General features: G+C 33.2%; 13 protein-coding genes and 3 pseudogenes across 17 annotated transcripts in view; 10 read left to right on the forward strand and 6 right to left on the reverse strand.

The window, feature by feature from the left end:
* The first annotated feature begins 289 nt into the window (after window positions 1–289).
* LOC18108372 (cytochrome P450 714A1) lies at window positions 290–3,850 on the forward strand. Its single transcript, XM_006371280.3, has 5 exons — window positions 290–783; window positions 1,812–2,038; window positions 2,181–2,431; window positions 2,557–2,929; window positions 3,079–3,850. The coding sequence occupies exons 1-5, from the start codon at window positions 486–488 to the stop codon at window positions 3,502–3,504; spliced, it is 1,575 nt and encodes a 524-aa protein (XP_006371342.3). The 5' UTR covers window positions 290–485; the 3' UTR covers window positions 3,505–3,850.
* A 5,873-nt stretch (window positions 3,851–9,723) lies between these two features.
* LOC112325265 (probable aspartic proteinase GIP1) lies at window positions 9,724–11,288 on the reverse strand. Its single transcript, XM_024591266.2, has one exon. The coding sequence runs from the start codon at window positions 11,234–11,236 to the stop codon at window positions 9,890–9,892; it is 1,347 nt and encodes a 448-aa protein (XP_024447034.1). The 5' UTR covers window positions 11,237–11,288; the 3' UTR covers window positions 9,724–9,889.
* A 19,514-nt stretch (window positions 11,289–30,802) lies between these two features.
* Window positions 30,803–32,456, forward strand: LOC18108374 (probable aspartic proteinase GIP1; annotated as a pseudogene).
* Window positions 32,457–35,910: 3,454 nt separating this feature from the next.
* On the forward strand, window positions 35,911–36,765 carry LOC112325238 (probable aspartic proteinase GIP1; annotated as a pseudogene).
* A 12,804-nt stretch (window positions 36,766–49,569) lies between these two features.
* Window positions 49,570–64,770, forward strand: LOC18108376 (probable aspartic proteinase GIP1). The gene is made up of 2 exons (XM_006371284.3): window positions 49,570–50,618; window positions 64,146–64,770. The coding sequence occupies exons 1-2, from the start codon at window positions 49,757–49,759 to the stop codon at window positions 64,616–64,618; spliced, it is 1,335 nt and encodes a 444-aa protein (XP_006371346.2). The 5' UTR covers window positions 49,570–49,756; the 3' UTR covers window positions 64,619–64,770.
* Window positions 64,771–75,836: 11,066 nt separating this feature from the next.
* On the forward strand, window positions 75,837–77,393 carry LOC18109755 (probable aspartic proteinase GIP1). The gene has a single exon (XM_006387981.3). The coding sequence runs from the start codon at window positions 75,896–75,898 to the stop codon at window positions 77,231–77,233; it is 1,338 nt and encodes a 445-aa protein (XP_006388043.3). The 5' UTR covers window positions 75,837–75,895; the 3' UTR covers window positions 77,234–77,393.
* A 1,825-nt stretch (window positions 77,394–79,218) lies between these two features.
* On the reverse strand, window positions 79,219–84,696 carry LOC18108379 (DEAD-box ATP-dependent RNA helicase 57). The gene is made up of 12 exons (XM_006371287.3): window positions 84,483–84,696; window positions 84,270–84,393; window positions 84,050–84,162; window positions 83,812–83,903; window positions 83,246–83,342; window positions 82,962–83,042; window positions 82,653–82,891; window positions 81,590–81,784; window positions 81,421–81,511; window positions 80,694–80,816; window positions 80,301–80,451; window positions 79,219–79,830 (listed from the first exon to the last, which is right to left on the reverse strand). Exons 1-12 carry the CDS (start codon window positions 84,561–84,563, stop codon window positions 79,622–79,624), a joined length of 1,596 nt encoding a protein of 531 aa, XP_006371349.2. The 5' UTR covers window positions 84,564–84,696; the 3' UTR covers window positions 79,219–79,621.
* A 2,474-nt stretch (window positions 84,697–87,170) lies between these two features.
* LOC18108380 (uncharacterized) lies at window positions 87,171–89,788 on the forward strand. The gene is made up of 4 exons (XM_006371288.3): window positions 87,171–87,846; window positions 88,296–88,354; window positions 88,835–88,891; window positions 89,386–89,788. Exons 1-4 carry the CDS (start codon window positions 87,313–87,315, stop codon window positions 89,540–89,542), a joined length of 807 nt encoding a protein of 268 aa, XP_006371350.2. The 5' UTR covers window positions 87,171–87,312; the 3' UTR covers window positions 89,543–89,788.
* Window positions 89,789–89,909: 121 nt separating this feature from the next.
* Window positions 89,910–91,280, forward strand: LOC18108381 (uncharacterized). Its single transcript, XM_006371289.3, has 2 exons — window positions 89,910–90,500; window positions 90,709–91,280. The coding sequence occupies exons 1-2, from the start codon at window positions 90,050–90,052 to the stop codon at window positions 91,200–91,202; spliced, it is 945 nt and encodes a 314-aa protein (XP_006371351.2). The 5' UTR covers window positions 89,910–90,049; the 3' UTR covers window positions 91,203–91,280.
* Window positions 91,281–91,432: 152 nt separating this feature from the next.
* LOC18108382 (uncharacterized) lies at window positions 91,433–93,108 on the reverse strand (annotated as a pseudogene).
* Window positions 93,109–97,363: 4,255 nt separating this feature from the next.
* Window positions 97,364–100,506, forward strand: LOC18108383 (uncharacterized). The gene is made up of 6 exons (XM_006371292.3): window positions 97,364–97,800; window positions 97,897–98,005; window positions 98,134–98,225; window positions 98,383–98,641; window positions 99,214–99,357; window positions 100,146–100,506. Exons 1-6 carry the CDS (start codon window positions 97,442–97,444, stop codon window positions 100,239–100,241), a joined length of 1,059 nt encoding a protein of 352 aa, XP_006371354.1. The 5' UTR covers window positions 97,364–97,441; the 3' UTR covers window positions 100,242–100,506.
* Window positions 100,507–101,972: 1,466 nt separating this feature from the next.
* On the reverse strand, window positions 101,973–103,286 carry LOC18108384 (protein OXIDATIVE STRESS 3 LIKE 6). Its single transcript, XM_006371293.2, has 2 exons — window positions 102,919–103,286; window positions 101,973–102,069 (listed from the first exon to the last, which is right to left on the reverse strand). Exons 1-2 carry the CDS (start codon window positions 103,284–103,286, stop codon window positions 101,973–101,975), a joined length of 465 nt encoding a protein of 154 aa, XP_006371355.2.
* A 9,770-nt stretch (window positions 103,287–113,056) lies between these two features.
* On the reverse strand, window positions 113,057–116,000 carry LOC18108387 (protein BEARSKIN2). The gene is made up of 3 exons (XM_006371295.3): window positions 115,707–116,000; window positions 113,995–114,272; window positions 113,057–113,880 (listed from the first exon to the last, which is right to left on the reverse strand). The coding sequence occupies exons 1-3, from the start codon at window positions 115,873–115,875 to the stop codon at window positions 113,221–113,223; spliced, it is 1,107 nt and encodes a 368-aa protein (XP_006371357.1). The 5' UTR covers window positions 115,876–116,000; the 3' UTR covers window positions 113,057–113,220.
* Window positions 116,001–125,255: 9,255 nt separating this feature from the next.
* On the forward strand, window positions 125,256–126,868 carry LOC18108388 (B2 protein). The gene is made up of 5 exons (XM_006371296.3): window positions 125,256–125,776; window positions 125,935–126,035; window positions 126,149–126,232; window positions 126,302–126,412; window positions 126,623–126,868. The coding sequence occupies exons 1-5, from the start codon at window positions 125,380–125,382 to the stop codon at window positions 126,662–126,664; spliced, it is 735 nt and encodes a 244-aa protein (XP_006371358.1). The 5' UTR covers window positions 125,256–125,379; the 3' UTR covers window positions 126,665–126,868.
* A 947-nt stretch (window positions 126,869–127,815) lies between these two features.
* On the forward strand, window positions 127,816–136,072 carry LOC18108389 (vacuolar protein sorting-associated protein 9A). 2 transcript variants are annotated; one of them, XR_008058147.1, is made up of 8 exons: window positions 127,816–128,250; window positions 128,691–128,838; window positions 129,091–129,261; window positions 130,336–130,515; window positions 132,546–132,828; window positions 133,044–133,279; window positions 135,352–135,457; window positions 135,645–136,072. XR_008058147.1 is itself a non-coding variant. In XM_006371297.3 (7 exons), the coding sequence occupies exons 1-7, from the start codon at window positions 128,126–128,128 to the stop codon at window positions 135,376–135,378; spliced, it is 1,170 nt and encodes a 389-aa protein (XP_006371359.3). In that variant the 5' UTR covers window positions 127,816–128,125; the 3' UTR covers window positions 135,379–135,656. The 2 variants fall into 2 exon arrangements, 1 of the variants encoding a protein (XP_006371359.3); XM_006371297.3 differs by having other exon boundaries at window positions 135,352–135,656.
* A 3,950-nt stretch (window positions 136,073–140,022) lies between these two features.
* LOC18108392 (uncharacterized) overlaps window positions 140,023–144,179 on the reverse strand; it is an 11,544-nt gene continuing 7,387 nt past the window's right edge. Inside the window, exon 8 of one of the 4 annotated variants that reach the window (XM_006371300.3) lies at window positions 140,023–140,334. The gene's annotated coding sequence lies outside the window, so the exon portion shown is untranslated. Of the gene's footprint in view, window positions 140,335–140,467; window positions 141,188–141,967; window positions 143,943–144,179 lie in introns of those variants that run through there. The other 3 variants (XM_024591851.2, XM_024591850.2, XM_052449313.1) reach the window with 3 other exon arrangements.

Below are 144,179 nucleotides of genomic sequence, written 5' to 3' on the forward strand. Positions count from 1 at the left end.
TAAATAATGAATACTCATTAAATATAAAAAGAATACGACCTGCATTTACCCGTTTCCCTCCCTGAATAATAATAACTTGTGGGGCAGTTGGGTACCAATTATGGCAGCATCAAATAGATCATCAATCAAGAGAACTTAACGAGAGACACGTGTCCTAGTGCCAGCTAGCTAGGAAGCTGATTTTGACTAAAAAATGTTCAGTCATAATATAATATTGCGACAGTGTAAGTGATGCCATTGTCCTGACCAAATGCAATGACCCTTTGTTAAAGAGAGGCCTTAGATTGATATCTTGTCTTTCAAGTCAATCATTGAAACAAGTAATCAATACATACATACATACATGCATGAATACGAGGGAGGAGGAGCTTGCGCACATGATGCACATACATGCATACATGTACTATCTATGTATAACTACTGGCTAGCCTGAGCAGTATATAATCAAAGTCGGCCTAGTTGGCTGCAGCATTAGAGTGGAAGAAATGGAGGTCTCTCTTCCTTGCCTGCGACTGGTTTCTTCTCTAACCCTTCTTGCACTGGTTTTCTTCCTGGTGCACGTCTGCTACACTGTCTTGCTGAAGTCGGAGAGGATCAAGAGGAAGCTTAGAATGCAAGGCATACAAGGACCACCGCCATCTTTCCTGTATGGGAATCTCCCTGAGATGCAGAAAATCCAGTTGAACACTCTCAAAGCTTCCAGTTTTCAAGCTCCAGATTTCATAGCCCATGACTACACTTCTACAGTCTTCCCGTACTTTGAACAGTGGAGAAAAGAATACGGTATAAGAATCTCTCTCCTCTATTTACTCCTGTCTAGCTACCTGTGATTTTCTCTGCTGATCGATATATATATATATATATACACACTTATATTTTTCTGAACTTCAATTTGCAACTCATGGAATTGGCCTCTGTATTTCTTACATGATGTAATTACGCATCAGTTCAAAAATTATTACCAGATATATAGTTAATGAGGGTCTATATCGTATATAATGTCATTGTCACAGCACTATCTTCACTATAATTATGATATATATATATATATTTCCTTCCACACTTCATGTAAAAAATGAATTTCTGTATTCCTGAAGGGCTTCATCTCCCGGTTCATGATCTAGCTAGAGGTAGAAATCATCATAAACAATATATAAATGTGAGAGGAGAAATTTAAAAAATTTAATTTAAAACTAAAAAAAAACTATCGAACAGTACAAATAAACTATAAAAAATATTAAAAAAATTTAATTTAAAACTAAAAACAATCATTATTATACTTTCTCATATTTTCTCGTAAATATCCTCACATATAATCTTCTATATGGGAAAATGATTATTTTCAGTACATCGACCAGGAAACAATTAATTTTCCCAAGAAGTAAACTTGGTGTTTTGTGACTCTCAATAATTAAAATGATTGTTGCAGCAGTCAAATCGAATTGCAAGCTTGCATAGATCCATGTAAAGCTGGCGATGGTGAGGCTCAGGCAGGACTGGGTCAAGTCCAAAATCTCGTGTTTCAAGACCTGGCCCATTTAATAATTGAGCTTGGATGGTTTATTTATGGTTGCCTGAGAAACGTCACTCCTTGTTTTATTCTTGCTAGTATAATATTATTGTGCCATGAATAATATTTTTCTCATTTTGAATAATTTTTTTTCCTTGGAAGAAAAATCCAAATATCTTAGAATTATGATCATCGATATTCATCCTTTCACTAGGCAACATGGGTTTATTTTTATTTTATTTTTAATTATTATTATTGTTGTTGTTGTTAGTATTATAATTATGAGAGCTCTTTCATGCAGGTCCAGTATACACGTATTCAACAGGATTGAGGCAACACTTGTATGTAAATCAGCCGGAGCTAGTGAAGGAGATGAACCAGATGATTTCTTTGGATTTAGGCAAACCTTCTTACTTGACCAAGAGAATGGCGCCTTTGCTCGGAAATGGCATCGTGAGGTCAAATGGCCTTGTATGGGCTCAGCAGAGGAAAATAGTCGCGCCTGAGTTCTACATGGACAAGGTCAAGGTAACTAAACCATGGAGTAACAGTTCATTTAGCCAGGCTGGTGTTGCTTAGAATATGGAGTCGTGTTTTGTGGCAATATTAGTTTCCGTATTTGTCTAGCAGCAACATGGCTGCGGCCATTGATTAATGTGTTAACTTTCAGGGAATGGTGGGGCTAATGGTGGAGTCAGCACAGCCATTGCTAAAGAAATGGGAAGAGTGCATTGAGGCCCAGGGTGGCATCACAGCTGATGTTAAGGTAGACGAGGATCTGAGAGAGCTCTCTGCAAATGTCATCTCAAGGGCTTGCTTTGGTAGCTCATATTCTAAAGGCAAACAGATATTTTCTAAGCTCAGGAGTCTTCAACAAACATTTTCCAATCAAAACATCCTCTTTGGGGTTACTAATTTTGGGTATGCTCTTCTTTTTCTTATGAAATTTATATACTCCATGATGACTTCAGCCATGGTACGTACTAACTCAAGAGAATAAATTGCTGCCGCTGTTATGTATTTTTACTTGTGCAATGTTGAAACAGATTCTTACCAGTGAAGAAGCAAAACAAGATCAGCAATCTGGAGAGAGAGGTCGAGTCACTGATTTGGGAGGCAGTGAAAGAACGTCGACAAGAATGTCAAGAGACAAATTCATCAGAAAAAGATTTAATGCTGTTACTTCTTGAAGGTGCCATCAATGATCAAAGTCTGGGCAAGGATGCATCCAAGAGCTTCGTAGTTGATAACTGCAAGACTATATACTTTGCTGGTCATGAATCAACGGCTGTTGCCGCCTCCTGGTGCTTGATGCTACTTGCTTTACATCCAGAATGGCAAGGTGGTATAAGGAAAGAACTAGCTGAAATATCCAAGGATGGCTTGCTATCTGTGGATTCACTCCATCATCTGAAAACGGTACACTGATAACCATCAAAACTTTAGAAATTCCGATGGTCTCTTAAAGAAAAAAAATAAAATTATGCAACAACAAGCTAGCACTTGCATATATATATATATATATATATATATATATGTATAGTTACCATGCATATATACTCCTGCAGGTGACGATGGTGATTCAAGAAGCCCTCCGCCTGTACCCACCAGCAGCATTTGTATCAAGAGAAGCACTTGAAGAAACCCAACTCGGAAACATTGTTGTTTCAAAGGGCGTATGTTTATGGACGTTGATACCGACATTACATAGAGATCCTGCAGTATGGGGATCTGATGCTAACGAGTTCAAACCTGAGAGGTTCACCTGGGGCGTCTCGAAAGCTTGCAAGTGCCCTCAAGCTTACATTCCGTTTGGGGTCGGCCCTCGCCTGTGCTTGGGCAAGAACTTCGCCATGGTTGAATTGAAGGTTGTCCTCTCCCTCATTGTTTCCAAGTTTAGCTTCTCCTTGTCTCCCAAGTATCATCACTCTCCTGCTTATAGAATGATTGTAGAACCCGGAGATGGTGTACAGATTCTCATTCAAAAGATTTGACCATGGCTGCATGAGCTAGCTCCCAGATTGCTTCTAGTAGTGTTCAAGTGTAGTTCTAGGCTGCTAGCTACATGTGAGGAAACTGGTCACTGCTTCTAGTAGTTATTTAAATAAGTACAGGTTTGTTTAATGTTTGATGCTTCAGTGTGAACTTCAAATCGAAGGTTCTATATCTACATTCAACAATGAAATGTAAGTTCGATAAAAAAAAAAAAAAAATAGTGAGTTAACATCACCCTCACAAAATTACCAGATCTTTCAATTTGATTATTTTCCTTGCATATACGGATGCCCGTGACGTACAGAATCTAAAAAAAAACTATCTAGTGGCAATTTGTTTTCTCCACCTTGGTGTTTATACGTTGCCCCCCACATCGATAAGAAAAAAATCTCAATCGCATTCTAGTTTATGATAATTAGAAAACTTATATTCTTAGATAAGATGCTTCTTATATTAAAGAAAATATTTATTGTTCTACTTAAAATAAACTATTTTTATATTCTAAACTCTAAATTAGGGGTGATTAAATTTGGTTCGGTTTGGTTTTATAAAAAAAAATAACCAAACCGAATTTTTTTTAAAAAAAACCGAAATCCAACCGAGACAAGTTCAAACCGACCGATTTCGGTTTCGGTTCTGTTTTTTTGGACAAAAACCAGTTCAAACCAGTTCGGCTCGGTTTTTTCTGATTTCGCTTGGTTTTTTCGGTTTGGCTCGGTTTTTTTTGGTTTGGCTTGGTTTTTTCCTGTTTTTTCCGGTTCGGTTCAGTTTTTTCGGTTTCAGGCTTATAAAACCAAAACCGAACTACACCGGTCGGTTTTTTTAAAATTTTAATCGGTTTAATTGGTTTTTTTTCACGGTTCAATTTTTTCAATTATTTTTTTTCCTGGTTTTCCCGGTTTTTTGATTTTTTTACTCCTCTCTACTCTAAATTTATTGGACCTTTCTAATTATTTGTCTAAACTTGACTTAGGTTTTCGGTTCCTCACTTCATAAAACACTGAATATTGGACCCAAAAGAATGATAGATATTGAATTAAGCTATTAAGCCCTGTTTTTATTATGTCTTGGATTAAGCCCATAGACCACCACTCATTCTAAACAATTGTTTTTTGGATGTTGTGAATCTAGTTCAGATTAACTCGTGATATATGTTAAAAAAAGAATTATGATAAACATTACAAATAGATAATTTTAACATTACATTAAAAAAAATTTATTTCTAAAGATAAGTAATAAAAAATAAATAAAAAAACAAGAAAATTGTTTTTAAATTTTTTTAAAAATAATATAGTTATCTTTGGGGTAACCCTGGCAGTAGATATGGTTAAGGTAAGGGATATTGCTCTAAGACAACATGTGTCTTACCAATCTAATTCCATGAAAATAATATTTTTTTTATGTTTTTACTTTTTTAAAAATATTCATCTTAAAAAAGACACAAAAAAATACTCCCATAATTTATTTAAAATTAAAAAACCCAAAAAAACTATTTTTTGAAAAAAATAAGAAAACTAAAGTACATTGAAATCCTTTAGTTCTCAATCCGAACAAGAGGGATTGAATTTTCCTTGTCACTCCGAGCACCTAAACTTTTCTCGGCGATTGCATGTTTGGAAGTTAATATATATATATATATAGAAACAAATTAAAATAAAAAACAAATCAGATGATATATAAGAAAACTAAACAAATCACCTGTGCTAAGAATAGATGATTCATAAAAAAAAAAAAAAATTTTTTTTAGCAAATTCCATGTTTTCTTTGCACTTAAATTCTACTTTATCAACAAGGATACTATCAATCATATTATCAATACCATTATTGATATTATTTATAATATCATTATGATCATTATAAAAATAAAAATAAACATCATAAATTATTAGAGAAAGCCAATTCACATCTATCTCATCATAAATGAGATCATTAAAATTTTCATGATACTCATCCCAATTAAGAAGTTGTCTCATTTACTCATGCCACTAAAACGAGTTGTCAGAATTGGTCATGGATTCTATTAAAAAACATCATACAATTTTGTTAACATTGAAAAAATAGTAGCCAATAAAAAAAATTCAATAAAAACCTAACATTAAATAATGAAATTAAAAAATAAATAAATAAATAAAAAAAATAAAAAGAAAAGGCTCTGGTGTGTGGGCCATGCATGAGTGACCCAACATGCCTAACCTTAAAAAATCTCAGGCTAATAAGCTTTTTATCTGCTAGCCTAATTTCTAGCAACCAAAGGGTGGCCGGAGAGTTAAGTCATGGATTTTTTTACAAAAAAAAATTATATTCTCAATTCTTTCTTTTTTTTTTAGACAAAAATCACATAAAAAACTTTCTATATATATTGATAAACTTATCTATAGCCTCAAATAACCTAAAAAAACCCTAAAAATCCAAAATAACCCAAAATAAAAAAAACTTTCTAGTTTATATGTACCATTCAAAATGATAGAAGAATAAAGAATACGTAAGTGAAACTCTTCTCATCAAATGAAACTAATTAACACCAAAATCAATTTTTTTCGTGGTTGAAATCGTGTCAACTTAGACTCTTTATCCACAACTAGAATTCGATCACTCTCTCACCTCTTCAACTATGAATTGAAAAATAAAAATAAAATAAAATAAAATTTTGTATCACAATTAATTTTTTAAAATATTATCGAACCAAAAAGTTATCAAGTCAGAGGATAAATTTTAAACTTTTAGCACAATTTTTCAAACACCAACCCATGGATTGCCATATTAAAAACTCCAGATATTTTTATAATTGTTTTACAATATAATAATGCCATAACTTTTGACCAAAAAAATATCTCAACTCTCTTGAGTAAAACCCTGTGCGATAGATGAAGTGGATTTAACTCAGCTAAAAGAGCAGTAAGCTCCATCTCCAGGCAATATATTATCGTAGCTAGGGGTGGATTACGCGTGGAGTTCAATGAGTCACTACTGGAAGACGAAGAAGATAAGAGGATTTGATCGTAGGATAACGCGTTGGATTCTCTAAATGGATCGGTATAATTGACTCTGCTTGTGTGTCCTCCTCGTTCATAAGAACAGTAAGGTCAGCCAGCTTGGATATTCCCTGTGGGTATCCTTAATGCTCAAATTGAAAACAGCTTGGAGTAATTAGTGTTTTCTTTTGATTTTTTTTAATAGTTTGACCTAGATGTTACTTTTTAATACACGAAACTAAGATCAAACGATATGTTTTTCTTTTCAAAATAATTTTTTTTTGGGAGAAGTGATTAAGAGATTATTTGACAAATTGGTTGCGGTTGCTTTTTAAATAACTTTTAGTGCTAAAATGCATATCAATGATTTTTTTTTATTTTTTAAAAATTATTTTTAATATCAGCACATCAAAACGATCTAAAACATACAAAATATATTAAATTTTAGTTAAAAAAAATTAAATTTTCTGAGAACACGGTTTCCCAAACGTATTCTCAGTTAGGCCATGGATTTTTTTACAATATAATAATGCCATAAGTTGTGATGGTTAATAATGAGAATACAATTTTCATAATATTAAATTTCCACTATTTGATTTGATTTGGGAAGGTAGAATTTTCAAAAAAGTTAGATTCCCAGGAACAATTAAGGGCTGATTAATTAGAAATGTGTTGCAAATAGTATTTTTTAAAATAAAATTTTATTGTTTGTTTAAAATTAATTTTTTAATATTTTTAGATTGTTTTGATGTTCTGATATAAAAAAATATTTTTTTTAAAAAAAAATATTATTTTAATATATTTTCAAGAAAAAAACATTTTAAAAAATAATCGATATTAAGGTACAATAATATCTTTTTATTTTTCTAATTGAATCAAACATTGACCAATTACTTATACTACCAAGATTAAAAAGGCAGATAACCATCTAGTAAAAATCCAGTGATAATAGCTTGGGATTAAGAGGTTTGCTCCTCTATGATCTCAGGTTCGAGCTTTGTAGTTGCTAATATGATAGCCATTTAAAACTTATATGGTCATTAACTTCAAGCACCCGTAGAATTAATCGAGGTGCACGCAAGCTGACCCGAACATCATAATAATAATACAATAATAATAATAATAATAAAAAGAATGAAAAGGCAGCTTCAGCCCAAAAAATATTTGGGCAAGTTGTTGATCGTTTTCCCTAAATATCTTTGGTGGCCATATATATATATATATATATATATATATATATATTAATGAGATGGGGTTGGGTTGATGATCATGTGAGGGCTTTCTTATCCTTCGAAGCACCCGAGGAAAAAAGATAAACTAAATATTTTCTTTGAATAGGTTCAAGGAGTGCTTGTTGATTTTATTGAAGTCAACTAGCTAGAGCTCATAGAAGTCCAACTATGCTAACTATGGATTAGATCAACTAGCTTAGTTAGTATTGTTCCTGAATTGCATGTGCGGACGTACGCGTTGTCGTGCTGGGGCAAGCAAATCTTGACATTTTACCGTGTTCTTGACATTTAAATACATATTTTTATTGGGGATTTTTTTTTATTTTTATTCTAATTTTTTTAGTTATAGTCCAATTGACTAAAATATAATTTAATATTTTAATAAATATAAAATATTATTTAAAAAACAAAAATAATTAATGCGTACAACACACATGCCGGTGAGTGAGAAACATTGCATTCTTCTAATGGTGCGTGATGTGTCTCTTGTTGGCTTAACACTGCCTTCCACGACAATGTTGGAAGGGTTTTGAAATCATCTTCCTAGTTGTAAGATGCATGTACATGATGCCATATCTGTTGAGCTCCAGTGAAATTTTTTCCTTCACATTTATTTTATTTTTCTTTCATTGCCTCGATTTTCACATATACTCTTCTAAAAATTAAATGTTTCTTGTTAATTTATATTTATATCAATTTTATTTTTTATTTTTTTATTGTTATTTATTTTTTTTAACTTTTTTAAGATGATTTTTTTTTTAATTTCATCCGTCAACATTTGATTTCATTTAATTCTATTATCCAATTCAGTTCTCATTCTTTTGATCATTTTTTTGTTTTAAATCCTTTTCTTTATTTATTTTATTTTTCAATTTCATCCCTCGTTAAATTATTTCATTTAATTTTTATACTAGATTTGGTCTTTATTATTTTTATTGCTACTTTTTTAAATATTTTTCTTGTTAATTGTTTTTCAATTTCATCCCTTGATGTTTTGATGATTGAGAATTTTGCTTTGTAATTTTTTCTTATTTGTTTTCTATAAGGTAATCTCGTTTTCATGACATAAGTCACCTGTTTTAAATATTAGCCCAATTTGACTTTGGTCTTTTTTAATTGATTTTATTTTTTATTTTATCATTTGACATTGGGTTATTGAGCCTTGAGCTTCATGATTTTTTTCGCTTTTATTTCTAAGAGGTTATTTTGACATTATGTCCTGAGTCGCAGGTTAGTCGAGTTAACCTGAGTTGACTTGAGTTTTTTCGATGCTTTTTCTTCAGTTAATTTTGTCTTTCATTATTTTGTTTACTTAAAAGTTAACATCTATTGTTCTATTCATTTTTTTTATACAAGGTTATCCCACTCGCATGACTGGGCCTCAGATTTAGCACACTAACTCAAGTTAGGTATTTTTTTTTTAAAATTATTTCTTTTAGCACACTTCAGCATTTGATTTGTTGGTAATTAAACTTTGAATTTTTTTCATTTTTCTTTTTATGAGGTTATCCATTATCCTTTATTTTTTTATTTTTTGTTATCAAAATAAGATTATTGAGACTTTTTTAGAATATTTAGAGAGTATCTTTTTATAATATTAGCAAGTGTTAATTTTTTTCGATTAATTATTGTCTTTTTTTTTGTTTTGTTTTTTTTTTATTTTCGTTGGCTTTTTTATAATCATATTATTGAATTAACAAAACTTATTGAACTCATTCAAATTAATAATTTATATTCCAAAATTTTCTTACTTTTTTAAAATTACTAATTTTTTTTAATATTAAAAAAATTAATTCAGTCCACGACCCAGCACGGTATAATCTATATAATAGATTGTTATTCGCAGTCATGCATAGGGAAAAGAAAAGAATGGTGAATGGCCAATGCATCACAAGCTGTGCAATTGAGCTATGAGATAATATATATATATATATATATATATATATATATATATATATATATATATCGTACAACTTTTTTTAAAAAAAGAAAAACAACACTCACATATATAATATTTCTAGCTGAGAAACATCCTTTTATTAATTTATTTGAGAGCAGAAACTTATTGCATAGCTAGATTGGCCTTTCTTCGGATGATTAAATTACAGAAGGTAGAATATCCAAGAACGCATGCATGCATATAACGAACATGATGTTATTTATACATCATCAGTTTACACTCATTTGGTGGAAAATTTGAATTTGGCACAATTTGTCCCTACTGACAAAATTGATGAGCTGAATCCCAATTTCTTTGACTGTAGATCGAATTTTAGCATGTTATCCTCCAATTGATAACCACCAATCACTATAGATGGACCTCCAATCCAATTCGATACCATTGGATTGACCCCAGCATCCATAAAACCCAGACACCAAAGGTCAACTGTTTTCTTCGTAATCCTCACCATAGAATTCGATCCAAAAATCTTCCAAACCACATCTGGTCTATCCAACACAAGATCTATTATTGGTACAGCAGGTCCCATTTGTGTGTTCTTAACAGCACTCGCAGGGTAGCAGACACTGAATGGCTTAACAGGCTTTGTTGTAGTAAGATTGAAAGCAGATGAAACTGCTTCCTTCAAAAAAGCCAGAATAAAAGCCTTGTAAATAGAACTCTGTAACTTTGTGTATGGCACAACAGTGCTGATCTTGGTCCCCCCAGAACCAGTCTTACCATTAATGGCCAATAGTGATCTGTTCAAAGCCACCATCTTTCCGTTCACTTTCATGGAAGTCAACCCTATATAATATTCAGAAGAGGGTGTGGGTTTATCTGGTTCAGAATCTTTTCCAAACGGGTTCAAAATGAGAGGAGTGTAAAGAAGTGCTTTTGAGAGGTCAATCCCTGGCAAAAAATTATAAGGCCCATTGCTACCGAAAAGAGCCACGCCAGGTTGAGATTTGGATCCTGACAAGCAGATGGCAAAACAATTTGGAGAAGAAGAGAAGACTTTGTTGATCTGTATCGGGATAGATATATTTGAGTCCCCCAAGGCCGCTAAGCCAGTGACACCTTTAGCTAGGCCTTTGAGAAAACCAGTTCGAGCACAAGAAAAGATGAAATTATTGATCAAAGTAAGAGAACCTTGTGTGTTGGGCAAGGCGAAGGAGTCAATAAGGGCAGTGTTGAGGCCATCAACTTTTCTGTAGTCAACAGGTTTGATGGGGTTATCAGGGAGGAAGAGGAAAGAGTTGTTACCACAATTTGGACTTGGCGGACCGTCGCAAAGGTCCAAGCAAGTATAAGCGCCAAGTAAATTAGCGATGGAACTGTTACAGGGGACATGTTGGTAAGTCAAGGAAGTGTAGTCGTCGCAATTTACCCAGGTGAATGTAGCGCCAAGGTCCAAGAGCAATTTGGTGAGCTTGAGAGGGGTTTGTAGGTATGCAGTGATGACATATTGGCTGGTTGAATGGTCCTTCTGGATCGGTGTTTGGAGGGGAAGAGCTGCCTGAGAAGAGATAAAAGATAGGAAGAAGAAAAGACTTAGAAGAGGGACGGCTAGCTTTGCCATTAACATATTTTTGTGTGTGTTGAGAGTAGGATTAATTAATTGTGATCAAGCCAATGATGTGAAAATGAGTCATTTATAGAGTTCTTACCCTCGAAGAAATGCATGAAATGAATCTCGTGAAGTCCCCGTAGCTTTAGGTGAAAGCATAGATGGTGGCATATTGTTTAGGAATTAATTAAATAAAACTGGGTAAAAACCAGCAGCTGGTTCATCGTACATTGTTTATATAAATAGTCTAGCTATCCTTCTATTTTCTTTTTCTTTTTTTAATATCAAAAGTGTGAGAAAGTCATCGTAAAATGTCAAAAGCAAGACAAAGTCATTATGGACTATATTTCGGCCATTAAAAAAGTTGTTTTTATTGTCAGCAGATTTGAGAAAAATTCTATTGAGTTGTTTTTTATTCTTATCTTGTTTTAAAAAATAAATCAGGGTTAAAAGGTGATTTTTTCCATGGTTTGAATGTATTTTAAAACAAATTTTAAGGTGCTTTGAGTTACAAGATTGATTTATTAAGATAATAAGAATTATTATAAGTTGTTTGAATATAAAAATTACATTGAAAAAAAATTTAAATCCAAAAAACCCTAGCTTAATTTTTCGACCACCTCTTGCATGGTCAGAAACTATTGTGGTAGACAATATGGAGTCTGTCTTTATTTTTTTTATATAAAAAAATAAATAAAAGTAGATAACAACCCCTATTTCCAACAAAAACTAGTCATATGAGCTTGCTCTTGTAGGCTTTATACGTGACTCTTTTTTTTTCATTAGGCTAGATGCGCTAGGTAATTTAAGGCCAAACATGTTTTTTGTTTATTGAACCCATTATATTTTTTCTTTTTTTAAAAAAAGTAAACTTCAATAAAATAAGTAACTTTAAAACATATTAAAACATCATTTTATTAGATATTCAATTTATATTTATTTTTTATGACATCATAGTGTGTTTTTTTTTTATAAAATTATCAAAAGCTTTTTTCATGTATGTTTATATTTTTTTCTTAAATTTTATTTGTTTTCTTTTCAACATAGGGTTTTTTTTAGTATTGCATGATTACATTAAAAAATAGATTTCAAAATGTTCTGGTGTATTTTTCTTATATATATGTTCTTAAAGCATCCGTGATATAATCATCAAAACAATACTTTCTTTTATTAAACTATACTTTTATGATTCTGTTAAATTATTTACTTCAAAAAATAAACTAAACCTAAGATACAGGTTCTTGTTAAATATCAAGTGCACTAAACTGATCCGCATTAAAATTCCATATAAAGAGATTGCTCGTGTATATGTTAAGATCCACCAAGAAACTATGTAAGTGATTCATAGACTTGAAATCACCATATTATCTTGATATGGTCAACCTTAGTTTCATCCATGAAGATTCAACCAGCCTTGGTTTTACCATGTGTGTGAACTTGACCCAATTCTAGTGGAGGTGGTTTTAGCCTAAAAAGGTCAACCCAAGTTTGGTTGATTAATGGCAGCATAAGAGGTATGTTTAAGCTATATTTTGAGTCTTGTATAGGCCTTAATTATGTGTATGGGTTTGGGAATTATTAGGTTTTGATTTGGAAAGGATTAATTAAAGTGTTAGAGTCTTTTTCTTACAAGGATTTATAAAAAATCCTAACTACAAAAGGACATGTGGGTGGCACTTTTTTGGATGCTTATGCATGAGGGAGATTTTCTTGTGTAAAAGGGAGCATATTTGTAGTAGCAAAGATTGAATTGATGGGGGGAATTGTTGTATTTCCTTTATTTGCAAGGATTTTAAGTATAACTTGGAAAGTTAGAGGCGGTTACCATAGGGAAATCTTTCCTATAATTATTTATCCATATTCAACAAGGGTTCCATGCAAATTATGCCATGTAGAAGGCAATTATAAGAGGGAGAGATTACTTGGTATTGTTTTTCCTTATTTTGCCAGGATTTTATTGTCTACAAGGATTCTTATAGAAAGCTATTTAAGGAGATTAAATTGCCCTTATTTCTTTCTAAATTTGATATGTAACTCCCAAGTAAATTCTTGTATTTTGATTTATATTTTTTTTTTATAAAGGGGGGACGAATAATTAAATAAATAATAAGAATAGAAATAATAGAAATCAATGGAGTAGAAATTATTATCTAAGGAGGTTAATGTTGGACAATGATAAAATTGAATAAGTCAATCTTTTGGGCTAAATGGTTATAAAACAAAACAAGCAAGTCCTTAAATGAAAAGGGGGAAAAAATTTGTAAATATATAAACAAGTGGGAAGTGGGAAATTAGCCATGTTGGCCGGCCATATTAGGGCTTGAGAGGGAGAAGAAATTGAGTGAAAATTTATCAAAGTTCATCCAAAACAATTCACAAAAAAGAAGAAGAAGATAGAACTAGTGATTAAAGTATACTAGGAAGAGTTGGCACAAGAAAATCTCAAAAGGGGAACAAGGGATTTTTCCTTAAAGCGGGGAAGGAGGAAAGAAATTTTATGGTGATTGCAAGCTTCCCATTTCTTATTTTCTTTGAGTTAAAAGGTAACAAATCCTTTCCTCTCAATTAAATTGATGTATTTAGTGTGTTAAGATTTCATTTAATTGTATTGGTGTATAGTTATGGTATGAATTGTGAGGTTGAATGAGTTAATCTATGAAATTATGATGAATTAATGTTTAAATAAATGAAATAATTGTGGGTAATGTTTCAATTTATGAAATTGAAGAAAACTTATTGGTTTTTTTTTAGAAGGGGTTTCGGCCTAGAAAAAAAATGAAAATATTGAATCAATAATCAATAATTAAATGAATTATGTGGTAATGTTGATGATGAAGAAATTATATTAGTGATGAATTGATATTGTTGATTGATAATTAAATGAATTATGTGGTAATGTTGATGATGAAGAAATTATATTAGTGATGAATTGATATTGTTGATTGATAATTAAATGAATTATGTGGTAATGTTGATGATGAAGAAATTATATTAGTGATGGATTGATCTTGTTGTTTGATAATTAAATGAATTATATGGTAATGTTGAAGATGAAGAACTTAAATGGACTAGTTTATTCAACTTGTACCTCTGTTGTGTAATTATTTTCTAATTATAATGGTGATATATATATATATATATATATATATATATATATATATATATATAAGTACGAAGTTAATATCGTTTGTTTAATAATAATACTTAAAAGATTAAATATGATTGAAGAAAGTATATTAAATCTATAATCTATGATTTTTGTGTATAATTGTTAAGATAATTGTCTTTCTTCATTTTAGTTTTCTTGATTATTCTTTGAATTGATACGTTAGAGAATGTGAAATATTGTTGATTGAAAAATATTCTAGTAAGATTTTAAAAAAAAATACTGAATTGTGAAAATGGTTTATTAGGGATTGGTGTTGATATTGTCGATAACTTGGAATATGCTAAATTAGGGGAAGCCCTGCTAAATTTTTTGTAAAAAAAAAAACATTCATGAATTCCAGATAAATTGTTAGAAATGTTAGGGATGTTACATGATAGGTTCAAAGGCTACAAATAAGAAATGAGTATCAACAATTAAAATAATGAATTTCCATGCTTGAGAAAGATACAAAGAGCGATAACACTTTCTTATTTCTATTAGGAAGTGGTTTCGACTACAAGGACTTTCTTAAGTAAGGAAAGATGTTCTTGGGAGCTAAGTTAATTATTGTAATGGTTAGATCATTTGTTTGGACTATTGTTGTTTTTATTTAAGTATTTTTAGGGCTTTTAATTTTAGTATAGGACTTTGTTTTAGTTTGGGTTTGTTTTGACCTAAAATCAATGTTTTAGGACTGTTTTAAGCATCAGACTTGTTTTAGATGACTATTAGTTTGGGTCCATTGATTTGAAACCTAATAAATATCCATTAGGGTTATTTAGAAGGATTTTATATATATTTTCATGGCTGTTGGATTTTAATAGTCTCTTATTATGGAATAATTCAGATATTGCTTGGTGAAATCATGTTCTTTGTTGGGACAAAGATAAACAACTAACTTAATAAGGTATAACTAACTTTGTGGTGTCTTTGCATACTTTAGTTTCTTGCTTGGCTATAAACAACAAGTTCAAGTTCTTTTCCAATATCTTTAGTTCTTAGGTACAGGTTATCTTTAGGTCAATGACTTTATCTAGACCTGAATATCAGCTTTCTTGGGTTATTTATCTACTTTGTTGTGAGTTTTAGGATTGTAATCCTAAAAGTTTGCATCAGTTGGTATCAGAGCTAGACTCTGAAAATCAGGTTATACCTTTATGAAATTTTTATATTATATATTTTGCTTTTAAATTTCTCTTTGATTTCAATCTTCTACTCATTCTTTTACTTACGACATTTGCTATTATAAAAAAAAGTGTTCTCGTTGGTTTCATTACTATCCCTATAAATCAGTAACACTAAATTAAAAAAAAAAGATGTTAAAAAGCTAAAGATTTAGTTTTGTCGCAAAAACAATAATACAAAGGAGATTCAATCAAACCACATTTAAATCATTTCAAAATTGATATTATAATAATTGTGGGTTCAATAACATCAAATATTAATTTAGGGTAATTTGGACGTTGTTTAGTTTGCATTTCAAATTCGGGTATCAGATTGCATCAACGATCCTAATCTGCATCAATTTATAAAACATGTTTTGCAACTATTTAAATCAACCTAATTAGTATGCTTAAGTTAAATTTGAGATATTTGGGTGTTGATAAAGTCATTTCATTAGTTTTGCATTTGATTTATTTCTTGTCTTAAAAAGCATTCATTTCATACGATTTGTTGGCTACTCATGAAGTCATAATCTTAGTTTGTCTTTATTTGTTTTCATATATTTCTTGGTTTTTGAGTCATTACACATATTTGGATTGCACTACTAAATTGTTCTATTTGATTGTGTTTAATTTCAGTTTTAAAAGGGCTAAAAGATGAGTCAAGAGGAAAAATGCGTAGTGAACATATTAGAGTAAAAAGTCTAATTACATAAAACATGAGAAGAGTATAAATATGTGAGGGAGTTAGTGAGGAAATAATATTTTCATCAAAACATATTTTGCATATTTAAAGATGTCAGACAACACCAACACTACACCACTAATTGAAAATCAGGCTCTTTAAATTCAAGCCTTAGCACAACAGATGGAAATATGACCATGGTAAAAAAAATTTGGAGATTAAAATGGAGACAAGAGAGAGATGTGATGCTAAAATTGATAGTTTGCAAAATAGGGCTGATCAAAATCGAAACAATCAGGAGGTGTAAAAGTTTTGTTAGTCTCGATGTTAACGATGATTTTGATGAGATGGGTGATGAGAATTATGATAATGAATCTTTAGGCCATGGAAATCAGTTTGGGAAGTCTAGAAACCATAGGCACGAGCGAATTAGGAATGATGGGCAATTCATCCAATGAGATGACTTGGGTAATTTCGAGTACCATGATGGGGTAGATAGGAGTTTGGGTAGCATTAAGATGAAAATTTCTTCATTTAAAAGAAAAATGATCTCGATGCATATTTAGTGTAGGAGAAGAAGATGAGGCTTATATTTGATTGTTATAACTATTTGAAGGGTAAGAATGTTAAGCTTGTTGCATATGAGTTCACGAACTATGCCATTATGTGGTAGGAACAACTTGTGTTAAATCATGAAAGGAATCCTAGAGGTCTGTTAAGACTTGGGAGGAAAAGAGGACTATTATGAGAAAATGATTTATCCTTAGTCATTATTATAGGGATTTGTACCTAAAGTTGTAGTGTTTGAGTTAATGAGCACCACAAGAAGATGAAGATTGCGATTATTCAAACTAATATAGTGAAGGGTAGAAAGGTCATTATGATTAGGTTCTTGAATGGACTGAATCGCAAGATTGTGAATATTATAGAGTTAGAGGATATGACGCACATGATAAAAAAAAATAGTGAGATAACTCAAGCATAAAGGTAGTTAATGATCAAGCCAATAATTGGGTTCATCATCTCCATAATAGTGAGATTCCTTCATGTTACACACCTTTTTATTATGCCTTTTACATATCTTGCACCATAATGAAAGATTCATTTAGACAATAAGGCTCGAAATATGTTGGCCAATTTAAGCTCACAACTAAAGAAATTCTTCGCATTGAATTATTGTAATGGCTAACCTAAGTTCATAACTAAAGATAATATGATTCAAATTGTGTTAATTTGGCTATAAGTACTAAAGATAATATGACTTGTGTTAATTTGGCTATAAGTACAAATTCCTTTATATAATCTGCATAGGTTTGAGTGTAACCTTTCGTCACAATTACTATGTAAATCTAGCAGATTGGTTTGGTATATCAATGGTGAGGGATTCTAACTTAAACAGAGCATTTGTTGGAGTCACATCTTTAGCTTCTTTGTGTTCATCACTATTTTGATCCAAAATTATATCACTCAAATCCAATTCACCTTATTCTTATTTGTTTGGTCTAACTTGTGAATCGTGATTAGGAATATCTCCAATATAAAGATATGGTAACTTTCTGGTTGAATTAAACATTAAGTCAAGAGCATCCCAAATAATGAAATGGCTTGATATATTAGTTTTGAAGGATTCCAACTAATAAAGATATTAAAAAAATAAAATATTTATTATAGTCGTATCTTCTTCAACTGCTTTGTGTCCATCACAACTTTTATCCAAAACTAAATAACTCAAATTTAATTTATTATCTTCTTGATTTTCTGGTCCAACTTGTGAATCACCACTATTGAAATTCAAATTTATGTCTAGAAAATCATGATCTAGAGTCTGAATCTCCTTCTAACACTCCTCTTGAAGTTTAAGCTTAAAGAAAAAAAACATTATGTTTTTATGACAAACAATATCCATTATGATCAGAAATATTTGTCAATTTAAAATGATGATAACATTGATATCTTTTCTAATGATTGACATATATAAGAAAAATACATTGTAATGCTTGAGGAGTTGCTTGTTAAGTTGATTTTTACAAAGATGCATAAATGAAATACAATAAAAAAAAGAAAAAGAAGATGGTAAATTTGGGACTGCTAGAGCACAAATTGCATGTTTTGATTCAAAGATTAAAAAACAAAGCAAATGTTAAAGTACTTCAAAAACCATGTTTTTAAATTGGAAGAAAATACTTTTCTTATTTTTCTATTAAAGGAATGAGAGATGTACAACATATATACATAGATATTGGAGAAGAAGAAGGTTTTTTTTTTTTTTTTTTATCCAAAATAAATAGAGGGATAAGGTTTCTTTTTTAGGGAGATAGATGGTATCTAATGTGCCCTTTTTTTTTATGGTTTTGGGTTGCTTAAGGGTGGCCGCTTGTGATGATTTAGTGGAGGAAAGGAGAAGGGCCGTGTGCGGTGGCTGGTTTGAAAATGAGGGGTTGTTGTGTTTGTGTGTTGTTTGGGTAGTATTTTGGCTAATAAATCAAAGGCCAGATGAGGGCTGCTATATTGTCTCCTTTTTCTTTGTTTTTGCCGGAGAGTGAGGGAGCTTTTCAATGGTTGTTTTTCTATTGTGGAGAGGTTTTCATTGCGAGATACCAGAGAGAGAGACAAAAGTTTTTGTGTCTCCAGTCTGAGGGAAAGAGAAAAATGAGATGTTATCATGGAAAAACCCATGAATAGGGAGTCAATCACGTTTTTGTTTTTGTTTTTTTTTTAAATTTTAACTGGAGCTTGATAAATAATTGGGAGCAATCAATCCGACTCAATTGCCATAAATCCCATTTTTCATTTCAATTGTATCCTTAATTAAATCAATTTAGACTATTAAATTTAACCACTTTTACAAATTCATCCTTAGCTCTAAAGAATTATGCAATTTTAACCCCTCAAACTCATATTCTTAATGTTTCTAATATTAGCTAAATTAAAGTCAAATTAAGTTCTTCTTTAATTTCTCTTCCAATAAATCTCCATTTGTAACCCAAATCATTCTTGGATTTAATTGAACTTTCCTAACTTAATTTTCGATTTGTAAAACTCATTTATTGGTCCAATTTTGCACCAATTATATTCTTTGTTTTCATTATTTTTTTAAACTCTTTTTTTTTTGTATTTATATATATATTTATGATTATTCCTAACTTAATTTGACACATAAAAATAATAAAAAATGATGAAATGATTAAAATTGTCAAGATACACTTTTTTTGGCATTTTTCTTATTTTTTTTAAATATAAACAAAAATTAGAGTAAAAAATTAAGCTATTACACAATTTAATCTTACTACCACCAACATGTCAGTAAGGATAGAAAACTCTATTGATTAGTTTTTAATTATTATAAAAAATAAAATAGAAAACTAGAATTCAGGATTTGAGGAGCCCATCTTTTCTAATAAGGTTAAGGGTCCTGCAAATGTTCGTAGATTCTGGCTATGAGGTACGGATGCATTCTAGTACTCAACAAAAAAACATAGGATAGCCGCAGGTTCAGGTGCTGCCCTCGTATAGTTTCTACCATACTGGGGTCCTTTACATGGTTTGTGTGGTCTTAAATGGGGTTAGCCTCAGGCCACATGGTATTAACAACCCGGCCACTTCATTAATTTAGAATAAACCCTTTGAAACTAATTAGATTATTAAAACAGATTGGTGAAACAAACCTAATCTATAGGCCATTATGATAAATTATGTGCAAATTCTCTGCTTCTCTGTTTCCATTCTTTAGAAGGTCGCCATAGAAGTCTTGCTGAAAGTGGCGGGGGGAGTATGTGAATTAGCTGCAACCACTCCATGAACTTTCCTATCCATGTTGTTTGGTTAACGTTGTCAGCTTTCCATGCTGTCCTTCTCTTTTTCCTTCTTTTCAGGAAACACCTCGCCATCTTTTTCTCTTGAATTTTGTTTAAGCATCTCAAAATTTAAGCTTTTCCCACTGTTTTCCCAGATCCAGTATATTCGAAAGAGGGCTTTTATTTTTTATGTCAAGTGTCGTCGATGATGGCAGTTATACCCCAACTTTCACGGCGAGATGAAAGCAGTGCGTTTTCTTGTTTCCTTTCCTTTAAGGTGTTATCTATGATTCTAAGGACTGTTGTGAACTGTTAAATTAATCCAGATTAAGACAAGAAATACAAACATAAAAGAGAAGGAAGCTAGAATTCTTATTAATCTGTTTATTCTAAAGTGCTTGAATTAATCTAAATACAAAGAGATTATATATAGGTTAAACTGAAAATACTATTCTACCCTTAATAAAAGAACAAAAAATAAACGTATTATTTAACATCTCCTCTCAAACTCACGATGCGGCAACTACAAGCATCAAGAATTTGCTAACTAAAAAACAAAAATGAGAGATGAAATGCGACTTGGTAAAGAAATCTGTAATCTGCAAGGAAGAAGAAACAAAAGGCAAGGTAATGGTGTCATGCTTGAGATGATGACAAGTAAGATGACAATCGATCTCAATGTGCTTAGTTCGCTAATGAAAAACCGAGTTGTGAACAATCTGAATAGAACTCTGGTTGTCACAATACATAGAAGTAGGATGAGAAATGGAAACTCCCATATTAGCAAGTAACCAACATAATCAAACAATCTCCTTTGTAGTAGATGTCATAGCACGATATTCTGCTTCAGTTGAGGATTGAGAAACAATAAATAATTTCTTACTCTTCCAAGAAATAAGAGAATCACCTAGAAAGATACAAAAACTGGTAACAGACTTACGATTTATGGGATCACTACCATGATCAGCATCAGAGTATGCACGCAGCTCCAAGAAATAGGTGGATGGAAGTAAAAGACTCTGAAAGACTGTATCCTGAAGATATCGCAAAATACGAAGAACAACTACCCAGTGAACAGTAGTAGGAGAAGAAACAACTTGACTAACAACATGAACAACATATGCAATATTTGGAAGAGTAATGGTGAGATATACCAAGATCCCAACAATAGTACGATATAAAGTAGGATCTGTCAAATGTAAACTATCAGAAGAAGAATACCTTGCGTTAACCTTAATGGGAGTATCTATAGTCTTGTTATCACTTAGTCTAGCCTGCTCAAGAATATCTGCAATATATTTTGATTGAGAAAGAAGATAACCTCTGGGTGAGGAAGCTACCTCAATACCCAGGGAATATCGAAGATAACCCAAATCCTTCATTTCAAATTATGTAGCCAAGTCTGTCTTGAAAACTGAAATACCATCAATGTCATCACCAATAATAATCATATCATCAACATATAAAGACAGAATAATACGACCTACATTAGTGCACTTAATAAAAAGGGCAGAATTATGACTACTAGAAACAAATCCAAGAGACGAGATCACAATAGGGAATTTCTCAAACCAAGCACGAGGTGCTTGTTTGAGACCATATAATGCTTTCTTAAGCTTACAAACATACCCATGCTTTGCTTTGCTTTCAATTCAAATTTTACTGGTTTATTCACCAGCACCAGAGTCAGGAATACCATGCTTTTTTTTGTTACGTAATATTTATTAACGTTATAGTTGGAAGTATTCATAGCCGAATACGCCATAGTCAAGAATATTACAAGCAGACCATCGTAGCATAATCTAACAAACCCTTAACAATTTAAGACAAAATCAACAATGCAATTTACCTCAGATAGGACGCTTAAGGAGTGATAATATCTTTTCTTTTATGTAACCAATCTCGTACCATAGAATCTATGTTGACCAGTTAGGGTTTTTAGTGGCCATAATACTAGGTGGCGACTCCTTAAACAAGACCTTTCTCATCTAAGAATAAGATGTCAATTATGTGTTCTTTTCGCAAACATTAATTTTTATAGGTCGTTGCGATGTCAGGTGCAACAACCATAATTGAAAATACTATTCTTAGTTCAATATTTATTGGCGTTAGAGTCAAAAATATTTTTCTTCTTACAATACTCACCAATGCTAGAATTATGAGTAATATTTTTAGCCCAACATTAACTAACGTTAGAGTTATGAATATTATAAGTAGACCATTGATAGTATAACACAATAGACCATTCATAATTTAAGATAAGACTAACAATGCAGCCTACCTGATAGACCTTATATTAGCCTTTAAAGGTTGATCACTAAGCAAATGAAAACCTTTTGAGACTAGGTAGTAACATACTCTATACGTTTATAATGGACTTACCTCTAGGTTGTACCTTGTGTAATCTCACTAAGGTAAGCTCAACATATGACTTCTTAAATTCTAGAACCTTTGGGTGACAAATGGCTGGCATATAGAAATTCTACATGAATCTGAGTTATTATAACTAATAAAAAAGAACTGTTTAGGGCTAGAAGCTGGTGGGCTACCAAAAGGTCAAATTTAAGCAAGCTAAACACGGATCCCTTGTTAACATGATAATGACATCAAGATTTCAAATCCATAAGTAGCGACTATTGTCATTCCCTGAAAGGTGAATCCATATTCAATATACCTCTTTCTCTTATATTTTTTTAAAAATTACTTGGCTTTCATTTGCAAGTGAAATATAAGTCCCTCTAAAAACCGATCCTTCAGAATCTATAACACCTAACTCTAAAAAAGACTTATAGATAATGAAGTGAGAGCACAGTTAGAAGCCCACCATCAAAGAAAGATGGTCAATATCAAAGGAGAGGTCGTTAGGCTCGCTAGTAAGCTTGAATAAGCTCTACAATCCAAATCATCAAGAGAGGGACCATTAACACAACCTACAGTTTCTACCCAACTTGCATCTATATAAGTACATCCCTGCACCTTCATCCCATGGAATTTAGGGGAAAATGGTACATCATTAAAATCTTAGTTCATAACACATTTTTCAGACTTGAATGCTAATAAAACACTGATATTGTTGGGGAAGTTGACCCAAGAAAAAAGTGTTGCATTGTCAACCTTTTTGTCATTGAACTTTGCCTTTTTTGTACTTTAATGAAAAATATAAAATTGTATCTCTTCTTTAAGTATGTGTTTCCATGTGTTCTGGAACTACATCATATCTTTTAAATAAGTATGACTTCTTTTGTCTCGCTATTGCTTTGAAATTAAAAGATGTTTTTTTTTATTTATGAAAATGACATTTGACATTTTATTTTCATCCATGATTGGATAAATAAAATGAAAAAAATGGTCAAACTCTAGAGTGCATAACTTAGATGCTTAAGGCAACCCTCACCCTTTCAAGATTCAAAAAAATTAACCCTTATAACTCTACATGAAAGCCAAAATTGGTTATAGAAAATTCTTTGCTAAAATAATTTTGTGAAATTGAATTTATCTTTTGATTTCAGAGAAAATTATATGTTTGTTCAAAACAACATTTTGGCATCTTGGATAGCAAATAATTCAATTAATCAAGCAATTCCTACTTTACCAACCACCTAAAACAAAAAAAAAAAGGAAATTGAAAAAACATCAATTACCTGCACTTCATGTCTATTTATTTGTATACAAAATGGTGTGTGGTAGATTTGGTAATCATAGACTTGTGAAATGCAATTCTTTGAAAGTCCAAACAAATTACATTAAACGATGTTACAATTTATTAGTTTTAACCATTAACTCTATAAATAAGAAAAGATCATCTTTGTTATCATTTTCATAATAAAAATTAAATATACCCCTTTGTAGTCCCTTTTGAGCATGAAAAGTTTCCTTCATAAAAACATTGACTATGATCACACCTATACTAGGGCAATTGAAAGTTCAAAAAGATTGATAAAATTTCATAGTAATCCAAAAGAACAGAGCCCCACAAGCTCAAATATTAGGGAGCATGCTCAAATCAAAAACAAAAATTACAAAGTAAAGAAAATAAGCTTACCACACCAAAACAATCAAAGAGGGCAAGTACAAAAAATATGGTAAAAAAAGAGTAAAAAATATAAGGATAAACAACTGACAACAATCTTAAGTCTTTGAAATCCTGATACACTTTTTGAGCTTATAAATCCTATTTTTCCATGCCTCTGCATTATGTTTCTTTATAAAGTCTTTTATAATCAAGCAAGCAAATAACCTTGATCAATAAATAGATCTCTCAAAATGCAAATAACTTTTTCAAAAGAGTCATGACATAGTAAATAAGCAATATATTATTATTCGTGATGATAAAATGAGTGTTCAAGAAGACACAATTTTTTCTCAACAAAACCATAAGCTTTCACTCAATCCCTTTACTTTGAATCTAATAAAAGACAAAAGGTTATCTTATCATGTATTTTCACCAATTGCAAATCTCACTTAAAGAAGAGACTAAATCATAATTAAAAAAAAACAATTACCCAGGAAATTGTAAAAATTTCTAAAAAAATTGTTTTAAACTTATATTGGGTAATTTTTATTTTTCAAATACAAGATAGTCAAGATTTTGAGAAATTCATTTGAACCATAGATAGCCCAATTTTAAGCTAGTATTTCTTTCTCAACCTATACCTTGTTGAGATCAATAAAATATCAAATAAATACTTTCCAATTTACATCTTAATGATTTCATGCCAACCACGAGACACACAAATATGCAGTTAGTAAAATTTGTGATGTGGTCTGAAAATATGAAAAAATATTTTTTGAAAAATTCTCATTATCTTATTTTGCAAAGTCTTGATAAAAAAATGATGATGTATAAGTTTTTTTTCATGGTCTTTCGAAATATAAGCACATCTAGAGGTAATCCAATTTTAAAAAGCCTATTACAACAATAATAGTAAATAATGATCTGGCAAAGCCATGAATGGTATATGACAATGATGAATGCCTTTTTAATGATATGTACAACCAGATCAGCTGGGGGTATTGATTAGTACGTAAAAGTATATTTTTATCAAGGTTTTATATCATCATTTTGCACTTGAAGTATCAATAACTCCTTAACTAAAGCATGCTTTATAATAACAAGTCTGATACTATAAGATAGCTTTAATTTATGGTAAATGTTCATCTTAAATGCAGGCCTATCATATAAATCAAATGATTGATTGATGAGTTTAACTACTGAAATTGAAAAGACAAAGATAGGGTTAAGCTTTGAAAAGAGATGCTGGTTCAGTCCACATTGGAACACTGTTCAGTCATTGGGTCATATCTGGAGCTGTAGATCTTGGATTTCAATTTAGTTTATATGGCTAGAAAGCTAAGACATAGGCCTAAAACATTCATGCGGAGTCCAAGACTCAATTCTGCTGTTTGGAAGTCCAAATCTTAGCAACAACGGAGAAGTTGGAATCTATCCTGCAACCCAGACACTGTTTAGTGTTCACCCCATATCTCGAGTTCTAGAAGTCCAAATGCACTGATTCTTTTTTTGTTGGAAAGCTGAGACAATTTCCTAGAACTTTCATGAGGACAATCTATTCAAATTCTGACGTTAGCAATGACGTTTTGTTCAGACAAGAAGATAAGGATTGTCACCAAGTCAAGATGTGGCTACCCACTCAACAATTAGTCATCAAATCAATAGTTCCAAATTTTGGCCTATAAAGGGAGGCATTTTCCATGTATTTAGGCATCTTGGTTTTCAGATCAAGATCATGTTCTTGCTCTCTCTTTATATTTTTGTAATGCTGAAGTTTTGTTTGTATTAATCTTTTGTTTATGCTTTTCATTTCCTTTCCTTTACTTAGTTAACTTATATCTTATTTATGTTCTTATCTTGTTTATTTATGTTTCTCTTCTTCATTATGTTTAGCTAAGTTTATTATGTCAAGGTGAAAAGGTTACACTAATGGTGTAAGAATAAGTATAGTATAAACTCAACATGGACTTTAATGTTTGATACTAACATGTTTTGTATTTGTTATCTTGTTCACTTTTAATACTTTGCTTGTTAAATGATTAATCTAGATTTATGTTGTATAACCTTGGTACAACAAATACTTGGCACTTTCATAGCCCAAACTGTATGGTATAACCGATACCTGTGCTATGAAAGGAACTTGATTTGTTGTTAACATAAGTTATAATCATGAATACCTGACAACATTTACAAGTATTAGCATTATTCGAATAAGATAACAAATGTAATCATGTTAACAATTTATAATCTGATTGGAACCTTCTTTGTATGTGGTTTCCAGTTGAGTAATAAAAAGAGTTTATACTATACTTGCTTGAAATACCATTAGTGGATCCTCTAACTTTGACAATTATTTTATCCTTATTTAATCCTTATATCAATATCACATCTCAAAGCTTTCTTCAACTCCTTTTCTATTATTATCTAGTTCTTTATTTGTAGTTTATACAGTTAACCTCCCTGTGGTTTGACCCCGGTCTTGCTGGGTTATTTATTACTTCGACACTCCTACACTTGGGAGAAGACATCAATCTTTTGGTCGTGTCAGGTATTATTGCTTAAAACAATCTATGACAATGGATGATTTTGTGAACTCTTTTAGAAATTGAGTAGTTGAGCTTTACTTCTCTACCAAGAAATATGATAAGTAGCCAATGGTTAAATAATACCACACTTGAGGGCACAATCCAACCAAGAGGCAACATCATGGCTAAAAAACAATTTCTCAATTTCCAAAGAATGGTTAAACTAAGCAAAGTTTCATAAAACAAACACAAGAGAGTAATATTTGTTGTACATGGTCTAAACAACATGATAAAAAAGTATGCAAAGATAGTAACAACATGGGCAAAACTTGAATAGATTGAAGAGTCATGTGACTAAAGACTTAAACCAGAGATGGAAACCCTCACTAATCAAGTGAAGGTAGATTAAAAAAAAGAGGGATTATATTTTTAAACAAGTAAAGATGCATATATACCATCTTACCTCTAAGCATTGCACAAATTTTATGGCAAGGAATAGACAGGTAACAAATTCCTACAGAATCTAATGGTGCCAAGCTAACCAAGATTTGGCAAAGAATCCAAGCCAAACATCAACTAGGACATCATCTGAGTCGAGTTGAGCTTGGTAATCAAGGTAATATTTTAAGTTATTTGGATCCTAAAGAGGATCCATTTTCTTTCTAGTTGAGAATAATTCATTTGTGGATCCCTTAGATGATCCCACTGCTTTTAGTTGAGGTAGATCCCTGACTTGATTTTTTATCATTTAGATCCTTGAGATAATCTCATTGCTTTCCAGTTCAGGTAGATCCTTAGGATGATTTTATCTTATTCTTAAGATGTATGGATCCCTGAGTTGATCCTTGTCTTTTCAATCAAGAATAATCCCTAAATTTATTTTTTCTCATTCCTAGTAGAGTAGATCCTTGAAATGACCCCACTACATACCAGTTGAGATAAATCCATGAGATGATTTTATCTTATTTTCAAGATGTACGGATCCTAAGTAAATCCTCATATGTTAAATCAAGAAGAATCCTCGAGTTGATTCTTTCTTATTCCTAGTGGTGTGGATCCCTAAGATGATCTCACTTCTTTCTAGTTGAGGTAGATCCCTAAGATGATCTTATCTTATGTTTAAGATGTACGGATCTCTAAGTTGATCCCTGTCTTTTTAATTAAAAAAATCCAAAATTGATTATTTCTCATTCTTAGTAGTGCAGATCCCCGAGATGATCTAACTACTTTCTAGTTGAGGTAGATTCATGAGATAATCCTATCTTATTTTCAAGATGTATAGATCCTTGAGTTGATCATGGTCTTTTAAATTGAGAAGAATCCATGAAATGATTATTTATAATTACCAGTGGTGTGGAATCCCTAAGATGATCCCACTATTTTGTAGTTGAGGTAAATCCCTGAGATAATCCCACTATTTTGTATTGAGGTAAATCCCTAAGATAATCTTATCTCTTTTTTCTAGATGTACAAATCCTTGAGTTTATCCTTTTTTCAATCGAGAAGAATTCATATGTTGTTTTTTTCTCATTCGTCCTAGTGGTGCTAATCCCTAAGATGATCCCATTGTTTTCTAGTTGAGGTAGATCCATGAGATGATCTTATCTTATTTTTAAGATGTATGGATCCCTGTGTTGGTCATCGTATTTTAAATTAATAAGAATCCTTGAGTTGATTTTTTCTCATACCTAGTGGTATAGATCCCTCAAATGATCCCACTATTTTTCTAGTTGAGTTGAATCCTTGAGACAATCTTATCTCATTTTCAAGATGTACGGATCCTTAAGTTGATCCTCATCTTTTCAATAAAAAAGAATCCCTAAGTTGATTCCTAAACCCAAAATACTACAAGAGTCCCTAGGAGAGTGGGCTCGGGTATGGTAGCTCGAGCCTAACAGTACCTAAGGAGCATGGGCTCGAGCTACTGCTCGAGCCCATGCAGGACGTATGCCCTGCATATTTGGTGCTGGGCGTCCATCTCAGCACTACTGTGGGCTTAGGATTCCATGCCCGAGCCTAACGTGCTCGGGCTTAGGAGTGTGCCTTAAGCCTAACATGCTTTGGTCCAGATATCGCATCTAAACTCGCTTTCACCTCTAGTGGGCTCAAGATGTCATGCCCGAGCCCAACATGTTTGGATCTAAGTAGTGTGTCCGGGCCTATTTTCACCATTCATGGGCTTGAGTTGTCACGCCCGGGCCTAACATGTTTGGGTCTAGGTAGCCAACCCGGACCCACTTTCACCTCTTATGGGCTTGGGCACATTGTCCGAGTCCAACACGCACCAGGGAATTCAATACGTATTATTTTGATTAGAATACAACTCAAAATATCACAAGGATAAAATTACACCACAAACAATATTCTTCACAAAAAGACAAGACTCATGGGCAATAAATACACAATGAGACATTCAGAACAAAGATTTTTCAATCTCTTCATTCTCAACATTCTTCGCATATATATTTTTAGAGTTTATCTTTCTAAAATATCATTGCATTTTCTCTCTTTACAAAGTTACTAACTTTACCATCAAAGAGTCTCCATGTCCATCAAATGAGATCTTTTGCAGGTACTAGCCACAAGTTACCTTGATTTATCAGGCACCAAGTATAAACTATCAATCACCTTGACTATAAAGAATTGATGAAATTACTAGAAACAATTGATTAACTAATTATCCAATCCGGGAGTCCTATTCCTAGACTACTTGGATTTTTTGGGACATCATCACTCGGTGAAGAGTAATTATTTACCAGGTAACTATTCATATGGACTTCTGTTTTAATGTGTTTAAAATTTTTCTCCAATATTTCAAATATAATTTTTTATAATAGCAAAATAATTCTAAGTAAAAAAAAATATGTTGCAGAGAACAATGGTTTGTGTTCTGATGAATAGTGAATTAATCGGCACAATAATTTTTTTTAATGTAATTAATAAAAAAATTGGATATAAAAATATTATTCTTTCTTTGTAGCAAATATTCCACTTCTTCGTTTTATATTTCTATGCACAATTCTTAGCATTTATTAATATTTTTATGTTTAATGCAGACCTTGCCATGAGAAATGAAGGTGGATTATTCAAGGTTCGGTTTCTGCTTTTGGCTCCTTTTGTGTTAATAATGGTAAAAAGTATTCCAGATTCTCACCAATTTCTCTCCCACCCAAAAAATATCCCCTCCCCTGGCAAATTCTGGCCCATCCAAAATCACGTTCCCATCAACAAAAAACAAATCCTTCCACCACATACAACCCAACAACAGTTACACACAGTATGCCAAATGCGACCATTTCTCCCGCTGGTCTTGTGATGGGATCGAAGTCAGTGGGAGCATGATTGGAGTGTTGATATATATGTTGATATATATATATTTCAGTCCCTCAGTTGGCCTGTGGATTTACGGTGTTTTATCAAATTTTAAGATATAACTACTAAAAATTAAAAAAAAAATCAAAAGAATATCATAATGCCTCTATTTAAAAAAAATATGTCAAACCATCAAGACCAAAACTAAATAAATAAAAAGAGTGCCAGTTAAAAAAGGAAAGCCCAGTATAATTAGCTGCATATTCAATTGTTTTCTGAAGTTCAAGTGAAGCTTACCTATACGCACAATGATAGTAATCTATATATATATATATATATATATATATATATGAACTTTTAATTAAAAGCAAAACTTGAAGTAATTAATCTCCAAATCATAATTTGAAGTATTTGTTATTATAATAGCGTTTATTTTTTAAAATATTTTTCATTTAAAATTACATCAAAATAATATTTTATTTATATTTTTAAAATTTACTTTTAACATCAGAATATAAAAATAATTTAAAAAATATTAAAATATTAATTTTAAACAGTAATTTTTTTTTTATATAAATATTAGCCAGCCGCTTTGACAAGCAATAACTAAATCTTAATGATTTTGTTGTTCACCAGGTAGATTTGTGGGTTAAACTAATAAATATACCATCATGGCATGAACAGTATTTTTTAATGCAAACCTAGTTTTAATTCAAGAATATATAAATTAAAAAAAATAGAAATTTACAAAATTAAGGAATATATCTGCGTTGACCAAAAGTCAAAAGACGTTTCTCCAATATATATTTTTTTAACGAATCATTTATATCAATCAACTTTTAGGAAACTGTGTTGTGTTATTCATGAAGACACACTCACAGAATGCTACAAGTTGCTTCTTTATCCGAGTCAAGTCAATTACAGTAGGCAAAATTCCTAAGCGGTATGCCGTCATGTGCAGCACACAGAGAGATCTTGAGATGCATCGCCGGCAGAACAGAACATGCACGTACTTCCCATGTAACACAGGACTCCATGCCAACTCTATAAATGACTCTCACATGATTATCTAGATCATAATTAGTCCTGCTCTCAACAACACTCGAAACAATTATCAATGGCAAAGCTAGCAGTCCCTCTTCTGATTTTTTTCTTCCTCTTATCGTGTATCCCTTCTCAAGCAGCTCCTCCCCTCCAAACGCCCCTCCAAACGCCAATCCAGAAGGACCATTCAACCAGCCAATATATCATCACTGCATACCTAAAAACCCCTCTCATGCCCACCAAATTGGTCTTGGATCTTGGTGCTACATACAGCTGGGTAAATTGCGACGACTACATTTCCTCCACTTACCAACATGTCCCCTGTAACAGTTCCATCTCTAATTCTCTTAGTGGTTATGGTTGCGAGGACATTTGCGACGGTCCACCGGGCCCAAATTGTGCAAACAACTCTTTCCTCTTCATCCCCAATAACCCCATCAAACCTGTTGACTACAAAAAAGTTAATGGCCTCAACGATGCCCTAGTTGACTATCTCGCCTTACTCAATAACCTAGGCTCTCTTTCCTCGATCGATAATTTCATCTTTTCCTGTGCCCGAACTGGTTTTCTGAAAGGCCTGGCTAAGGGTGTAACTGGCTTAGCCTCCCTGGGCAACTCAAACCTCTCAATCCCAGTACAGATCAATAAAGCCTTCTCTTCCTCTCCAAATTGTTTTGCTATGTGCTTGTCAGGATCCATCTCTCAACCTGGTGTGGCTCTTTTCGGTAGTAAGGGGCCTTATAATTTCTTGCATGGAATTGACCTCTCAAAATCACTTCTTTACACTCCTCTTATTTTTAACCCGTTTGGAAAAGATTTTGATCCGTATTCCCACAGATCTCCTGAGTATTATGTAGGGCTGACTTCCATAAAAGTGAACGGAAAGATGGTGGCTTTTAACAAAGCGCTGTTGGCCTTTAATGATCGAGGTTATGGGGGGGACCAGGATTAGCACTGTTGTGCCATACACGAAGTTACAGAGTTCTATTTACAAGGCTTTTACCCTGGCTTTCTTGAAGGAAGCAGCTTCCTCTGCTTTCAATCTTACTACAACAAAGCCTGTCAAGCCATTCAGAGTCTGCTACCCTGCGGGTGCTGTGAAGACTACACAAATGGGACCGGCTGTACCAATAATCGAACTTGTGTTGGATAGACAAGATGTGGTTTGGAAGATGTTTGGATCGAACTCTATGGTGAGGGTTACGAAGAAGAGTGTCGATGTTTGGTGCTTGGGTTTTGTGGATGGTGGGATTGATGGCCCATCGATCATGATTGGTGGTCTTCAGTTGGAGGACAATTTGCTACAATTCGATCTACAGTCACAGAAACTGGGTTTCAGTTCATCAATTTTGTCCAAGGGGACCAATTGCGCAGACTACGAATTTCCTACCAGAAAAGTTTAAAAAGATGATGTATTTATACCATCCACCATGTACTGTATGCATGCTTTCGTTGAGTTTTTCTACCTTCGTTGAGCTAAGGGGCAAAGACAGGCCTATCTAGCTTTGTAATAAAAGTCCGTGTTCTCAAATAAATGAATTTAAATTTCACATAATTATTGTGTCGTTGTGGTCAACTTAAATTTAAAACAACTGTTGCGACCAAGTTAAGTCATCAAAATATGCTCCACTCATGCAATAGTAAGCAATTGCACCTCTGCGACTACCACTACAAACATCGATGAGAATTATGAAAGCCCTTTTGAGTGCTTGACTTCTTTGACTTTTGATGACGATGATGAACTCAACCCATTTTATTTTCCAAATCTTGCTGCTAAGCCAAGAAACAACAATTGTTTACAAGAATTGCAAGATTCTTACAAGTCCTTTTCTCCTAGCTTCACCACCAGTATTGGTCTTCAAGAGAATAATAATAATAATAATAATAATAATAATAATAATAATAATCGTAGCTCCTCCAATTCTGATTTTGGGGTCATTTTTAGTGGCCAGAATCAACAACTTGCACGACAATGTAAGGAAGAGGAGATGGGTTCCCATAATTGTTGCTCTTTTTTTTTCTTTGGCAACTCCATTATTAATCCACACAAGAGACTGCTTTCACATTTCTCTACTACGTTTGTAAATGATACTCGCAACGTGGCAATTCAATTCCATCCTATAATTAAAAACAATTGCTTGAAACAGATGTAAGGAACTATCAGATGAAAATCATACAAAATCAGAATTAAAGACACTCAAGGCACAGTGAAAGTGAGGAAATTAAGGAATCTTCCTAAAATAAATGACAGTTCAATGCCTAAGGCTAACAGATTGATAAATTGGATCAAAATGTCTCACTATTATTGGTGCTCACAACATGGTTATGGCTTCTTCCATTTTTGTCAGACTTTAATGAACTTATATGCAATCACCTCACATATAGACATAGGAGTGTATCCAGAGGTTCAGAAACATACCAATCCTGTGAATGTATGAAGCAGCACAATCTGGGAAATCATAATTAATCACACACTTGACACCTTTGAAATCCATACCCCGACCAAGCACATCAGTTGCAATCAAAACCCATGTCTTTCCAGCTCTGAAGTCATCGATTACACTCTCTCGCTGAGTTCAATGAAAAAGACCAGTGTAAAGTACTATAACTGCTAGGATAACTAAGTAACAGGAATCTATGATATTAAATGCCACGAACAATGAAACAGATTCAGCAGAGTTCTGGAAGGCCCTGCAAGAGTGGGCACCAGGATCTTCATTGATTTTCCTTCTTCACATTATTGATTACCAAAGAATGCAAGCTTGACCATATAAATGGAACTCCAAGTGCCGTGACGCTTTGTAAATTGCAAACACTACCTTTTAAATAAAAATTCATCATGGTCTTAAAAGCATGTTTAAAAAAAAAATTTAAAACAAAGTCTTGACAGTTTATATATAATTAAAGATTAAAAAATATGATAAATGTGATAAAATTATTTAAAAAATAGTTAAATTGTTATTTTTCTTTGAGGTTTTATCGGTTAAATAGTTAAATTGTAACCTAACCGGCTAGCCCTAACAATTAACATAACCTTCCTCTTCCTGCCTCTCACAAAAAGCTACCTCTTGCCCAGAGAAATTCCCAATCTTCCTCTCAATTAATTCCCAATCTTCCTTTCTCAGTTTCCTCTCAATGCATGTTGTGGACTTGAGTCAATAGGCTCCCAAAAAAGTCGTCTAAATCAGCCGATAGTCGTGATGGAAGCGGAACATCTACCTCCTCATCAAATGCTTCTACAAGCTCAAGAAACAGTGATCTAATCAGTAAAGCAAGAATAGGCTGACATCATCATTTTTTGGATTTGCTACATGAATTAGTTCAGTGAGGGGGGCCATAGCAAACTTCAAGCTAACAGAACTAATGCCTCACTCATCTACTAACTATTATATTTCTTTATCTTGCTGAAGTGTTTGGGAACATCAGTTAGACCAGACCGTAGAGTATGGCTCCCCGTATCGTGTCTTTTTGGTAGTTTCGATCAAGGAATTGAAACCGAAACAAATCTTCTTCACTCTGCTGAACGAATGAGTCTAAATGATGGGATTAGGTTTCCCGGTTTTTTGCCAAAAAAACCGGATTTAACCGAACTGGACCGGTTCGGTTTGAACCAGTTTTCGGTCCGATTCGATTAATATTTCACAAAATTAATGTAATTTGGTTCGGTTGGTTTTTTTAGTCTAAATCGAACCGAACCAAACCGTGAACACCCCTAGTGTTAACAACATGCATGGAGTTGTAAATGACAACAGTAATCCTTATAGGACTATGGTTATGGATACGATGAGAATAAATCAAAGTCATGTCACTCAATGTCCAATCATAGATGAAGAACCTAATACAGACATGGATAGGTTTTTTTTATCTTCTGAAAGATTCTGACGAACCATTATGGGATGTCTACACAAATCATAGTAAATTATCGGTCGTTGCACAGGTACTCTACCATCAAGTCAGATTATGGATTAAGTGAGGCCGGTTATGACAGAATTGTCGAATAGGCTGAAAGAGAACTTCTATGTTATTAAGTCCATAATGAAACCCCTCGGTCTAAGCTACTAGAAAATTGACATGTGTCTAAACTTCTACATATTATACTCCCTTGAAAATATAGCTGACCAAGTGTAGGACATGTAGCATTCCTATTATAAACAATTGCAAACTTGAGATGATATTCCCTCCATCGTTTTTTGACTCAATGGAGCATCTACCCATACATTTGCCATATGAGACAAAATTTAGAGGTTTAGTCTAATATAGATGGATGTATCCATTCGAGATATTAGAGATTACACATGCATTGTAATTAAAAATGTATTTCATTGTTTATTGTTAATTAAAAACATTTGTTTAATTCCAGGTACCTATTCAACCTTAAAAAAATGTTAAAAACAAGGTGTATGTTGAAGCTTTATCTTGTACGATTTTATAAGTCAACTCATGATTTTGTCAGCATTGAACCCAATATAATTAAAAAAAAAATAACAAACATGCAACCAGCAACTTTGCGAAACACTAACTAAATCTCAATGATTTTGTTGTTCACCTTCGTATAGGTAGATTGTTGGGTTAAACTAATAAATACACCACCATGGCATGAACAGTTATTTTTTGTATGCAAACCTAGTTTTAATTAAAGAATATATAAATTACCAAAAAAAAATACAAATTTGCAAAATTAGGGAATATATCTGCATTGACGAAAAGTCAATTACGTTTCTCCAATATATATTTTTTAACTAATCATTTATATCGACTTTTAGGAAACCATGTTGTGTTATCCATGAAGACACACACTCACAGAATGCTACAAGTTGCTTCTTTATCCGAGTCAAATCAATTACAGGAGGCAAAATTCCTAAGCGGTATGCCGTCATGTGCAGCACACGGAGAGATCTTGAGATTCATCGCCGGCAGAACAGAACATGCACGTACTTCCAATGTAACACAGGACTCCATGCCAACTCTATAAATGACTCTCACATGATTATCTAGATCATAATTAATCCTGCTCTCAACAACACTCGAAACAATTATCAATGGCAAAGCTAGCAGTCCCTCTTCTGATTTTTTTCTTCCTCTTATCGTGTATCCCTTCTCAAGCAGCTCCTCCCCTCCAAACGCCCCTCCAAACGCCAATCCAGAAGGACCATTAAACCGGCCAATATATCATCACTGCATACCTAAAAACCCCTCTCATGCCCACCAAATTGGTCTTGGATCTTGGTGCTACGTACAGCTGGGTAAATTGCGACGACTACATTTCCTCCACTTACCAACATGTCCCCTGTAACAGTTCCATCTTTATTCTCTTAGTGCTTATGGTTGCGAGGACATTTGCGACGGTCCACCAGGGTCCAAATTGTGCAAACAACTCTTTCATCTTCCTCCTTGACGGACCCCATCGAAACTGTTGACTACAAAAAAGTTAATAGCCTCAACGACGCCCTTGTTGACTATCTCGCCTTGCTCAATAACCTAGGCTCTCTTTCCTCGATCGATAATTTCATCTTTTCCTGTGCCCGAACTGGTTTTCTGAAAGGCCTGGCTAAGGGTGTAACTGGCTTAGCCTCCCTGGGCAACTCAAACCTCTCAATCCCAGTACAGATCAGTAAATCCTTCTCTTCCTCTCCAAATTGTTTTGCTATGTGCTTGTCAGGATCCATCTCTCAACCTGGTGTGGCTCTTTTCGGTAGTAAAGGGCCTTATAATTTCTTGCATGGAATTGACCTCTCAAAATCACTTCTTTACACTCCTTTGAAATCCATACCCCGACCAAGCACATCAGTTGCAATCAAAACCCATGTCTTTCCAGCTCTGAAGTCATCGATAACATTCTCTCCCTGAGTTCAAGTGAAAAAGACTAGTGTAAAGTACTATAACTGCTAGGATAACTAAGTAACAGGAATCTATAATATTAAATGCCACAAACAATGAAACAGATTCAGCAGAGTTCTGGAAGGCCCTGCAAGAGTGGGCACCAGGATCTTCCTTGATTTTCCTTGTGCACATCATTGATTACCAAAGAATGCAAGCTTGACCATATAAATGGAACTGCAAGAAAAGATTACCTGCTCCTGTGATAGATTCGAATGAATAACACCAACTCTAATGCTGTCAAATTTCAGCTCTCCATATAGTTCTTCTGCTCGCTCAATGCTTTGAACAAAGATCAACATTGGTGGATTGAGACTCTACTGCCAAGCATGAGATACAGCAAAAATGATGAATTGATCAAGAAAATAAAAATCTATTATAACACTTGGAAGAAATAGCTTAACAATTAAAGATTGTGCTAAGAGATCTATCATGTAGTCAAAGTTTTTACGTGATAATGGTTGGCATTATTAATTTTATATTTCCAATGCCCTTTTTTTGATACCGCTATTTTCAATGATTAGATGCATAATAGTTTACTGTTAGCTTGCTATGCTACTTGTCTGATTAAATTATTTTTGTTAAACAAAAAACAATGGATAGGCATTGTTAATATGCTTTCAATATCTTTGACTACCATCTCAAAATGTTATATATACAAAGTAATTTTTTAAAAAATACGGAGACAGTAACATCTTTGATGGATTCGGGTTAACTTGAGCTAATATATCACATTTATGATTCAAATCATGAACTCAATTAAACTTAATATAACTAACATATCTTTTTAAAACAATTTTTTATTTGAAAATATAATTAAAAAAAAATACTCTCTCAAAATCGAAGTTCAACCCAGTGCCAGGATGCTTTGTAAATTGCAAACACTACTTTTTTTAATAAAAAATCATCATGGTCTTAAAAGCAAGTTTTTTTTTTTTAAAAAAAAAAAACAAAGTCTTAACATTTTATATATGATTAAAGATTAAAAAATATGATAAATGTGATAATATTATTTAACAAATTTATTGAAAATCTTAGAAAACATAAATTTGATGTTAATTGAATATTCATGAGTTTTTTTTTTCATATGAAGCACATAATAATTAGAAAATATATTAACATTTCCATAAAAATTAACCAATAATGTTATTTGAGGAACATGACAACATCAAACAATAATTGAAATACAATGTTAATTTGTTTTTTTGTGCAAAAGACAAAAAATTAAATATAAGAAAAAAAGGGTCAAAGTCTCACACCTAGCCCAACAGACCAAGGCTAGATGCGAGTGGGCTTGCGAGGCTAGGCCCATTATTACCAAAAAATCTACGAATTTAAACGAAATCACAGACAGATTTTTTCCGTCGGTATTTTGGGGTGATCTTTATCAATCGAAGTTTTTCATCGCTAACTCCATCGATATATACCAAAGGCATCCCAGTCAGAATAGAAGGAATTTAAAAAAACCAAACAGTAAGAATGATGTGTAAGTTTTTGTGGATGCCGTTACCTACAGAATTATAGTTGGATTCAAACAGGGAAGACCGTGCAGTGACGTGTCACTTATACCGATAGAATTGCCGATGGATTAACAAACGGAAAAATTATGTCGGTAAATCCATCGGTAATAGTTAATATATGACCTAGCCATCGACCCTCCCCTATTTCTCCTTCTTCCTTAAAAAAACCCTATGCAACTAAACACTACAAGATTTAACAGTTTTACCGACGGAATTTTTCCGTCGGTGTAAGACACATATTCCGTCGGTAATTATATTACCGAAGGAATCAAAGACGGAAATGATCCGTCGGTGAATCGTTCGTCGGTAATGTTTTGTCCGTCGGTAAATCCGTTGGTAATATAATTACCGACGGATTTACTGACGGAACATACGCGTCGGTAATAATTTTTTTATTACCAACGGAATTACCGACGGAATTACCGACGGATTTACCGACGGTATTACCAATGGAATTTCCGTCGGTAATTCCGTCGGTAATTATTGAAAAACATTTAAAAAAAATTCATTTTATAAAATTATAAAATAATTAAATTAACATAAATTAACACTGTATAATATATACTCAAAATGCTTGGAAAAAAGAATAAGAAAATCAATTCAAACAAATTTGCAACAAATAAATAAAATAAAATAATTTATTCAACTAAAAAATTAATTCATATGAAAAAAATGAAGTTGCAATTGCTAAAAATTTAAAAATCCTATAAATAAATCTACTAAAAATTGATCTCATATGAAAAAAAAATCTCACAACAACATTTATACAACTATTAAGAACAAAAACAATTAAAAATAAAATAAAAAACAAATATAGTGAAAAAAATCATGAAAAAAGAAGAAAAAAAAATCTTACCTTAATGTAGTTGCAAGTGAAGCTAAGGAGAGAAAAAAAATTTCATTAAGCATATTAATTAAAAAAAAACTAAGAGGATAAAAGAATAAAGAAGAAGAAGACATACCCAAGCATGGAGGAAAAGAGAAGGAGATGAGGAGAGAAAAGAAGAGAAAGAAATAGATAAGAAATGATGTTTTTTACATAAAGTGAAGAAGAAGAAGAAGACATACCTTAATGATGTTTTTTACATATAGTGAAGAAGAAAAAGAAGAAGAAGAAGAAGTAGAAGAACAAGAAGAAGAAGAAGAAGAAGAATAATAAGAAACGGGTCTGTCTCTTGTGAAATAAGGGCATTCAGGCTTTTTATTGGGACGCTTTACAGACGGATTTACCGATGGATAATTAAATATTAATATTTTTTAATTATTCCGTTGGTAATTCCATCGGTAATATTTAATTTAAATTTTCAATTTCGTAAAATTTTTTCAGAAACCGCCAAAAAATTACCGACGATTTTTCAATCCGTCGGTGATTCCGTCTGTAATATTTAAATGAAAATTTTAAATTAATTGAATTTTTTCAGAAAACCGCCAAATAACACCGACGACTTTTCAATCCGTCGGTGATTTACTCTCTGGAAAATACCGACGGAATTTTCCGTCGGTGATTCCCTTTGTAATTAACATGATGAACAGTGTTCACAATTTACCAACAAATTTACCGACGGAATCTTCCGTCGGTAATTCCGTCGGTAAGTCCGTTGGTAAAAATGACACGTCATCATTTTTTTTTTGTTTTGTTTTAATTTTTTTTCCCACGGTAATTCCCTCGGTATATACCGAGGGAATATTTCCGTCGGTAAAATCCCTCGGAAATTTACCGACGGAAATATTCCCTCGGTATTTCCGTTTGTATTTATCAATTTTCTGGTAGTGAAACAAACAGCCCCCCCCCCCACATCCCCCCTCATCTCAACGCAACTCATCATTCCTCAACTTTTTCAATCACAACAGCACTCTGTTTGACAACATCCATGTTCTAATTGAAATTTTATTGTGGATTTTTCATTTGAAGTTAGTAAATCTACCATTTCTTTAATTTAAACACAATTTTAAAATGTTAATTTTTTTATTGCATATTTTTGTAGTATATATGTTTTATTTGGGTGTTTACTTGTTTTATTATTTTTTTCTCAAACAAACTTGTTGCATGGATTTATGATTTTGTACATGTTATGGTTTGTTTTAGATTTTATAAAATTATATTTGTTTGTAAATTGTTGAAACTTATGTCGAATTACCAACTTAGGTGTGTTGTGATGAAATAAATAATAGCTTGTTTAACAAGTTCGTTTTATATTTTGACAATTTTATTGCCGAGTTGTAATTTCCATAAATATGTACAAATTTATATGTACGTAGATAATTGATAATGAATTAAGAGAAGTATTAAAGTAGGTTGGATAATTTTTTCAAATTTATTTAGTTAACGTAGTTAATTAATACATGTTGTCATCATTATTTGAAGTAGGTTCAATAGAAGTCATAGATAATCAATCATAGATGTATCGAGATTCACTCTAAGAACTGCGGGGGATGGATTATTGTAATGGGGTTCAGGGTTTTATTAATTACGTAATATCTAATCTGAGAAATATTAGTGGAGGCGGTATTAGGTGTCCATGCTAGAGGTGTAAAAATAAAAAGTTTATCGATCTAGATGTTGTAACGATGCACTTCTACACAAAGGATTCATTGAGGAATACCTGTGTTGGTATGCACATGGAGAACCATGTGTTCCTCACGAGACCATGCTAGAAAGGACGGTTGGGTCAACTTCTAGTGCTAGTAACGTGCATTAAGTTGTAAATGACAACAGTAATCCTTGTAGTACTATGGTTATGAATGTGATGAGAATGAATCAGGGTTATGCCGCTTAATGTCCAATCGTAGATTAAGAACCTAATATAGACGCGGCCAGGTTTTTTATCTTTGAAATATTCTGACGAACCATTATAGGATGGCTGCACAAATCACAGTAAATTATCGGTTGTTGCACACGTGTTTACCATAAAGTCGGATTATAGGTTGAGTAAGGCTGGTTATGATAGAATTATCGAATAGGCAAGAAGCATTTTACATGAAGGGAACAGGCTGAAAGAGAATTTCTATGTTGTTTAGTCTATGATAAAACCCTTCGATCTAGAATACCAGAAAATTAACATGTGTCCAAACTTCTCCATATTGTACTTGCTAAGCTGACCGAGTGCATGACATATGGGCATGTTATAAACAATATGCAAACATGAGATGATATTCCCTTCATCATTTTTTAACTCGATGGAGCATTTACTCATATATTTACCGTATGAGAAAACATTTGGAGGCTCACTCCAGTATAGATGGATGTATTCATTCGAGAGGTTAGAGATTACACATGCATTGTAATTAAAAATGTATTTTCATTGTTTTTTGTTAATTGAAAAAAATTGTTTAATTCCATGCAGGTACTTATTCAACCTTAAGAAAAAGGTTAAAAATAAGGTGCATATTGAGGCTTTGATATGTGAGACCTATATTGTTAAGAAAATCTTAACATTTATCTCGTACTATTTTGAGCCTCATTTGAGAACAAGAATCAACCGCGTTCCAAGGTATGACGATGGTAGTGAAGTGCCTTCGAGTAGGAACTTGTCAATATTCTCCAATCCTGGATGACCCATGCCAAAAAATGTTGGCAAGGGAAGATATTTTTCTGAAATAGAATTCAGACAAGCATATAATTATGTGTTATTGAACTGCAATGAACTGAGACCTTTTATTCAGTAAGTATATATATCACTTAAACTTTGTTATAAATGGACTATTTATTTCTTATAATATCAAAAACTCATACATTGTTGAATACCTCGATCGTAGGCAACGTCATGAATATTTAATGTCTAATAATTTACAGTTGACCGAATCTCAAATCTTTTGAGTACAAGATTAACAATTCATCACGTAGTTCAGAACACATGTAAATACTATCATAAACTCATTATTTATCAGGATACTTAATTTCATTATAGAACTCTCATTTACTGTTCATTATTGTACTTGATGTACAAGGTTTATCAACCGGGAAGGAATGCTAGTGCTACATTGTCTTTACTAAGTCTGAGTCTTGAAAGAAAGGTAAAGTGCTACAATTGGTATTTTGTCAATGGATACGTGTTTCATAGTGAAGAATATAGGCTGGGTAGAAAGACATATAATAGTAGTGTTTGTGTTAAGGGATCGACTTTTAGTGAGTTTGAAGTTGACTATTATGATAAATTAGAAGAGGTAATTGAATTACAATATTATAGCGAGCATAATAGAGTCTTTTTATTCAATTTTTTGGGAGATGCTGTTTTTCAAGTTAGTGAGTTGGTTGAACCACATCGAGTTGCTCCATCAATTGACTTGGAAGAAAATTCAAATTTTGCGTCTTTGATAATATTTTTGTTGATGTTGATGCTGAGGAGTTGAATGTTGTTCTAAGCTTCAGCGGACAAGCACAAGTCGATGAAGATGATGATAGCAATGTTATCAACATAGAAGATTACGATGGAGCTGACGATGAGTCAATTGAAGATGAAGAAGACAATTCTGACTACCTATCAAAACACGAAAGTGTAATGCCATAAACTATAATGTAATAGTTATTGACGAAATTCTCAACAAAGAAGTATTTATTATTTATTTTATAATTGTTATGTGAACTTGTATTATTGTGTTGTGCGTGTAGCTTTCAGTTTAAATGTTAATTTGCATAATGGATAGATAGGGAATACATATACAATATGGTGTAATTCACTATACAAAACATTGATGGAAATACTGACGGTTCATGTCCATCGGTATATTCCAGAGGCGAAGGGAACTGTTACCCTTCCCTTGGCACTGTTCACAATCCACAGTCCACAACACCAATGCAAATATTGATGGTTAGGGTTTGTCGATGTATTCCAGAAGTGAAGAGAACTGTTCCCCTCCCCCTGGAACTGGTCACAGTCCACAACACCGATGGAAATACCGACAATTCATGTCCGTCGGTGTATTCCAGAGGGGGAGGGAATTGTTCCACTCCTCCTAGCACTGTTCACTATACAAAACACCAATGGAAATATCGATGGACTGAAAACCATCGATGTATTCCAGAGACGAAGGGAACTGTTCCCCTTCTCATATCAATGATGGCAATTAAAGCTCACTGAGTGAGTTTCAAGTTCCCGAAGGAATTACCGACGGACTGCGAATTCCAACGTGCTGGTAATTAATGCATCTCTAACCGTGTAGTATTTATAGTTTTACCGATGAAATCACGAACGATCCTTAAAAAATCTTGTTGACTAGACAGTCACGAGTTCGAATCTCACCACCTTCATTCTATTTGATAAAAATTAAACATTTGGTAGTATAAATATATAAAAATTTCAAGCATAAAGAACTTTCAATTATATATTAAAGTGGAAATCTGGTAGCTTAAACTTTAGAGTAAAATGGTTCCTTGATAAGGACAAACACTCTTATTTCTCATTTGTTGTTGTTAAGGTTGTTGAAAGGAAAGAAAGGGTGTTTGTTTGTCAGGTTGCTCCTAGCTTTGTATCTATCATCTCAAATCTTTTTTTCGTCTCTTCACCCCTCACAGAATCCTTTGTTTTGACAAATTTGCTCATGTTTTTTCCTGCACAAATAAGTTCACTATCAATTTTGTTCTTGCTGAGAGCTACACTATATCAAAGAAAACTCAACTGCCATTTATTCAGCCTAGCTTCCGTTTGTTTTTGTTTTCCTACATCTTCGAAGAGGTTCCAGAAAGCATGGTGCTGTCAGCTTTCCTCCGTCTCAGACATTTGATGGGTCGCCTCTGCCAATAAAAGAACAGCACGCCTCAAGTTCAACCAACTCAGAGGTAACTTCCCTAACCTTCAATTATCTTCTTTTGCTCTGTCTTTGCGCCTATTGCTACAGCAATAGTTGTCTACTTGATACAACATTGCCATTTCTGTTTTCTTGGATTAAGCATGTCTTTCCTCTTCCATTTGTTGGTTGATTGTTTTTTTTACGTTCGTTATTCAATTTGTTGAGCTCCCTGCTCTTTTTTGTAACTTATTTTCTTTTTTCTAGGCCTGTGATTTGGAAATCAATTTCAAAACAACTCCTTCAGCTGCAACGCCTTGGCTTGCCCTAATCCTCCACCATTTTTTCCTTTTCACTCACATTTTATTTCCTCAGAAATAGCTTCCACAAGCTGGACATTCACTTCTCTGCTCAAATCTTTCCATTCAGTCAACATGAAACTATTTTTAGTCCACACACGCCTCAATATTTTTCATGCTTAACTGTTTTTTGCTATAATTTTTACAGGGGATAGTGATTTGACTGTTATTGGGTTGCTGGTTTTCAAGCAATTATTCTTCCTTTTCTTATATTCTTTATTTTGAGATACAGTTGCAGGCTTCGTTTGTATACCTACGCTTTTGTGTTTGCTGCAAGAGCACTAGGCTTTTTCAGGTGTTTTTACATTTGCTCCTGAATGAACTTAGAAGCTAGCTTCCTGGTGTTGGACTCCATTATGCCTGCCATTGTTGTTCCCCTTGGTTTGCACTGCCATTTTTCCCTGTTGCCTTGCATCTATGCAAGTTGTACTAGTTTGGACAGGAGACTGGAAGAAGACAGATGAGACATTGAACTAGCTCTAATTGATCGTCTTAGCTGCCCTTCTATAGGTTTTTCAATTTTTTATGGATGAGAAATTTGTTAACTTGCTGGCTTTCGTTACATCTTTATTTTTCTTACTGTGTTCTTTTGCCTCGCAAACCATGCATACTTGACACAACTGCTCCACCACCATCATTTCTTCTCTCTCACACAGTCTTAGAAGTTAGTGGAGTCCTTTATGTCTTGCATTTACTCTTTTCTTGTCATTAGAATCAATAAAAATGGACAGAGATTAGTTAGGATTTCTAGATAGATTGAGTTTTCAATGGTAGAGGATCAGAGTGGGATTTGTATGCAATAGTAAGCAATTGCACCTCTGCTAATACTACTACAAACAGAAACAGCAGTAGCAACAGCGATGAGAATTATGAAAGCCCTTTTGAGTGCTTGACTTCTTTGACTTTTGATGACGATGATGAACTCAACCCATTTTATTTTCCAAATCTTGCTGCGAAGCCAAGAAATAACAATTGTTTACAAGAATTGCAAGATTCTTACAAGTCTTCTTTTCCTAGCCAAAATTATTTTCTTGAAAATACATGTTTTCTAATTCTCTTTGTTTAAAAAAATAAAAAACACCAAAATAATTATTCTTCGATATAAAAGAAGTCTTATTTGATTGTTGAATATCTTAAAGAGTTATTTATTTTAATATTTCAAATTAAATCAAACAAGATACTTGTTTTTTCATTTAAAAAATTGTATTTAATAAACATGTTTCCTTAATTCTCTAAGGAAAAACATATTTAGAATAAATAGAAACACTAGAGATGTAAATTGAAATACTATTTTCTGAAACAAACACAACTTTTAATTCTTTAAGAATGACAACAAACTATAGGTGCGAATCATGGGACAAAATGTTAAAGTAGGTTAAAATAATGTGTGAAATAAAAAGAGGAAAGTAGACTTGAAATAATGTGTGAAAATAAATATGAGATGCACCACTATACAGTAAAATAAAATAAAATAAAAAAGAGATAATAAATTGTAACATATAGTAGTAGAAATGAATTCCTAAGTGGGATATGATGGGAAGAGATGAGGAAATAGTGGAGGATAAAATGATAGATAACCCCACAAAACCAAGAAAGTTGATTGAATAGGCCAAAAAGGTCTATAGTATCTAGCTTATGACCAGCACATAATAAACCTTATATCATGTGCCTTGATGGCCCTATATATTCTCAAGTGCCACCCACCCCGCACCCATCAGTGCGTTTGGTTTCGATGAATTAAGATAAGTATTAAAGCAAGTTGGTAATTTTGAGCTAAACCAGTATTTTTATAAATTTATTTAGTTAACGTAGTTAATTAATATATGTTGTCATCATTATTTGATATAGGTTCGATAGAAGTCATAGTCGATCATTGATGTATGGAGATTCACCCCAAGGATTATGGAGGATAGGTTATTGTAATGGGGTTCAGGTTTTATTAATTACGCAACATCTAATCCGAGAAATATTAGTGGAGACGGTATTAGGTGTTCATGCAAGAGGTGTAAAAATAAAAAATTTCTCGATCTAGATGTTGTAACGATGCATCTTCTACACAAAAAATTAACGGAGGAATACCTGTGTTGGTATGCACACGGAGAACCATTTGGTCCTCACGAGACCATGGTAGAAAGGATGGTTAGGTCAACTTCTAGTGCTAGCAACGTGCATGGACTTGTAAATGACAATAGTAATTCTTATAGGACTATGGTTATGGATGCATAAATCAGTCATACCGCTCAATGTCAGATCGTAGATGTAGAACCTAATACAGACGTGGCTAGGTTTTTTTATCTTTTAAATGATTCTGATGAACCATTATGGGATGGCTGCATAAATCACAGTAAATTACCAATCGTTGCACAAGTGTTTACCATAAAGTTGGATTATGGGTTGAGTGATGCTGGTTATGACAAAATTATTGAATAGACGAGAAGCATTTTATCTAAAGGAAATAGGTTGAAAGATAACTTTTATACTTGATGTACAAGGTTTATCAACTGGAAATGAATGTTAGTGCTACATTATCTTTACTAAGTTTGAGTCTTAAAAGAAAGGTGAAGTGCTACAACGAGTATTTTTTCAATGAATACGTGTTTCATAATGAAGAATATGAGCATGGTAGAAAGATATATAATAATAGTGTTTGTGTTAAGGGATTGAATTCTAGTGAGTTTGAAGTTGACTATTATGGGAAATTAGAAGAGGTAATTGTATTACAATATCATAACGAGCATAATAAAGTCTTTTTATTCAAATTTTTGGGAGATGATGTCTTTCAAGTTGGTAAGCTGGTTGAACTATATTGAGTTGCTCTATCGATTGACTTAGAAGAAAATTCAATTTTTTGTGTCTTTGATAATATTTTTGTTGATATTGACGTTGAGGAGTTGAATGTTGTTCTAAGCTCCATCGGACAAGTACAAGTCGATGAAGATGATGATAGCAATGTTATCTACGTACGTAGAAGATTGCGACGGAATTGACGATGAGTCAATTGAAAAGGGAAGAAAACAATTCTGACTAACTATCAAAACATGAAAGTGTAATGCCATAAACTATAATATAATAGTTATTGATGAAATTCCTAACAAAGAAGTATTTATTATTTATTTTATAATTGTTATGTGAACTTGTGTTATTGTGTTGTGTATGCAACTTTCAATTTAAGTATTTGCATGACGGATAAATATGAAATACAGATACAATCTGGCGTCGTTCATTGTGCAAAATACTAATGGAAATTTCATTGTTTCAATGGATCCAAGTTTCCAAACATCTTGATTGGAAACCTCATGTCGATGCATGGTTTACAACATTTAAGGTTAAAAGTTTAACTATTTTTTATGTTAATTGCTTTACTTTATTGAAATTATTGATTTAGGTTTCATAAATATTTAATGCAAGGCTAAATTTAAGTGGGATAGAGCAAATGATAATATTGCGAGGAGGATTGAAAGAATCACGTTGTAACTAGGGAACATCGAAAACAATACGATAATTTTTTTTATTTAAAATATTAAAATTTCATTTGTCATTAACTAATATAGAATACATTTGTATCATGTAGGTTGCATGAGTTTTTATAAAAATATGCTATAGACAATTAACGCTCTACCAGGCTAGAATGACATGACGGTTTAGAAGGATTTCAGGCTGCCATACATCTCCGAGAATATATAGGCGGAAAATATTCAGCACATGACGTCCGAGCATTTCACACAACGCTCACAGTCCGGTGCGGGGAACCGAAGCTGGTAAATTCATGGTTCAGTGCGGGGAACCGAAGCCCAAACGCTCTATTGGTTTTTTTTTTACAGACAAAAATGCTGGCAGAAAAGAAATTACCAACGAGAGGTTTATCGACAGACATTTTTCATCCATGAATTAGTCTATAAAATTCACGCTGATGGAATGGTAGAGTAAATACCGACATAATATGTCGTCGGTAAAATTGTTAAATGTAGTAGTGCATGCGGCTACCCCTCTATTATTTTTTTTTTAATGTTGTTCACCATTTCTTCTTTGAAAAAAAAGTGCAGACAACGCGTCATCTGCTAGCCTAGATTTCGACCACCTAGAGGCCATAGAAAAATCAGGATGAGGTGTTTATGGGTTTAAAATTGTATTCTTTAACCTATTTCAACCTAAAAATAACATAAGAAACACCCTAGAAACCTCAGTAAATCAATCTTTCAATTCACAACACCCCTAAATTTCTCCATAAACAAAAATTTAAATCGAAAAAAAATTTTCTCTCGACCTCAATCTACTTTTTGAGGCAAGTTTAAAATCATAAAGCACCTCTATGGAACTTCTCTTATCGAATGGAACCATTGAGACTAAGATCAATTATTCTTTAGCTACAAAATGACCAACCGACAAGTTTTTTTTTCCTTCGCTGTTATCTGGTGAGTTTCTCGCTACTCTCTCAAACCAATGGATTGAAAAATAAACAAAATGAACCTTTAGATAAAAAAAAAAAATCATGAACTTGAGATTAACCATATATTTTCTCTGATTTTTACATTTTAATTCTCTATTTTTGAATTTGATCTTTTTACCATAATTTCAAACTTAATCTAATCTAATTAGGCTATAAAAGGATTCAATCAAAAGAAAAAAATTAAAGATGAAAATAAAAAGAATGGACATAAGTTAAAAAATAGTGAAGCACCTAAAAAATCCAAATATTTGAGTTTATTTATAATTACAATACAATTATATTATTTATATATATATATAAAAAATTAATACTAAATAAATAAAAAACAGTGCCAATTAAAGAAGGAAAGCCCAGTATAATTAAAAAAAGATTGTGAAACGTGCAACCAGCAACTTTGCCAAACACTAACTAAATCTCAATAATTTTGTTGTTCACCTTCATATAGGTAGATTAGTGGGTTAAACTAATAGATATACCACCATGGCATGAACAGTTAATTTTTTATGCAAACCTAGTTTTAATTCAAGAATATATAAATTAAAAAAAAAATTGAAATTTACAAAATTAGGGAATATATCTGCGTTGACCAAAAGTCAAAAGACGTTTCTCCAATTTATTTTTTTTAAAGAATCATTTATATCAATCAACTTTTAGGAAACTGTTGTGTTATCCATGAAGACACACACTCACAGAATGCTACAAGTTGCTTCTTTATCCGAGTCAAGTCAATTACAGTAGGCAAAATTCCTAAGCGGTATGTCGTCATGTGCAGCACACAGAAAGATCTTGAGATTCATCGCCGGCAGAACTGAACATGCACGTACTTCCCATGTAACAAAGGACTCCATGCCAACTCTATAAATGACTCTCACATGATTATCTAGATCATAATTAGTCCTGCTCTCAACAACACTCGAAACAATTATCAATGGCAAAGCTAGCAGTCCCTCTTCTGATTTTTTTCTTCCTCTTATCGTGTATCCCTTCTCAAGCAGCTCCTCCCCTCCAAACGCCCCTCCAAACGCCAATCCAGAAGGACCATTCAACCAGCCAATATATCATCACTGCATACCTAAAAACCCCTCTCATGCCCACCAAATTGGTCTTGGATCTTGGTGCTACGTACAGCTGGGTAAATTGCGACGACTACATTTCCTCCACTTACCAACATGTCCCCTGTAACAGTTCCATCGCTAATTCTCTTAGTGCTTATGGTTGCGAGGACATTTGCGACGGTCCACCAGGTCCAAATTGTGCAAACAACTCTTTCCTCTTCCTCCTTGACAAACCCCTCGAAACTGTTGACTACAAAAAAGTTAATAGCCTCAACGACGCCCTTGTTGACTATCTCGCCTTGCTCAATAACCTAGGCTCTCTTTCCTCGATCGATAATTTCATCTTTTCCTGTGCCCGAACTGGTTTTCTGAAAGGCCTGGCTAAGGGTGTAACTGGCTTAGCCTCCCTGGGCAACTCAAACCTCTCAATCCCAGTACAGATCAATAAAGCCTTCTCTTCCTCTCCAAATTGTTTTGCTATGTGCTTGTCAGGATCCATCTCTCAACCTGGTGTGGCTCTTTTCGGTAGTAAAGGGCCTTATAATTTCTTGCATGGAATTGACCTCTCAAAATCACTTCTTTACACTCCTCTTATTTTTAACCCGCTTGGAAGAGATTCTGATTCAAATACCCACAGACTCTCTCCTGAGTATTATGTGGGGCTGACTGCCATAAAAGTGAACGGAAAGATGGTGGCTTTTAACAAAGCGCTGTTGGCCATTGATGATCAGTCTGGTTCTGGGGGGACCAGGATCAGCACTGTTGTGCCATACACGAAGTTACAGAGTTCTATTTACAAGGCTTTTACTCTGGCTTTCTTGAAGGAAGCAGCTTCCTCTGCTTTCAATCTTACTACAACAAAGCCTGTCAAGCCATTCAGAGTCTGCTACCCTGCGGATGCTGTGAAAACTACACAAATGGGACCGGCTGTACCAATAATCGAACTTGTGTTGGATAGACAAGATGTGGTTTGGAAGATGTTTGGATCGAACTCTATGGTGAGGGTTACAAAGAAGAGTGTTGATCTTTGGTGCTTGGGTTTTGTGGATGGTGGGATTGATGGCCCATCGATCATGATTGGTGGTCTTCAGTTGGAGGACAATTTGCTACAATTCGATCTACAGTCACAGAAACTGGGTTTCAGTTCATCAATTTTGTCCAAGGGGACCAATTGCGCAGACTACGAATTTCCTACCAGAAAAGTCTAAAAAGATGATGTATTTATACCATCCATCATGTACTTTATGCATGCTTTCGTTTAGTTTTTCTACCTTCGTTAAGCTAAGGGGCAAAGACAGGCCAATCTAGCTTTGTAATAAGAGTTCGTGCTGTCAAATAAATGAATAAAAGGATGCATATATTAAAAGAAATTAGAAAAAAAAAAAAGAGAGAGAGAGTTGGTATATAGCTACAAATTCCTAACAATCTTTGAATGAAAATTGTTTAACAGAAAATTTGTCAAGTATGAATTCTTTCATACCAATCTCTTTAACTTTGTACTTTCATTCCACAAACTTTTCATATATCATATAGAATTCAAGATATAGCTCTTGAACATGAAATCTCTGAAATTCCATACGTCCAAGCTACCATAATAATGAGACTAGAGATTTATTATTTGAAAACTTTGGCGTTTCTTTAAATAAAAATTTTGTTAAATTCAAGGGGGTCATAGAATTACTTTTTCCTTTTCCACCTCATAAATTTTAATTCATTGAAATTTTTAAGTTTCTCACCATACACAACAAAAAATAATGGTGAAATCCTCCTAAAATAGTATTTATCGAAGCAACATTGGTTGCATTAACCTTCTTCTCTTGTATTAAAGTCATGATAATTTTCTAAGATAACATTCAAATATCTATAATTAAAATGTGGCTATAAACTTTCAAAAACAAAATAAAATAAAATATAGTAGACAAATTAAAATTTCAACATACAAATTAACTAAACAATATTGTAATAATTTAGCATAAAAAATGTAACAAGTATCAAGTTTATAATTTAGTTTTTATAAACAACATTATCAGAAATTTAAATAAATTAAATAATTAGATGATATAATTAGATTTGGCAAACAAACTTATAATGAATCCATGCAAACTCATTTAGTCTTAAGATTGTAGGATATTTTAGAGAGTGACATTGTTTAGTTTAAATTGCATGCAAAATTATAAATCAAAGTAAAATACTTAAATTTAAATAGAGTTAAAAAAATCGTAATATACCTAAAAACCATATAGTATAATTGTAATGAGGTGAAAATCTAATTGTATCTTCAATCATTTGGTAATAACATCGTGTAAACAGGAAAAACAAATCATTAGGAACCATTCTTATTCAAAATCACTTCCAAATTCATTTATGATGCCACTTCCTATATATTTTCTTTGCATAAATACTCATCTTATATATAAAAGATTTCTATTTCTTTTGCTTTCCAATTGAATTGTCAATTTTAACACTTTAATACACTTGATTTGTATCCATATCACATTTTTATTTAGCTTATACAAAGGTTTATCGAATACAAAATACAAAACTATGCAAATAGAAGCCTTAAAAACTTCATCTTTTCCACCACGGTATCCTTGGATAGAGCCTTCAAAATCTTATCCCATCACATAGGTTTTATTGGTTACCTGTATCACCAGTAAGTCCTTTAGTGTACATTATAATGATATGTTTATAATATTTATCATACTATTCAAGACATATATTACCACATTCATTTCCTTTATGTAATAATAACTATTGATACACCATAATCGCTTATACAACCCCTTTACATCTAGTTGGATATTCTTCAACTCGTGGCCAAGTATGATCAAGCTATGATGGAATATCATATAAGGATTTGAAATAAAACAATATGAATTTTTGTAACAAGTGTTAGAAAATAAAGTGTCAATAAATTGCTCAAAGTCAACATATCACAATGTACAACATGCAATTACGTGTGAACATTGTCGATAATACAACTTCTATTTACCACACGTACACATTCATTTATTAAATCAAACCATTTGTCGAACCTCCCTTTGACTACCAGTTACTACGGGGTCTCAACTTGAAAAACATCATTTGGGATATTAAATACACTCGATATTTGTGATCTTGATTTTAATGCATCAACAATAAGTTTAACAAGCACTTGTGAAGGCCATAATACACTAAGACTCATGCAATCATCAACTTCAGCTCTTCAATACAAAAATATTTATTAGTCTTATAAAAAAGGTAATTTGCACATTAGTGGTCATATTTCCATAACAATAACCATCATCATATGAGAGTGTTCATCTCTCTTTCGGTTCAATCACAAGTCATTACTTGATTTGATCATTCCAATTTACTATATCATCATACATAGTATCAAATTTATGTCTTGAATGTTGTTGACACATCTTATCTAATAGTTTTTTCAATGCCACATCTTTGAATTTTTTATTGAAGTTACTCATAAAGTGACAAGAATAATAACTATGATATCCATCTGGCTCAGCCCATATCTGTGACATAGCATTTTTAATTGTTAGTGAATTATACACAATCCAATACATCTACTTCTGATATGTCAGTGAATCAAATCTAAAAATCATGTCTAGTTATTGTTTGTTTCTTCTTCAACCAAAGCATAACAAAAAAAAAAACCCTATTATTTACATTATAAACAACTCCAATCAAGATTATCGCCTTGTACTTTCCATATAAGTGAGTGGTGGCAATACTTATCAATGGATGACAATATTGAAACCTCTAAATTAAAAGTACGAATGCCCAAAATCCTATTTAAAATATTGTTGTATCACCATCAACCATCTTATGATCCCACTCAATAACTATACTAGGATTTAATTTTTCCAGAGCCAATAACATCCTAGACAGCATATGAACAGACTCCTCATGTGATTCAAACAACCTCTCTAATAAATTTTTTATAGCTAACCAAGCTTTTTTATACAATATATCATACAAAAATAACTTTATAGATAATTGTTTGAATGGTTGTAATTTTAATACTTATTTCAGCTTTGACAATGGTCAACATCATATTAGAAACAAAATCCGAGTCAATTTGACGGTGAGCTTGCATAACTATTAGATTGTGACATGTGTGGGGCTCTTTCAATTTTGAAATTTCAAATGAATAAGAATTCTTGAGATATCCCCATGTAAATACCATTGACATGATGATTCATACTTACACTATAACTGCACATAAGTTGTGGTTGATCGTTACACTTTGTATTGAAGTGAATTTTTTACATGTCACCACTTAATTGCATTGATTAAATCAATCTTAGTTCAGAACATTTGTCCAACCTCCAACTCAATATGTAAGTCTGAATTCCTATGACTCAAAGCCCAATCAAATCTCATCATATGAGCACCCACTAGTATCTTCAAATTTAGGAACATAGGGTCTCATTATTTGGTTTATTGGCTCACCTTGCTCATCTTTCTCAACAACATCATTGACATGACAATCATTTTCCTCATCACTTGGTTTAAATTTATCATAACAATATGGAGTCGTTATCATACCCAACCAAAGTTCCATATGCACTATTTCTTGAACTGATGTTAGGTTTATTGTATGACTAACTATCCTAGACGGACATGCTACATATGATAATTATGTGGTCCTTTGACTATAACTTGGGACTCAAGTCAACTCCAAACTCGAAAAGTTTTCTATTTTAGGTTTTCTACTCAAGTAAAGCTTTAATATTTGCAACCCATTTGCGGTGATCAACTTAACCATTGTATTAAAAATCATATCACTAGTAATTGGCACACCAGCATAACAATTTGGATGGTCCCCACCCAACATCTTCCAAGTAATATTAACATCGAATTTAGCCAAATTCCATCTAATTCCTCGACACACAATTTTTAAATTTATCAAATGAATTATCTAATTTCAAGTTACATAACTCGATACTTCTTCCATGATAAATGATATTATTATCACTATCAATTATTTTTATTATCACTATCAATGATTTTACCAGGAAATGGAAAAGATCTCATATGTGGTATGTTTTTTTCATTTGTGAACATTGTATTATTTTCTCTCTTTGTTTGTTAAAAATATCATTATTTTGGTATTTTTTTTATCTGTTTCACTTCAGCTTTTTTCTACTCAGTTTATGAGTTTTTATTATTCAATTTCTACTATTTTTGTTGTCATGTGCTGGTTTTTCTAGCCTTTTTTCCATAGTCTGTGTTTGGGGGGGTGGGGTTGGATTCTTTTTTGCCCTCTACTGAGTTGTGTGTGTTGCCAAGTTTCTTGTTATTTGAGAAAGCAAATTGTTGATTTTAGAGAGTTGTGGCTGAAAATTATCTCATCAAGAAATTTGTTTTGGAATTCTTGGATTATTGGCTAATATAATTTCTTTTGGGGTAAGAAATGATGTTAGGACGTGTGGATTCACCTGTACATGCTTTTGAATCTATTGGTGGGCAACTTCTTTTAATTGCATCATTAACTATCAAAGGTGATCACATAGAGGACATTGATGGAAATGAATACATTGATCATGTTGGTTCTTAGAGCTTGCTATAATTGGTCATGCAAATGATAAGGTTCTATTCTTCTTCGCCACCATTTGTATTTTATGTATTTATAAAAGTTTGCCTTGCTTTAATAAAGATATGTAGCGGTTTTTAGTTCTTATTAGATAATTATATAAATCATATAATGGGATCTCACTGAACAGCTTAAGTTTTTTAGTTGAAATGATTCTTTAATATGGTATCAGAACCTTGTTGATCAAATGGCCACGAGTTCAAATCTCACTACCCTCATTCTATTTGATAAGAAATTAAGCACAATATAATATTGACCTATAAGTTTCAAGGTCAAAGAGTTTCCACTTGAAGGAGTGTGTTTGAGAATTGTATAAATTATATCTTAGACCTCACCAAATAGCTTAAGCTTTTGGGTTGAGATAGTTTTTTAACATGGTATCATAGCCTTGTTGACCCAGCGGTCACGAGTTCGAGTCTCACCACTCTCATTCTATTTAATAAAAATTAAGCACATAATAACATGAATATATACAAGTTTCAAGTCTAAAAGTAAACTATAGAGTAAGTGGTTTTTTATAGGGACAAGCACTTTGATGTTGTGAAGGTTGTTGAAAGGAAAGAAAAGGTGTTTATTTGTCAGGTTGCTCCCACGCTTTGTATCTATCATCTCAAATCTTTTTGTCATCTCCTCACCCCTTACAGAATCCTTTGTTTTAACAAATTTGCTTAATTTTTTTTCTTGCACAAATAAGTTCACTGTCAATTTTCTTCTTGGTGAGAGCTACACTATATCAAAGAAAACTCAACTGTCAATTATTAAGCGTAAATTTTTTCTACTTAGTTTATGAGTTTTTATTATGAGGGAGGGGGGGTTGGATCTTTTTTGCCCTCTGCTGAGTTGTGTGTTTTGCCAAGTTCGTGTTATTTAAGAGAGCAAATTGTTGATTTTAGAGAGTCGTGTCTGAAAGTTATCTTATCAAGAAATGTGTTTTAGAATTCTCTAATTATTGGCCGATGTAATTGTTTTTGTGGCAAAAAATGATGTCAAGACATGTGGATTCACATGCACATGCTTTTGAATCTATTGATGGATAACCTATTATGATTGCATCACCAACTGTCATAGGGTGCTCACATAAAGGACATTGATGAAAATGAATAAAGTGATCATGTTGGTTCTTAGAGCTTGTTATAATTGGTCATGCAAATGATAAGGTTCTATGCTTCTTCGCCACCATTTTCATTTTATGTATTTATAGAAGTTTTCCTTTTTTTAATAGAGGTTTGTTGACAATTCTCAAGTACTGTTAGAGAATTATATAAATCATATCATGGGATCTCACTTAACATCTTAAGCTTTTGAATTGAGATGGTTCTTTGACATGATATCAAAGTCTTGTTGACCAAGTGGTTACGAGTTTGAATCTCACTACCCTCATTTTATTTGATAAAAAATTAAGCATAATATAGTATGAGCATGTGTAAGTTTTAAACCCAAAGAACTTTTACTTGAAGGGGTGTGTTTGAGAATTGTATAAATCATATATTGGGTCTCACCAAACAGTTTAAGCTTTTGAGTTGAAATGATTCTTTGACATGATATTAGAGCTTTGTTGACTAGACGGTCACGAGTTCGAATCTCACCACCCTGATTTTATTTGATAAAAATTAAACATATGGTAGTATGAACATATAAAAATTTCAAGCATAAAGAATTTTCATATTTTAAAGCTGAAATTTGGTAGCTTAAACTTTAGAGTAAAATGGTTCCTTGATAAGGACAAACACTCTTAAACTCATTTGTTGTTGTTAAGGTTGTTGAAAGGAAAGAAAGGGTGTTTGTTTGTCAGGTTGCTCCTAGCTTTGTATCTATCATCTCAAATCTTTTTTTCGTCTCTTCACCCCTCACAGAATCCTTTGTTTTGACAAATTTGCTCATGTTTTTTCCTGCACAAATAAGTTCACTATCAATTTTCTTCTTGCTGAGAGCTACACTATATCAAAGAAAACTCAACTGCCATTTATTCAGCCTAACTTCCGTTTGTTTTTGTTTTACTACATCTTCGAAGAGGTTCCAGAAAGCATGGTGCTGTCAGCTTTCCTCCATCTCAGACATTTGATGGGTCGCCTTTGCCAATAAAAGAACAGCACGCCTCAAGTTCAACCAACTCAGAGGTTACTTCCCTAACCTTCAATTAACTTCTTTTGCTCTGTCTTTGCGCCTATTACTACAGCAATAGTTGTCTACTTGATATAACATAGCCATTTCTGTTTTCATGGATTAAGCATGTCTTACCTCTTCTATTTGTTGGTTGATTGTTTTTTTTACATTCGTTATTCAATTTGTTGAGCTCCCTGCTCTTTTTTGTAACTTATTCTCTTTTTTCTATGCCTGTGATTTGGAAATCAATTTCAAAACAACTCCTTCAGCTATAGCGCCTTGGCTTGCCCTAATCCTCCACCATTTTTTCCTTTTCACTCACATTTTGTTTCCTCGGAAATAGCTTCCACAAGCTGGACATTCACTTCTCTGCTCAAATCTTTCCATTCAATCAAGATGAAACTATTTTTAGTCCACACACACCTCAATATTTTTCATGCTTAACTGTTTTTTGCTATAATTTTTACAGGGGATAGTGATTTGACTATTATTGGGTTGCTGGTTTTCAAGCAATTATTCTTCCTTTTCTTATATTCTTTATTTTGAGATATAGTTGCAAGTTTCGTTTGTATATCTACGCTTTTGTGTTTGCTGCAAGAGCACTAGGCTTTTTCAGGTGTTTTTACATTTGCTCCTGAATGAACTTAGAAGCTAGCTTCCTGGTGTTGGACTCCATTATGCCTGCCATTGTTGTTCCCCTTGGTTTGCACTGCCATTTTTCCATGTTGCCTTGCATCTGTGCAAGTTGTACTGGTTTGGAAAGGAGACTGGAAGAAGACAGATGAGACATTGAACTAGCTTTAATTGATCGTCTTAGCTTCCCTTCTATAGGTTTTTCAATTTTTTATGGATGAGAAATTTGTTAACTTGCTGGCTTTTGTTACATCTTTGTTTTTCTTACTATGTTTTTTTGCCTCGCAAACCATGCATGCTTGACACAACTGCTCCACCACCATCATTTCTTCTCTCTCACACAGTCTTAGAAGTTAGTGGAGTCCTTTATGTCTTGCATTTACTCTTTTCTTGTCATTAGAATCAATAAAAATGGACAGAGATTAGTTAGGATTTCTAGATAGATTGAGTTTTCAATGGCAGAGGATCAGAGTGGGATTTGTATGCAATAGTAAGCAATTGCACCTCTGCTAATACTACTACAAACAGAAACAGCAGTAGCAACAGCGATGAGAATTATGAAAGCCCTTTTGAGTGCTTGACTTCTTTGACTTTTGATGACGATGATGAAGAACTCAACCCATTTTATTTTCCAAATCTTGCTGCGAAGCCAAGAAACAACAATTGTTTACAAGAATTGCAAGATTCTTACAAGTCTTCTTTTCCTAGCCAAAATTATTTTCTTGAAAATACATGTTTTCTAATTCTTTTTGTTTAAAAAAATAAAAAACACCAAAATAATTATTCTTCGATATAAAAGAAGTTTTATTTGATTGTTGAATATCTTAAAGAGTTATTTATTTTAATATTTCAAATTAAATCAAACAAGATACTTGTTTTTTCATTTAAAAAAATGTATTTAATAAACATGTTTCCTTAATTCTCTAAGGAAAAACATATTTAGAATAAATAAAAACACTAGAGATGTAAATTGAAATACTATTTTCTGAAACAAACACAACTTTTAATTCTTTAAGAATGACAACAAACTATAGGTGCGAATCATGGGACAAAATGTTAAAGTAGGTTAAAATAATGTGTGAAAAAAAAGAGAGGAAAGTAGACTTGAAATAATGTGTGAAAATAAATATGAGATGCACCACTATACAGTAAAATAAAATAAAATAAAAAAGAGATAATAAATTGTAACATATAGTAGTAGAAATGAATTCCTAAGTGGATATTTAAGGGATATGATGGGAAGAGATGAGGAAATAGTGGAGGATAAAATGATAGATAACCCCACAAAACCAAGAAAGTTGATTGAATAGGCCAAAGAGGTGTATAGTATCTAGCTAATGACCAGCACATAATAAACCTTATATCATGTGCCTTGATGGCCCTATATATTCTCAAGTGCCACCCACCCCGCACCCATCAGTGCGTTTGGCTTCCATGAATTAAGATAAGTATTAAAGCAAGTTGGATAATTTTGAGCTAAACTAGTATTTTTATAAATTTATTTAGTTAACGTAGTTAATTAATATATGTTGTCATCATTATTTGATATAGGTTCGATAGAAGTCATAGTCGATCATTGATGTATTGAGATTCACCCCAAGGATTATGGAGGATAGGTTATTGTAATGGGGTTCAGGTTTTATTAATTACGCAACATCTAATCCGAGAAATATTAGTGGAGACGGTATTAGGTGTTCATGCAAGAGGTGTAAAAATAAAAAGTTTCTCGATCCAGATGCTGTAACGATGCATCTTCTACACAAAAAATTCACGGAGGAATACATGTGTTGGTATGCACACGGAGAACCATTTGGTCCTCACGAGACCATGGTAGAAAGGATGGTTAGGTCAACTTCTAGTGCTAGCAACGTGCATGGACTTGTAAATACAATAGTAATCCTTATAGGACTATGGTTATGGATGCATAAATCAGTCATACCGCTCAATGTCCAATCATAGATGTAGAACCTAATACAGACGTGGCTAGGTTTTTTTATCTTTTAAATGATTCTAATGAACCATTATGGGATGGCTGCATAAATCACAGTAAATTACCAATCGTTGCACAAGTGTTTACCATAAAGTCGGTTTATGGGTTGAGTGATGCTGGTTATGACAAAATTATTGAATAGACGAGAAGCATTTTATCTAAAGGAAATAAGTTGAAAGATAACTTTTATACTTGATGTACAAGGTTTATCAACTGGAAATGAATGTTAGTGCTACATTATCTTTACTAAGTTTGAGTCTTAAAAGAAAGGTGAAGTGCTACAACAGGTATTTTTTCAATGAATACGTGTTTCATAATGAAGAATATGAGCAAGGTAGAAAGATATATAATAATAGTGTTTGTGTTAAGGGATTGAATTCTAGTGAGTTTGAAGTTGACTATTATGAGAAATTAGAAGAGGTAATTGTATTACAATATCATAACGAGCATAATAGAGTCTTTTTATTCAAATTTTTGGGAGATGATGTCTTTCAAGTTGGTAAGCTGGTTAAACTATATTGAGTTGCTCTATCGATTGACTTAGAAGCAAATTCAATTTTTTGTGTCTTTGATAATATTTTTGTTGATATTGACGTTGAGGAGTTGAATGTTGTTCTAAGCTCCATCGGACAAGTACAAGTCGATGAAGATGATGATAGCAATGTTATCTACGTACGTAGAAGATTGCGATGGAATTGACAACGAGTCAATTGAAAAGGGAAGAAAACAATTCTGACTAACTATCAAAACACGAAAGTGTAATGCCATAAACTATAATATAATAGTTATTGATGAAATTCCTAACAAAGAAGTATTTATTATTTATTTTATAATTGTTATGTGAACTTGTGTTATTGTTTTGTGTATGCAGCTTTCAATTTAAGTATTTGCATGATGGATAAATAGGAAATACCGATACAATCTGGCGTCGTTCATTGTGCAAAATACTAATAGAAATTTCATTGTTTCAATGGATCAAAGTTTCCAAACATCCTAATTGGAAACTTCATGTCGATGCATGGTTTACAACATTTAAGATTAAAAGTTTAACTATTTTTTATGTTAATTCCTTTACTTTATTGAAATTATTGATTTAGGTTTCATAAATTTTTAATGCAAGGCTAAATTTAAGTGGGATAGAGCAAATGATAATGTTGTGAGGAGGATTTGAAAGAATCACGCTGTAACTAGAGAACATCGAAAACAATATGACAATTTTTTTTATTTAAAATATTAAAATTTCATTTGTCATTAACTCATATAGAATACATTTGTATCATATAGGTTGCATGATTTTTTATAAAAATATGCTACAAACAATTAACGCTCTACTAGGCTAGAATGACATGACGGTTTGGAAGGATTTCAGGCTACCATACATCTCCGAGAATATATGGGCAGAAAATATTCAGTGCATAACGTCCGAGCATTTCACACAACGCTCACAGTCCGGTGCGGGGAACCGAAGCTGGTAAATTCATGGTTCAGTGCGGGGAACCGAAGCCCAAACGCTCTATTGGTTTTTTTTTTACAGACGGAAATGCTGGCAGAAAAGAAATTACCAACGAGAGGTTTATCGACAGACATTTTTCATCCATGAATTAGTCTATAAAATTCACGCTAATGGAATGGTAGAGTAAATACCGACATAATATGTCGTCGGTAAAATTGTTAAATGTAGTAGTGCATGCGGCTACCCCTCTATTATTATTTTTTTTTTAATGTTGTTCACCATATCTTCTTTGAAAAAAAAAGTGCAGACAACGCGTCATCTGCTAGCCTAGATTTCAACCACCTAGAGGCCATCGAAAAATCAGGATGAGGTGTTTATGGGTTTAAAATTGTATTCTTTAACCTATTTCAACCTAAAAACAACATAAGAAACACCCTAGAAACCTCAGTAAATCAATATTTTAATTCAAAACACCCATAAATTTGTCCATAAACAAAAATTTAAATCGAAAAAAAATTTTCTCTCAACCTCAATCTACTTTTTGAGGCAAGTTTAAAATCTTAAAGCACCTCTATGGAACTTCTCTTATCGAATGGAACCGTTGAGACTAAGATCAATTATTTTTTCGCTACAATATGATCGGCCGACAAGTTTTTTTTTCCTTCGCTGTTATCTGGTGAGTTTCTCGCTACTCTCTCAAACCAATGCATTGAAAAATAAACAAAATGAACCTTTAGACAAAAAAAAAATCATGAACTTGAGATTAACCATATATTTTCTCTGATTTTTACATTTTAATCCTCTATTTTTGAATTTGATCTTTTTACCATAATTTCAAACTTAATCTAATCTAATTAGGCTATAAAAGGATTCAATCAAAAGAAAAAAATTAAAGATAAAAATAAAAAGAATGGACATAAGTTAAAAAATAGTGAAGCACCTAAAAAATCCAAATATTTGAGTTTATTTATAATTACAATACAATTATATTATTTATATAAAAAAAAATTAATACTAAATAAATAAAAAACAGTGCCAATTAAAGAAGGAAAGCCCAGTATAATTAAAAAAAGATTGTGAAACGTGCAACCAGCAACTTTGCCAAACACTAACTAAATCTCAATGATTTTGTTGTTCACCTTCATATAGGTAGATTAGTGGGTTAAACTAATAGATATACCACCATGGCATGAACAGTTAATTTTTTATGCAAACCTAGTTTTAATTCAAGAATATATAAATTAAAAAAAAAATTGAAATTTACAAAATTAGGGAATATATCTGCGTTGACCAAAAGTCAAAACAAGTTTCTCCAAATTTTTTTTTTAAAGAATCATTTATATCAATCAACTTTTAGGAAACTGTTGTGTTATCCATGAAGACACACACTCACAGAATGCTACAAGTTGCTTCTTTATCCGAGTCAAGTCAATTACAGTAGGCAAAATTCCTAAGCGGTATGTCGTCATGTGCAGCACACAGAAAGATCTTGAGATTCATCGCCGGCAGAACAGAACATGCACGTACTTCCAATGTAACACCGGACTCCATGCCAACTCTATAAATGACTCTCACATGATTATCTAGATCATAATTAGTCCTGCTCTCAACAACACTCGAAACAATTATCAATGGCAAAGCTAGCAGTCCCTCTTCTGATTTTTTTCTTCCTCTTATCGTGTATCCCTTCTCAAGCAGCTCCTCCCCTCCAAACGCCCCTCCAAACGCCAATCCAGAAGGACCATTCAACCAGCCAATATATCATCACTGCATACCTAAAAACCCCTCTCATGCCCACCAAATTGGTCTTGGATCTTGGTGCTACATACAGCTGGGTAAATTGCGACGACTACATTTCCTCCACTTACCAACATGTCCCCTGTAACAGTTCCATCTTTTATTCTCTTAGTGCTTATGGTTGCGAGGACATTTGCGACGGTCCACCGGGTCCAAATTGTGCAAACAACTCTTTCATCTTCCTCCTTGACGGACCCCTCGAAACTGTTGACTACAAAAAAGTTAATAGCCTCAACGACGCCCTTGTTGACTATCTCGCCTTGCTCAATAACCTAGGCTCTCTTTCCTCGATCGATAATTTCATCTTTTCCTGTGCCCGAACTGGTTTTCTGAAAGGCCTGGCTAAGGGTGTAACTGGCTTAGCCTCCCTGGGCAACTCAAACCTCTCAATCCCAGTACAGATCAATAAAGCCTTCTCTTCCTCTCCAAATTGTTTTGCTATGTGCTTGTCAGGATCCATCTCTCAACCTGGTGTGGCTCTTTTCGGTAGTAAGGGGCCTTATAATTTCTTGCATGGAATTGACCTCTCAAAATCACTTCTTTACACTCCTCTTATTTTTAACCCGTTTGGAAGAGATTCTGATCCGTATACCCAGAGATCTCCTGAGTATTATGTAGGGCTGACTTCCATAAAAGTGAACGGAGAGATGGTGGCTTTTAACAAAGCGCTGTTGGCCTTTAATGATCGAGGTTATGGGGGGACCAGGATTAGCACTCTTGTGCCATACACGAAGTTACAGAGTTCTATTTACAAGGCTTTTACTCTGGCTTTCTTGAAGGAAGCAGCTTCCTCTGCTTTCAATCTTACTACAACAAAGCCTGTCAAGCCATTCAGAGTCTGCTACCCTGCGCGTGCTGTGAAGACTACACAAATGGGACCGGCTGTACCAATAATCGAACTTGTGTTGGATAGACAAGATGTGGTTTGGAAGATATTTGGATCGAACTCTATGGTGAGGGTTACAAAGAAGAGTGTTGATCTTTGGTGCTTGGGTTTTGTGGATGGTGGGATTGATGGCCCATCGATCATGATTGGTGGTCTTCAGTTGGAGGACAATTTGCTACAATTCGATCTACAGTCACAGAAACTGGGTTTCAGTTCATCAATTTTGTCCAAGGGGACCAATTGCGCAGACTACGAATTTCCTACCAGAAAAGTCTAAAAAGATTATGTATCTATACCATCCATCATGTACTGTGTGCATGCTTTCGTTGAGTTTTTCTACCTTCGTTAAGCTAAGGGGCAAAGACAGGCCTATCTAGCTTTGTAATAAAAGTTCGTGTTCTCAAATAAATGAATTTAAATTTGACATAATTATTGTGTCGTTGTGGTCAACTTAAATTTAAAACAATTGTTGTGACCAACTTAAGTCATCAAAATAGGCTCCACTCATGCAGCCAATATTATTTTACTACATCAGTTCCCACTTATATGGCCCACCTAATTTTATAAAAATGGACAGAGATTTGTATGCAATAGTAAGCAATTGCACCTCTGCTACTACCACTACAAACAGAAACAGCAGTAGCAAAATCTATAGAGACAGTTTAACCGGTAAGGTTTTAAATTAATTTTTAATGATTATTAATTTTAGAATTTATAAAATTAATTAAGATATATACAAACTAACTGATATCAATATTAATTAAAAAAAACAGCAGTATCAACATCTATGAGAATTATGAAAGCCCTTTTGAGTGATTGATTTCTTTGACTTTTGATGACGATGATAAAGAACTCAACCCATTTTATTTTCCAAATCTTGCTGCTAAGCCAAGAAACAATAATTGTTTGCAAGAATTGCAAGATTATTACAAGTCCTTTTCTCCTAGCTTCACCACCAGTATTGGTCTTCAAGGGAGGAATAATAATAATAATAATAATCATCATCATTGTTGTAATCCAATTTTGGATTCACCATAATTTTCTTGAATGTTATTTTATTTCTATTATTATTTATAAAAATCCAAAAAAATTAAGAAAAAGTTTAAAATTCAAAAATATTTTTCTCGAGTCAACCGCATCTTTCCGTCAAAACCGAGTCCACCAGGTCAATACGGGTCAAACCATGTCGACCAGGGTAAAAAATGAGTTTCGGGCCGTTTCGGGTCAAAACCGTCATTTTTTACCAAAACCGAGTTCACCGGTTCAATACGGGTCAAACCATGTCGACCAGGATAAAAAATGAGTTTCATGTCGTTTTGGGTCAAACCTGTTATTTTTTGGTCAAAACTCGGTCCACCGGGTTTATATCCATTGAAAGTTTTTTTTTTATGTTTCAACATAATTTTCGGTAATTAAAATTAATTTTTAGCGGTTGAATCGGGCTTTTTCTAATACTGATTTAAGTTTTAATTTTACCTATATAAATATATATTATTATATATAATAAAACAAAATTAATAATACAGAATTGTCATATTAGGCGGGGCAGTTACATTTATTATAGGCGAGCAGTTGGATGGATATATTTTTTTTATTTAAAGCAGATGCTTGTTGTCGCTTCTTATTGGCTATAAATAGCCAGTGACAGTGCGCCAGAGAATGGGGAGAGGAAGGAAAAAAAAAAAAAAAGAATTGCAAACACTATTCATGTTTTTTTTTACTATTTCTTCATGCGGGCGGGTAAGATATTGATTTTTATTAAAAACAATATGGAAAATACCAAATATATCCTAACCGTTAGATCTAATAGTGTTTAGATCTGAACCGTTGATTTAATAGGATATAATAGAGCTTACCACACCCAATTAAAACCCAAATCAATCTCAGCCCTTAAAACAATTTTCCCTTAGATCCAGTGGTGCCACGTCACCCAGTGTACCAATCTCTCGGTACACCGCGTCATACCCGATCAAAACGCTGCTCATCCGGACCGTCCGATCAACCTGCAGATCAAGCCAATCACAGTTGCACGATCTTTTCATCAGAGATCCAACGGATCACAGGCTTCAGCTGCACCGGTGTAACGTGCTAGCGTTCACACCGTAGTATAAACCAGAGCCTCTCTCTCCTCTCGCCGGCGACTCTCTCTCTCTCTTCCGATCTCCCATCTCCTGCCGTCTCAAGCCTCCAAACCACCACAGAAAGGTCGCCAACCTCCTACAAAGCAAAACACCGGCCTTTTTCAGCGTTTTCTCCGCCTCATCTGGCCGCGATCGTCGCCGGCCACCGAAGCTTCAAACCGACGATTCTCCCTCTTCAGCCATCAGCGACCGTCGAGACCACCACCATCAGAATCCTCACCCTCAGATCTACCAGAATCAACCATTTTTTGGCCAGAAATCTCGCCGGAAAATTTCGCCGCCTCCAACAGTAGCCGCGCGTGAGCCACACGCGCCGCCAGTGGCATTTTCGTAATTTTCGGAGAACTTCGAGGGTATTTCAGTATTTTACCTATACAGTGCCACTCAGGTAATTTTTTGGGTTTCTACTGGTATTTTTGATATTTTTTTATATATAAATGCTTGTAAATTTTCTTGCATGTCGTAAAAAAATATAAAAACCAAAGTCGACACGTCTCTTTGTTTTTGAAAAGGACTGATGTCAAAAATGTAAATACCAAATATGGATTATGTCCATTATTTTTTTTGGTAACCCAGACGTAATTCTCCTTTTTATGGTTAAAACGTCAGTTTTTAGACGAGTCTCCTAATTTTTAGGGACTGATGTCATTTTTAACGCGTCCCCTACTTTTAGGGACCGACGTTAACCATTTTTAAAAAACAAGTTACCAATAAACCCAAAATATAATGGATTATATCCATTATTTCTTTTGGTAACCCAGACGTAACTCTCCTTTTTAGGGACAAACGTCAATATTTTAGACGAGTCTTCTAATTTTTAGGGACTGATGTCATTTTTAACGTGTCTCCTATTTTTAGGGACCGACGTTAATCATTTACAAAAATTTACAAATAAGCCCAAAATATAATCGCATTTGAATCAAATAAAAACACACAAGTAAGGGTAACCTTTCTTTTGAAAGGATGTTTTAAGGGTGGTGTCTACCTTCCCTTAATCATAACTAACCCCGTACCCGAATCTCTGGGACCAGTGTTTAATTTGGGATTTCTAGTTCCCTCAAATTACTAGATGGCGACTCCAATAAAATCTTTGTTTCCCCTAATCGAGAAAAAACCTTTTTTGTTAAATAAACAAAAAAGTGGGAGCCGTCGCCCGACGTCGTGTATCGACAATCATCATCATCATCATCATCATAGCTCCTCCAATTCTGATTTTTGGGTCATTTTGGCCAAAATCAACAACTTGCACAACAATTTAAGGAAGAAGAAGACAATTCTAATTAACTATCAAACCAGAAAGTAAAATGCCATAAACTATAATATAATAGTTATTGATGAAATTCTTAATAAAGAAGTTTTATATATATATATATATATATATATATATATATATATAATTGTTATGTGAACTTATGTTATTGTGTTGTACGTGTAGCTTTCAATTTAAGTATTTTCATGATGGATAAATAGGGAATATAGATACAATCTGGCATCATTCACTGTGCAAAACACTAATGGAAATACCGACGGTTCGTGTCCGTTGATGTATTAAACAGGCGAAAGGAATTGTTCCCATTCCCCTGGCACTGCTCACAGTCCACAACACTAATGCAAATACCGACAGTTCGGGTCCGTCGATGTATTCTAGAGGCGAAGGGAATTGTTCCCCTTCCCTAGCACTGGTCACAATCCACAACACCGATGGAAATACCAATGATTCATGTCCGTCGGTGTATTATAGAGAGGAAGGGAATTGTTCATCTCCTCCCTACACTGTTCACTATGCAAAACACTGATGGACTGAAAACCATCGGTGTATTCCAAAGACGAAGGGAATTGTTCCCCTTCTGATATCAGTGATGGCAATTAAAGTCCACTAAGTGAGTTTCAAGTTCCCGAGGGAATTGCTGATAGACTGCGAATTCCAATGCACTGATAATTAATGCATATTTGACCGTGTAGTATTTACAATTTTCCAAACAGAATCACGGATGATCCTTAAAAAATCTGGAGGGTTTTTTGAAAATTTTAGTATGAAATAAAAATTTCAAGGTGATGTTACCGAGGGAATCACCAACGGAATAATTTAAAATAATATTTAATTTTCATCAGTGATTCCCTCGATAAAATGTAGTATAAAACCCAACGAGGACACTAGAAGTTTATTTTTTTCTCTCACTCTCACTCTCTCAAATCATCTCCTACTTCAATCCTCTCCTAAATTATAGTCCCACGTAGTAGAATTTAAGGTTTTTTCTCTCAACACAATTAACAAGTATATGTGGTGAATCTTTGGACGTATTTTCTTCTTATTTTTCTTCTTTTCTTCAATTTATTAACAATATATTTTCATTTTTTTTGTTTGTTTTATCACATGTAGATAAACTCTAAAAGTCAGCACACCATTAAGGTAAGAATTTTTAATTCCTAAAGCCTATATTTGTTTTTGTATTATTTTTTTGTCTCTTTTATTGTCTACATTGCAATAATATTTTATTGTTATGTTGAATTTTAATTTTTATTGTCAAATTTGTAGTATAAATATCAATTAAATATATAGGATTAAATTTAATTATAAAAAAATTCTTGTCAATTTAGGATTAAAAACATTTTCATGTTGAAAATGAGATGAAATTGAATAATCCAAAATTATTGGTAAAAATAAAATAAAATCAACTGGTTTGTGGCATATATGTTGTATATTTGGAGGATTAAAAATTCTGGATAGTTTCTAGTATATGGGAGGTGCTGCCAAATTTTTTTAAAAAAAAATCGAAATTGGTTATGCAAAGTTGAATAATATATGTAGATGCATAGGGGAAAATCAATTGCATATCGTGAGCACATGATCGCAACCAGTTCTTCTAGCAGCAATGATGACAATAACGTGTCATTACGTGCCGACCAAAAAGAGGCACCTGCGTCGACTTACAACGCTGCCTCTTCAAGTGCAGTTTCACAACGTAGAGGAGGTGTCCCTTCACAGCGGGATCCATTCACCCGTAAGTACGAGGCTCATTGGAAGAACGGCCTTTCACTGTAAGTTTGTTTTGCTTTGAGCTGGTATATGTTTAACAATTTATGAACAAATAATATTTCATTAAATTTATCAATTTTCAGGTTCACAAACATTAAGGTTGCCCGAGTAATAACATTGGTGTTTAAATTGTCGATGAAAATTCTATTGTTTCAATGGATCCAAGTTTCCAAACATCCTGATTGGAAATCTCATGTCGATGCATGATTTACAAGATTTAAGGTTAATGTTAACTTAAAATTTTAGTTATTTTTATGTTAATTCCTTTACTTTATTGAAATTATTGATTTATTTTTTTATAAATTTTTAATGCAAGGCTAAATTTGAGTGGGATAGAGCAAATGAAATGTTGCAAGGAGGTTTGGGAGAATCACGTTGCAACTAGGGAACATTGAAAACAATACGATAATTTTTTTATTTTAAATATTAAAATTTCATTTGTCATTAACACATATAGAATATGTTTGTATCATGTAGGTTGTGTGATTTTTGGTATGAGGTGCAAAAACAATCTAAAAAATATGTCAGAGAAAACACTCTATCATACTAGAATGACATGGCGATTTGGAAGGATTTCATGCTGCCATACATCTCGAAGAATATATGGGCGGAATATATTCAGCACATGATGTCTGAGCATTTCACACGACGCTCACAGTCCGGTGCAGGGAACTGGAGCTGGCAAATTAACAGTTTAGTGCGGTGAACCACAGCCCACAAATGCTTTATCGGGTTTGTTTTACGAACAGAAATGTCCACAAAAAAGAAATTACCAACGGACATTTTCCATCCATGAATCAATCTGTAAAAATTCACGTCAATAGAATGGTAGAATAAATACCGACAGAATACTCTGTTGGTAAAATTGTTAAATGTAGAGGTGCATGCGACTACCCCTTTATTATTTTTCTTCTTTTTAATGTTGTTCACCATTTCTTATTTGAAAAAACAATGCAGACAACGCGTCATCTGCTAGCCCAGATTTCACCCACCTAGGGGCTATAGAAATAGCAGGATGGGGTGTTTGTGGGTTTGTAATTGTATTCTTTAACCTATTTCAACCTAAAAAAAAGACATAAGAAACACCCTAGAAACCTCAGTAAATCATTCTTTCAACTCAAAACACCCCTAAATTTGTCGATAAACAAAACTTTAAATCGAAAAAAAAAATTCGCTAGAATATGACCAACCGACAAGTTTTTCTTTCATTCGTTGTCATCTGGTGAGTTTCTCGCTACTCTCTCAAACCAATAGATTGAAAAATAAACAAAATGAACTTTTTAGACAAAAAAAATATCATGAACTTGGGATTAACCATATATTTTCTCTGATTTTTACATTTCAATCCTCTATTTTTGAATATGATCTTTTTACCATAGTTTCAAACTTAGTCTAATCTAATTAGGCTATAAAAGGATTCAATCAAAAGAAAAAAATTAAAGATAAAAATAAAAAGAATGGACATAAGTTAAAAAATAGTGAAGCGCATAAAAAATCCAAATATTTGAGTTTGTTTATAATTATAATACAATTATATTATTTATATATATATATATATATAAAATTAAAACTAACTAAATAAAAAACAGTGCCAGTTAAAGAAGGAAAGCCTAGTATAATAGTTGCATATTCAATTGTTTTCTGAAGTTCAAGTGAAGCTTACCTATACGCATAATGATAGTAATCTAGATATATGAACTTTTCATTTCGTTAGCTTTGCATATAAAATGTTGGTTTTTATATTGATATGGCCTTCGTTTTAAAAGAGATGAGGATAATTAAAAGCAAAATTTAAAGTAATCTCAAAGTTGTTACCCATAAGCAGAATGTCATCAGCATAAACTAGAAGATAGAAGATATCGGTACCAACAGACAAGATAAATAAGAAGGTGTCAACCTTGGAAGCATGAAAGATAGTAGAAAGAAGAAAATCACTCAGACGAGTGTACCATGCTCGTGGAGCCTGTTTTAAACCATATAAAGACTTATGCAACCAGCACACATGAGACGGAAGAGCAAAGTCAACAAAACCTGGAGGTTGTTTTATGTAGACTTCTTCAGCAAAAACACCATTGAGGAAGGCATTATGAATATCAAGTTCATGAATCTTCCAATTGTGAGAGACCATAGTGGAGAAGACTAATCTGATTGTCGCTTGCTTAACAACTGGACTGAAAGTTTTAGAATAATCAATGTCTTCTTGTTGAGTAAAGCCTCTAGCAACTAAACATGCCTTATACCCCTCAACATTGCCATCCACACGGCACTTTATCTCATACACTCACTAGCAACCAACAACATTCATCGAATGATGAAAAGGAACTAGGGACCAGGTGTTATTAAAGCGTAAGACTTGAATTTCATCGCGCATAACATCACGCCACTCCTCATACCTGTAAGCATTAAAGAATGTAAGCGGCTCACAAGTAGGAGAAAACATTACCCAATAGTAAGGAGCAGCAGAGGTGGCTGTAGACATTGTGAGGAGGGTAGTCTTCGGCAACTGAGGATGAAGAACCATCAGATGCTGACGAGCAACAGACCGAGGGGTAGAAGAATCTAAAATGGGAGCTACTGAAGAGGATAAGATAAGAGATCAACAAAGAGTTGCAGACCTGCAAGAGAATCTGTTGAAGGACCAGAGCTCACAACAACAAATGTAGGAGAACCTGCCGCAGAATCAGAGGTGGCTGTAGTGACATACCTGGAACTATACAACTCTAAAGGAGGTAAAGATGTTCCTGCATAATGATAATTAGAGAAACATGCAGATGGTGATATAGGGGCAGGGCTGGGTAGCGGTGGTATAGTGGCAAGTAAGGGTGGGGAATGGTGGGGTTGTGTAGGTGAAGCTAGAGGGGGTGGCAGATCTGCTGGGTGTGGTGTTTGGCGACTTAGTAGGGAGAAAATTTAGGGGGGTAATCAAGGTGGGCAAATGTGTGGACTGGGAATGAGTGCCTGGTGGGTGGGCTATCTACTCAGATTTTACAAAAGGAAATACACCTTTATGAAAACGAACATAATGAGAGACATATATACATTAAGATACGAAATCGAGACAACGATAACCAAGATGAGAGGAACTACAACCTAAGAACACACATGGAGTTGAATGTAAATCCAACTTATGAGTATGATATGGACGCAAAAACAAAAAACAAAGACACCTAAAAGTACGTAGAAAATTATAATCAAGAGTACGATTAAACAAACATTCAAAAGGAGACTGATTTTTAAGGACAAGAGTAGGCATGTGATTGGTAAGATATACTAATGATTCAAACATATAATTTCAAAATCGTAACAGAGCACTACATTGGCCTAAGAGGGTAAGACCGGTTTCGATAATATAGCGATGGTGACGTTCAACATTATCATTTTGCTTATGCGTATAAGGATAGATTAACCTGTGATGAATACCAATAGTTCGAAAGAAACTGTTTAACTTATGATATTCACCACCTCAATCAGTTTGAACAGATTTAATTTTACGGGAAAACTAACTTTCAACAAACACTTGAAAACGTTAGAATATAGGAAACACATCGGATTTTACAACAAGAGGATAATACCATATATATTTTGTATGCGCATTGATAAAAATAACAAAGTAACAAAAACCATCAGAGAAAAACATAGGAGCAAGGCCTCAAACATCACTAAATATTAAATTAAGTGGGGCAGTAGTTTATGACTCGTATGTCGCAATGACAAACGTGAAAACTTGTCAAACGGACAAGCTTGACATTGAACAAAAGAGCATCTAGAAGTACACATTATTTTATTTTTAAAAACTAACAAATTGAAATTACGAGAAGTAGAAGTAGGATGACTCAATCAATGATGTCAAAGATCAGCAGTCGTAGAGATTCAAGAAGACCAATAAGCTTGAGAAATGGTGGTGACAGAAGGGAGAGAACATATATAGAACATCATTGCTCTGATCGGAAATGAGAACTGCTTTGGTGGTGAGATCTTTTACATAAAACATAGAGGCGTGAAATTCAAAATAAACATTATTATGATGATAAAAATTTTAAACAGATAGCAATGGTTTGGTAATGTGAGGAACATGGAGAACGTTAGATAATGTAAAGGTGCGTTTAGAGGAACGTAACATGGTATGCCTAATATGTGATATGGAAAGACCCTTATCGTCACTAACATGCAAGTGATCATTACCAAGATAGGGTGCATAATCAGTCAGAGTTGCAAGATCAGGCGTAATGTGTTGGTTCACACTAGTGTCTGGGAACCAAGTAGGGCAGAAACGATACCATCAACAAGATGGGCAGAGGGCTGGTGACCACTACTGCGAAGCTGAGCACATTGTGGGGCTGTGTAGCTGAAGGAGAAGCATAGCTGACACTTCATGTTCTGGTCAAAGGATCGGTGAGGAGTCCACTGCTCACTAGTAGTAGGTCGTTTGGGTTGCTGCCAATGACCCTACTTCCAGTTCGTGGGATTAGAGGAATGAGAACCATGAAAATCATACTTGTGTTGGTTGTTGTACCTGTTGCTGTTGGAGATCTAATTGCCGTAAGAACGACCTCTGTTACTGCTAAAATTAGGGTAATGATGTGCTGGGCAAGGTGAGCAGAGGGCAGCAGAGATGGTGTGGGTAGTAAAGGTGAATTTATAGCCAAGGATTGAAGAGAAGTCTTATGCAGAAACTCATGAGTATGAAGATAGTTGTGAAGGTTAGCGTATGACAGCGGTTCTGCCTTGGTCACGAGACTAGTTACCAAGTCTTTAAACTCACCACGAAGACCACGAAATATATAGAGGTTGAAGTCTTCAAGAGAAAAGGGTCGGCCAGCAGCAGCCAATTCATCAAATAATGACTTGGTGTGCTGCATGTATGGAGCAACCAAAGCATCTCCTTGCTAGAGATCTTGAAAAGACCCATGAAGTTGCATAATGTGAGAATTCGACGGAGAAATGAGCGCTTTCTCAAAAATACGCCAAACACAAGAAGAAGTCTGACAATCTACCACAAGATGCAGGACGTCTATGAAGAGAGAGGAGAGTAACGAGCTTAAAATAAGTTGATCATGTTGCTTCCAACGAAGAAAATAGCGGTTGATTGCCGAAGAAGAGCCATCAGAACTATCAGAAACATGAGAGGAAGGACACGACACTAAGCCATCGACAAAGTGGAAAACATCTTGACCAATAAGATATGGCTTCATCTGCATTCACCAATAGAGATAGTTAGTGTTCATAAACTTCAATGAGACCACTTGATGAGTGTTGGACAACGCAACAATAGAAGGAGTTATTGTCCCCATGATGTGAAGTAGGACGACAGAAACATGGGAGAAGGAACCATGGTTCTGCTCTGTAGGTTGGGGCTACTGCTGATGGGAGAAAGAACCATTGGCAACAGCTTCTGAATGGCTGGCCGGCTGGGCTGCACCGCCAGTTTGGTGGGGGGAGAAGGCAGCAGTAACAGCAGAGTCCATAGGGAGAGGAAATAAGAATTCTGATTGCAGAAGGTTCTGATACCAAGTTGAGAATAATTAGGAAGCTTAACCTATTATTAGCCAACCTTTTCTATATATATGTGTAGGGCAATATACAATAGTAATGGTGGAGATTACAACACAAGAGTATGACTATAATATTTCCTATATAGTATGCCTATAATATTTCCCATATATATACATTCTATAATATTGATAGTGGTTACTTTTTAAAGTATTGTTTGCTTAGAAATACATTAAAAATAATATATGTTTTAAATTTTTTTATATTAATACATAAAAATAATTCAAAAACATTAAAAAATTAATTTTAAATACTAAATTTTTTTTTGACAAACATGCAACCAGCAACTTTGCCAAACACTAGCTAAATCTCAATGATTTTGTTGTTCACCTTCGTATAGGTAGATTAGCGGGTTAAACTAATAAATACACCACCATGGCATGAACAGTTTTTTTTTTAATTTTTGCAAACCTAGTTTTAATTAAAGAATATATAAATTACCAAAAAAAAATACAAATGTGCAAAATTAGGGAATATATCTGCATTGACGAAAAGTCAAATACGTTTCTCCAATATATATTTTTTAACTAATCATTTATATCAACTTTAGGAAACCATGTTGTGTTATCCATGAAGACACACACTCACAGAATGCTACAAGTTGCTTCTTTATCCGAGTCAAATCAATTACAGTAGGCAAAATTCCTAAGCGGTATGCCGTCATGTGCAGCACACAGAGAGATCTTGAGATTCATCGCCGGCGGAACAGAACATGCACGTACTTCCAATGTAACACAGGACTCCATGCCAACTCTATAAATGACTCTCACATGATTATCTAGATCATAATTAGTCCTGCTCTCAACAACACTCCAAACAATTATCAATGGCAAAGCTAGCAGTCCCTCTTCTGATTTTTTTCTTCCTCTTATCGTGTATCCCTTCTCAAGCAGCTCCTCCCCTCCAAACGCCCCTCCAAACGCCAATCCAGAAGGACCATTCAACCAGCCAATATATCATCACTGCATACCTAAAAACCCCTCTCATGCCCACCAAATTGCTCTTGGATCTTGGTGCTACATACAGCTGGGTAAATTGCGACGACTACATTTCCTCTACTTACCAACATGTCCCCTGTAACAGTTCCATCGCTAATTCTCTTGGTTCTTATGGTTGCGTGGACATTTGCGACGGTCCACCGGGTCCAAATTGTGCAAACAACTCTTTCCTCTTCCTCCCCGATAACCCCATCAAACCTGTTGACTACAAAAAAGTTAATGGCCTCAACGACGCCCTTGTTGACTATCTCGCCTTGCTCAATACCCTAGGCTCTCTTTCCTCGATCGATAATTTCATCTTTTCCTGTGCTCGAACTGGTTTTCTGAAAGGCCTGGCTAAGGGTGTAACTGGCTTAGCCTCCCTGGGCAACTCAAACCTCTCAATCCCAGTACAGATCAATAAAGCCTTCTCTTCCTCTCCAAATTGTTTTGCTATGTGCTTGTCAGGATCCATCTCTCAACCTGGTGTGGCTCTTTTCGGTAGTAAAGGGCCTTATAATTTCTTGCATGGAATTGACCTCTCAAAATCACTTCTTTACACTCCTCTTATTTTTAACCCGCTTGGAAGAGATGCTGTTCCAAATACCCACACTCTCTCTCCTGAGTATTATGTGGGGCTGACTGCCATAAAAGTGAACGGAAAGATGGTGACTTTTAACAAAACACTGTTGGCCATTGATGCTCAGTCTGGTTCTGGGGGGACCAGGATCAGCACTGTTGTGCCATACACAAAGTTACAGAGTTCTATTTACAAGGCTTTTACTCTGGCTTTCTTGAGGGAAGCAGCTTCCTCTGCTTTCAATCTTACTACAACAAAGCCTGTTAAGCCATTCAGTGTCTGCTACCCTGCGAGTGCTGTGAAGACTACACAAATGGGACCGGCTGTACCAATAATCGAACTTGTGTTGGATAGACAAGATGTGGTTTGGAAGATGTTTGGATCGAACTCTATGATGAGGGTTACAAAGAAGAGTGTTGATCTTTGGTGCTTGGGTGTTGTGGATGGTGGGGCCATTGATGGCCCATCGATCATGATTGGTGGTCTTCAGTTGGAGGACAATTTGCTACAATTCGATCTACAGTCAAAGAAACTGGGTTTCAGTTCATCAATTTTGTCCAAGGGGACCAATTGCGCCGACTACAAATTTCCTACCAGAAAAGTCTAAAAAGATTATGTATTTATATCATCCATGCATCATGTATTGTATGCATGCTTTCGTTGAGTTTTTCTACCTTCGTTAAGCTAAGGGGCAAAGACAGGCCACTCTAGCTTTGTAATAAGAGTTCGTGCTCTCAAATAAATGAAGAAAAGGATGCATATATTAAAAGAAATTAGAAAAAAAAAAAAAAGAGTTTGTATATAGCTACACCAGCATCAATATATACGTACAAGGTGTGCGTAGCTTATAGATGATGTATAAGTTACAACTTTAGCACACAATTCTTAGAATTTCTAGAGAGAATTCCTAAAACTTCAAATATTTGGCTGTCGATTCTAAAATATTCATGTTTCTGATAATTAGAGTTATTTTAACAATTTTAGATAGATGGTAGAGAAGGAGGAAACAACACACAACAACTAGCTAGCTAGGTTGAATAATCTCCTCACTATAACGTAAGTTTGGTGGCAGAAGGCAACAAATGTAAATTACAGACAAATTGTCTTCTCCTTCATCTTTTCCATGTCTTAATTGGTGAAAATCATCTACGTTTTAAAAATTAAAAGACAAACAAAAAACCTATTTAAGTTATTTTGTTTTAAATCCAAACTGTCGGTAACCGAAAATGAAACAAAAGCCTATTGTAGGAGTGAATGGAATTCACTTTAAATTTAATCTCAAAAGTTCTCATTAATTATATTTATAAACAAATTCTTAACAATTCTTCACATAAATAAAAATTGTTTAACCGAAATTTATGAACTATGAATTCTTTCATACCAACATTTTTAACTTTATACTTTCTTGCTAAAGCTTTTCAAAGTATTTTTACATTTTTATTGAAGTATACATCTTATATAGTATATATGTTTTCCAATATATTCAAGATGTAATCTCTAAGATTCCATGCATCCAAGCTGTCACAATGATGAGATTAGAGATTCATTATTTAAAAGCTTTGGTGCTTCTTCAAATAAGAATTTTATCAGGTTTAAGGTCATCATATAAAACTACATTTTTTTTTATTTTTTAAAATTTAATCTATTGAATTTTTCAAGTTTCTTACTATACACCATAAAAGATGATAATAAAATCCTCCATACTAAAATAGTATTTATCGAAGCAACATTAGTTGCATTAATCTTCTTTTGTATTGAAGTCATGATCATTTTATAAGATAACATTCAAATATCTATAATTAAATTTAGCTATAAACTTTCAAAACACAAAAAAATATAGTAGACAAATTAAAATTTCAACATACAAATTAATAAACAATATTTAGCATAAAAAATGTAACAAGTATCAAGTTTATAATTTAGTTTTTATAAACAATGTTATCACAAATTTAAATAAACTAAATAATTAGATAATATAATTAGATTTGACAAACAAGCATATAATAAATACATGCAAACTCATTTAGTCTTAAGATTGTAGGATATTTTTTATAGTGACATTGTTTATTTAAACTAGTAAGGAGGCTCGCTCTACGTTGCGGGTTCATTTTTTATGTTCATAAAAAAATTAGGTCCTGACTCTCTGGCCGGGACCCAAGGTTATTTTGGGTCTTATCTGAATAGGACCCAATGCTATTTTGGGTCCTGCACAATATTGGACCAAACATATATATTTATAATATTAATAATAATATTTAATTTGTCTATCTAAGTTCTCATATCTTTTAATTATTTTAAAAAAAATTATGGTTTTTTTTATGGTAATAATAATAATAATAATAATAATAATTTATAATTCTACCATTTAATCAAATCTATTATTGCTTTTTTAATAAAAATAATAATACTATTTATGATATTAATAATACTATTTTTTATATTAATACTTTTAATTATAGTAAAAATAATAATATTTATAACACAAACAATACTATTTTTAATTTTAATACATTTAATTATAATAAAAAAATATTTATAATAAAAACCATATAAATTTTTATAACAAATGTTAGAAAATAAAGAGTCAATAAATTGCTCAAAGTCAACATGTCACAATGACAACATGCTTTCATTTACCACACACGTACACATTTATTTATTAAATCAAACCATTCATCAAACCTCCCTTGAACTACAAGTTACTGGGAGGTCTCAACTTGAAAAACACCATCTAGGATATTAAAAATATATTTAATAACCATGTTTCCTTAATTCTCTAAGGAAAAACATGTTTAGAATAAATAGAAGAACTAGAGATGTAAATTAAAATACTATTTTCTGAAAGTAAACACAACTTTTAATTCTTTAAGATTGACAACAAGCTATAGGTGCGAATCATGGGACAAAATGGTGGCAGAGATTCAAAGCAGCAGACTGCTACCCTGTCTCCGAAAAACAACACACAAAAATCTCTTAGGTTTGCTTCAATACTGTTTCATTCTTCCTCATCTTTTGGTTTTGTTGAGATTGATTCTCTTCGTGGACAGTGCTTCTTCCACTTCTTTTTGGGCATATCCGTGAGCCAAGATGGAACCTCACAGCCTGAAGCAGTCATCACATTAGCTATGTTTCGCAAATATGGAATATCATGTTCCGTGTAGAAAGTAATAGCTTCACCAATCCTCCCTGCTCTGCCCGACCGACCTATTCGATAAATCAAGAAAGTTTAGCAGCATTAGATTTCTATTTGTCAACAAAAACACAACCCTTGTAAATGAATCAACAATTATTGTTTTTCTATAATTATGTGTTAAGAGCTCTTTGAATGCCAGAAATCCACAGGACTCAGAAATCAGAGGCAATTTAATTCCATACTATAATTAAAAACAATTACTTGAAACAGATGTAAGGGACTATCAGATGAAAATCATACAAAATCAGAATTAAAGACACTCAAGGCACAGTGAAGTGAGGAAATTAAGGGATCTTCTTAAAATAAATGACAGTTCAATGCCTAAGGCTAACAGATTGATAAATTGGATCAAAATGTCTCACTATTATTGGTGCTCACAACATGGTTATGGCTTCTTCCATTTTTGTCAGACTTTAATGAACTTATATGCAATCACCTCACATATAGACATAGGAGTGTATCCAGAGGTTCAGAAACATACCAATCCTGTGAATGTATGAAGCAGCACAATCTGGGAAATCATAATTAATTACACACTTGACACCTTTGAAATCCATACCCCGACCAAGCACATCAGTTGCAATCAAAACCCATGTCTTTCCAGCTCTGAAGTCATCGATTACACTCTCTCGCTGAGTTCAAGTGAAAAAGACTAGTGTAAAGTACTATAAGTGCTAGGATAACTAAGTAACTAAGTGCTAGGATAACTAAGTAACAGGAATCTATAATATTAAATGCCACAAACAATGAAACAGATTCAGCAGAGTTCTGGAAGGCCCTGCAAGAGTGAGCACCAGGATCTTCCTTGATTTTCCTTCTTCACATTATTGATTACCAAAGAATGCAAGCTTGACCATATAAATGGAACTCCTACCTGCTCCTGTGATAGATTCGAATGAATAACACCAACTCTAATGCTGTCAAATTTCAGCTCTCCATATAGTTCTTCTGCTCGCTCAATGCTTTGAACAAAGATCAACATTGGTGGATTCAGACTCTACTGCCAAGCATGAGATGCAGCAAAAATGATGAATTGATCAAGAAAATAAAAATCTATTATAACACTTCGAAGAAATAGCTTAATAAAGATAAGGCACAGTATAAAATACTCAACAATAATCTGGCCAGGTACAATGCTAGGTTTAAATACTATATGGCATTTTTCACTGAAAATTCAAACTACATGAAATACAGTAAAACCTGCATTTTTCTGACAAGCAATATGCTTACAAATCTAAACAATCTCAAACTGATTAATATTTAGTTCACAATTAACCAAAACTTAAATACATTTCTCATCTTTTATCAAACAAAAGAACGGAGATAATGTCCATCTCAATAATATGTGAGATAGTATGCTAGATTCAGTTCAAATTTTGAACCCAAATAGGAAATCCCCTCTGAAGACAGAAACAAAAACACAACGAAACTTGGATTATGTAATGAATAACTCCAGAATACACAAACAAATGCAATCCCTCCCACTTCTATGACTACATGGTGTTGGCTCTGACTCCATAGCTCCACCCTAATATTGACTCAACAAATTCAATACCAAGGGGGGAAAATTCAACCGCATGGATATCAGCAGCATAGCATACCTCTGCGAAGCTTTGTCGGAGTGCAAGAAGTTTTCCTTCTTCACTTCCAGCGAATATCAATTTTTGTTTGATAGATTCAGAAGCTGCATTCCTATTCAAATTTCAAATACACGATACATGTCAAAGGAATTTGATTTACTCTTTAATAAGAGGAAATCATCATACTTACTTGTCACCAACAATAATTCTAACAGCATCATGCATAACAGTGCGTGCAACATCCTCGACAAAACCAGGTAGGGTAGCACTAAACAGAGAACGTATTATCGATGGGTTAGAGCATGCTTTCACCACAGAATCAGTCTGCTCTAACAAGCTGCGCTCAAATAGCTTATCAGATTCATCGAGAACAAGATACTCAACCCTGCAAAGCAACATTTATGTGGTAAAGTGCCTCAATGCTAACATATTTGCTAAGATGTTGCTAGAATTGACAGTGCTTACAAATTAAGGTTAAAGTTGCCAATACATCTTTCTTTCTTAAAATAACCTAGAATCTGAGTAACATTTATATCTGGTTGACGCAATCATAGATGTGCATTTCCAATGAAAACAAAAGAAAAGCTCATCTTTGTTTCTTAAACCCAGTTCAAATATCTGGAGCATGTTCTCAGCATCCCAATCCATCTGGACCAACCTTACCCACCAAAAACAAAAGTTCACACTAATTTCTTAAAAGAACACGTAAAAATGCAAAAATCCATACCCATGTAAGCTATACTCCCCAACCAATTAGTATACGATAGAAGTGCTTTGAGGCTCTATATGGAGTAATACATCTTGCAGGGGTGTGCCAATCAGACCTCATGGACTGGAGGGGTTATTTCTTGAATGCTTCATTTTTCTTATTCCTATCAAGGTCCTTCTACGTTGGACAATCTCTTGTCCAACCTACTGAACAGCTATTTATCTATACAATAAAAGTAATAGTGGTGTAGGCCAACTTTAGATTTGTGTTCCGTGGAGGATTGCAGCAAGCTAGGTTTGAATAAATAGGGATTTCCGAAGCAATTATAATATTTACTGTAGCATTGAATAGTAACCAATATCATCGTAGCGAGAAAGAAAATATTGCTTAGAGAAATGTGGAAAGAAAGAACAGTCAATGCTAAGAGCATTAACTAAGTAATCTTAATATTCTAATTTCAAAAAATAAACTAAGATTCTTAGATAGTATTAATATTGCTAAGAGAAATATTTCTTCGAGAAATGTGAAAAGAAAGAGCAGTCACCTGCTTAAGTCTATCTTCTTCTTCTTCTTGCAGATACATAACTGTAAACGACGAGGTGTTGATATAAGGATATCACAAGGTAGCTTTGTGAAATCAGTATTTCTCAAAAGCTCTTTGGTCATTAGCTTAATACGGAATTTACTTCCTTTAGCCATTTTCTTGCACTCCCTGGTTGTCTGAGCTGCTAACTCTCGTGTATGACACAAGATAACAGTTCTGATCCCATCCTTTGATGGTTGCTGCATATAGAACTTTGATCAGAAAAGCTCAAGGATCAGATTTCTCCCAGTAAAAAGAAATAAGTAGTACCTTCAATTTCATGAGCATGGGATACACAAAAGCCAAAGTTTTCCCAGATCCAGTTGGCGCTTTTGCAAAGCATTCCCGACCCTGGAAAACAGTGATGAGAAAACAGTCAAAAGGATAGGCAATGATACTAAAAGATCTCTCAAGAACACATTTCAAAGTTCTAAAGGAAATTAGCACAGTTCTAACAGACACCTGTCATATTCCTTTTAACTAAATTTAAATGGGAAAAAACATAAATGAAAAAATCATTGGTCACCATAAGATAGTCAAACAGAAGTCCATACAGATAGGAGGACTGGAATAGCCTGCCTTTGAATTGGTGTTGGCTCCTTAAATCCAAGTTTTACCAAATTGTGCAATAAATATGACTCACATCCATATCTGCAAGTGAATCAAAGTAAATTTTCATCTACAGTTAGAGAATAGCAACAAATATATTCGAAAGTGACAAAAAGGGCAGAGAGGCAGACATGTTCATGGTACTACTGAGAGCTAATAAAGGGGAGCAAGGTGTCCTCTGAGAGACAATAAGACGTCTAAGATGATGGACCACACAACAAATGTATGATAAACACAACACCCTAGAATGTCATTAACAACTACAACGATGACAATATTCAGTCTACCAATAGCACTATTATCTCACGTCAGATATTGGAAGGCAACAATTGAAGAAGAAAAGAATTGCTTTTACGAATAAATTCCAAAAAAATAAAAAAGTGTAGTGGAACACAAAATACACTACACCAGTGTCATTTACCAAAGTAGCTAAACCGTGGCAACATGAAATCAAAATCATTGTTTATATATCCATCTACATTAAGGCTACAAAATAAAGCTACAATACCACCTTGTGCTTAACTCTGCAAAACTTTGCAGAGGGGATGGAACGTTGTTTCCAGAGACATGGATGCCATACTTCTTCCTTAAACGTAAATCCCGCTAACCTCAACAAGAATTAAAGAAGAGGAAAATCACAAACACAGATTTCATAATAAACACAATTATAATACTAATAATAATGACATACAATGACAAGAACTATAATTTTGTAAAAAGAAAAAAAGAAAAAAAAAGGACAAACCAACCTCATTTTGCCTATTTAATTCCTTCTGATTATTTTCCTCCTGTTCACTTCCTTCATCGGTCACTACCGGCACCGAATCTGAACCCTTAAACACACTGAACCCCTCCACCCTTTCTATATCCACCAAATCAAAAAACAACCAACAAAGCCCAAAATCAGAAAAAGTAAAAACCTTCCCCTTTCAATTCACAATCTGAAACCCACAAAGAAAAATCAATAACCTGCTTTAGTTTTCCTCTTCCTCTTCTTATTGACAGAAACTACCACTTTCTCTGCTTCAGTATCTTCTCTTTTGAAGTAGCTCAAATCATCCACTGGACTATCATCATTTCTTTGTTTTCTCTTCTGAATAAATTAAAATTGGATCACAAAATAAACATTAAAGGTTAAATCCCCAAAACCAAAAGCAGAATAAAAATAAATAAAGGTGTTACCTTGAAGCGGGAAAAATCACCGGCAAACCTCTTCTTATTGAATTTGATGCCAGTGAGTAAAAAGGAGGTGTCTTTCTCCATTTTTTGAAGCTTGTTTACGCTGAATTTTAAGATTAAGAAAGAGCAGGCAAATAGCAGCGGAGAGAGGTTTTTTCTAGTTTTAGGGGTTTAGGGTTTATTTCTCAGACTGTACCTGTGGGCCTGTGGCTATGGCTATTTTGTAATCGCCTTAAACGGCAACGTTGTTTAAAAACCCTAAGTTTTTTTTGTCTTAAAATATGTATCAAATTAATTTTTAATGAGTTAATTATAATTTAATCCTTATAGTTTATCAAAATAAATAAATCCATCCCTGTAGTATCACAAATGATTAAATAGTCCTTTTATAAGTGTTGATCATGCTTCATTTAATAGTATTTTTCTCATCAAATTTCCATCATAACTATTTATTTTCTCACCATTGTTAATAATAAAAAAACCCAAAATAAACTTAAAAAGAACATGAAATAGACAGAGTGATTAAATCACAAATAAATATAAAAATATAGAGACTAACTAATAATTTTTTAAACCATGAGGACTAATTAATTATTTTTGCTTAAACTATAGGTCAAACTTTAAAATTAAAAAAAAAATAGAAATAAGAGCAGATAATATGTGGTCTTGTGAGGTGATGTGTCATTTATCACTGCCGGTTTTGGCTTCCCTAAATTCAAGTTTTTGGATATTTTCCTTAAAAAAAACCTTAAACATGTCCTAAAAACCTTAAAAACCTAATTGAAATTGTAAAATCCATTTTAGTTCACTTGAAAGCTTAAAACTATCAAATCAACATACAAATATAAATTATCAATCTAATTCTAGATTAGTCTTTTCCATCATATAATAGCTTGATAAATCAAATTGTTTGGAAGTGTGTTTGCGGTTGCTTTTCAAAATGCTTTTCATTCAAAAATATATCAAAAATGATATATTTTTTATTTTAAAAAAAAAATTGATATCAGCGCATCAAAATGATTTGAAAACTCTAAAAAAATTAATTTAAAATAAAAAAAAATCAATTTAAAAAAAAAATTTGAAATATATAAACAAATAGGGCAATCAAGAAAAGCTCAATTTTACCATGTAGACAGGAATTTTAGTGTTTTTCTTTCTCCTCACTAGTTCTTCTATTTTTCTATGTTACTAGATCTAGGGAATAAAATGAAATAAAAAAGAAGTACAAGGGCTAAAGTGCTAAAAATATTTGGAATATCCAAAATATCCCAAGAATGAGAGTACCAGTTTATCATTTAATTAACTTGTTAATTTTTTAGGTGGCTCGTGTTACTTTGCTAGTGATTTTTTATTAGATTAATAAATATTACCTTTTATTTTTATCTTAAGAGTATTGAAAATCATGATTGAATTCCTAGAAAAACAATTAACAAACTTCACAGGGACTAATAACTTATTTATTTTTGTGTTTTAAAAATATTTTTTAAAAAAATTAATTTTTTTATGTTTTTCTTTATTTTAATTTTTTTTGTATTTTTAGATCGTTTTGATGTGCTGATATCAAAAGTATTTTTTTTTAAAATAAAAAATATTATTTTAATATATTTTTAAATAAAATCTTTTTTGAAAAACAATCATATTAAATCATATTTATCCAAAGAATACTGTTTATAAGGTTCTGTTTTGTGATTCAAGATTGATTCTTATAAACTATCAAAATCATATTTTGTCTTGTAAGTTTGAGCATACCACATGCAAAAGCAACCATGCTCAGCCAACATTTTTTTAAAATTTTGTTAAAATTTAATATGTTTTGTATGTTTTAGATCGTTTTAATGTGCTGATATCAAAAATAATTTTTAAAAAATAAAAAAATATTATTAACATATATTTTAGCATGAAAAGTTATTTGAAAAACAACCATAACCACACCGTCAAATACTCATCATTGAAGTGAAAACAATCTGCAGCCTTTAAGTGATTTGCAAGGCAAAGTACAACTTCAAATCTCTCAAAGAAAAAATTGGAAAGATAAGGTAGGCAAATGGGTAGATATGCTCATCTTCATGAGGGGCAGAAGACAGAGAGCACAGATCTCTGTAAAAGATGAATCTGCAAACACATTTTGTTAACAGATGTTGGTAGTTTAGCTAAAATCCAATGGTCTCCAGACTAAAAAGTAAAAACAATTATTATTAATTCTTAATATTTCGTTGAAAACAATAAATTTATTTTTTATAAGATTGTTATGATTATATATTCCATTAATAGGTTAATATGAGTTTTGAATAAATCTAATATATTTTTGTTTTAATATTTATTAAAAAATATTATATTAAAAATGTATTATGAATCAAATTATATTTTTATTTATCATCTAAATTATTTTTATATTTATTAAATTAACTAAATTATATTAATCAATTCTCAAAGAAAAAAAATATCAGAAACAATGAACTAATTTTTCATATTAAAAAATAATAATCTAATCTAGGTTGGTCAATTTAAAATTATAGTTGCAATTGTTTTTAAAATATTTTTTATGTTAAAATATATTAAAATAATATTTTTTTTATTTTTTTAAATTTAATATATCAAAACGATTTAAAATATAAATAAAAAAAATTAAATTTTTTTAAAAACACGAGTTAACAAGTGTTTCCGAACTCTCAAAACGTGCTGGAAAAAGGGACCATGAGAAGTAACGAAATAAAAGATAAACGCTTGACCTACTGGAATTGTCTGTCACCCATCCATCCAAAATTCCCGATCCTCATATTCTGAATACCTTGATGGATGTGTTTATCGTGGTTTAGAGTGAGAGTAGTGGAGGATGGATGCTGCTGCTGCTCCAGTGACCATAAAGATGAAGGCTTGTTGTGGTTATGGTGGCATCAAGGCCACGGAAATAAGATGGGCAACTAGAAAGGAATACAGCAGCAAAGTATCAACGAAGTTAAAACCTAGAATACCCATTTTCATATCCACAAACCCTTCTCACATAAACCCTCAAGAACTGAGAAACCTCTACGGCAGCTGTAACCACTCCTGCCACAGGTTTCCAAAGATGGACAAGATGGGAAAACTAGTTGAGCCTGTTGACATCAAGAGACTAAGCATTGCTCTTTCTCACAGTGCTCTCCTTGTCTCTGTCTTTTGCAATAAAGAAGATGTTTTGGCTAGTGATGATGATTGTGGAAATGAGCGTGAACCCAGTAAAGGAGAGACTCCTCCCGTGCTGGGTTTGGGAGATTTGTTGCACAGGGTGGTGCCTTTGCCTGTGGTTTCACCTTCCACTGGCATGTTAGTGGGATTTGGCCGTGCTGTTTCTGATCATGGATTGACTGCTTCCATCTTTGATGTCATGGTATGTGTGTGTGATTACACTTTTTCCTCACTGTTTATCAATCCCAATTGAGATTCTTTTTAAGTTGCTAGTTATGGTAGAGGACGCAATCCATTGTTTCCAAGGGCCTTTCCCTTATTCTGTGGTCTAGTAATTTGTCTGTTATGTCTGAATTTGGGTAATTCTGGTCCAAAGCAGAATTCCTGTTCTTGATAATTATCTTTCCACAATCTTTGAACTATTTATTGGTGGATTGAAATCTTGAAGCCTTGTGAAGTCTCCATTTGTTTTGCAAATATATAGTCATTCAACTTGGCACCTAGAAACCAATTTATAAGGGAATATCGACAAATTAAATATATACATTATATCATAGTCCATAAATTTTCCAGTTTGCATAAATATTATCGGCGAAAGCCGGATAGTTAACTTCACTTGTATTCATATAATTGAGTTTCAGTGCCTCCCAGGTTATTCCTTCATTACGGGGGATGGGAATTGGGACGATGATAGTTAAAAGGATCATTAGGTTAGTCAAGAACTTTCTCTCTATATTTACGTATAAAGTTTCAATGATTGATCTGCACAAATAAAGATTAGCCAGTTCATTAATTCTTACCAATCTCAAGGAAATCTATAAGTGGCTGCTGCATGAAAGTTTGTTGATGTGCTGCTTCCATCAGTGGCAATGTTGCTTGTTTGTTACATTTAGCAATACACTGCTCCTGTTGAAATGACAATATTCTAGTCTCTGGCATCAAGTTCTATTGGCCTCTCCAGGATAATCTGATTTTTTTTTTGTTGGTCCTTAATGTTCGATGACGAGTTTCAGATTCAGGAATCGAGAAATTATTCTCTTTAGAGTGGAAAAGACCTGTTGATGCAATTACCTGCATATCAGTTCTCTGGAACATCAAAAAGCACCTCAGCTTTAAAATTTAAATGTAGCAGTTTTTCTATCATGTTTTCCCTCGATCTGGAGCCTAACATTTACCTTTTTGTCTTCCAGAATACTCACAAGTAGAGATATTTATGACATTGCAGCCCTTTGCTCGGCCAATGATAGGTAATTGCATTGAAGTTCCATATTAGCCACATACTTGCAATGAGTGCGAGAAAGATCTTTATGGTACTGCGTGTTCATATAAATTATCTCTCAAAGGCTTGTGTATCTACAAATATATTTTTAAAAATGTCCAATTATTTTCCTTTTGACTTCAAATAAAAAATCAGCAAATGGAGAAGGGAAATGGGTTGCAGAGACAGAGATAGGAGTCACTCACTCACCATGACAAGATTAAGCCCTTGAAGGACATAGGCAAATCCAACTAGTTACCCACGGCTCAAATGTGGTTTTGAGAAATGGAATTGGGAGAAAAAATAATCCCAGACTCAATTTATGCAGTCAGTTCTTTTGACACAGTGGATATATATGAACTTGTAGAAATCCTGTTTGAGGATAAAAGCATGATTTATTATTTTCCTTATATTGTGTTCAGATACTTTGAACATATGCATGAAAACTTAGCCATTAACAATGGTTTACCTAACCTTTGTCAGGCTGTTCTTCAAAGCCTGTGGATTTGGAGATGACATAATGGGTTCAACTACAATGATGTATACAAGGACTCTTTCAACTCACATTGAAGGTGATCAGACGGTTAAATATGCTGGTCGAAAACTTTTGCTGGTTCCGCCGCTACGTCAGTCTTCATAGTCCTTGAAGAATGCCAAATACTCGAGCATCAAACAGTCAAGCGGACCAAGTGTCAAGAGGGTTTGGACCCGAGTGATTTCATTGAAAGAATGGCAATGTGCCAATATCGTTCACTCGATGATGTCTGTACTGTGTACAAACGTGAACCTTTACTACAGCCGTTCATGTATGCTATTATTTATTGATGAGGCACTGTTGATTCATTGACTATGAGCATTTTTCAGACATGAGATTTGTTGATTTTCACCCCCCGGGACCACTTTGCATGCGGTTTCTTGTCAGACACAGATTCTTGCTTAGCTGTGTTGCACTTTGTAGGAGAAAAAGGTGCAAAAGATTACCCCTTAATTATGCTTAGGGATAAGAATTCTCTCTAGCAAAGTAAAGTAGCCTAAAAGATAACGCCCAACGGTTTCACTTTCTCCTTTCCAAAGCAACTTTATCGAAATAAAGCCTTGATACAGGAAAAGTTCTCTAACCGTTAGTTGTCTTCTGCACTTGCTTGGCATGGGTAAAATTTGGGTTGAAGTTTGCTTGATCTCTGCTCGAGGACTCCGGCGCACTTCCTCACTTTGGAAGCTTCAATGGTTTGCTGTTGGCTGGATTGATCCGAAGAACAAATATTGTACCAAGATCGATGCCTCTGGAAATGCGAATCCCACATGGAAAACCAAGTTTGCTACCTTGCTTGATGATTCAGACTTTCAAGATATGGCACTGCACGTTGAGGTATACAGCAGGGAGCCCATTTTTCTGAGAGAAAGACTTGAAGGGACTGCGACTGTGGTCCTCAAAGAATTCCTGGCAAAGTATAGCAACAGCAATGAGGCCTCAAGGCCAGGAACTGAAGAAGTAGGGAGCTATCAACTACGCAAAAGAAATTCCAGTAAACCTCAAGGATTTGTAGACGTTTCAATTCATATCTCCGAGGAAAGGGAACAGTCAAGTTCATACCCAGGTAATACTCTTGGGAGAAGTCTTTCTTAAACTCACCCAACTGAATTGCTTACTTCAGATTGCGCTCTAAGGACCAGTGTCTGTCTGTTTTACATTTTTATTTTGAGGGAGCATATTACAACCTGAATATTGATATAGAGCTTGGATTATCGTCTACAATCTTGTGATTGAATTTTGGCATGCACTTGTTGAATTAAACTGCGTTACAGGCAACGAAGGAGGGATTATGCTCATGGACCACAACAACAAGATTACACTACCTACTGAAGGGTCAGGGAAAGCTTTCCCTTCAGAACTGCCTCTAGGTTCACTCCGACAACCGGAAAACCATTCATCAAGTGTTGCATACAATCATCCACTGCCATACCCTGCAAATTATTCCAATCCATCAGTAGGTGGCCCAAGTTACCCACCAGCAGCTGGTCCAAGCTATCAACCATCTCGAACTCCTCCACCACCACCTCCACCATCTAATGTTGGTTACATGCCAACTATTCTTCCAAATACAGATTATATAAATATGCCATCTTCAGTAGCAGCAGCTGGACCCCGAGGTCCACGACCTGGTTTGGCGATGGGAGTTGGTGCTGGAGCTTTGGCCGCTGGTGCTGTCATATTTGGTGATGACTTTATGTCAGGATTTGATATTCTGACTGGCTTACATGATCCTAGTCTTACAATAACAACAAATCCTCCTTTTTGATGAAAGGGGTTCCAGTTTCCTGTAATTGTGCTACAATGCTATCGAATTTGAATTGGTTGTCCCTTATTTTCTGCTTTATTTGTGAGTGTTCATTTCATTTTGATCCTGATACAGAGAACAAAAAAGTTTTCATTCAATTCTAGGAGAACTAATGATGATAGCCTGTTCTAGCCATCCACATCACTAAAATCTTCTGACACGTTCCCACTTTTGATTAAATGCGCCTCATGAGACAATAGCTGCAGTTATCCAGTGTAAATAACCTGCTCCTGAATATCATTGAAAAGAAATCCAAGCATGAATTTCAAGTCACCAAGAGAGGCAAAAAGAATAAAAGCATGGCATGACCAGGTTGTGGTAAGAATATCACTCTTAATTGTTTCTCTGAGTTGAGGAATTGAATATTTTGTCCAAGTCGAATCTGAATGCTACTTTACCTAGCTCACAAGGTGTTCTCATCTGAATCTACCATCAGCTTCTCAAATACATACAAGCTATGAGAAGAATGCCACAATTCTTAATTACTTCGAGACAAGAACCAGGTATAGCTCGTGAAAGTCCCTTGGCGTTCCAGGATGGAACAATTCGATCATTGTCACCCGTGATGATCAAAACTGGGAGTCCATTATCCGTCAGCGAAGACAAAAGGATCAGCATTTCATTCAACCTTTTAAAATCAATAATTAACGTGACAAAGCTGAAAGTACTTTCACGACTCAAAAAATGATGCTATACAACTGGACTCATTGGCAATCAACAAGAAGACACCAAGAAATTCTAAGTAGAGAGATCCTCATTGAGAAAAAAGTCCCCCACAGACCCATTTATTAATCTTCCATGCTCCATCCCTCGGCCAGCTCTTCCTAAGCAATTCGGATTAGAGATGAAGGAGCCTCGCTAGTTTGACTAGTAGGGATGCTGTGAACCAAAAAATGGCCAATCCATCCAAATGCCTTTCATCTCACTGTCTTCATTTCTCACTCATTACTTCTTAATATATATTTTTCAAGATATGCAGTTACCCAAAGTTACACAGCTTTGGAAGGATAGACGTAAAGTTAGTGCGAGTACCGGGACATGAGTTGATAAATGTGTGGAAACATCCACCCTTGACGTCAATCCAAAAGCTGGTCTGTCGAAGGCAATAACTTTGGAACCAGTGACCTCAGCCAAAGGCTTCATAACCCGACTCCAAGAGTAGACAGAAGCTCCAAATCCATGTAACATGATCATAGGAAGACCAAGCTTCCAAGAATTATATATTATGAGGAACTTGAGAAAGAGTGTGGCTTTGTGATGAATCATTTGCCTGTGATTCTGCATCATATATCTTATGGTGTATCTGTAACCCTCTAAACTCACAGAAACAACTTTCTGGATCAGCTAAAATTGAAGGGTATAATAATTCATCTTGATCTATACCAGATATTTTCTCCTTTTTCTGCTTTGTTCTAGCATTCAAACACTGCTCTGGATACCGAATGAAAAAAAGAAAAGATAACTCACAACTAGACGAATATCTCAAAAAACAAGAGTTATGTGTTGTGAGGTGTGCAAGAGTAAGAGGCAGAAATGTAAGGTGGTATTTCTTTTTGCGTTTTAAAAATAGTGTTTTTAAAAAAATTTAAAAGCTTTTTTATATTTTCTTTACTTCAAATTAATATGTTTTTAGTATTTTCATATTATTTTGTGTTTTAAAAGTGTTTTTAAAAAAATTTGAAAGTTTTTTTATTTTTTTCTTTACTTCAAATTAATATTTTTTTGGTATTTTCAGATTATTTTGATGCGCTGATATCAAAAATAATTTTTAAAAAATAAAAAAAATTATTTTAATACATTTTTGAATGAAAAGCATTTTGAAAAACAACCACGGACACACTTTTAAACGGATTGAATTCTGGAACATGACTGACAAAATGACTCTAAGTAAAATCAGTGATACTATTTAGAAAAATTTTATATTACTTGTGCTTTATTATGCTGTTTTCTATATTAATTAGTACCAAAGTCTAAAAATTCCCAATGTTTAATATTATGTGCTGACATAATAACACAATGATTCATAGTAGTTAATGTTCTGGAAAAGAACATAAAACAAGACGTTATGGATTTGAGGATGAGAAGTTCCTTTGAAAAAAATAACATTTAAGAATTGATGATTTATTATATAGAGATATATTTAAAATTAACCATGTTAGTTGATAGAGGTGAGGAACTTAGGGTATTATGAAGGGAGAGATTATGAGCCTATAACTAATTTTGAAAATGTGTTTTAGAGAGAGGAAGGAGGTAGCCTATTGTGAGGATGGATATGATGTAAAATTAAAAAATTTAATAATTCTAGTTCTTTTTAGATTGGAATCAATCATGATATTTTATTTTAATAATTTTAATGATGATTATGATGTTTAATTATAACATAAATAATAACAATAATGATGTTATTGGTAAGTTAGGGTTGAGTGAAAAGAGAACATGAAATATATTCAACCAAAAAAAATTGATTTAAGTTGTAAACTCTTGGTTTAAAACAAGTAAATCAATGCTCAAAATAGAAGAAAATTTGTTATAGATGGGGATGAAAACTTTTAATAATTTAACTTAAGTTTTAAAGGAAATAAAGTAATAAATCGATATGCAAAATGTCAACCCCATGATGAATCACGTAAATTCTTAAATTGGATATAATAATTATCTAAGGAAATTTTTTTATAATTTCGGTAGAAAAACATTAATATAATAATAATAAAAATAATAATAGTGGTGGTGATAATGGTAACGGTGGTTGTAGTCGTGGTGCTAGTAATTGTGGTGGTGATGGTAGTAGTAATAATAATAATAAAAATAAAGTAGTAGTAGTAATAGTAGTAGTAGTAAAGTGACATTTTAAGAAAAATAATGTATGATTTTTATGATCGAAAAATATTGATCGCCAATAAAAGCTCTTTGTAAAATAGCGTTATTTTGACCGAAAGTTTGTAGTTGTGATAGTAGTACTAATAATAATAATAATAATAATAATAATAATAATAATAATAATAATAGAGTGGCATTCTAAGAAAAATAATGTATGATTTTTATGCGCAAAAAATATTGATCCCCAATATGAGCTCTTTGTGAAATAACACTATTTTAACCGAAAGTAGTGAAAACTTTATAAAGCATTTGATGATGCTTATGGATGAGAGTCATCAATAAATTACTTTAAAAATAATGACGATGCAAGTAAATAAAATGGTATGTAAAATTTGAATTTTTGATGTAAAATTATATATTATTTAGTTTTACAATATCAATCATATCTTTTAATTCAACCGTTGGATCAGGTTGAGATTTTTCGAGTAGTCTTTTGACTAATTGTTTTATCTTGGTTATAATTTTAATGCAATTAGATTTTTGAAAGACCTTGCAAGACTGATGATGGTCGGATAAAAATATATAAAATAACACATGTACTCATTAATGAAATTTTTATAATTTTGTCTAAATCCAAATCTTCCCTATTGTTTTGGTAGACGATCCCTAAAAGAGCAGAGGGGACTTGAATTTGCTCATTTTCTTCTTCAAATTAGCTTAGAAAATGTGTAAAAGTGATTTCTATCAAAGAAACCAATTCAATATGGAAATCCTTGAGAGAAAATGGGCTTGAGAGGAAAAAAGAAAAATCTTTGAGTTTGAAGAAGGAAGAGGAGAATTCCAGGAAAATTACCATGAACTCATTTAAATTGAGTAGTGTTAGCTAAGGTAAATGACTAACCTTCTATCAACTTTACATTCTATTCTTGTTTTGAAAGAGGAAATGATAAAGACAAGGGACAATATAAATAAATACGTGTGTTTGAGCAATTGATTGAAATTATAAAAATAATGAAAATTTCTTTCATAAAATACTAAATAAAATAGATAAGATAAATATTAGTTGTTGATTTGTGATGTATTAAACATGAAATTGAGATATGGAAGTATAAAAGTCCTAAGAGAGGGCTTAAATTGATGGCATGAAATTATCTTAATGATTGTAATATAAATTGATGATCTTTATGTATGGATATTAATTGATAATTTGAGATATATGGAGATTTCTATAATTAAACTTACATTAGCATTGTAAGTGTTAATTATTATTGTTTGGGAAGATTGTAGGAGAAGAGGTCAAAATAGATCCTAACTTCTCTAGATCTTGTATAACAAGAGCTCAAGGTAGTTCCACCCTAATTCTTTAATTGTTTAAATTCTTTTAATGCTAGAATGTAATAGATGTTATATATATTTTGTATTATTGTGTATTATAAGAAATATGTTTATGTGAATTTTGCCTACAGACATGAGAAATATTGTTATGTGAACATTGTCTGCATGCATGATAAATATTGGTGTGTGAATATTGCCAGCAAACAGGAAATATTATTATTGAGTGAATGTTGCCATCGAGTAGGAAATATTATTACTGTGTGAATGTTACCTACGGGTAGAAGAAATAATTTTATCGTGTGAATTTAATTTGACTAGCTGACATGTTTGGAGTTAGTGGCATCAACGAGGTTGATGACCAAGATATTTAATTTGACTAGTTGATATGTTTGAAGTTAGTGACATTAATGAGGTTGATGATCAATATATTTAATTTGACTAACTTATATATTTGAAGCGAGTGGCATCAACAATATTGATGACCAGGATACTTAATTTGACTAGCTATCTGTAAGGGGCTAGTGACATCAATGTTATTAATGGCCAGAACATTAAATTAACTAACTATTATATAAAGAGTTAATGGCACTTGGGTACATGTCTACCATATATTTTAATAAGGTATTCATAAGAAAATATAGTAGTGTAAATGCAGTTGACATATTTATATTTTATGAATTTGCAAAAAAAACCAATAAATTAAAGGACAAGATTTGAAAAGATAAATCAATGATTAAATTGATGGGATGGAATTGATAAGAGCCTAGTTAATTTTTGAATTCTAGAAAGAAAGAAATTATGGGAAGAGCTTTAAATAAGAAGAAGTTCTAGAAGATAATATTGACATTTATATTTTCATTTCATTTATTAAATGTAATGTATTACAAGTGTTAAATTATTTGTCTAAGATACTACACAAATTAATCTGAAGAAATATATGACGTATGGATATTTTATCTTATATTGTAGACAAAATAGTAATTACTATATAATTTATGATTCTAGATTGTAAATAAATAGATTTATAGATTTATGCTCACTATGTGATGTTATTCCTAGCTTGTATGTAATAACTAGTTAAGGTTTATTTAATAAGTATAGCATGATCTTTAAAGTTTAATGCAAAATTTTCTTATTTAGTTGTTTATTTATATTATGTCGAGTTAAACATCTATGTTTATATGATATGTGAAAAAATCTCATTGAAATGATGCTGAGAAAATGAATTGTAATTCCAGGAAGGTTAGATTAGGGATTGTTAAATGATTTTGAAAGCATACAGATTTATATTGATAACTTGATACCATTCAAGTATAGGAAAAGTCTACTAAATTTTTCAATAGAATATTGATAATATAATAAGGATTTAAATATGGTATTGCAGCTAATTGTAATCATGTATATACATCTAAGTAAAAATTACCTCTAAATTTCACTTACAAGACAATTAAAAAGATGAAAATTGTACAAAAAAAATTTATAACGTTACATAAGCTATATTAATCATTTTAATTGCAAGCTTACTATCATCACAAAGCTAGATTTGTGTTAAAGGTTATATGACATGTTAATAAAATAAGTTTGAGATTTACAATTCATTACTTTATAAATAATTTATTAATTGTTGTTTTTTATGTAAATATTTACATGAAAGTACTGAAATTAATTTCTAAAATAACAATATATTTGAAACAAAAAAAAAAAGTTGAAGAACTTTTATTAAATATCTACAAGAACAAGACAATAATAATTTGAACTCGAGGATAAATTATTTCTAGCTTGAGAATCTTTAGAAAAAAATATTATTTATTTCTTTAATTATTTTTATTTTTGCTTAATTTAAAATGATATATATATATATATATATATATATATTACAAGAGGGAAAAAGACTTGTAGGTGAGCAAATAAAACATCACAAAAAGACATAAAATAGTACCTTTGACAGACGACAAGTCGTTTAACTCAGTCAAAACTTACCTTATAGTTAGGTAGGAGTGAAGGAGCAAGAACGAAGATGAAAGATTGAAAGAGGAAATAAAATAAAAATGGAGGCTTTGGTTTGCAAGAAACTAGGTGATCCAACAGCATTGAAATCATCAATATCAGAGGCAGATAATGATTCCCCAATAATTCTAAGCAAAACCCATCCTATCCCACAACTTAAATCACCCACATCAGTTAGAGTTAGAGTTAAAGCTACAAGCTTGAACTATGCAAATTACCTGCAAATTTTAGGCAAGTATCAAGAGAAACCTCCTCTTCCTTTCATTCCTGGCTCTGATTATTCTGGGATCGTTGATGCTGTGGGTTCTGGTGTCTCACTTTTAAAGGTCGGTGACCGTGTTTGTTCCTTTGCTGCGCTTGGTTCCTTTGCTGAATTCATTGTTGCTGACCAGGCTGAATTGTGAGTTATAAAGTGATTGAACATTCATTTCTTTGATTTTTTTGTTTGATAGTTGTTAATGGAGATGTGTTTTGTTTGATTTTGATATTTGTAAAGGTTTAAAGTGCCAGATGGGTGTGATTTGGTTGCTGCTGGTGCATTACCCGTGGCTTTTGGCACCTCGCATGTTGCACTTGTTCATCGAGCTCAATTGACTTCTGGTCAGGTGGGTACTCCACAATTTGTTTTTTGTTCATTTCCATCCATGTCTATGTGTTTTGAGTTTATAACGATGATTGCTAGCGTACTCAATCTGGAAGTGTTTTCTAAGGCGATGTATGGGATTTTTTGTAGGTGTTGTTGGTTCTTGGTGCAGCTGGAGGGGTTGGTCTTTCTGCTGTTCAAATTGGCAAGGTTTGCGGGGCTGTTGTTATTGCAGTTGCAAGGTACTTACATTGCTTTTGTACTCCTTCAGATATCATTTATGACAATCATTCCTTTTGGTTGTTGTTGTTTTGGCGATGCCTATAGTTTTAGTATTATATTTTAATTTTAAGAAGTAGAACCATTTTGGGGTTGCATCCCTGGTTTTGACTATGGCAGGGGAGATGAAAAGGTGCAGTTTTTGAAGTCATTGGGAGTGGACCATGTAGTGGACTCGAGCAAAGAGAGTGTCATTGCAAGTGTCAAGGACTTCCTTAAAGCAAGGAAGCTCAAAGGGGTTGATGTTTTGTATGATCCTGTTGGAGGCAAACTTACTAAAGAAAGCATGAAGTTGTTGAATTGGGGTGCTCAGATTTTGGTTATTGGTTTTGCTAGTGGGGATGTACCTGTCATCCCTGCAAATATTGCTCTTGTCAAGGTACTTGTTTCATTTTCCTAATACTTGGATTACCTTATATCAATTCTTGCAATTTTTCGCTCCTTATGGTAAACCTAATCACCTATAAAGATGCTCTGTGAGATTCAAAATTAATATTGAAAGAAGGGAACAAGATTAGATAACAATAAAGGAGAGTTGGTTCATGACCAAACAGTTCAGAAGAACTATCCAACTTGTGTTTATTTACAATGTGTCATGGTTTTGCACTTCGAGTGGGTCAAGAGAAGGTCTAGTTTCAAGGAGTATTGGTGATGTATGAGGACAGAGGGAATGGTGTTGCATGTATTCAAGTAGCACCTGCTTTAAATCCTCAACTGTTTCAAAAATATATAGAAGTATTTGAGAAGCTTGGAGGACATTAGTCAGTGCAGAACTATGTTGAATACCAATTTTAATAAAATTAGCAGTTTTACTGCTGAAGCACTCCGAATTGGGCTATTTTCCTTTCAGCAGGTCTTTATTCTACCATTGTTTATATGATTGCACAATACAAATTATTCATGATGATATTATCAAGTTTTTAAATGTCCTCTTCTTTTTTTTTTTTCCAGAACTGGACTGTGCATGGACTTTATTGGGGCAGCTATAAAATACATCGACCTGTTGTGCTCGAAGATTCAATCCGGGAGCTGCTTTCCTGGGTGGCAAAGGGCCGGATTACCATCCACATTTCTCATACTTACAATTTATCAGAGGTCCAGAACTCCCTCTTTCTCTCTCTAATTAACTGAGCAAAATTTTAGCTTGAAGATGGTTTACCATTATGATTCACTGAACTAAATTAAACATTCTGAGCTCAATTCTCCTACAAATTGAGCTGGTAAAGGCAAACCAAAGTTCCTTATGGTTAAGCAGCATTCCAAGAACCAAGCAAATCCTATACACATGATCATGTCCTATGTAATCAATGCCAAACTCTAATGGATTTACATACCAAATTTCTACTGCTGTACATAGGTCACTCATGGTCATGTAACAGCATTTCCTGAATGAAGGACTAGGTTTGTGATAATATCTTCGTTTGGTCCAACATATGAATCTACCAACAAGAAGTCATCTACCAATCCAAGCATGGATGGACAGATCATTTGATGACATCTGTCTAACCCAACAGTGAGTTGGTAGTCTAGCATGTGTTAGATTCATGCATTGTCAGGTTCAATTCACAACTTGTTTAACTTCTTTTCCTGTTTGGGATCTGATGAAAAGAAATTAATCAACCCTCTGAAGCACCAAGCAGAACTATTTCACTGCAATAAGTTCTTTTTTCCTTTTATTTGGGTAAATCATAAATGATAAAAACAAGGAGTTCAAGCTTATTATTCCACTTTGCTTTGAAAATGCGGCAAGTTTATTGGTAGACTTGGTATGTTGTGCATTATATGGACAGACGTTTTGGTTTCTTGTCTTCATAAATCATGGATTTTCCACCATGCAAACAATGGTGCATTCAGTGACAATGTTGGTGTTTTGCCTTTTACAGGCCAGTCTCGCGTTTGCTGCTATTAAAGATAGGAAGGCAATTGGGAAGGTGATGATTACTATTGATGATGAAAGAAGTGTAAAATCTAAGCTTTAAGTCAATCAGGACTCAGATGGGATGGAATGCAGAATATATTCCTTTTTGCAGACTCTCCTTTTAAGTTACCCTTCAAGCAATTTTCTCATTTCTGTTTGATACAATTGCTAGCAACCACGAGGATGTTACTTGTTAGCAACCACGAGGATGTTACTTGTTGTCAATAAGGTAATTATCATGTAGTAGTCGTTGAAAAATGCCAAATAAGAGAATTATTATACCGAAAGAAAAATAAAATAAATATTGCAGATGAATATTGGTGAAATTGCATAAGCTTTGTTCCTGCATATTCACTATATCCAGTGTTTCGGATAAGTGTGTGTTTGATAACGTGATTTCAGGTGATTTTTAAAAGTTTTTTTTATTTGAAAATGTATTAAAATAATTTTTTTTTCATATTTATTTATTTATTTTTGGTACTAGCATATAGTTATTAGAAAACATTAAAAAATTATTAAAATTTAATGTTTTTTCATATCAAACACTTTTAAAACGTATGAAGTTTTAAACTCAAACTGTAAAGACCATTCATCTTTTTAGACGCAGCCCGCTGGAAATAATCACAACTGGATCGATCCTATTGCAGTTCCCTGTACTGATTGCTGTACCTATGGGGCCATCACAATGCTATTGTGAATGAATAATTGTTTCTTGGTTGAAGTTTCGAAAAGGATATATATTTCCTTTTTCTTTGGTTGTTACAAGGCACTGGCAACCATGTGATCACCAGTTTATAGCTGCACAATGAGGAATTAAATTATCAGAAATAAGTAATGATTTTGTTTTTCTTTTGTCATACAACAGCAAAAAGCCATAACTTTTTGCTTGAGAAACACAAGTAGGAATGCAATGACCAAAAATCTGTAAAGCCGAAGTTCGGAAAATTAAACGAAGTAATTGCTAGGATATGAATAAACCCGAATAATTTTTACCATGTTATTTGTTTGTAAAATCTTAATAGTTTATTAGATTTCATGTTGAATTCATCAAATAACTTCCCAATTATACAACAAAGTAAGAAAAATTAGTTGGAAACACCAGGCATGGAAACCAAAATTGATAATGGAGAACTCTACAACTGGTTGTTGGATTGTATTACAATTGTAAGGTCCCTCCATGGTACTCACATCTTTCGAAGGTCTTATAGAATTGTACTACCATGAAATATTCTTTCTTTTCTTATATAAATAAACCCCATGCTGTTGCGTGAGCTGTTTCTGTGCTACTGTTTTTTCTTTTCCTTTAGTTTTAGTATTGGTTTTGCTGTTCCCCTTTCGTAGCAAACATCCTGTCTTGTGCCTTCTATGGATTCCTCAAACGTTGAAAGGGCTCAAGATCGCAGAAGGATACAACAAGGTGTGGCTTCTAGCTTCCTATATAGCATCGTGTCAGACAATCTATCAAGACTAAGTGTCAAGACCCTCGTCAGATTCAAGTCGGTCTGCAAGTTATAATAATGCGTGATTCCCAGCCCTGGTTTCCAAGCCTTGCATCACAATAGATCGTGCAGTAATCCTCGATTCCTTCGATTTTATGAATTTGATTTTCAGCTCCATTCAAATCCCACAGACAGATCATATGTTTATAAATTTGTTTCAGTGGATACAGAGGGGGAATAAGCACGATTTTATTGATCTTAAGGTGCATGCCCCTATTAAACTCATATTGCCAGGTTGCTTTGCTTTGCTTAGCTACAGAAACACAAATTCATGTGTGTAATCCTAGCACTCATCAGCTTTTTGAATTGCCAGTTTGTGGAAGTAAAATAGTAGGACTCGGCACAGGAAAGCTAGACTCAAGAGTCCAGTTGGTTCTCCTTCTCCGATATCTGCAACACACCCAAAAAACAGAACAGAGTGCTCGGTTGGGAAGTAGGACATTCATGGAAGATTTCCACCATCCAGTGGAAATGTTTAGTCCTCCGGCCTTCGCAAATGAAACTACTTACTGGAAGATTGACCGCAGTTCAAACCATTACTCATCCTGCATATTGAAGACTTGTTGCTTATTCTGATTGGACACCGCATGTTCGAAATTCAACTCCTCCATATGGGAATTTGTGCATGGTAGAGACTTGAGATTATCTCATGTGGCAGTTTGGGAACTTAGGATCCCATGAATTGCATATGGCAAGGCAAAAAAGAAGAAGCATGATCCCCACAAGGGCAAGTTCTTTTACTGATCTTCTCATCTACTCTGCAGTGATGAAGAAAACATTTAAAGAGAAGATGCTACCTTACCCCTTATTGGTAAAGTCTTGCTTGTTTAAAGGGAAAATAAGCCACCTATAGGCAATTAGTTTACAGGGCTTTTTCTTAATCCCTTGCCCTTCTCTTTTCTTAGAAAATACCATGGCTTTTTGCAGTTCTTGTTTCTTTCAAGTTTTGTGTGAGGTGGTTTTATCTTCGAAGAAAGAATTACCAAAGAAGCATGTCAAATGGCTAACTTTAGAATCAAGGAAGCATTATAAGTTGATAGAATATCAACATATAAATAAAGAAGAAAGCCGTCATTTAATTGAACAAAACAGTGATTATAGACAAGGGCTTAGAATACAAGAATCATCTAAAAAGACCCATCAACAAAATTGGGAAAACTTAATGGCCGTTAACTTTGCTAAAAGTATAATGGCCCGAAAGAATAGAGGTTGTTCTCTGCTTCTTTTGATTGTTCTTACTGGTTCCCCTTACCCACTACTTCAGCTGAAGCAATTTGTGCCTTTGACCTCTTACACATCTTTCTTGCCTTCAATAATGCCCTCCTCTGGTTAAATGGGTGCTCTTTTTTCTCCAAATCTTTGACTGTTCTCGCTTCCGACAGGTCTGCGAAGGACTTGCATTTCCCATCATAAGACATTGCCAATCCTCTTCTCTGGGTTGGTCGAGAGTCTAGCATTACACCAAAAGAACCATACCCTCCTTCTCTGTTGAGATTCCTCTCCTTAGACATGACTTCCTCATGGCCTTGTTCAGTTTCATTGTTTGGAACAACCATAGAATTACTCTCGGAAGAGATTTTGGACGACTTCTTGTCTAAATCACCCATTATCAGCAAATACAAAGTAAACAGCAGCACACCGATTTTCTCTTTCACACTAGTCCTATTTATAGAGTTCCAAACTCAAATTTCCTAAAAAGTTCAGGTCTTTCCACAAATAGCACGGAAACTGGGAACCAACATCAAATCACTTTCCTCAAGTAGCACGGAAACTTAAAACTATCATCATTATGTCTCAGTAAGCATAAGATAATGAATGCATATACATACATAATTGAATCAATGAGCATCAGACAACATTGGAACTGATGCCAGGAATCCATCAACTTCTAGGCGGTCAAATTTGAAATAGCATCGGGATCGAATGACTAAAGCTTTTATATTTTGGTTGTCAATGATTTTAATTGGAAACTACTCAAAGTCTGCAGCTTTGAAAAACCAACCATTATTTGATCGAACTGATTAAGTTTAGTTGCATGTGCACACTAATCATTTTGCGATGATCATGTTAAAGGAACTCTATTGTATTGTGCTTACAAGAACAGTGCCTGACAGACACAAGAAGCATGAATCGCATAAAGCAACTAAAATCAAGCACGTATGACAACGAACCCAACCTGGCTGTTATCTGCCAGCGGTAAATTATTATAGAGGAAGGCATCAATATTACCCAAACACAGATTAATTAGGCGACATTCTTGCATCAATATATAAGCTTTCAGGTAATATCTTGCAGCGTCTTGATGATGGCTGATCAGCATGGTAGAATGATGAGCAGAAATTACAATAGGCTGGACACATTTTTTGTGTTTTCGTCGCATATAACGTAGAAAATCTCGCATGCTTTGAGTAGCTCTTTCCCAATCTTTGATACCCACGAATGAATAACAAGATGAAAACGTAATCATATAAGGTTTTCATGATGGTACCCAAGAAAAGAAACCATGGATGAGAGGAAAAAAGAAATAGAAAACTATGAAGAGTGAATTGGAGGGGTGTAAGTGTAAGGGAACAGGTCGAAAGGCATGATGAGCGTCTTCTAGGCCTAGGACTTCCGAGCCGAGAGAGACTGAATATCTTTGTAACGATTGCAATGCCTTGCACATCTATACTATCAGAAAGTAAAAGAATGTACAGTATGTACTGGTGATTTTATTCAACATGAGTTGAATTCCTTAATCTAAAACAAACTGTCAAGTGCAAATTCAATAAGTTTCAAGAAACTGTACAAATAAAAAAATAATTAACAAAAAATTAAAAATAAAGTATTGATGAATAAAAATAAAGGGGAAAAAAAAATACAAACATCTGAATATATTTTAGGTCAGGGGAGGAACTCTGATTTCTCGCTGTAACCTCCAAAAAGAAAAGTAAATGTTAGGTCAGGCCCAGGTGGCAAGAACTTGCTAGTAAATTAAAGAACTAACACTAACAAAATATTGCATATCATCAACGGAAAATTCTATCAGTGTTTAAATACTGATTTAGTCCAAAATAAATTTATCAATAGAATTATATACGGGGTCATGTTATCAGAAAAACCCGATGAATTTGGGTCCTTTAAACATGTGTCATCGATGATTTTAATTTTTTCGGTCAATCTTTTAGTAATATAATCATCGATGGATTTATAGATAAAAATATCACGCCAAACAAAAAAATTAACCACATTAATTTCTTCTGTAAATCCATCAATAATTATGATATATTACTAATAAAATAAACCATTAGTAAGTCAATAAGTGATGATATGCATGTTACTGACAAAACTAAACTATTGGAGAATTTAATAGTGACAAGTCCTATAATTTTTTTCCAACTCTTCGAAGATTGATCACAGATACCAGTAAGGGTTTCCAACAACTACTCGAGGATATTCATTTTATCCCTTAGTTTGGTTGTCTCAACCCTAAGTTGGATTGTTTTAACACTAAGTCAGATCGTCTCAACTTGATCTATTCTTGTACAATTGCTTGGATGACTGTAGATTGTTGGCTCGATCCTGATTGCGAGGTCCCTATGATCGACCCACCTGCATATACTCGACCATAGTGTTTGTAGATATTGTAAACCTGATTTTTATCGAGTCCACCAGTAAATTCAACCTCCAACCACAAATCCGAACCAAGTTCCGGATGGGTTGAAGGATCGTTCCTATATCTCTTATGCAATCAGGTGTTATATGTATCCTGAAAAAAAAAAGTTAGCAAATAAAAAAAAATAACTTAATTTATTGAAATCCAACTTACCATGAACTTATGGGCTTGACTATCCACGAGTTGTTGCATCCCTTTTCGACAGCCCTCGTTCCACGAGTAAGTTTCAACAAAAAGCTCCATCGGTCTTGGATCGAGATCAAACATTGTAGCATACAAAAGGAAGCTACTGCTAGTTAAATATTTTCATATAATACAATAGTTTTTTTTAAGAAAATTATCTTATAAAACAAAATCTTACCATTTGTTTTACATGCAAAATAAACAAAATGAATCCACTAATATGCGTGGTAATGGAACCATGAACCATGAATCTTCTTGGTTTGGTTCTTCGAATCAGATTGTAACTATCATAAGAAACACTTGAACATCACGTGCTGAATATAAGTGTCCCAAATACCCTGAGATATGCAAAGGTCTAAAATCCTTCCACACGGCTACATCTTCCTAGCCTGAAAAACCTTTATCTTTTGCATATTTCTTTAATCTTTTCCGGGCCTCTTATCAGAAATCACGTAACCTAGTTCAAAGAAAAAAAAATTGGTTAAGATAATAAAAAATAAAATTTTAACATTTTTTTTAAAATATCACAATTTGAACTCAAACTTACCTAATAGTGTTGTGATTCTCTTACACTTTTCTAGCAACATCGTGGTTAGCCTCCTCACAATAAAAATTTTCCTTACACGTCAATTTCATAGAACAACTAATTTATTAATTATCAAAAACTAACCGAATTAAATATTAATTTTTTTTTATGTATGTACTAACCTTGCATTTCATGAACCAAATATCAATCATAGGCTTCCATTCAAGATTTTTGAAAACTTGACTCCACTTTCATCGACGATGTTATCGTATGAGTAGTCTCTATATTTGTAAACCTAAAATTCTGTTTGTTCATTGAAATTAATTATTAAAAAATTATCCATTGTTGTTTATTTTTTTTATTATGCAAGAAAGGAAAACAAACTTACATGCTGTGGTTGAGCTTCCTCTAAGCAATATACTTCTTAATGTATACATCCTGCTTAGAAAGGAAACCCCCTTTGTGAGTCGCCCTTGTACTCGACGAGTTTGCGTCGAGAGAGGGTGCCTATGCCTAAGGTGTTTGGTCATGGTCGACACCTAACAACTCATGCTCATCAGAAGCGTTGCTAGAAAAATCAGTAGCGCTCCTATCTGTATTACTCTCTAATGACATTCTCTTTGTCATCTAAACAAATATGATAAAAAAGTAATAACATTATCACTGTATCCTATTTTAAAAAACATTGACAACACATTTGTACGAGAGACAATCCAAAATTTTAAAACCTACAAATACTCATCAATAAATGAAGCCACAAACTAGTTGATTTTATTTATAACTAATTTTTAATTTATTTATTTTGAAATCTACGTTGACAATTACAAGTTGCGAATAAAAATAAAAAAAGCATTCCAAAAATGTTTTTTTTCCCATGTAACCTAAATATTTAAATTACTAAAATTAAATAAGAACCTATGAAACTCAATTAATATGTTAACATCCTAATATGTTGTACAACTAAACCATCAAAACAATAGGAACCTTAAAATATACTCTCATTTAACCTAAACCTATAAACTCCCACAAATCAATTTCACAACCTCATATTAACAACAATAACATTACTAATTTCACAACTAATACATCATACCCTCCTCTCAAATTGCTAAAATCAATTTAAAAATAAAACTACTATATGAACCTTAAATAACAAAATATGAATCAAATTAAAAAAAAATAATCACTTCTCTATACAAGAGACTATCTAAAATTTTAAAACCTGTAAATACACATCAATAAATGAAGCTACAAACCAGTTGGTTTCTTTTATTACTAATTTTTAATTTATTTATTTTGAAATCTATGTTGACAATTGCAAATTGCAAATCAAAATTAAAAAAAAACATTCCAAATGTCACAGGAAGGGGCGACGTCAGGCACTGGCGCACTTAATATATGATCCTCATAAGAGGTATGTTGTTGGATGGGAAAGAGTTTTGAGTTTAATCATAAAATTATGATTAAGGTTCATGAGTCGCCACCTAGTATTATGGTTACTAGGAAACCTATGGTCTACGAGAGTCTGAGTAAGGGACTGATTATGCAAGGGGAAAACTTATCACCCCCAGTGCATCCTATCTAAGGTAAGCTGCATTGTTGTTTGATTGTTTTTCTAGGTCAAATTCTTATCCATTGATCTTTTTCCAAGGTCTAAGGCAGATCTCCCTTCTTGAGAGATTCTCTACCTTATTGGTTTCAATTTTAAGAGTTCTAAAGTTCAATTTTTAGCATCACATTTATTTTGCACTTTATATTTTTAATACCTGAGGGTGTAATCTATTGTGTAGTTTTACATCCCAAAATATTAAAGTCTACGTCTAAACCCTAATATAAAATGAATAAAATGATTGGTGAAGGGTTTTTGATATTTTGGTCAAATCCTAATGGATAATCATTAACTGGTTATGATATTAATTTTTTTTTTTGCTTTTTTAAAACATAAGAAAGATGCATTTTTTTATATGAAAATATGCTTGGAAAACTTTTTAGGATCTAGTCGTATGGATGATAACAAAATATTTTTTTTGTTTTTTTTGAAAGGAGATATTAATTTAAAAGTTTATAGATTTTTTTTGAATTTTAAAATTCTTTTTAAGAAATGTTTCGGAGAAAACCAAATATTTTAATACTGGATCTATATCTTATAGTTTAAAAATATAACCTAATATTATGCAAAACTGGTAGAAAACATGTGCTAAAATCACAACTGGGTCGAACCCAGCCGGGTCTAGTTAGGCTGACTGGCGGCCTGACAAACCTAGCTCTCTTGTTTTTTTTCTATGTTGGACCCGACCTAACCATCTAGACTGGGCTGAAACAGGTCCAATTCAAGGCCCACGTGGTTGCTAGCCCATCCCAGTGACCATGTGAATTATAATTCACGCTGTATGCAGAACAAATTATCCTTTAAGATGCAGTGACTCCACCGCAGGTGGAGGATGAAAAGAAGAGAGGGAAGGGAAGATTGCTTGGCGTGGGGCCAATGCAGTTGGTGGTCTGACTAGGAGGTTGGCGTGAGGTTGGTGGAGAGAACCACGAACAGAGAGGGAAAGAAAAATGGCATGAAAACTATGAAGGGGGGGGAGACTGGTTTTTTTTCAAATTTTGCACCTATTTTCTCCTCACTCAGGTCATGAAATCTACTCATATTTATAAGAGGTGGAAAAAGGGATGTTTCGTCTCTACTGGTGCCAAATCTTGACCCCTGATTCGACACAAAAGCATCTCAACCTTTAGCTCAAAGTAGCTATCATGAGCTGTCAGATTTGTTGCAGGAAAAGGGTTGGTCGGGTTGGCCACTTCGGGGCGGTGCCATAACCACGATGGTGTCAACCAGCCAGAACAATCACACTGGCGTGTAGCCAAGTGTCAGATGATCATTTTCATGTGAGTTGTGTCCAATTTGATGGAGAGATAAAGCATAAAACACCTCAGGAAGGAGGCCACTCGAGTAGTTTCTCTAGAGAAGAAGATGAATAGTCAACCTCAAAACGACACTGTTTTGGTTAAATTTCATTTTAGTCCTTTGATTTTTTTATTTCTCTCAATTCCACCCCTGATTGACTTCAAACTTTCAATTTTGTTCAATTTTCGCCTTGAAGAACTTCAATTTCAGCCCTAGATTTTAGTGTATTTTTCAAATTAGTTCTTGGTCTTGGATTTATACAATTTAACCCTCAATTGACTATTAAACTTTCAATTATCTTTAATTTCACCCCTGATTTCAATCAATTGGATTCCTATAGTTCGTCGACTTTTGCCAAATGATATTTGACTGTGAATTTATTTAATTTAGCTCTTAATTGACCCAAAAACTTTGATTTTCTTGCAAGTTTACCCATGATTTCAATCAATTGACTTGATAAAAATTAAATATGATCTTCTAAAATTCTATTTTTCTTAATTAAGCTCAAATTGTGCTCCTAAACTTAATGTTTCACTAATTAAGCCCCTAATAAAATTAATTTGACCTTTTTAAAGTATAATTAAGTTCTTGCTCCTAATTAAATCCTTTAATTTGACCTAAATTAATTCTTAAACATAATAAAACTTTAATTTTGCCCATGATTAAATCAAATTGACCTATTAAAAATATAATTATGTCCTTAGGCTTAATTTGATTTAATTTGATTTTGAATATGCATTATCTCTTTAATTTTGAGGAAAATAGGGTATAATTAAACTCTCAATTCCATTCAAAATTGCAGTATGATTTTTTCTACATGTGAAATCCTCCCAACTTGCTGTTGCAAAAATATTAGCCCTCTTGCTATCATTATTTTATTTATTTTTATTTTTTATTTTGAAAATAAAAAAGAATTTAGGGAATAACTCAGAAATGAGTTATGACACCAAAACTGTTTTTTTCCATGTAACCTAAATATATAAATTACTAAAATTAAACAAGAACCTATAAAACTCAATTAACATCTTAACATCCTAATATGTTTTACAACTACACCATCAAGATAATAAGAACCTCAAAATATATTCTCATTTAACCTAAACCTATAAACTCCCACAAATCAATTTCACAACCTCATATTAACAATAATAACATCACTAATTTCACAACTAATACATCAAACCCCCTTCTCAAATTGCTAAAATCAATTTAACAATAAAACTACTATATGTTACCATTCAATAACAACCGAGGTATATCAAATTATTCAATCACATAAAACACAAGAAGACATTCCTTTACACTAGAAGAAAATTCATCCAAAGTTCCAAACACATGTTTTTATATACTTGTTTCATCCAAAGTTCCAAACATATCCAAAATTTATCAAACACAAGTTCCAATCAAATAACCCAAACCATAACAATTATCAATTCATCATAATTAACAATTTACCATAAAGTTGTAAGAACATCCAAAATATTGATTTACTAGCCTCAATTTATCTCCTTCAGGTAAAATGCTTCTCGATCATTCAATAATTCTATCGTAACTAGCCTTACTCAGCTCATGATCTGACTTGATAGTGAACACTTGTGCAATAACCAATAATTTATTATGATTTATGCCCTCATCCCATAATGGTTCATCAAAATCTTTCAAAACTTCAAAAAACCTAGCTATATCTATATTTGGTTTTTCATCTACAATTAAACATTCATCTGCATAATCCTAATTCATTCTTATTGCATCCATCACCATACTCTTATAACAATTACTATTATCATCTACAACTTCATGCACGTTGCTAAAATTAGAAATTGATTCAATTATCCTTTCTACAATAGTCTCATACGGAACATAGGGTTCTATATGTGCAAATCAACACAAACATTTTTCTCTGAACTTTTTTTTGTAGAAGATGCATCGTAACAACATCTGGATAGAGAAAAGTTTTATTTTTACACCTCTTATATGAACATATAATACCACATCCACTAATATTTTTGGTTTAGATGATGCATAATTAATAAAACCCTCAACCCCATTACAATAATTCATCCTACGTAACCCATTGGATGAAACTCAATATATCTAAGAATGATCATCAATTACTTTTATGAAATCTATATAGAATATTGATGACAATATATATTAATTAATAATGTGAACTAAACAAATTATTAGTACCTAGTTAATTAGCTATCATTGATTGGATTTAAAATTATTCAATATATTTTAATAGTACCTTTTAATGATTATCAATTTTCTCTAAAAAATTTAAATTCTTTCAAATTTACCTAAATTCTCAACTTACCAATAAACTTGATAAAATATGAAACGTACCCATTATTTATCGATGATATTTTTTTTATTGGTATTTTCATTTGTATTTGATAATTTTCTGGTAGTGTAAGGCTTAACAAGTCATAGTTAGATTAGTTTGCACTTTACCATAGAATAATCATATGAATAATCACCATGAAAATCAATACCAACAATGTTTTATTCTTCCTTCTTTTTAAATAACTTTCTTGCTCTACTAGCTCTCAATCTAATCTAGTTCCAGGAATCCATCAATGAATGATTAAATTAATTGCTCTCCTATCAACATGATCAGAAGGGAAAAACAAATGAAAAAACAACCATCCATACTTATGGTTTAATTATTTAATAAACAATAATAAAATGTTGTGTAATATTAAAAATAGAAATGAGAATCTGAAAGTAAATAGAAAATAAATTTATATACTTTAACTTCTAATGGCTAATATTCTCTTTTGACCTAAACACATACTAAGATAATCTAACCAATCAAATTGATCTTTTCTTAATTCTCCACCTATTTATCCCAATGACCCCCAACAAATACAGACCCCATGCATGAGTTAATCAATACATTTGGTAATACCCACTGTCTTCTAAATTTAAAAAGATTTCGTTTAAACTATTTTTCTAAAATCCAAAACTTTTGCTCTAATTTTCATCTCATTTTGATTTGTGATCTAACAATGCTTCTTATTATTGTGCTTCACCTTCTACTATCCAGTCTCACTCAACCTATCAAACATGCAGAAACCAGTTATGAAGCTTATTGCATCTCACAACTAAAAAGTTAGGAAAAAGCAACTGAAACACTGATAAAAATATATTTCATCAATAATTTTGCAACTATCCAGTCCCACTCAACCTACCAAACATGGAGAAACTAGTTATGAAGCTTATTACATCTCACAACTAGAAAGTTAGGAAAAAGCAATTGAACTAATAAAAATATATTTCATCAATAATTTTGCAACAAAAATGATGACAACATTTCCTTCAGTAATTTCTGACGAAACTGGTGACAAAATAAAAAAATAAAAAATCATTAAAATTTTTGTCAGCAACACCAATGAAAATTTCATCGATGATTCTAAATGAATTAAAACATGAAAGTTTCTCTTATCCCGACCATTTTTCTTTTTTTCTTCTCTTTCAAAACAAAGGCCTCTTTCCCAAAGTAATTAGCAAATTTGGCCACCCCTTTCACAAATTTATAAGTGTGGGAAATCTGAATGTTGAATATAATTGGTTGTTTGGAATAAATATTTAAATTAATGGAGTTCAAATTTGCTTAACTAGAAAGTAAATTGGAGAAAATCTAGGTCAAATTGTTATGTGTTTGTCGGTATGAATGTAAGGAATTAGGTGTTGAGCATTGGATCGAAGTTGTGGAAATGTGAAACCTCTATGTTAAAACCCTAAATTGATAACGTGAATATTAATTATTGGCTTGTGATATGTTGGGAATTAAATTGAAATGAAAGGATTTAATGTAATGGCATGAATATTGATTTATAGATTGTAATATTAATTGATGTTTATAATGTGTTTGGATATTAACTAGGATTTTGGATGTATAAAGATTCAATGGTTACACCTTAATTGGTGGTGTGAATATTAATTAATAGTTGTTATGTGTGTATAAATGTAGAATTGGTTAGCTTTTGGGTGATTTTGTTTGTGAAAGTAACATGGAAAAGTTGGAAACCTTGATTTAAACTTAGGTATTTTTTTCCTGTTTTAAACTTAGCCAGAGATCATTATAATCTAACAAATTGAATTGAGTCCAACTATATATTTATATATATATATATATATCCCACAAACAATCATCAATTACAATTAACAATAAATATAAAGGAAAGCCATTTTTCCGAACCGGTTTCAGTCCATGTTCATAGTAGTCATTCAAAAAGAGATATGGAAGGAACTAAAAACAAAACACTATTTTCCATAGCCCCAAAAATCCATCATCTCCCCACGTAACGGGAGCTGATTAATTGCGTGCGCAGATGGTGCGTTACTTGCATCATCAAACCTCACCCCTTTTGCAGAATCTTCATTTCCTAAATGAGAAGTGACAATCCTATCAAGCATAGCCCATTCATTCAAGCCCTGGTGATCTTCTCTTCCTGCAACCATTTGCTGAGGTGCTTCACAGGTGCACACCTCTAGTCCTGGCTCACAAGCGTGGTACCTCAGACTTTCACTGCCACTCTCGCAATCCCTAGCGCCTGACATGAGCTGCTTAACCATGACCGGTGGTTCCTTAGGGAGACCCGAGTAGTGGTCATAACCTAAAGACTTATTAGGTGGCATTAGGGTTTGGGATTGGAAGAGAGAGTATTGATGAGGTGCTGCCATGTGAGGATAGTGAAGCTCTAGCTCAGCCTTGCTTAGTACAAAGGGTTGTTGAATATTTCCATGGTTATGGTTTTGACGGAGGGAGTATTGGCTGTCTCTGTGCATGAAAGTTCGAGATTGATTGGTGCTTGACGAGTGGAGTTGTTGGTCAGATGAGTTCATGCTTGTAGTTCCTCCTTCACCACTGACCTTGAATAGATTCTTCTTTTTGAACACCCTGCATACCACCCAGCCATCTTCCTGCACATGCATACAAAACAAATATCTTAACAAGAAGCCATGCCTTAATCAACATGTCATGAAGTTGATTCACTGAGTTGTAATGCTGAGGTGATAGAGAGATCGAGTACTTACACCAAGGTTTCCTTGAGCATCATCGCCATCTTCAAGCCTATACTCATGCATGATCCAGTCAGTCTTCTGGCCATGAGGAGCTCTTCCTCCATAGAAAACAAGTGTTTTCCTCATACCAATCTTCTTGTAGCTGTTCCTGATGCACTTATCCCTCCCTGTTGCCTTCCAAAACCCTGCATTCGTTGCTCTATTGGTTCGTGACCCAGTCGGGTATTTCCTGTCCTTGTGACAGAATAAATACCACTCGTTTTGAGGCGCTGACCCAATTTTACATCTCTCTGCACACACATCCATGCATCACTATATATAGTAAAATCATCAAATTCATCATAGATAGTATAAATCTTTAACTTATACGCACATGTGCTTGATGTAAAATACAATTTTAGAAAATATATATATATATATATATATAGGAACAGATAACCAAATCTACAAGGCATAGCGCATCACATATATAATATTGCAGCCGCAACCTCCCCGTGCAGATGACGGACGACTAATAATCAGATGAGTGGCATATAGAATCACATTGGAATATCAGTGTATTCTTTTACATGGTATATATATTATTCTCTGTGTCATTAAATTTAATAATTAATAATTCATTCTATTTTATCTAATGAGAGATTGAGAGTCTAAAATGTTCTAACCTCCGGTTACACAAAAATACAATTGAGGATGGATGATGAAAAGCTAATTAAACACCAGAAACTACTCTATATTTTTGAAAAATATCTACATAAAATATAGAAAATAAAAATTTTATGCATGGTGTGGAAAATATTTATTTCTACCATATAGAAAACACTTGTTTCGTTTTTGAGGTGACAAAACATGCATCCTCTATTATTTATAAAAATCTCTACTCTATCCTACATGTAATTTATACAAGAGCTCCATTACTTTTTTCTCTAGGATTTAATCTCTCTCTATACATTAATTTCCACCTATTTTTAATGTTGTTGATGAAAAAATAATTACAAGGTTATGAACAAGACAATCACTTGCTCATCCCATGTAATATATTACATGAAAATATATTAAAATCGATTAGGGTAAATACAATTTTTCATCCAAGTTATATATATAAAAGAAAAGGCTTAGAAAATTATTTAGACAAAAAATGTTTTTGAACCTACTTTTCAATTTCCAAAGTGAGAAAATAGTCTTACACATTCACTAAATAAACACATTTTTTATACAAAAGGAAAGGAAGTAGAGAAAAAAATGAAGATACAAAATGAAAAAAATATTCTCTACAACTAAACGGGCTCTAATGTTTACTTATTTCTACAACTTTTTAGATGAAAATAAAAGTAATGTTTTGATTGGTTGATGTAGTGGATCTCATTGTTTGTAACCGGTTGGTATGAACTAATAATTCCAGGTTTTTACTCATGTAATTCCCATTTAAGTACAAAACTGTCAAGCAAAATAATAATATATATAAAAAAAAGATGAAATTTTACTCCCTGGTGGGATGAATAAAACCTTCATAATGAAAATGGTAATTTTCAAATTATTTTAAGATTAAAGCATTATGAATGAAAACAAAAATCAGCATAAAGAGGGTGGAATTGTTTCAACCAAAACATATCATCTTGAAGAGAGCTTCAATTAAAATCCTTGTATAGTCCTGTGAAATCCATAAACTCAAGTATATGCACACCACACAATAAACTTAGATTATGGGTTCAAATAATATTTACCTTGCAACTCCCAAGGCTCCATCTTGTTCAAGTCCACCTCTCTAATGACCTCCATATCAAACTTCTGAAACGAAACCTTCTTTTTCAAGTAGTAATGGAGCAGTTCTTCATCAGTCGGGTGGAACCGGAACCCTGGAGGCACACCACCAGAAGATGTAGCCATCACCATGCAACTAGCACAACAGTTTGGATGATGAGCTGAAAAAAATACCAATCGTTACTTTTAACTAGCAGTTTTATAGATGACACTAACTCTTTAAATGTTAGGGTGTATAAATGTGTAAATAGCAATCATTTTCTTCGGCCTTGGGGCTTAAATACGACGATGATTGTCAACGGGGAACTACTTGTATGGTGATGTGAGAAAAGTTGACGGCCAATTACTACGCCGGCGGGCATGGCTAAAGATATCGTGAAAGGCAAGCATGAGGACTTAGACCATAGCTTATATTTAACCAAGTTTTTTTTTTTTTTTTTTGCTGTGGTTTTACTCTAGGATGGTTTCATATCTCCACATGCTTTTGTGGAGCGTGGTCACACCTTTCCTTAATTTTATATGCAGATTTACTACGTACATGCATTGCCAAATTAATTAGGCCACAGTGTTTCTTTTCTGTGAAAAATACAAAGTTAATAATACTGATGAAATCCTAAGATGGAAGGCTTCGGTACCCATATTTTCACTTATCAATTGGAAGGATTCGGAGTGATAAGGTCATACGTTGTATTTTCCTGACGAACTGAAAGACCATACATCTAGCACTGACATGAACCAATTGTTTTGTCTGAAATTGATATGCTCTGCAAAAGAAATATTACAGGGCCTAGAGAAACTTTCTTAACATATGTTCGCAAAATGGGCCACTTAATATTAAAATCCCTAGATCTCTCTCTTGGTAAATCCGCTTAATTGATTCTGCTGTCATCTTCCATAGTTGGATCAAAGGTATGCGGGTAGAAAACCACGGGAACTTGTGTTGCCAGGTATAGATTGTTTTTCTTCCTTTTCATCAAGCACGGTTTCTTCTCCCTTTCCTTCACGCATAATATACTTCAAAATTTACTACATTTACATAACTGAATGATGAACTATATAGTATACTCTGACAAAATTTTTATGTCAATATATACTAAAGGAATTACAGTGTAAATAATAATAATAATAATAATAACATGTCATTGTTGCAGACAGTATTACTAATGAAATAAACTTATCGATAATATTTAAGTTATGACATGACGAACGATCCCTACTTTTCTTCTCTCCCATTTCTTCTTCTTTCTCTATTTTTCTCTACAAATAATAGCAACCCCCCTATTTTATCACAAATTAAACTCTCATCAGCACAAATCCGACCACCCCAACACTCAGTCTGGTTTCTAAAATTCCCTATAAAAGGAAGTTGAAAAAGAGTATTTTGGGTTAGTTTTTCTGCACTATTTTGGACGAATTTATACAAAAATTTAGATTCTTGTTTTATCCAATTTTCCATCTTATTCTCTTCAATTTAAACTTTTTCTTTCTTTTTATTTTTCTCATAATTTAGAGTTTAGGTTCGGTATTTATAGAGAGATATTGAGTATAAATTCATTTGAGTTCAATGAATCTTGTTTAGGAGTGTACATAAACAAAGTAATATTGTTGAAATCCTAAAAGACTTAATGAAGTTAGTCCTTTTGCTTCAAATAAAGAGAAATAAAATCATGAGGATAAATAATTGATCTTTGATAATAACAATAAATCTCATATTGGTTATATGCTGAGTACTTAAACAAGTATTTTTAATTGGTTTTGCTTAATTATATTTTTAATATATATTTAGCATTAATTTTTTTCAACCCATTGATTTGACCAATTCAGCCCATGAATGATAAAATTTGATAAGATTTTTTCTAAAAGAGTTTTTTCTAAACCTAAATAATTAAAAGATAATTAATTTTAAAGTCAAAACATTCAATTTAATTCATGTTCTATAAAGGCCAATAACAGCTTAAAATAGAGGAGATTTTATCAGTTTTTGTTCCTAAAAATCTTTATAAATGGAAGTTAAAAAGAAGTGTTTAACGTTGGTTTTTCTGTTTCGGATAGAATTTCTATAAAAACATAAACTGTTCTTCTACCTAATTTTTCAGCTTATGGTCTTTAATGTTAAGTTTTTTTTTTTTTTTTATAATCTTGAGTTTATATTCGATCTTTATCTTTATAGAGAGATATTAAGTATAAATTTCTTTAAGTTTGTTAGACCTTGTTTATGATTACATAAATAAGATGGTGATATTACAACCTTAAGAGGTTTATTGAAATTAGTTTTTTTACATTAAAAGTAATAAAATTTTAAGTACAAAAACTCTTGAAAACAATAACAAAATTCAGATTGGTTATGTGCTTAAATATCTTTTATTGATTTTCTATACTTATATTTTTAATATATGCTTAAGAAGTATATTAGGAGTTAGTTTCAGTCTCTTATACATAATTTCATGTATGATTAGTATACAACTGGGATTGTATTTTAATTTTTTATAAAAGTTTATATATATATATATATATATTAATCATGCTAGAATTTGATTATAATTGTAAATATACCATGATCTTATATATTGAATGATTATAAACTAAACATATATACTCTTGTCTAATTCTAATTCGTCTCCGGTAATTTTGAACAAGATATATAACATTATAACACACTGCCATGATTATTTATTAATTTATTAATACGCTTATATCATATCAAATACTGAAATTATGGTAATGATTTTGTATTAACAATTTAATTAAAATCTAAATGCATCCATTGATCAAATATACAATACTTCTGAAGAATGAACAAGCACATAGACAGCTATTGTTTAGCATTACATTGCACGCGCTAACATATAGGTGGCACTTGGCTTCCTGCATGCTACCTGGTTTTCACTTGCTTCCTGCATGCTACCTGGTTTTCTAGTTGAATGGAATTAATTAAAGCAAAAATGATCCCGAGAAAATAATAAAATGATAAATTATGGGATATTTGATTGTTATCAAAGCAAAGGATTGGGGAAACAGCTACTAAACCTTCTTGGAATTCTCGCGTTTTGATTGGACGGCCAAGAATTTTGAGTGATGACTAGTTTTATATACTACATTATTAGCATTCTTATGCGAACTTTGAGTTTATATAGTCCAGATTAACAACAACAGTTGGAGACGCAGTCGCCATAGCTTCGGCTTGCACATGCGGGTACGACTTTAAGGGCTCCAGATTAATTTACTTGATTGAATTGCACGCTTTCCTTCTGTTTTTTGGGATTTATTGTCCTTGATCTGGGGACTGCAACACCGTGGCAAGATGTTCAAAAGATTTTAAACACTAAAGCTTGAGCGCAGATCATATGTACATATGTATCTGTCTTATTTTGGTGGAAATTTAAAAGGTTTGGACCAATCAAAAGTATCTCTGCGCATTCCCACGAAATATATATATATATATATCGCATTCTGGAATTTCAGCTCTGAAAGAACCGATCATGTTCAGGCCCTGTATCAACAGTTTCTACATATAGCTCCTCATGCACAGCATGGCATGTCAAACAATTCCTTGTTGCACTAGCTAATTAATTTGATATATTCACACAGATTATTCTGAAAGCTGTAATTGAAGAATTTAACTTTGCTGCGAACTTCAAATCAGCTAGCTTGGGCAGAAAAGATGTGCTCACACATTAATTAATATTGTTTGGACACTTGTGATCTTGACAAAGACTACAGGTAATGTATTGTTTACACAGAAGAAAGCCTAGAAAACTGAAGCCATTGTTAATTCAAGGGTCAACCCCCACGTCCCCTTTTTCTTGGAACTCCTCCATTGTAAATGAGCAAGAACTAGCTAGCTAATAGTAATTTAATGCATGCAGTTAAGAGTATAGTGATCTAAGTTTTGCTAGTATTTTCCTGGTTTTGAGTTTTAACTGACTTACAAAGCAATCTAGCTAGTTTCATCTAATCATGTATGGTTCAATCCCAGACGTTAACAAGCTATAATAAAGAACATCTGATCTCTTGCATTGAGCAGTCGATGCATGAGAAGCAGGGCATCGTGCGACATTTGTTATTTGGGACTAATTCCGATATTTCTAGGATGGTAAAATCATTCAGAAAGGTTGCGGTAGCTTATGTTTGTTAACTGCAGGATCAAGAAGAGTACTGTCGTTAACTTCCACAAGAAAGAATACAATTAAGCTACGTACTGCAAGAGTAAAACAGCTGCAAAACTGTCTGCTTTGGGAATCGGATACATGAGACCGCACTGGAGCTGGAAGCACTTTCATCTGGGTTCGTACATGTAGCTTTATCTTAACGAAGAACGTTGTAAAACTTTTTTTTTTAGATTAATTATTAATTTATATGTATTTTAATTAATTTTACAGTTTCGAAATTAATAATTATATAAATCTTCAATAACTCTAGAATTTATAACTCAAACTAGTCAATCTTTAAAACAACAAACTCCCTAATCAATTAACCTACATACCTTATCAGTGTCAGAACGTGGTAAAACTTTGGAATACCTTATCTGTGTCACGGGATAAATATAGTGATCAAAACAGGCATGAAAGATGCTAATGGCTCTACGTGGAGTTGTGTCAACCCAATTCAAATTAAAAAAAGAAAAAAGAAAAGTATAGCCATAGGCCCAAAAGCAAATAAAGGAAACATTCAGCACACAAAATAACAAATAAACATTCAAAACTCAAATAAATAATATGCACACAAATATTCAAGTAGCATTTATAAATTAGTGTTAAAAAATATTTATAAATCCTTACATTTATTAATTTAAACAAAAACAAATGTTGTTGTATTATATGTGACGATGCAGCATAGCAATTGATTGGAAAGTTTAAGAAAAGCCTATTTGATTTTGCATTTCAAAAGCATTTTTAAAAAAATTTAAATTTTTATTATTTTTTTGCTTCAAATTAATTTTTTTTTGGTGTTTTTAAATCATTTTGATGCGCTGATTTCAAAAATAATTTTTAAAAAATAAAAAAAAAATATTATTTTAATACATTTCTAAATAAAAAATACTTGAAAAAACAACCGCAACCACACTCCCAAACAGATCCGAAGTAGCTCAAAAGAGTATATTGGAAACATGCAACAACATATTAGGTTAAGTGTGAAAAAATAGAGATCAAAACATATCTAAGCTTCATGGAAACATAACTTTTAAATAATGAAATTAAAAAAAATAATGTTAAGTTACCTAATTATAAACATCAAAGTGAAAAAAAATACAGTAAATGAATAGTTTTTTAGTCGGTGAATAATGATATTTGAAAAGTAAAAAAGGGATGTTTTAGTTTGTTTGCTAACGAAGGTTCAGGCTAGGCTAGGCAACCTACTTGAAAATTAATAGGCTTTAGCCCAACCTAGTTACAAGGCGGTCAAGGCGAGCCGCTCAGGTAGCTTGAGTGCTTGACCTTACTATTTATAGTATCTTAAAATAATTTGCGTATCAATCGAAATGACCTTAAGGATGGATGCTTTTTATATTGGATTGATAAATTTAATAAATTAATTTGTTTTAGTTATTTCCCTTAAAGTAAAAAAAATAAAATTGTACCACCATATTCCATCCTTTAAATTTATTAACAAAAAAAAATAAAATTATGTGGGTTTTTCAGTTCCAATATATAATGAAATACATCTTAAGTTACAATAAAATTATTTTTTTACCCTCCACCTTTTATGTTTGAAGCTTTGTTTAAAGGTAAAATAGTGCTTTTCAAGTTTGTTACAATGTAATGACTATTTTACCCTTTACTTTTTTTATTTTTAAATCTTTGCTTGATGGTATAAAATCTTTTTATTTTTTTATTACATAGTAAAAATATTTTTTTATCTCTAGAATTAAAAAAATTTAGAACTGTTGATTAATAGTTTTTGTAACCTTTCACAAACTTCTTAACAGTGAAAATAATTTTTTACCTCCAAGATCAAAAAATTAATGACTTGCCAGACATGTGTTTTTTTGGGTTTATATAGTTCATGTCCAAATGTAAATATGAATTTAACATGTTGGGCCACAAGGCCCACGTGCCCAACTTGTTTTAGGTCCCGCATGCCAAACTTGTTTTAAGTTTTTTATTTTTTTTAAATAAAAATTTAATTTCTTTAAATTTAATTAATATAAAATATCTTACATATATTATTTTTTTAAAAGTGATAATAGATTTTAGATATTTTTAATTAAATATCATTCATTTTTTTCCTTTTTTAGAAGAATATTATAGTAGTCTTTTAATAACATTAGCAATAATTTCTTTTTTACAACCCATCATGATCTTCTTTTTTAATTTTATTTGTTTTTTTATTATATTGTTAAATAAAAAATAAATATGATAAAAGTAATGGTTTCAACAAAAATGTAATTGTTAAACCTAGTTGAGTTCATGACTTGGATCATAGGTTTAAAGGGTTAACTCGGGCCAATTTTGGTAATGTCGTCTTAATATTTTTTTTAAATAATTTCATCCTAAGATTTTTTTAAGTCAAACTAGTTTTTACCAGTTGTCTTTAGACTTGCCAAGTTGATCATGTCATATCGTGTCAACCTCAAAAAAATTAATTTGAAACTCAAGTTAGGCAAGGAGTCGGATCGGGAGATTTCAAGATTGTCCAACCGGAACAAGTCTAATGACACTGCCAAAGATTTCCCCACAACAACACACGAGTGTTGTAGTATTTTTATGTTTTTAAATACAATCGCATAAAAAATATTAGGATGCTATTTTTTTTAAGTGAAACATGGTTTTGGAGTAATGATATAATGTTGTCTAAAAAATAAATATTCTGGTAAAAAAAATTCAAAAAATATTTAGTTAAAGATATATATTTTATATCCTTATTTTAAATTATAAAGATTTTTTTAAGGGCATGTCTTCTGATTGCTTTGTTTTTTATTAAATAAATAACATTGAACACAATTTTAGTTTTTTTTTTTGGTAGAAATTAAAGATAGTAATCATAAAAATAAGACTTATACTAGCAAAGTAATCTATTTCAATAGAATTTAAATTATTACTCTTCATATATATATAAAAAAAACTAGTGCCATATAATTAAGTGAAATAAATTAAAGGGCTCCTCACAATAAAAGAACAAATATCTCATTTTGTGTATGTTTCTCAACTTCACAACTTAGTATTTAGGTAGAGTTAACAATTTTTTAACATTTATTAGTGCATATAATCCTTAATTTATTTTTATTTAATATGCACATTAAATTTTAAGTTCAAAATTAATAACCATTGTTGTTACTTATTTTTTACCACACATAAAAAAGAATTAAAAAAATACAAGAGGAAATACATTAAGAAAGTAAAAAAGGATGCCCAAGATTGGTGGTGGAGGACCAATATGACAAGTGAAAAAGTTTGAGGACTAAATGGTATAAGATTGATAAAATTAGCAACTCAATTCTGACTGACAAAAGACCCCACTAGTGAAAATATTTTATCTAGGTAAAGAAATACAAATTTGAATGGGTAAGGACTCAATGAGAATTTTGGAAGGCTTAATTAATTTTATTGAGAACTTAATTGCAAGAAAAATCAGTTTTTGAAATCAATTTAGGTGTTAATTGGAAGAAATTGAAGTTTAGGAATTGAAATTAGACTTTGGAAGGTTTAATTGGTTAAATCAGGGGCTTAATTATAAAAATATTAAAGTTTGAAGGCCATTTAAAGACTTAATTGCAGATTCCCTAAACCAAGGACCAACATGTAAGTGGTGAGCAATTTTAGGGGTAGAAATTGGTGAAAATAGGGGCCAAATTGAAAGAAATTAAAATTTTAATGGCTAATTAATAATGAAATTAAACAAATTGAAAACTAAAGACGCGTTTGTAAAAGGCATTGAACATTGGCGCTTTATATTTGAATTTGAAAGTGTTGAAATTTCATGCAATTAAAATTTATGAGATAATTACGAGAACAATTAAAAAGAATTGCAAGATCATGGACCAAATTGAAATTGACAAAATTCCAAATTAAAAAAACCCTAATTTCTAGGGTTTAACCTACATGATGTGTCGTTCACTCATGATTCATCTCCTTCTTTGACAATTTTGGTTGGTTAAGTAAGTATATTCAGGTGAATGAATGTAGCATTTTCGACCACCTTAGGAGTTTTAATCACTACCATTCAACTGGAAAACACCCCTTCTACAATCATGCTCATGAAATTAGACATTTATACCATAATATTTCTATAGAAATCTTCAACATCTTCTCCTCGATCAGCTTTCCTTGTATTTTTAAATTTTTAGCTGATCGAGATGGCATCTTTGAATGAACGAATGTGAAGTTACAGACCTCAAAATTGAGCAAGGTGAGATCCAAATGAAAGGTGTGCACCTTCTTTACCAACTTCAGGTGATCTCAGGGAATGTTAAAATTGAAGTTGCTCCGACGAGGCCTCGAAAGTGGTTAACCCAGTCTCCTTTTGGACTCTAAATTTGGCAAAACCACTACAATTCCCAAAACCAAAACCACCACTGCAAAACTAGCCTAATACAGAGCTTGCAGCTGGTTGTTTTTGTCCAAAACCCTTCCATTCTGTTCATTGGGCCAATATTGATCAATCGTGATTAATCTTTGATTGAATCTAACAAAAAAAAAACATAGCAAAACCTTATAAATAACCCCTTAAAAAAAACTTGACCAATATTTCAATAGCCCCTAAAAATTTTAATTCATGAGAATTAATAGTTAACATTGTGGTATAAATGTTTGATCTACAAGTAGGCTGACATTTAAACACTAGAAGTTGACTTGAAAATTTCCAAAATTATTTTGGGTGTTCACCAGTTTTAATTAAGAGTATTTTTCATCACAACATACAATTTGTGAAAAACTCTTTTGCCTTTCAGGATAAGTGAACCTTGTCAGGGCACCTACATGAATTCTTTCCATAAAAATTTAGTTGGGCATACGTTCTTATAATGAGTTTGAAATGTCAGATTTATTTATGTGAATAAATCTTTATTCTAAGTCATAAATGGACCATTAATTAAAAACTTGTCAATAATTTTTAAGCCATATCTAGACCAATTAATATAATTTACCTCATGCAAAGTGTGTTAAAAGTACTAATATATTTCCTAATCACAAACCAGCTTTTTAACCCTAAAATTTCATATAAAACTAATTCACTCAATTTTCCTAATAATCTTTAACTAAACAATTATCTTGCCACTAGAAAATACACCAGCGACGCCTACGTATTCTATTTTTGCAATGTATAAAAAAAAAAAAAAAAAACTTTTGTTTCGACCCAAAGCGTTGTATGGGTTTAACTAATATATATCTACATCAATAGAAGTTGTAACTCAAATAATAAAAGGAGCTTAATTGTGTACTCAATTCTGTGGGCCAGGACTAGAAAAAGGATTTCAAAATCTCATTATACTTCGTAGTGATTTAAACAACTTTACGATAGAAGGCAATGGCGGACTATTTGATTCAAATGTTAAGGAGAGAGACAAAAGTGAAAAGAAAAGAGATCCCACAAAACCGAAAGCAGATCACGTATTGAAACAAAACTAAGCAAGTATATATTGCCGACAAGAGTCCTTAAATAGGTGTTCAATGTTCGTACAAAATCGTTTTCAAACTCAAAATGTCCATAATCAAGAATAATGTCAGTACTGGAAGCTCATTGTGGCAACCCCAGCATGGCATTGCTTCGGCGAATGAGCTACAGGGATGGAGAACAGTTGCATCAAGGCTTGCTTTTGATAGTCAATTGAGAAAGATGGAGGAAAATCAATGCGCAAATGAAGATGGCTGCTATAGGAAATCTCTATTCAGTACTGACATATCTGTGAGAAATCCGGCAGCTAAAATGAAACAATACCCTTTTGATAGACAGCAGGAACAGCTTGGTAATTCCAAGTGGTACAGCTACAAGACACTTCCCCCAGCTGAACTGCTGCCAAGAAATGAAGTCATGGGAGGTTACATCTTCGTGTGCAACAACGAGACTATGCAAGAGGACCTCCGGCGCCAGCTCTTCGGTAATCTCTCACAATCTTTCTGTTCAAGTACAGAACTCCTCCTTCGATCTTTACTTTATAGTATCCAACTACTGCAAACATGTTTTTGAAGCTATGGCGAGTCGGATCGATGGTCTTAAGAAATGAATATAACGATGAACTTCCAATCCATTCTGCAGGGCTTCCGCACAAGTACAGGGACTCTGTCAGGGCCATAACACCAGGCTTACCCCTTTTCCTTTATAACTACACATGCCATCAGCTGCATGGAGTGTTCCAGGTAAGCCTAGACACAACGACAAATCCTTCACCCATGTAGTCTTGCAAAAGATCTTACAGCTGCAATGTCTTTTTTTCCCTTTCGGTGGCACATGTATCTCTTAAATTATAAAGGCTGTGAGTTTCGGCGGGTCAAACATAGAACCAACTGCTTGGGAAGACAAGAAGTGTAAAGGGGAATCAAGATTTCCAGCTCAGGTAAAATTGTAGGAGTTGCAATGATCAGTGCTCTGAACAATCTACGCTGAAAGGGTTTATTCATTTCAGGTTAGAATTGGATTCAAGAAGAAATGCAAGCCATTGGAAGAGGATGCTTTCAGACCAATTTTATACCACTACGATGGCCCCAAGTTCCGATTGCAACTCTCTGTGCCAGAGGTATATCTGCTTAGATGTTTGGGATTGTAATAGCGGTTACGGTTTAAAATATTTTTTGTTTAAAAATACATTAAAATAATATTTTTTTTATTTTTTAAAAATTATTTTTAAAATCATTGTATCATTTCTAAACGGTTCTTTTAATGGGTTAGAGTCAATAACCAGAATTTTCTGGGTGTGCTGAGACTTTCTATGTTGGTTCTGCTGCAGGCGCTTGCATTGCTGGACTTGTTCAATCAGAAGGAGCTTTAACATGCTTGCTTGAATATCAAGATTCAAGCAAGCCAGTTCATATCAATTGTTTGGATAACAACTGCTGCAGCTGGATTTATATCAATGTTATTCAAGAAATTTCGACTAATTTGTATTTTCGAAGACACATTTTATTTTGTAACCACAAAAAGTCTTCCATTTCATGCAAATACATGATGAAAAATCGGCATTTCTTGTGATAAATGATGGTGGGTGTAAATCACTAAAATAGAGTTTTGTGTTATTTTTAAGCTTATTTTTTAATATTAAATTATTTTAAAAATTATATTTCGTAATTTATTTCATCGTGTATCCTTAGTCTTAATTTTTAATATTAATTTTTTTAGAAGTAAGGTTTAATAATATTTTATTTTATTTTATTTATATGAAATTATCTTAACAAGTTGCACAAAGATTTCATGCCAATGAGAATAATACTCACCAGGGTTCGAATACAACATTGTGTGTATTTCGCTCCCTGAAATTGAGCACTGTAAAATAAGAAACTGTATACTTCTCAATAAATAGAATAAAAAAAAAAAAAGAGGCTAGGCTGAAAAAAAAGCAGGGCTTAAAATGACCCATTTTTTGAAAGCCCAGCCCACTTTCAACCATAGTCATAAGATTTTACATGATCCAACAAGAACATGTTCCGCGTTCCCAAAAAATTTAAATTTGTTTTTGTTAAAATTTAATATGGTTTATATATTTTGGATCGTTTTGATGTACTCATATCAAAAATGATTATTAAAAAATAAAAAAGCATCATTGGCATGCATTTTGGCATAAAAAGTTATTTGAAAAACAACCGTTACTGCATTATCAAGCACCCTCTAAGTTAAATAAGTTAACTTGGTGATTTTGTTTTTTAAAATATATTAAAATAATAATATTTAATTTTTTCTTATTTTTAAAATCACAACATTAAGATAATAAAAAGTATAAAAATAATATTAATTTGAATTGTTTTAAAAAAAATTCAAAAAAAAAAAAAACGTTGGAATAACCTATTATTTTCAATGTGTTTTTCTTAAGAAAATAAAACTAGGGTGGACAGTATTAACCTTGAAATTAAACCGGGTCGACCTCCGATTGCTTTCAACGGCTTCCTTAACAATAAAAACAAATCAAATCACGTGATGAACCTAACGGTCTTCTCTCCTTTTGTTTTCCGACCTTGGCTTACCGTACTGCTGCTCTCAACAGTTCTCTCTCTCGGATTAGTAGTTAGATAATTGCTATGGGTTTCCATATAAACCCATGCTCCCTTTTACTACCTTTTTACTTTTGTTTCTTTCACACTTCTCACCTCTGCAAGAAAAAATTCGTTTTACAGGGAAAAATATATAAAAAAGAAAAGTCTTCCTATTTTTGAGAGAAGAAGAAGAGGAAAGATCGCCCATGAACTATGATCATCGCCTTTGTTTCTGAAAGGAGCGGTAGTGTTTGAAAGTTGATCCAATGGACACTGCAGCGAGTCAATCATCGTCATCGTCATCGTCATCGTCATCGTCAATTATGTTTTATGATTTTCTTGATAAAATGCGAAATCCTGCTTCTCTCAATCTAGTCAAATCCATTAAAAGGTTTTTTTTTTAATTTTCATATTTAGTTGAATTAAATTGCTAGTGTTTATTATTGTTTATTGATATGTGAATTAAATTGCTAGTGTTTATTATTGTTATTGTTGGTTAGTTTTTGTATTTTAACCGAACTGGGTTTTGGTTGTGTTCTATTGTTAATTGTAGAGGAAAAATCATTTAGCAGTTTATGGTGAATTCAGTATTTTTTTAATTAAAAAAATCTTTTAATTCTTTTATGTTTTTCTATATCTTGTGCTGTATCTGGTTGCTGCAAATTTGAATTAAAAGGCAGCGGATTTTTTTTATAATGTGATTTTCTTCTTGAAAGATTTTTCAATTTTTAAAAAAAGTTGCCTGCAGTTAATATTTTTTGTAAGGAATTTGTTATTTGTAAGTGCTCGAGATGTTATAAGTTTTAATGAAGAAAAATAAATATGTTTCAGCTTCATTGTATCATTCCAATTTTCGTCTGCGAACCCTGAAAATGATAGCAAAAGGGTACAAGAGTTTTTCTCAACAATGGAAGCAGCTATCATGGAACATCCATTATGGGCTGGTGCCACTGATGATGAATTTGATTGCTCAATGGAGGTAGTTATTGAATTATTTCTCTTAGAATTCCTACGCATATGTTATATCATATACTCCTGTCATTAGGATGTATCAGTTTCCAAAGTATTGGAATGCTGTCCATAATTATTTTACTTTTAGCGTTTGTGTCTTCTGTCAATCTTTATAGCTTTGTGTTGCTCTCAACATGATATGTTAACATATTGTTTTATTTTGATTTCAAATTGCACGCAACTTTTTTCGCTTCTTTGTCATCGCTTTCTTGTAACACAGGGACTGGAGAAATACATCATGACGAAATTGTTCTCCCGAACATTTGCTATTTCTCCCGAGGATGTGAAGATTGACCAAGAGATCTCTGAGAAGATACACTTGTTGCAATCCTTTTTACGGCCTGAGCATTTGGATATTCCTCCATTTCTTCAGAATGAAGCTTCATGGCTGGTATGTGTGCTAGCCTATTTTCACACTTCGGAAATGTTATTGCATTTATATCGATGCAAAACTGCTTGATTTAGTTCCATTAACTGTCTTTAATCTGGTGCCTATAGCACAGTTTGATGTCATCAACTAAGAAGCATGTTGACTGATGATACATCTGTGGCCATGCTACAATTATCATTTTATATTCTTCATCCTCAACCTGACATGTTACTACTCTTGATCTGAACTTTGCATTTTACTAGCTTCCATATAAAAACATAAATTCAAATCATTTTCTCCGAAGTCCACATTCAACTTGCCACTTTTCCTAAAGCACCGTTAAGGATAATTTACTAGTATTGGATGGTATTTCTACACTTCCATGTCTCATTTCATCGCCAGGGGGTCTTCTTTGTGCAAAATATTATATCTTCAGTCTCACAGAAAATCTCCTTTGGATAACTTGCTACATTTAATGATATTGTTTCTTTTATATAATATTGTTGCATTTAGTAAAGAGCAAACAAATTATGCTGAGGAATGAATAACTATACATTGCCTTGGTTAGTGGGAGAGATTAAAGAGTTTGTTGGCATTTCATTAGATCTCACTGTATGCCTTCAAGTTAAAATGGAATGATTGATTAGGCAATTTGATGATTGAGCATAACAACTCTAAATCTTTGTTTTTATCTAGTAGAAATTATTGAGAAAAAAAAAGAGAATACAAAATGAAGGAGCAGTACCATTAGAACATATAGTGTGGAAGTGATCTTATGAAAGTGATATTGAAATAGAGAACTGGATAGATAACTTCTGTGACAAGTCAAGTAGTTTTTGTTGGGTAATTGCTGCTGTAATAGATTTTTTTCCTAACAAGTCCAGGTTGAATGTATTGTTTTGAGAGTTTCTCTCCATCTTGGAAGTTTCAAAATTGTTAATTATTATGAGTGCAAAGTCCACAATTGATTTGTTAATGTAAATGTATTGTTTTGTAGCTCTAATGTTGATCCCTATCCTTTTTCCCCTTGTTCCATCAATGGTGATACATACTCCTCTTAAAAAATCATTACAATTTTATTCCTTCTTTCCCCAGCTTGCAGAAAAGGAATTGCAGAAGATCAATGCTTTCAGAGCTCCTCGTGAGAAGCTTCACTGTATTATGAGCTGCTGCAGGATCATCAACAATTTGCTGCTCAATGCATCAATGTCAGAAAATCATGTACCGGGAGGGGCCGATGACTTTCTTCCTGTTCTTATATATGTCACAATCAAGGCAAGATCTCCTTGGTAATAAGCAACTCTTCCTACCATTGTTTGCCTATTTTGGACTATTGTTTCTGTAGTTTGATGCATCAATAGAAAATTGGATGAGTAAAATCATACCACGTTTATTGTTTGATTGGCATTCTATTTTTTTCCATGCCTTGACTGTCTATCTTGTGACATTTGCACATGCTTCTATACCAGAGAACATGGACATAGTTGGTAATAACTTATGATTTCACATTTAGATGCATGGTTTGATATCTTTTCTTGCCTACGTTGATGCACATGATAAGTAGCACACTTAACAATGCACTTTGTGTTGAATTCTGCTTAATCTGGTCTGTTTATGTGGTCTTGATTAACTTTTTTTCAAAAAATATAAAAGCTTTTTAAATTACCTTTATTGTGGTGGGGACACTAGACCCACACCGCAGATTACACGAGTATATAGACGGAGACGACATAGGATGGCTTAGCCTGTCACTTTTTGGTTGAGAGATTGAGCCCATTTGAACCTATTTCATTGTTTATTTTATTTATTTGAGTTATTTATGTTAAACAGTTTTAGTTGTGAAAATGTTATGAAATTGTGATTTTGCAGAATTTAGTTATATTTTGTAGTTTATATTTTATGATGTAAACACATGTATACTAATGTCTAATGATAATAAAAATGATTTGCTTATATACTAGCATCTATATATGAGTTTAACACATAAAACCACGAATAATTTCTGATTCATAATTGTCTTTTGTACACTAGCATTGGCATGTGTTCAAATTCTTCTACACTAGCCAAAAAAGAAATGTGGCATTGATTTAAATACATGTATATCAAAGATACTTTATCGTAATGAGTCGCTTATATACTGACATCAGTGAGCTTAACAGATAAAGCCATGAATAATTTCTGATTCATAATCATCTTTAGTACTCTTGTGTTTGCATGGGTTCAAATTCTTCAACACTAGCCATAAAAGCAATGTGGCGTTTGTCTATTCCAAGATTGTTTTGTAGTTATAAAACAGAATGATGTAAAGGAATTTTTTCAAAGTATCAACCTGGAGTTTGAAGCATAGTTTGAAGCAGCAGCCTGTATTTTCAGATGTCAAATGTCCTCCAAAGGCCCTAGCATTTATATAGATAGTTATGTCAAATAGGCCCATTTCTATCAGGATAAACTATTATTAGAAAGTGATTAGTTGAAATATTTTCTATTTACTTCCTGAAATGCAATGAAGCATTTTGAATCGTGTTCCTCAATTAGCCTCCTGTTACAACATTAGTACTTAAGCATCCTGTTACTTTTTTTTTCTGCCAGCTTTTGATGTGCTTAGTTAAGATAGGGGTTTATTTGGTAGGTAAATCCAGGTGGAAAAATATCTGTGAAGGTACAGAAACTTATTTAGTCATCTAAGGAGCTGGTGGTGATTTGTGTAAATTATCCCGTTCGTGTCCCACTACTGTGGTGCCCAAGATTTTGGAATTAACTAGCTTCAATAAGTGTTGAATGGTTTTTATATCCAATTCTTGAAGTGCTGTGTCATTGAGCATGAAACACCATTAATCCTTTTTGCTGGTTGATTTTGAAAGAGCTTCAAATATATAATTGGTTTGCAACTGGTGTTATCTCATTAAGAGTAGGCATTGTCATTCTTATTTCTGTGAGGCCTTGAGAGTTTTGAGGTGATCGTGCACATATAAACCAAGTATATAGTGAATATTAAGGATTCTCTCTGATCTGTTTGTGCACTTTTCTGCATGTGAATCCCTATATCTTCATTTCTCCTCTCTTTCTTTCCTTTGCATTTCATTTATCAAATTATTGGATTTGGTTGACTGTACACTTCTGTGGCAAGGATGCTCAAATGGTAATATATGCCAGTTTCTTGTTATCTATGTTCTTTCCGATTACTAAGTTCTTCCTTTTGTCATCAGTTTTGTCTTTGTTCGTGCATGCTGGAGGAAGATTTGTTTTAGGTTATATTTTACTTGCATTATCTTGCAGGTTATAGGACTAATTGGTTCTTTCAACAGGCCAATCCTCCTCAGTTGCATTCAAACCTCAAATACATCCAATTGTACAGGAGGCAAGAAACAATGGTATCTGAACCAGCTTATTATTTCACGAATCTTGTCTCAGCCAAGTCCTTTATTGGCCAGTTAGATGCCAAATCTCTTTCTATGGATGAAATTGAATTTGAAGAGAGCATGCAAGCAGCTAAGTTGGACAGCAAGGTATCACAAGTAGAAGCTTCACAGGCACAGACAGATCCTATTTTTTCTACAAGAATGCATGGCATGAAAACAAATATAGATGGTAAGATTGAAAACTGCCAAATTGTTGCTTTCGTGTGTAGATTTTTTAGTCTATGCTATTTTCTGATGGTCAAACAGTTATTGCATTGGTTTTGACTTGTAATTATATACTAACCAGTTTCATATTTTCATGCAATGAAGTCTTTTTTATTTGGGGTTAAGGGACTAATGCAACCTTCCATCTGATTTGATCTAATTTATCTTTTATTGCATCAGGCAGATCAAATTATCCATATATGGAAGCTGAGCCTGGTGAACTGACTGTTGAAGACGTGGAAAGATTGCTGAGTCTGTACAAAGATGTGGTTACAAAGTACTCTAGCCTCTGCAGGGCTGTTAGGCATCGCTCTGCAACCAGAACAGAACCATCCCTTCCTGTTCCTAAAGGGAGAGATGACATTTTATTGCAACTTGAGGGACAAGCACAAATGATCCGAGAGGAGAAGGCAGAGGTATATAAAGTGAAATCTTTTCCAGTTAAAAAGTAATGTGCTTTCAATATCCTTAATTTCCATTTGCTTACATAAACTTTTTTATGTTTGATATTTCTTTTTTCTTTTGATTTTTTTTAAACGATGCATAAATGCCATAATCACATCAAATAACAAGTCTGTAAAAGCAGAAAAAATTCTTGGAACATGATAATCTTTTCTTTCTCTCATTTTCTTTTAGTAATCTTTGTATAACAGAATACAAAAGATTGAGGAACTACTTTTGTCAACAGAGGAGAAGAATAAGATACTCAAGACATCAGATTTACAGGAAATATATACAACCTAGGGTACACTAAATGTCATAGTCTAGGTCCTACACTGACACCATCAGTTCCAGCCCCATCCCTGCGGCTGCATGTAGATTTTTTGGATAGCGAAGTTCTTTTAGATGCCTCCTTCTCCATAAAATTTGTGCCCGCCTCAGTTTTATTAGTGGTATTAGTTGACACATCTCATGCACACAAATATTTTCAGGAATCTCATCATAATTGTCAATCCCAGCACACCTAGTATACCGCCAAACACCGCATGTATCACAAGCTAACTCTCCCATCATCATCCTTAGCCCTACACATGCAATCCACTATCCAGTTCCTTCTCCATTCGGAAATGGTTAGGTGCATGTTTTGATGGAGATGTCCCTTTAATTCTGACTGATCCACTTTGTCCGACCAGAAACTTAAAGAGTAATGGAATCCTCAAGAGAGCAAAAGTCTAGAAACTTGTCAGCTTCAAACCTCTTAAACATGGCATATACTTCTTGAAAAGTTCTCTTTGCTTCAGTTTTTAGGTCAGCAATAGTGCATTTGAAGGTAGGACAATTAACTCCAGTGGTATAGCAGGGTCTCCTTTTGGCTGCTCTGAAAACTCCAGATGGCACAGAAGGCAAATAGCAAAAGGGTTAGCCTTCATCTGTTTATCAGGTCCATTGCCCTTCATAAATTGTTTTCAGTCAAGAAGCATGGTAGCTGAGTCAATCATGCCTTCCCTTGTCACTATAGGTCTACAGTTTAACATGGTTCCAGGGTCTACAGTTTAACATGGTTCCAGGGTGGAGCAAATAAAAATTTCAGATCACCTATTATTTGTTCTTTAGACGGTTGATTCGAGTCGAATCCATTTCTGTAGTGCTTGAAACTCAGTGGCTCAAGCCTGTTGCATTAGAGAGATGACAATTGAGTAATGCATTTAGCAAATTTTGAGTGAAACATTACTAGAACAGTTTAGTGTTTCCATCAACTACCTGAATTCAATATCAGAGGAATTAGGATTGCATTGTGCCTGAACCACCATGCCACAAGCAGCCAACTTCCCTCTCAAGTGTTTAAGGCAGTAATCAAGAAGCTCTGGAGATGCTGTTTTGCACGACACCTTTAAGAGCATGCCTTGTAACCCAATTGGTCTTGCCAGATGTTGCAGCTAGTACTTTGATCATTGCTTGTTGTACACATTCCACATCATCCCTTGCCTACGCACACAATATATTCGTAGTAGGTTTTAAGTTCTTGAGAGTTGCCTTCAATGATAATGGATTGTTGCCTTCATGGATCTGACTGGACAAAAAAAGGAGAACAGGTCCTCGAGAGTAACAATTATGAGTCTGACAATGATTGGTAAAATGAAATTAGAGCCTGTAGCCTAGTTCATGGTCCTTGGCTTGGAATACAAGGGCAAGTTCTCTACTGCTTTCTTGTAAGCATCCGATGTTATTACTTAACTTCCACATCCAAATTCATAACCCAAATCACCATACCATGAATGACCTGTGGTGATTGTATTGAGCAATCATCACTCCATCCCACATTTTCTTGACAAATCCATGACGGACAGCTTCCTGTACATCAACCGAAGTTAAAACACAGTCAGATGCTTCTAATTATAACCATGAGTGGAAAATCTCATCTTATATTTGTTTTTCCTGCCACCACTAGAGAAGTCAAGCACTTTTTATAAACAGCTGCCTTGTTTATTTTTTAAACCTAGACGACTCCTTTCCTGATTGTTCTGACTAATCATGTATGTGCTAACAGGTCAGTGATACAACGAAAGGATGCTGAGGCTTTGAGTGCTAAGAAAGTTGATGGTTTTCAATTTAATCTTATGTAAAGCATCAAGCATGATCGACTTTTGGCAGAAGTATGTTTTGCACTTTCAATTCGTTTCATATCGGTAATATTTCCAGAAATGGACCTTTGATAACAATCTACTTAAGATAATGCAACTTGCAAAGGCTCATCATTCTAGTCAGTTCTGATCATCAAGCCTAGGAAAGTTGAATCAAATCTATTTACTGACATGTTCCTTTAAATATCAAATGCAACAGTTCTATATCAAATTATTGCCAACACTGGCCCTTTAGCTGGCAGCTAGATTTGCATGGATGGTAGGGGAGTTTTTGTAAGTTCAATTGCATCCTTTTTCTTAAAAAACAATTACAAAAATATGCATGTTAGTGATCTATATGCTAGGTATGATGAGTTATTGCAGCATGATTCTATGAGGGGATGTTTTTCCTCTCCCCTAGTGAAGCTTCTGGTTTGGAGCAAGAAGTTACAGAGGCAGATGTATCTATAGTTTTATCTGATATGGCCAGTTACAAAGCTCCAGGTCGGATGGATTTCAGACATGTTTCTTTAAGATGAATCCTGGGAGGTAGTTGGGGATTGTGTTCGTAAGATACCCTTATATATTACACAATTTATCAATCATACCCTTTACTACAAAAATTAATCAATTATATTCTTTAGTTTGTTTCTATTTCTTAACATACTACTCTGTCGATTATTTCATTAAAATGGAAATACACATACAGTCAAAGAACGCAAAGCAAAGTTTTAATAAATATTAAAATGATAAGAATTTAAATTGCATAATAAGTTAATGCGCTATAAACCCTTTTATCTCAGAAGTAGCTATATATATTTAGAAGATTTGTTAAATTAATTTTTTTTGTAATTGAACTTATTTATTGCTTCTGCTTTTCACATTTTTATATCTTATTTTTTCAATGAAAACAATTGATCGTCATTACAATTTACAATTAAGAATTATAAATAAAAAAATATTTTTTTATTCGCGACTAAACCAAAGAATTACATCACGAGAAAAATTATTTAAACATTTAGATGAAAAACGTCATCATGAATAGACGACTTTTGTACAAAAAACAATTATAGGATAAAATAAATTTTCATTATTCTTTTCAATTGCCAACATCCCTGACATTTTTCATTAATCGTCCTTACTCGAGAGAAATATTAGAAAATTGTTTTCATTTTGGATTTTTTTAATCCAATTTAAATTTTTTGTTACAATCTATATATATTCAATTCAAAGAGAAATCTTTTTAAGAGATTATTTGAAAACCCGGTAGCACTTGTACTTTCAAAAAAATTAAATTTTATTTTTATTAAAAATTAATTTTTTTTATATATTTTGTATCGTGTGTTAATTTTAAAAATAATTTTTAAAAAATAAAAAAAAATATTACTTTGATGTTGGATTATATATACTGTATCATTAATCAACACAGGTATGCAACTGTTAATTATATTTATCATAAAGTATGTTTGTTTAATTATATTTCTCAACGAACCTCATGAAAAAACATGTAGTATACCGCGCGCATCTCACAAATAAACAATTTCTTAGTAGGGATCGGACGATATCATTGACGTTCGTTGATGTAGAACTGTAGATAGCCCCGTATCCATCCTCCTAGAATCAGTACAGCTCTTCAGAGTTTTTAAACCCAGAAACTGAGTTGCAACTGATTGATCCAAAATTGATGTCATAAAATTGATTACTTCAAGAAGAAAATAAGAACAAAATACAATATGCAAAAATAAATAACCCTCGAGCCAAAGTCTCACAATCTGAAATACAACAAGCACATTTGGCTAAGATCTGACCATGGAAGAAATCAACAAGAAAAGTGATACACAGTAAATGCCATGAGCCCTGTATAAGTTTGGATCAATTGCCAAGATAGGAGAAAAACCTAAAATACACAGAACTAAATTTCAACATGAATCTCTCGCCAGAACCGCATTGGACATCATCTCATTCTGCCTATGCCTCCAATGGCTGCATCAACAGCAAGACACTTAATAACCACCAAGCCAGATAAACTAGTGTTTTGAAACTTCAAGACTCAGGTTATAAGTTGTAGAAAGAATTGACCTGAGTTAACCATTTTATTTTTAATTTTTGTCCAAAATTGGTCATCTTGGACTTTTTATATATATATATATATATAAAAAAAAAAAAAAAACTGAAACAACTTTGTTAAAAAAAAGTTGCTCAAGTTTTATTTCAGTTTTGACTTGATGAACTTGGTTTTTCCGTGTCAACTACATACCCACCACAGTCTGGATCAAAATCCATCCCGGTCCGGGGCCAAGGTCGAATGATCCTCAGATCTGTTTTCTAGGCCGGGCTGATTTTGAAAACAATGAGATAAACCATTGAAATATCCTTGATCAGTACCACTCGTGGATCTCTTTTCCCAGAGATAATCTAAACCTGTTAATGAGTAAAATAAAATATAAGAGACAGAAATCATCTTGAAACCGTTTGCACAACAACTGATAGTTAGGGAATGGGTTGGCAAGCATGTGATCAGACTCCTTAAATCCTCAACAACCGTTTGAATTTCCCATTCTCCCTGCTGTGTCACTCTGCTATGCGGTCCCTGCTACATTACATACATCAGATTCAATGAGGATAGAGCAGTTACCATGCCATGCCCCTAATTTATCAGCCTCTCCGATTGCGGACCCTTGTGCTGACACACTGACCTCCACTTTTACTATAGAACTCTGCCATCCAGCAATCTACCAGCAGCATTCCTGCAGAAATTCCCTAACCAGAATACTCTTAGTGTGAGGTAAGGGGCACCCATTTACTCAAGTTCACTCTATCACGGTTGCAGCATTCTTGTTTCTCACGAAGACAGAGTCCTTCCTTCAATTTCTCGACCCCCAGTTTGGCCTTCTCCATTGCTTTCAAGGGCTCAACGCACTTACTCTAGGAAATAGTGATGTTTGGAGCATTTCAAATCCCCCAGAAAAAGCATAAGCCAGCAAATTGACATGCTACACTGCTCCTGATTGCCTATTCTGCTTTGCGTTACCATTTCCCACCACACTCTGAAGCTGCTAAACCCCACATGCCATACAGGCAATTGCTTTAGATTAAACCAATGCAAACTGAAAAAATATGAGTTCATAACTACGCTTAGATGGCATCCATACAGCCCCTGAATGAAAACAAACTTCGGAAAACTGAAAGGGATTTTTCTTTGAGCTCAGAATTCGTAGCCTCTGAAACCCTCAACATACTAGGCTTGCTTTAGTTGAAATAATGCCATACAAGAATGCCTATAACTTAAAATATCTTTTGCATTGACATAGTTGATGATTTACTCCATAACTTCTCTCCCAAAAGAGTGAACCCACCAGAAAAAGCTGCACATACTCAGTTCACCATGTAAGATCACAATGCTCGATGGTAGGCATTATAAACTTGAACGATAAAACTAAGCCAACTCATCAGAAGTGTAATGCATACATGAGGACAGGTGGCCAGTTGAGTTGCTTCTCGAAATAAAAATAATCGGTGCACCAAGTGATTTTCTAGACAGAATCAACTAAAGGGTGCTTCAAATCAGAATCTTCAATGTAGTATATCAGAGGAAATATTGAGGTAAAACCACAAATTATAATTATATTATAATAAAGAAACTAAGAGGTGAGGTGAAATTATTGTCCAAGCGTGTACTGAGCACTCTCCCCTAGATCACTTCTGATTGAAACAGTGCTTGTTTTGAAAAAATTTCATTTTGATTCCCAAAGTTTTTTTTCCTTGATTGAGTCCTTATATTGCAAAATTAGAAGACAATTGCTTCATATTTATTAACCAAAGAAAAATTGAAAGAAGGAACAGGGTTGGAAAATGCGCTGAATAAAGGTGGTGAGTTAAAAAAATAGCACAAAAAAATTACTGTAGTCCTCCAATTTTCCAAATGACACATTTTTGGTCCCTTAAGTTTTTTCAAATTCAATTTTGGTATAAATCATTATTTTTATTATTGCTCGGTTTCTAGTTTATGAAAGGAAAAGGAGAGTCATTAAATTCCGACAATAAAGAAAAAAATAATCAGTTAACATTAATTTCAACTATCAAGATTGATATTGATTTTTGTGTCAAAAAGTTCCTTTCAACAAGAAGAGTTTGATTAGGGTATTCTTTAGCATTAATATCGCATGAGATTGTAGATCTAAACTTGAGATTTTTTTGAATTTGAATTGATTTTGGATTTTTAAACTGATTTTTTGATCTTTTAAAGCCACAAATAAGTTAATCAAGGTCTATATAATGCTTTATAGATGTTTTGGATCAAAAATAGATTGAAAATCAAAGTTTTAAGTGCATTAATTTTCATTAATTTTCTAGAGACACCCTAGTTACTGAAACTTGTCATCCATCCTTTTAATTAAAAAAAAAATTAAAAGACCCAGCATATAGACCAGAACTCTTATTAATAGGCCAGGCGCACAAGTACAGGCGCATGTTTTTTTCTCACATTTCACCCTTTTTTATTTTTTTGTTATTTAATATAGTTTTTTATTATTGTTTAGGATATTATTATCTCAATATTTTAAAAAATTTATTCAATATACAATAGATTTTAAATTAAATTTTTTTTTTTTTGTGCTAGAAAAAGCTTTTATTCCAACCGGCGGGCGTAGAGCATGCCAATGGTGTAGTATATGCTAAGCAATGTCCAAGAATAACCCCATTTACCACCATGTCTCACTCAGTTGGACTTCGTCAGTATCAGCATTGGGCCTTTATTTCCTTGAAACAGCTCCAAAGTGCTTCTAAGACAAACAGCGACCGTTACAAATTTGTCACCTTTAACATAAGAAACTTTGCCTCTATTTGTTAAAAGCCAAGATCAAACTTCTTGTTCCTCTCAAAAACACCTGTACTTTTCGAAGCATTCAACTCTAGATACAAAAAAAAAAAACAAAAACAAAAAAAACAAAAAACAAATAGTATTAGGATATAATAGTATTACGACCGTGATTGTCCTCATAAATGACCATTTAAAAAATAAATAAAATAAAAAGTTAGCTCAAAAGTACAATTTAAAAGCTTTGTCAAATACCACTCAAGTGTCAATCATTCATATTAAATTCTATACAGCAACATCATTTTTAAAACATTTTCCTCTCCAGCAGAAACGCTGCTGTTCAGAGAATTCCAAATTTTCACACTGTACATTTTCCATAATCTATTGTACGAGGATGGGTTCTGTATATAAATTATCATTTGCAGACTTCAGAAGCTGCTGACTATGCAAGAAACCAGCAAAGACTGTTTTCAGCAGCCTAATAGCATCTGCAGCAAGGTTGTTAAAATCACAATTTTAACTCGTAAAATCGTACGATTTTACGAGTTAATACATGTTACCGTGTTAAATCGAGTTAAAAAAAGTAATAAAATCATTACAAAATCGTATCAAATCAGTGAAATCGTTGAAATCGTGTAAAATCACGATTTTAAATCCGGTTTCACGAGTTTATAAGGAATATATTATATGCTGTGCAGTAACTGCACCAAAAAGTCAAAACCTAGCATTTCTCTTTCTCAAAGTGCCTCCTTTTCTCAAAATGTCTCCAGTTCAACGTTGCAAAATCCAAACTTTCAAATTCAAAACAAACAATCTCTGCAATCTGCCTCTCTTTCACCTTCAGAGTTCAGCCCTTTCTCTTTTTTTAACTATTCTTCAAAATCTAAATCTCCATTTACTTGTACTCCTGGAAGCAAATCATCAATCTGGGTGGAAAAGAATTATATCTGCAAATTGTAACCTACCGGTGAGTGATCTACGATCTGCAACTTTGAAGTTTTTTTCGTTGCCAGGTCATGTGGTTATGTTGTGCTGCAATTTTTATGTATATTCATATATTTGTAAGCTACGGGAGTGATGGATGTAGGCTTATGATTGAGAATTATAAGCTTTTTCTTGATGGTTTTATGCACGGGAAAGGGATTAAGAGTAGTTCTTTGGTTTGGGTAAATGAATAGGAAGAATGGGTGGTGTTCGATTTTGAACTTGTTTAGAAAATGATAGGCAAAAATTACTCTCTGATGTTGAAATCCTTTATAATAAATTGACGATCACCTAATGTATTCATGGATTACTTAGTCAGTTTATTGTCAGCGACTTGTAGCCCAGATACCGCTGACAAAACTGCAAGCATAAAACAAATTCGATTTATAAATTTAATCCAGGGACAAAGTATTGAGGTGGGGAAAAGAACTGTTGATGTTGCTACTTCTATGTAAGAAGTTTCTGCAGGGTGAAGTAGTGAATGAGGCAGAAGATTTGAAAAGCCATAAAAAGAAAAGGAAAGGTAAAACATAATTTAATTAGAATGCAGAAATTAAAAAACCTCTACTGTCATCAGCATCAATGACAGTTGCTAATGAGATGATGCATGCCTGCATAATAAAATCAATTGAAGACATGGTCTGTACATGATCTTCCTTCGATTTTATTAGTGTTCTATATTAGTGTTTTGTACGTCTAAATATATTTATATTTAGCTTAACAGTCTATAGACTACAGAAGCATTGTCAAAAGTTAATTGAATTTTAGATTACACTGAAATAATTCTCCAATCTCATGATCGTCCTCATCAATGGTACAATTATAATTTGCAGAGGTTGGTTGGATGTGAATACATAGAAGATGATTTATATATAAATATGTTGTTTCAGTATTGCCTGTTTTTTTTTCTGCAACACCAACATAAAACACCCTGTCACACCCACCCCAGCCTGCAGATTTCAAAGCATTTTCCATGCTCCAGGTTGTTTCAAAGCACTTTCAATAAATAATTGATCAAGATCAAGAAGACATGAATAAATATGGGAGATCTTATCATAATTAACCAATAAATATAGGGATTCACTGGTTTGACTCATTATTGCATAGTTGCTCTTAGCTAATTGCTTTTCATTATCTTGATGATATATGTTTTCTTGAAAGAATATGTTTCTTCATTTAAAGAAAACTCTCGATATTTTATGCACTGCTCTTCATTTAAAAAATTTTCCTTACGATTTTACAATCCGTTTTTACGATCCGAGTTTATTTTGTATTTTTCGTGCCGTGTTAAAAATGCGTTTTTAACAACCTTGATCTGCAGCATTGTCCAAGGCATATATTTTGTAAAACAAAATCAGTGATGTAAATAACATATATGATCGGCCAAACAAGGATATAATAGTATTAGAACCGCGAGTATTCTCATAATTGCCCGTTGAAGACTTAGAAAAGAGGTACAAATTTACATCAACGGAGAAGGAGAAGGAGGAACATTAACTCAACTCAACTCACTTTTCTCACGCTCATTGCTGCCGTAGGCAGCACCTCTCTCTCTTTATCTCCTCTCGTTCTTCTTCTTCTTCTGGTCATATTTGGCTCAATTTATAGCCATAAAATGGCTAACAATTGAGGTTCCGACTCGATTTCTCACTAAGTTAATGGCCACTACCCTAGTATGGTAGTAGGTATGTCGAGACTTTTATCTTCACTGCCTAACAATCCCATTTGTCTCCAAGTTGGACATTGTTAGGTTGTGGAGACAAAATTCTCCATATACCTACAACACTAACATAATGAGAACCAAAAAAGGAGCTGGTGCTCGCTACCATTTGTTGTCTAATACTCTTTACAAATAGCCAAGATTTTATTGTTGGCTATATATACATATGTTATATTCATTTGTCTTCATGGATATTTCTATCACCAAAGTCCACCAAACACACCTCTTCTCACACCAAAAGATCACTCACACCGAAGGATCACTCAACCAGATGGCTTGTCACACCTTTTCTAACAAAGGATCACTCAACCAAATAGCTTGTCACACCATTTCTAAAGAGCATTTTACACTTGTCTTTGACACAATACTCTAGCCTTAACATTGACTTTGGATAGATCTTTTTTAGGCTCACACCATGACCCTCACACCTCACCCGTTGTTGTGGAGCGGTTGCACCCTCCTTTTATGATGCCTTGAAGTGGCTCCGAGACTTTTTACCACCATATGCACTATGAGAGAGATCACTACCACTGATCACATATAAAAAGAGAGTTACAATATACTCCTCGCAATCCTCCCTCTCAATTTCTATGTTTGGAGCTTTTACGCTTTTCATTGTGGCACTTGCACCCTAAGAGATCACTACCACCTCACTCAAGATGCTCAGAACTCAAACCAATGTTTCTTTGCCTTTCATCACAGGCAGTCGTAACCCCTCAATTAGGAGCATATGCAATAGCTCTTCTTTTCATTCTTGCATGTATTGGAAAGATCTTTATTATTGTCTTCAACAAGAGTACAAGAGACTTCTTGTTGTACAACCTTAACACAATTTATGCTCTGAGCTTCATCTAGGAACACATTCTTTCATTGCACTTGTCTCATTTCAGTACCTCGTTGGATCTTACAGGTACTCGTGAATAATCTCCATGTGCCCCCGTGCAATTTCTGTTCACCAGATTTCTTTATTCCTTATTTATGTTTGATAGTAGCTCCTCCTGTCACAACACCTCTCCGAGTCAAAATAAAGTGTCAATCTTTATCCTTTTGTTGTATTTCTTTTCCTCCATTTAAGACCTCCTTAGTTCTACCCTTAAGCAATCATAGTCACCGAATATAACATTTTTAAAGAAATCACTCTTTCATTAGATCCTTGAACATGTGAAACCCAACTATTCCCTTGCCATCAACTTACTTATATACGAAAATAGTATTATGTGAATACTTCCAGTAAG

This window comes from Populus trichocarpa, chromosome 19, assembly GCF_000002775.5.
Source record: "Populus trichocarpa isolate Nisqually-1 chromosome 19, P.trichocarpa_v4.1, whole genome shotgun sequence".
Lineage (NCBI taxonomy): Eukaryota > Viridiplantae > Streptophyta > Magnoliopsida > Malpighiales > Salicaceae > Populus > Populus trichocarpa.

Excerpts from the sequence above, each read along its gene's own strand:
- LOC18108372 (XM_006371280.3), top strand. The coding sequence starts at position 486 with ATGGAGGTCTCTCTTCCTTGCCTGCGACTGGTTTCTTCTCTAACCCTT. Across the intron at positions 2,432-2,556 it reads TTTGGGGTTACTAATTTTGG|ATTCTTACCAGTGAAGAAGC; the intron begins GTATGCTCTTCT and ends ATGTTGAAACAG. Across the intron at positions 2,930-3,078 it reads CACTCCATCATCTGAAAACG|GTGACGATGGTGATTCAAGA; the intron begins GTACACTGATAA and ends ATACTCCTGCAG.
- LOC112325265 (XM_024591266.2), bottom strand. The coding sequence starts at position 11,236 with ATGTTAATGGCAAAGCTAGCCGTCCCTCTTCTAAGTCTTTTCTTCTTC.
- LOC18108376 (XM_006371284.3), top strand. The coding sequence starts at position 49,757 with ATGGCAAAGCTAGCAGTCCCTCTTCTGATTTTTTTCTTCCTCTTATCG. Across the intron at positions 50,619-64,145 it reads GGCCATTGATGATCAGTCTG|GTTATGGGGGGACCAGGATT; the intron begins GTTCTGGGGGGA and ends TTAATGATCGAG.
- LOC18109755 (XM_006387981.3), top strand. The coding sequence starts at position 75,896 with ATGGCAAAGCTAGCAGTCCCTCTTCTGATTTTTTTCTTCCTCTTATCG.
- LOC18108379 (XM_006371287.3), bottom strand. The coding sequence starts at position 84,563 with ATGGAGAAAGACACCTCCTTTTTACTCACTGGCATCAAATTCAATAAG. Across the intron at positions 83,343-83,811 it reads TTTGCAGAGTTAAGCACAAG|ATATGGATGTGAGTCATATT; the intron begins GTGGTATTGTAG and ends ATTCACTTGCAG. Across the intron at positions 82,892-82,961 it reads CCATGCTCATGAAATTGAAG|CAACCATCAAAGGATGGGAT; the intron begins GTACTACTTATT and ends TTCTATATGCAG.
- LOC18108380 (XM_006371288.3), top strand. The coding sequence starts at position 87,313 with ATGGATGCTGCTGCTGCTCCAGTGACCATAAAGATGAAGGCTTGTTGT. Across the intron at positions 87,847-88,295 it reads CTTCCATCTTTGATGTCATG|GTTATTCCTTCATTACGGGG; the intron begins GTATGTGTGTGT and ends AGTGCCTCCCAG. Across the intron at positions 88,892-89,385 it reads CTTTGCTCGGCCAATGATAG|GCTGTTCTTCAAAGCCTGTG; the intron begins GTAATTGCATTG and ends AACCTTTGTCAG.
- LOC18108381 (XM_006371289.3), top strand. The coding sequence starts at position 90,050 with ATGGGTAAAATTTGGGTTGAAGTTTGCTTGATCTCTGCTCGAGGACTC. Across the intron at positions 90,501-90,708 it reads ACAGTCAAGTTCATACCCAG|GCAACGAAGGAGGGATTATG; the intron begins GTAATACTCTTG and ends ACTGCGTTACAG.
- LOC18108383 (XM_006371292.3), top strand. The coding sequence starts at position 97,442 with ATGGAGGCTTTGGTTTGCAAGAAACTAGGTGATCCAACAGCATTGAAA. Across the intron at positions 97,801-97,896 it reads GTTGCTGACCAGGCTGAATT|GTTTAAAGTGCCAGATGGGT; the intron begins GTGAGTTATAAA and ends ATATTTGTAAAG. Across the intron at positions 98,006-98,133 it reads CTCAATTGACTTCTGGTCAG|GTGTTGTTGGTTCTTGGTGC; the intron begins GTGGGTACTCCA and ends GATTTTTTGTAG.
- LOC18108384 (XM_006371293.2), bottom strand. The coding sequence starts at position 103,286 with ATGGGTGATTTAGACAAGAAGTCGTCCAAAATCTCTTCCGAGAGTAAT. Across the intron at positions 102,070-102,918 it reads GTAGTGGGTAAGGGGAACCA|ATATCGGAGAAGGAGAACCA; the intron begins GTAAGAACAATC and ends GGTGTGTTGCAG.
- LOC18108387 (XM_006371295.3), bottom strand. The coding sequence starts at position 115,875 with ATGGTGATGGCTACATCTTCTGGTGGTGTGCCTCCAGGGTTCCGGTTC. Across the intron at positions 114,273-115,706 it reads GGAGCCTTGGGAGTTGCAAG|AGAGATGTAAAATTGGGTCA; the intron begins GTAAATATTATT and ends ATGTGTGTGCAG. Across the intron at positions 113,881-113,994 it reads ATGCTCAAGGAAACCTTGGT|GAAGATGGCTGGGTGGTATG; the intron begins GTAAGTACTCGA and ends ATGCATGTGCAG.
- LOC18108388 (XM_006371296.3), top strand. The coding sequence starts at position 125,380 with ATGTCCATAATCAAGAATAATGTCAGTACTGGAAGCTCATTGTGGCAA. Across the intron at positions 125,777-125,934 it reads CCTCCGGCGCCAGCTCTTCG|GGCTTCCGCACAAGTACAGG; the intron begins GTAATCTCTCAC and ends TCCATTCTGCAG. Across the intron at positions 126,036-126,148 it reads AGCTGCATGGAGTGTTCCAG|GCTGTGAGTTTCGGCGGGTC; the intron begins GTAAGCCTAGAC and ends TAAATTATAAAG.
- LOC18108389 (XM_006371297.3), top strand. The coding sequence starts at position 128,126 with ATGGACACTGCAGCGAGTCAATCATCGTCATCGTCATCGTCATCGTCA. Across the intron at positions 128,251-128,690 it reads CTAGTCAAATCCATTAAAAG|CTTCATTGTATCATTCCAAT; the intron begins GTTTTTTTTTTA and ends AATATGTTTCAG. Across the intron at positions 132,829-133,043 it reads CATGAAAACAAATATAGATG|GCAGATCAAATTATCCATAT; the intron begins GTAAGATTGAAA and ends TTATTGCATCAG.